Consider the following 107,702-nt stretch of genomic DNA (forward strand, 5'->3'; position numbering starts at 1 on the left):
TGTCACACGGTGCCATTTGCGACGTTCATTTAAAGAAACACCAAATACTATAAATCTGAAATTTTAACTCTCAATTTCAATCAAAATAAAAAGAGATTTGTCCTGATTTTCACGCTGAGCGCACGGACTGACGGCGAGCAGGTGCGTAACACAGTTCGATCCATGATGAGCGATAAATACATGTGATTGCAGATTAGTCCCTGAATCTACCATTTATGCTGATGATCGGCTGGATCCAAGTCTCGATTCTTTTCATGAGCCTGAGACTCTGCCGCTCGCACGTCGAGCGCAGCCCAAACTGCGGATGGTTGAGCTTTTCTCTGCGCAGCGTTTGGAGCGCAGAGCGCTAAAGACGGCGGTACCTACTTGACAGTTGCCCATTTTTAGGATGTTTGTCCGGCGGCAGCGGGTGATCTGCTGTGTGGAGTCGTAGACTGGTTTGGGGTTGTTGAGTCCTCCTGATCAAACTGCGGCCCGTATCAGCAGAGACCAGTATGTGACGTCACGCCGGACCGCTACCCCCATCAGGTTAACCATTTCCAGTCCCTGAGGTCTCCCACAGGGCACATGTTGAGCGGTACACAGCGTTCACAATATTTCCACTATTATAAGGCTGTGTGATAGAAATAGACAGAGAAAAGAAAAGAAAAATCAATTTATGTCAAATAAAAATCAGAATCTAAATAAAAATAGAAACCACACAAGAGCAATTAAACTCCAAATTAAAAGGCAGTCTACACACACACAAGCTGACCAAGCTACAAGCTACTTACATTACTGCAGTACTGTCTCAGTCAGCAGAGTATGATATATATATATATATATATATAACATGATACCATCTACTGTAACAGCGTACTCACCAATTTTTCTATAACTGGTGAGTACACTGTTATAGTGTACAGTTATATGTAGTTAGAAACTATAAGTATAAGATATGGTCAGTTCTTTAGACATCAGTTATTTTAGGAAAGTAGGACTCAATATAGCCACAATGTCTCACATGATGTCCACTCTACAGTATTTAAAGAGAAAAAAATCTGAACTTACTTCTGCACTGTTACTTAAGTATGATCTTTAATGCAGGACTTTACATCTAATGGAGTGTTTTCACATTGTAGTATAATGACGTTTACTGTAGGAGCGGACATGGTTTTAGCTAAGCCAAAATTTGGCTTATAGGATGTATCTGGAATAAAATAGTGATCAATGATTCAGTGTCAAGGAGGCTTCAGCACCACTGAATGTAAGAGCCCTGATGGTTAGTTAGCTATCCAAACTGCCAACAGTGGCGAGAGAAAAGTAGTATAAGTTTAACTTGTCGGATAGTTTCTCAGCTTTCAGTGAACAATGTTTTGCATGAGACAACTGTGAACCAAAAGGTACTTCCTCTGTAGAAGTTTGTGTTCCACAGTGTAATTACCAGCCTCCGCTCTAACCATCGGTATTTCACTGCCCCTCATAACTGTCCCTACATCATAATTACTCACCGACTGAGGAAAACTGCTGCTGCCCTCCACAACAAGGCCCACAACGTCTGCATAAACTGTTCCAATTAAGAGCTCGCTAACGTCACGCTAACGAAAGCATGCAATTAAACGTGGATGAGTCACCGCTCTTCACTGTATGATTAGAGAAATTACCTGGATGATCAATCAGGGAAACTTTTTCTAATTCAAAGTGTCTCAGTTATTCAAACAGTGGAGCTGTTTTTAATGTCCGACACCATAATGAGCAAATTATCAACATCTCCTAACAAGACGTGAGTCGTTTACAGCAACAGCTCGTTCATTTCATCGTTCAACTTTTAGGTCAGCTTCAGTTTTCAGTCATGCAGCTCAGTTGTTGAGCACGTTGTCCTGTAATCAAAGGGTTTCTGATGTGACTCCCAGCTCCTCCTAACAGCAGACTTCAAACTTGGACTTGAGTCAGACTTAAATCATAAAACTGAGGACTTCCACTCTTATGTCTGGAGGGCATCTGGAACTAGCAGCAGGTTAGCTTAGTTTAGCGCACTGTGTCACAAAAAAAAGATGAAAAGATCATGGTTTGGATTAAAAATGTGTTTGTGTGGATTTTCTTGCTTTTTATACTGTGTCACCTGACTTCCTCCTTTGCTCCTGTCATAATAACTTTGGCCACAAGAGGTCGCTGCCTAGCATTAAACATAAATGTGGGTCGTGGTAACCTGCTAGCAAAGTTGACCTATGCGTTCCTTTTTTGGGCACACTGGGCAAAGACAGCAAACCCCAAAACTGCTCCTAATAAGCCGGTCAGTGCTTTGCATCACCTCCACCATCTACTTCATATAACAGTTAAGAAATTAACTGCTGAATAAAACACCGTCCATTTCATACTATACATTCCTCTGTTATGGGAGGAGTTCATTTCCATGCCACCATCACAATTTGCTGCTGAAACAGCCCAAATATTTTGATGGTAACAACTTCACTTGAAGCCAGAGAGTGCTGTTCGCCCGACTGCTCCGTAGCTCTCAGCTGTCTCTTTTCGGGGATGTTATGGTCTTCATTTCAGGGGCGGTGGAAGGGGGTCCCACTGAAGCCTTTATCACGGACCTGGGAACAAAGACAGCATTCACGAGTGCCAGCCAAAGAAACAGGCCGTAATGTCATGCTGGCCCAGGACCCAGACTCATGTTATGACCTCAAACACAGCTTGTTTAGAGTCTGACCAGCTCCTACTGTTAACAATCACAGACACAAGTTTGAGTTTCAGCTGCAAGACGAATGCAACGCGCGGAAAGCAGGTCAGAACGGAGTTTTACTTACAAAAACATTTTTGGTGCAGCAAAGCTCTGCAGGAGACTCACGGCTCAAGGGGAGTTTTTTTTTAGAGCCAAAGTAAAGAAACAAGTCTTGAGAAGAAGTCATCTCTGAGGTTTTCAGCCCAGTTTTTATGTTGTAGCAGCAGATTTGCATTGCTGAGAACTCTCTTTCGATTCTTTCCTGCCAAAGCCAGAGCGATCAGGAGACCTTCTGAGTACACTAGGCTTTTTGTTGCACGGAACAATGCTCGGCTAATAAACGGTGCATTGTCTACCTGCTCTGGGGGTAAAATCCCTGCAGCGGGAAGGCTTTCTGTCCTTTTCATTGTGCCCAGGTGGTGGTTTGGGGCACCGCTTCCTGGCATCCCCCAGATGGAGTGCTGCATGCTCTCATTGTGCTGCAGACGGTGGGATGGTTATAATCATTAGTTAACATGTAAGTAATCCAGCATCATTCTTACCATGAAAGAAAAGAGGCCTCTCTCTCATGCATTACAAAGTACTACAAGCTTTCTTCTTGTTATAAACTAAGCTTTTGTTCATCAACAGTATTTCTACTTGTCTCCCTTTCTATCTGTTGTTTCCTCTCCTCTACCTGCAGGCAAAGCTCTTTGTAATACTGTCTTTTGTCTTCCTAAAGAAAAATATCAAATAAATGTGACTCCGGAACATTTTGGCAAAAACTTCAGCAACGTCAGGTTGCTTTATGCAGAGGAAATATCAGCAGAAGATACAGTATCACGTCTTTGGTGATGCTACGCAGCTCCCTGTTTGATCTTGGGGCTTCATCCTGTTGAGCAGTTGATACTGAAGCTTTTCTCTGGAAGAAACAGACTCTCAGGACAACCTGTTTGCCTCTACGATGATACTGTGTGGTGAACAAGGTTAAAATCACTGATAGACCAACACCTCCACCTAGTGGTCAGATTGACTAACTACAAATTTCAATAAAAGACAACGCAAGCAATGAATGGATCCTACTAATGAGTATTGCTTTTGTCACCTGATATATCTTGATTCTCTGTACCGCAGACGCCGTCCATGACAAAAATCTATGATCAGTAAGCGCTGTGCGACGTGTTCCTTCATTACTCTTACTGTCCTGCAGCCAGAAATACTCACAAGGGCACCAAAATGTGTATTAATCCTCAGCTGAAAATAGTCCGAAACAAATGGAGTATTTTCTCTTGTTTGGGTAAGGTTTCCTAAAAACTACAGTTAGTTACAGTTACACATTGTGATTTGGCTTTTTGAGGAATTTGTTCACAAAAGCAAAAACGCTGGAGGAGAAAAAGAAACACGGCAGCAAATTGGTGCATTTATGATCAAACTTACGGTGATGGATGGGTGATCTGAGGAGGTCCTTTTGGGGTCAGTGCTCGCAGATGTTACATTTCCTTTGAATGTTAGTGATGTTGGAGGTGTTTTTTATGTGTTGACACACCCATGTGTCGTTGAGAGTATAGTACCTACAACTGATCAATAAAACATGAATTGGCTCTCCAGTTAAGACCCCTCAAATGTGAGGAATTGCTGCCTTATCCTGTTCTATATCTTTGTAAAATGAATATTCTTTGATTTTGGACAGATGGTCAGACAAAACAAGCACTCTGAAGTTGTCAAAAATGACTATTTCAGCCATAAAACACATCCAATGTAAACTACAGAATTATAATTGATCCATTTGCCAATATTACATTTTATTAAATGATTCATCTCTCTCATCTTTTCTTTAATGATGCCACTGAATTCAAGCCCTTTCTGAACACCTAACAGTCTCAAAGACATGGTTTTAATGTAAATTCCTCTTGAGGAAATATATTTTAAATTCCAAACCTGAACAGCAGGGCCCACAGCAAGCAGGAACTCTCATAAAATAAATCAATAGATCTATTTTGTAACCCAGACGGTCTCCTCCGCTGAGCTATCCGTTTAGCTCCCACTGTAGTGAAGCCCACTCATATTAAGCTGTACTACGAGGCTGACTCACACTCCCTTTCTGCCACTCCTCGTGTAGTACTTCCCCCAGGCTGCCCATGAGCGGAGGTGTGTGTGTCGTGGGGCTAAAGGCAGTCGTTACAACGTGGAGGAGTCTCAGCCCGATCATATAACCAATTCAGTGCGCCTGGAATGTGGATTTAATCCCATCTCCATTCTCCTTCAGCCGTAAACACTTGTCTTCTTTACTTCAGTTAAAACAGATCAGATTCAATGTGGAAAGAAATCATCTGACATTCTGCATATCGCAGTGTGTTTTCACTGCTTTCTCTATGAGAAAAAAATAAAATACAATAAATAATAATAATAACAACGCTTGAGAAAATAATCCCATGGCGAGGCTCATTCAGTGGCAATTCAGGAGCTTTCAATTGTGAAAAAATGACCTTTTTTTTTCATACAATCTGACCAAAAGTATGTGGACGCCCTAACATTACCAAATATTGTTGCTGAATAAGTTTAGTTAAAGACAACACTGATGTCCTGGAAATGAAAGCGGTCTGACATATGAAAATCAATAAGAAACTGTTTTCCTTTGCTCGTGTGGACGTAATTGCCCATTTTGACCCATATTTCCATTTATTGTTCCGTGACGACCTCTAGCGTCGTGGCAATTCATCAATGTTTTGCTGTTATTTGCTGTAAATACTGTTTATACACTTAGTTATATTGCGTTTTTATTATATGATATTATATAATATGTATTATATACTATAATTCATATTATATAACTTTATTTAGTTTTACTTAGTTATATTTTTATTTTTACTTTTATTCCTGCTTTTATTTTTTGTTACTTTTTCTAAATAATTGTTTGTACATCTTGTGTTTGCTGTATGTTTAATTGCTACAGCAACAAAATAATTTCCCAAATTGGGATCAATAAAGAAACCGTGTAAGTCTAATTGAAGTGACGCAGCATAGAGGAAGAAAAAGTCCGTTTGTGGAGGACGTCCACACACTTTTGGCCACATCGCGCACACGCGCTCGCATCACACTTGTTTCTCTGCCTTCTCCTTTGCAGTAAAGCTTCATCTTACACTTGTTTTTCTTCACTTTATCGTTCGAGCATCGTGAAACATCATGAATTCAAAGTGTGATTCAGCTCCAGCACAAACGGTTGAGAGTGAATGAGTAACAGCGTGTGAATGATCTCACGTCGTCGCTGACAGAGGCCGCCTCGCTCCCATCAATCACCTGCCTGCACGCTACCTGGAGGCAGAAGCGGCGAAGATAAAGCGCAGTTACCTTCTGGAAATTGCTGCAATTGAGTGATCAGGACGGATGACGTCAAATGAAAGGCCGTTTTCGGCTGAATGAGCGTTCACTTAGCCTTCATTCACACACGTCGGCATGACTGTGACTCACCGGCGTCCTGGCCTTGGGCTTTGTGCTCAGCGTCTGTTTGCGCTGCAGCGGTCCCTGGTGAAAGACAGAGTGATGATGGTGAGTCAAAAAGGCCATTTTTGCACCTAGTGTAAAATCAACATGAATGGGATTATTAGATGAGTGGACCTGCCTTTGTCCTTTTCGTGCCGGATGTCCTTTTGTGATGCCTCCACCTTTGCGTAAACAGCGCCGGGGCTGCGATTATCGTCACAATCATCCTCATCCTCATCCTCAGGCCTGAAACAACAGCTTCAATCACTGAGCTGGATTCCGAGTAGATCTTTAAGCGACTTTTCTTTCTGTATGTGACTCACAGGCAGCCTTCAGTGTCCTCACTACAGCACAGAGACAGCTGGACTGACGTTTTGGGTTTGGATGTCTTCATCCCCTCCGTCAGCTCCAGCGTCTCACCGCAGGTCTCCTCACCGTTCACCTCCATGTTTCTGCTGCCAGAGGAGGTCAGATGGATCCGCGTGACAACACACACTGTGACAAAGAGTAAAATACGATGCTGCAAGTAAATGTATATAATCAAGAAATGTAGTAATTCATGTATTTCTAATTCTGTACATTTGTATACAGTTTGTAGATGTGTCCTTAAGAGGAAGTGATTCAAAATAAAGTGGTAATAATTAAAAAGAACAATAAGTAGAAAAAAAAATCAAATGTTGCTCTGAAGGTTTTATGTTGTGCCGTCACTTGATGTACCCTCTTTTTAAATTGAGCTCGTGTGGTGGGTTTATATTATGAATATATATAATATATGAATATATGAAGGTGTTCATATTATGTGTATGTGGAGACTGGAGGCCGGCCAGTAAAGCATTTCATGTAAATGGAAAAAAAAATCAAGATGCAGCATATTTATACTGATGCATAAAACACAGACTCAATACACAAGCAGATAGAGACAATGACACTGACGGAGACGCCACAAATATATTGTTAGAAACACACACACACACACACACACACACACACACACACACACACACAGATACGGGCTTACACTCAGACAAAAAAACACAAGGGTGTGTTGCAACTTCCCAGCTGGAGTGTGTCCGTGTGTGTGTGTGTGTTTGTGTGTTTGTGTGTGTGTGTGTGTGTGTGTGTGTGTGTGTGTGTGTGTGTGTGTGTGTGTGTGTGTGTGTGTGTTGTCTGACAGGAGTAAGACGAGGGCTTCTCTAATTGGAGGAGGTGTCGTCAGGCTCCAGCAGTTAATCACAACAACGTGAGGAGAGAAAGCAGCCAGGGAGGATTCATCATTTGGGCAAGGCGACTCCTTTTCCTGCGAGGAAACCTGAGCGCTTGCACATCCGACCCGCAAACTCACAACCTCCTGTCACGTCCACGGGGGCTGTAATTGACATTGAGTCCAAATCATTGTAATCAGTGTGTAGACGTGCGTGCAGCTGAGATAATTAGTGTAACACTGTATTCTACAGCAGTGTGTCTCTGTTACTGGCATCGTTTGACTTGGATTGGCAGATCAGATATAATTTGACTCATAAATATCTAATGAAGCCCAGCTGTGCAGGAGGAGCCCATTGATTAATGACATCTCGGTTTTCGGTAACATTAACAAAAACATCGATTGCCAATATTTGAGGAGTTCATGTCCAAAAATACTGCATGCATGAGTGTGGGCCAAAGCTTTTATCCAAAGTTAGTCATTCAGTATCAGAGAGGAGCCAAAACTGGCCTCATGCTGTCAGCCGGCGAGATAAATTACCTATTAGCCTTTTGGGTTTATGATAATTTTGGGCAATCAATCACGCTGAAAGAATAGCTGCCAAATGGAGGCTCGACTTATTTTGGAATAATGAAAGGTTGTGTTCATAAAGAGTCCATTTCTTTTTGTGAAATGTGTTGTAATGAGTTTTTCCATTATGGTGCTATTTTTATCAGGGCTGCACTTGTTTTCGTTGCCCGTCGTCCCACAGTAACAACTGCGTTTGTGCACTGCTTCAGTTCATCAGCCTCGCAGGCTCTCATTAGCGTAAAATACAGATTTATATTCATTTTACTCTTTTTTTTCCAGAATAAGCAAGACTTTTCAAAAATTAAGATTAGTTTGATGCGAAGAGTTGCATTAAAGATTTATGATGGATTATGTGGAATTTAGGTTCGCCTATAAAACATGTTGCAAAAGCATCAGAAACAGCAGATAAAACAACAACTTTCACTCAGGTTTCATTCAAATCTAACCATTCAACTAATCTTCATTGTCAGCAAAGATTCAACTCCTAGAATATCAATGAAAGCATCATAAGTAATCAATAACAGTTGGAACTGTTCAGTAGACGGGCTCCTGCTGGGTCTGATGGGGTTAATGTGTAAATATTAATTGATATTAAGTCTATAAAATGTCTGAAAATAGTGACAAATGCCCATCACAAGTAACCCAACATGTCCCGACTGCAACGTCATCTCCACAATTATCTGCATTTAATTAATAATCAATCACCCTGTTTATCCTGTTCATGCCTGAACCTTTGCTGTCTCCCACACACCAGTCATCGTACGTACCCTTCCTCTCTTTGTTTTCTCGTAACCTCCCTTTCTGGAGGCTTCTCATCCCGCCTGCGTGATCCTTCTCGGCTTTCACTGCCTACCTGTTTATCCTTTCATCCTACTGCTCATCTCTGAATCTACTCGTGGGTTTCTCGGTCCAGAGTTGTTACACAAGGTGACATCTTTGCTTTTTTTTCCCTGTTTGGTCAGACATCCACATGTCCTGTTCAATTTACAGTGAAAAATATTTTAGAAACTGGAAGCAGTGTACAGTATGTACCAGTGTTACACCACACTTTACGATGGGTCAGACTGTGAGCTGACACTGTTTCTCCAACTCGTCCTGCTGATGTATTTCAAGTCGAAGCAGTGTAACGCCAAAAGTCATAGTTTGTAACACAATGCTCAGCCTGTCATTGTGTAAAAATGGGCAAGTTTTGGCCCTTAAATCCAAATGAAATGACGCCCTTTCTCTTGTGTTTTAGGCCTTCCTTCCTTAATCACTTTAGGAGGACGCCAGTCTCAGATTCCATCAGCTGACGGCGGGTTCGCCTCTGAGGCCGACAGCCAGTGTTTCCAGGTTGGCAGCGCAGCCAGAGGATGTCCGGATAACGGATATCCAGACCGAGACTTCCTCTTCCGTGCACCGATCCTGATGGGATCTGAGATAGTGTTCCTTTGCTCTCCACACGGACTGCTGACCTGTATGCGACTAAAGCCCGCTCAAACGCGATTGGTCAATACTGCTCGGACTACAAACAGAAACGAGAACGCTTCAGACTGAAGCGTTGTGCCTTGTATACAGATTCTGCGTTCACGAGCAGACGCTTTTTAAAAGAGTTTAGAAAGGCACCACATTTCACAGGCACATGATCAGCTTGTCAGTCCTGCAGAGAGGCGTCAGAAGTGCTGTGAGCTGATCTGCCTGTTTAATGCAGCAGCAGAGTGGCGCTGGTTTCAAGGTTTGATGAGCTGTGTTTGCAGCACAGAGACTTTTTTTTCAAGGGTAAAGAATTGCTCATCGGATGACCCATTCATTATATTATCGTGCGTGCGTAAGTAAATGAACTGTGAGTGTGTACCTGAGTGCTGAATTGCAGGTATATGAATGTGTTAATGTGCACGTTGTGGGTTGTCTGCCAGCCCTCCAGTTGTGGAGGTGGTAGTGGTGGTGGAGCAGCGGAGGCTCTCTGTGAGTCACCGATGCTCACATCACCGGCGGCTCCTCTAATGATGAAGCCACCATTGAGGCTGGGAAAGCTGTGTGGGAGTCCAGACCGGAGTGTGGCCTCAGAGGGTGGGGGAGCAGGACCCTGTGGGTGGCTGCCTGCCTGCCTGCCTGCCTGCCTGCCTGTCTGCCTGCCTGCCTACTGGCTGAGGTTTGTAGGTGCTGCATCAAGCATAGCAGGAGGCTGCGCTTTCTCCACATCGGGAGAAAATTTACACCAATTCTGGTTGTGCAAGAGTGATTACCTAAAGGGTCAGTTCACCCAAAATGTCTCTGATCAGCTGAGCAGTTCACAGGCCTCCTCAGCAAATCACGTGACCAAAGTAGGGAATTTGGATCACATTATAAGAGGAAAGATGGTCCCTGGTGTCAGATGTAAATGGACTTTTTGATCCTTGTATGGTCGCTCACATCAATGACCTTCCCAGTCGATACTATGATACACACCGAGCTCCTCTGTCCTTCTGTCCCTCTCCATCCGCACGCTCTCATGTCCTACCACGGCGTGTTACTAACTTAGCTCCTTCCCCGGAGTCTCTGTGCTTTGTCGTCTTGCAGGTTCCCATGGACAGTGGCTGAATCTGGATTGTGGATTTCAGCTGCGTCTCCTGCCTTGGCCCTGCCTGCATGTCTGTCTCTCTGTCTCTCTCTCTCTCTCTGACTGCATTTCTGTCTGTCTGTCTGTCTGTCTGTCTGTCTGTCTGTCTGTCTGTCTGTCTGTCTGTCTGTCTGTCCCACTCACTCTCCCTCTCTTGCTCTTCCTCTCTCACCGGTCGAGGCAGATGGCCGCCCACCCAGAGTCTGGTTCTGCTCGAGGTTTCTGCCTGTTAAAAGGAAGTTTTTCCTCGCCACTGTCGCCAAGTGCTTGCTCATGGGGGAATTGTGGGTTTCTTTGTAGATAAAAGAGCTTGGTCTGTACCAGCTCTATATGGAAAGTGTCCTGAGACAACTTCTGTTGTGATTTGGCGCTATACAAATAAAATTGAATTGAACTGAATTGAATTGAATTATGACACCCAGGGTTCCTGCTGTTTCACACAAACGATGCACAAGATGTCCAAAAACAGATTTTTTCCTTCACTTCTCCTGGCATGTAGCGATGCAGATAGTTTTGAGATATCTGCCTTTGAAGTTTCCGCCTCTGCATCAATACAACGGAGGTGAATATAGTTTGCATGCGGTGCTCAAAGTGTTGAGTGTCCAGAAATTTTGTCCCAGAGAAGATGCCATACACTGCTTTTCATTGGAAATACAAATACACGATGTGAATATATTTTCCTTGCACTACGTACTCTGGTTAAGGTATAGTACAGTTAAGTCAAGTTAAGTAAAGATTGTGGCCGTGGCTCAGAGAAACAGGAGGTTTACCCATCACACTGATTTCGCTTTTGCTCACAAAAGGTCCAAACCAGGTAAAAACAAAAACTTCGGCCATGTTGAACGAATGATTACTGCTGTTTTTCTTGTCAGGATGGTCATAACTGAGAGAAACAGACAAAAGCTGGCAAAACTAATCTGTATGCTGAGATACCACCAAAGGAGTGTTGGACGCAGGAAGCGAGAATTAAAACTCCCTGCTTTCTCAGGGTTGGCAGGTGCAACACAGCTTGTAATGATGCTCCCACATGTGTACATCTACCTGTGTGTGTCCATGCACATGTCCCACCAGGTGCGCCTCCTCACACACACTCCTTCGTGAGTCCACCACGACACACAACACATCCTCAACATCCCCCCTCCTCCCACCCCTCCCTCCTGACCCTCCCTGCATCTGAAAGACAGATGAGTCAGCGACGAGCGTGCAGGCTTGTGCCAAGCGATCAGCTTCCTCTCATCTCCTGTCCCTCCTCCTCCTCCTCGCCGCCGTCCATCTCTACCCACATGGCCCTGCCACAAAAAGCTATGAATCATGCACCGATGACCGTCTGAGGTTTAAAAATAAGTCCTGCCGTGCTGGAAGATGCGTCCAGCTGTCCTGCAAAGATAACAAAGAGGCACACAAACAGCCAGCTGTGATTCTCACATGCACCACGGGAAATCCACAGGATGCTGGATGGATCTTTGGCGAGGTGACTGTTTTTATTGAGTTTTAACTGAAACAAAGGGTTTATTTCTGTAGAGGTTTACTGATATTGTTGTAACAGAGACACAATACAACTTTCTTGAGGCACACGCTTTTCCACACAACACCTGGGGTCCCAAATATTTACCCTCTGTGGGGTTGTTGGATAGGGTGGTGAGTGGTGTTTTCATGGGATTTAAAGCGCTTAATGCTTTTGTCCTAAACACTGAACTTCCACACTCAAACACGTGTTGAATCAGTACATCTAATAGGAGCATACATGGTAGCGGTGTGGTTCCAAACACTGTTTAGAGAACGCAGGTTTAAAGCGCTTCTGCATTGGCTTCACTTTTCAGCCTTTTTTCGGCCTTTAATAGCATACAGATTAACTTAATTAACAAAATCAAACCATATCTCCACAGAAGAATAAGAGGTACAGTATGGTGTTTTTAAAGCAATAATAATTTATTTTTGGCCACCTGGGGGCAGCAGAGCAACTTCTGAAAACAACACTGACACATTTCCACCATGTAAAGCCGCGAGGAGCTCCAGATTTAGATGATAAGTTTCTGTAGGTTCATCACTAGATGCGACCCCGTTCACATTTACATTTGATACAACATTATGAAAATATCAATTATAGCTGCTGTAAGTCTTCTATGTGTTTTCTTTATGATGCAAACCATCTCGCCATAATGAATATCATACAGAACATCAATAGTTACTCCTCTCCTCATCGCAGCTCATGTCTCACTGTTGACTCTTTTCCTCTCTGATGTCCTCTATTTTAGTTCCCTGCAGCAGCCTGTATTGATCTTCTATTTATTAGGAAGGCTCCAAAACTGCTCATGTAAACAGGAATCAATGCTAACACGTTTGCCTAACACAATGCCCTTTTTACAATGGCATTTTGCTGCATCACTGCCATATTCATAGAGACGTAAGTACTTGTGACACTATAGCTTTCACATATTGCTGATCCTGCTGAATTTATTGGGTTGAAATGTATTAATAGAGCAATAAATTATTTTCCTTTTGGCTCCAGGAATAAATAATTCCACCTTGGCCAATAATTACTCGGGGATTGGATAATAATAACAGCACTCGGTTTTTCTGCAGGGGTCTGGAGTCAGCATTTGATACCATCTTGTATCTCTCACTTCCTGCAGAGCCTCCATTGATCTCAGTCCAAAAGAGCACAACAAGCCATAAAAGCATTTCAGGACAGTCGCCAAGACGCGCATATCCTAAAGTGGTTATGATGCACGAGGCTTTTAAAGGCCAGGGTTTCACCGACAGCACGTCTACATGAAGAATAAGCAAACAAACCTGAGACAGGGATGATTACTAAGCACATATGCGTCACTGGAGTGTCTTGTATCAACTTCCCAGCGGGATTAGAAATGTTGTAGTAGGAACACAGTAGAAGAGGGATTGAAAATTATCCTTGCTTCAAGGTTCTCAGCAGGCACATTTTCAGTTTGAAGTGCAAATCACGACACATTTTGTACTGCAGTAAAACATATTCAGAAACACACTGAGCACGCACTTCATTTTCATATAAATATTTATTGCAGAGGAGGTATCTTTTATGTACATGCTATCACAATATAACACAATATAAATCTACCAAATATTCCCATATATTGATGCTATAAGCTTGTCGTAGAGCAATAGTCATAACAAGCACATAATACAGTGGGTTAGGGACAGTATCACTCACTATACAACTTGTAACAGTCCATAAAAGATCAATTTTTTTTCTTTTTTGTTCTATCAAGGGCAGTGAAACATCGGTCCTATTTTTCTTTTTCTTTTTTTTTTCTTGAATTCATGCAGAAGCCACAAGATTTACGACGTTACAGCATTGAATAGTAGTAGTAGCAATAGTAGTAGTTGTATTTGCCATCGGGTGACTTGGTTTGGTCACAAGAGAAGAGAAGTCAGGTTTAAATGAAAGCAGCTAGCCAACAGAACGCACCACGGTAAAGATCCGATCGGTGGACGAAGAGCTACAGGACACGGCATCGTCTATGTCAAGATGGGACAAGAACAATGGTCTCGATATGCACACCCGAGTAAATGGTTGAGGTTCAAACTTTCACTGGTTCATCGATGATACGGCTAAAATACAATGATAATCTCCAGAGAAACGGACAGTAAGACACTGGTTATGCTTGCACAATTCAATACACAGACAGCTATGGACTGACTGAACTGAGGAATGCTACAGCGAGCGTGCTATCTGAAATTATGCAAATCAAACAACAGAGTAGATTGACTGAGCAGGTGACGCGTTCCATAGTATACTGGTGAGATATTGCATTGTTAGTATTTTCTGCTCTGAGACAGTATAACTGTAATCGTGTTTCCTTTGTGCTCCAACTATCTCTGATCTCGAAATCCCATTGGCCAAGTGTGTGAAAGATTAAAAACAGCATAAATAAGTTAATAAGGTGTTCTGACAGCAGGGAGAAACAACTTCTTTGCTTGAAAATGTCATAATATATTGCTTTTTATGGTTCTTTTCTTTGAACAAATGGATTGAATCTGACCAAAATCATAGCCTGTGTGAGCTCAGTCCAAGCCTGTGTGGATATTTTAAAATAATTACCATAAAACAAACATCTCCTTGTTTAAAATAGCTTTCCTACAAGGACAAAAAAAGAGGCCTGACTTAAAAATCTACAGCATATTATTCATCACCCAGGGCAGTGAAATCCAATGCGGCAGTGATTCCAAAGACTAAAGTCACTTAAAAATGGAAAAAAGGAGAAGAAAAGGCTTTTGAAATGCCGTTGTTGTCATACCAGGGGTCCCTTGGTATGATCCTGCATCCACACTGCATATGATGAATGTCGCCTAACATCTGGTTCATAAATATCATATAGATCCACTGAAGCATTACAATCAATCCTTGCACGCTGGCAGTTCCTCTCGGACGCCGTTCCTAAAGGAGCTCATAAAGCAGAGGTGGTGACAACTCTCACGCTGTAAGGCAAACAGTCCACGTTTGAAATATTTCAGACGAGCCCCCCGCAGGCCAGTGGCGGGGGTAATTGCCGTGGCATCTGTATCACTGAATCATGTTAATGGAGCCTAGCTGTGGAATCACGTACGTTTAAAACCAACAAGTATTTGTCACGGGGTTATTCTCATTTGAGCTGTGGCAAAGAAATTTAGCGACTGATGAACTGTGTCCTGACTTTCTGACTTTTTTTTTTTAACCACGATTAGTAAAAACCCCTACAGAGCTCGGATATTGAGGAATTTGACAGCAATCATAGATAATTACAATCAGTGACAACATTCAGTGATACCATGTAGTTCTCACAAGATACCATAAAGTACTGTAGATGCTATATTGACACAGTTTTCCTCACGACTGTAATTATTGTCAGGTGTTCAACAGTTAAATGTAAGTGGGCGATTTCTTTTTTCTTTTTTTTCACTGTAATCCCAGGATGGATAGTGCATGATGAATATTTAGACATTTTGATACAAAACACTGAGCAAATCAAAACCCTCAAAAGGTTCAGTCAGATTATTCATTGATAACCACATTGCTAAGACTAATTCTAACATGATTAGCTTAATTAATCAATTGGGCTTTAGCCTACTTGCGTTAAACTAGGAAGAACATGCATCATGATATCTGTGATCTTTCCATACAGACACAAGCTAAGAACTGATGTTTGTCCTTTAATATTTCAAAATATTAAAGTACATTCACATCATATTATGGCCGTAAAGTGACAGTATTATTTGAAGGATAGTTCCACTTTATAAAAACCTGGGTTTTATTTTTGTTATTATGACCATAGTTTGTGTAATTTTTATTAATATTGCTAAGACCTGGAAACAAGGAGACATCCCAAGATACACGACTGGTTAAATGATGAGGTTGTAAACAAGCTAACAGTTTAGCCAGATTATCAAAACCACCTGTTTTCATATTAAAAATGGGTGCACGCGAAATGTCACAGATAATCTTTGATTTGTTCCAGGTGAGTGAATCGACACCTAAGTCTCCAAGTTATTAAGCAGTTCGTGTTTTCTGGTTTTGTGGTCAATTACGACCTTTTCTCTTGGCTGGAGAAGCAACGTATTGTTTGCAGCTTTTTAACTCACAATAGCGACAACAGGCAATGTCCCCGTAGCAAACAGGAGTTGACTAACATAACCATTATGTCAATTTGAATGCATAAAGTGAAACAAAATCCCAATTCAGTCTGATTATCAAGCTATATTAACCCCTCATTGCGCAGGAAAACTGCATGCACACACAACTACGGTAAGTATGATAGGTCAAAGCTGAACTAGGAGTGGATCTTTAAACTGTGACTGGCATTTACAGGTTGGGTACACATTCAGTTTTACTGTTGGCTCATCCAACGGCTGCAATTGACTTTAGAGATGTTTCCTCGCTTCCAGGTCTCAGAAAGTACAACGTCATTGTTGTGAATTGGAATAATGGCCAAAACTCAAAACAATGCACCCAAGTTAGATTAAAGCAATGTTATGCTTAAAGCAGCAGGTTCTATCAGCTAAAATGAAACTGGTGACCTGCTCACCTTTCAGTTTTGGTATTTTGGCGCTGCCTGGACTCGATCACATATGAAACTCCAGAGGTTCAGCTCATCAGGCTTGGCGTCACATTTTCACTTTAAATTCATGATATTGTGTCCACAGACACACGTATACACACACTTGGTGCAAGCCAACACAAAGATCCATGCTGGATTCAGAAGCAAAGCTGGTGCGAATTATGTCCTTATTATCCCCCCAGTAGTTTTCTATCCCTACTTTTTACAGTGTACATATGAGCCTTGTTGACACACATTCATGTTAATGCTGCTCTCATAAATTCTTTACCACCCTGAATGAACTTCTGGAGATGAAAGCAGGAAAATGAATGCCTCTGGTATTAAAAAAAGAAACAACGACATATATATTTGTCAACACATTAACTGCTGTAGTTGACAAACCGGTAGGGTCCAGCTACTCTCAATACCTGGTTGTGCATGCTGTTTATATAATTCACCATCACAAAGTGTCGAAGAAGAAGTCGTTTGCTTCACTTCAGACTGATACAAGACAATGCTAGTTAGTTAGGCACATACAGTACATCTCTGCAGACGTGGAAGCATTTTAATCTGCAGAGAACTACAATTAAATAGATCTAAAGAAAAAAAAAAGTCTATGTTTGGTCGGTGTGTGATATCCTGTGACATTGAGCCATGAGGTTGAAAATAAGAAGACTAAATGTACAAGAAGAACAGAGTCTGTCCTCAGTTCTTAAAGTTCCCATGAAACAGCCAACAGACTGCTATTTGATTCCACATATTTGCATGGTTCCTGCAAAACATAAAGCAAAGGAGGAACTCGGATGTTGATTGGCATTGGCATTAGCCAAGAGCACTGAATATGCATCACAACCCCAAGCCATGCAGCTAGAGGTCCTACTAGCTAACTCTTCCCAGCTTGGGATCTCAGTTGGACCGGGACTGAAGACAGCCTCAGAGACTGATGGACGCCAGTTGGACAACAGGGGATACAGTACCGAGCTGGTTTGCTTGCTGGGTTTGGCTCCTGGCACCCCAGGGCTGAGTCAGCTAATAGCACCACCAGTTGCACAGCTAACTGAGCTAAGTGGCTAATGGAAGCTACAATTAGCAGCAAACTTTTGATTTCATGGGAACTTTAATTTATGGAGTTGGCTAAAGTGCTATAGACTAATTTCATTCTTTCCAACGTGCCAGGAGTTGGACACAAATTAATAAATTAACTTAATCGCTAGAGGACCAACATCGCTCTTTGCCAATGTTCCCTTATTCTTTGGCTTTCACTTTTGCTGTTTTTTATCTTAAATTTCAACTTCTTTTTCTTGACACCTCCTGTTGTCACGTCATATCCTAATCCATTAAGGGATGATGATGCACAAAAGTAACCATGTAAGAACTGTTGACTGAATAAGAAGATGATAAATGCAGATTAATCAACATTGCTCATGAAGTGAAAAGGCTGAATCAAAAGTTGCATAATTAGTCTAAGATTTATCTTCAGGATTTTCCTGTAATAATCTGGAATGCTCATCATTAACTTTGTTTTTTTGTACATTTTCCTTATTTTCAAAATAGGTAAAACAGGAACAAAACCTCGGAAAGGAAGGCAACTTGTGGAACTCGATCAACTTTTCTTCCAAGTCACCGTAATAATAGTAAAAGGTAATATTTAACGATTTCAACGTGAAAAAAGTATACATCAATAATTGTAATTTCAGTGGTCCATTAAGGTTTAGTGTCATGCCTTTTTGCTCGATGTGCTGTCCTCAAAGTCCCAGGGACAAACATCTGCCTTCTTAGCAGCACTTCCAACCCCGCCTTTAGGATTGCTCTGTTTCCCGACAGAAGCGCTTTTGTCTGTACCTTTTTTATCTGACGTATCCTCAAAATCCCACGGACAGACTTCCGCCGGCTTTGCTTTGGCTGCTCCAACATTCGCACTTCTCCTTTTTTCTACCATTGGCACTTCCTGATGACTCTCTACGTCCCACGGGCATACCTCAGCCATTTTTTGTTGGCTCACGTTTTTCTCTGAAGATTTACTCTTGTCCTTAGCTTTTGTTCTACTTTTCTCATCATCAGCGTCTTTTGATTTCTCTTTCTCAACTGTTCTTGTGGAAGGGGCACCCTTCTTTTTTGAAGGGGATTCCTTGTTTTTGGATGCTCGAGAGGGACTAGGTGTCCTCTGTCCAGAACCTGGAGATACGGCAGTGCTGTCGTAGTCCCATGGACATACATCAGCTTTTGTAGATGGTGGCTGGAGTGAGCCTCCTGTTTTGGATGGATCTGAAAGGGTACTTCTCCCTCTCCCATCCACAGGAGAGGTGCCTTTTCTTTGTTTTGTCATATCTGGTGAATGAGCTAAGTCTGTTGGCTTTTGGGCCTCTTCAAAATCCCATGGACAAACCTCTACCCGATGTGCTTTGAAGCTCTCTGTTGTACACTGAGGCTGCTGGGTATTGGCAGGTTTGCTTGCTTGACTGTGTAGTTGTTGCTTTGAGCCTTCCACTTGACTGCTTTGACTTTCACTTCCATCTTCCCATGGACATACATCTGCTCGTACAGCGGTTGTCCTCTGAATTTCCTTTGAATGCCTGCCACTCGAAGGAGATTGATCCGAAGCTTTCTGCTTCTGCTGCTGAGATTTGCCTCCCTTGGTGCTACCTCCATGAACTGTTGTGGTTTCCTTTGGTGCTATGGAAACATGCTTTTGGACCTTGTTTTCAGACGGAGTTGGGAGATCCTCCACTTCCCAGGGACACACTTCTGAGAGGTCATAGAGGTCCTTTCCCTTGGCTGGATCAGAAAAGATTACAGGCTGGCTGCCACCTACTGGCTGTTTCATGATCCTGCCTTTCGTCGCACTCTGTTTGTACTCAACCGACTGGCTGATAATCATCTTGGGTTGGCATTCATTTTCTGGCTCTGCATTGGGCTTTGTGTCTTTGCTCTTTGGCTGACTCTTCTTATTGCTGTCCTCCGTGCTCTGGGTCTTTCCGGTCAAGCCTAAAGTCTTCTCTTTGGCACTGGCGATGACACTGAGGGATTTCTGCAGCATGGACGCTCTAGGATGAATTGGCTTCTTGTCTGCAGTGAGGTTATGGGCGCTGGCTGACTTGCAGACCAAGGGAACTGATTCTGTAGATTCACTGGGAACATTTATATTCTCACTTGACTTCTTCTTGACCAACTTCTTGCCCATAAGTGTATCCAGTAGGGATCCCTCTGCGGTTGTCACGTCCATCTTGTCCGTGGCTGAGCTGTTGGAGTCTTCACTCTGGTCACGGACGTGATCGTAGCTGCTGTGGGACTTCTTGAGGGAGAAAACCTTATTCTTTAGCGTCTCCTCCTTTGCTGGCTTTGCTGTGTGCGTTTGATCAAAGGGGTTCTTCTTCAACATGCAGATGCTGTTACGGTTGCTCCCGTGTTCTCCAGCCTCCTTGTCTTCGCGGCTGCATTGCCGGTGGACCGATTCTGGGATCTCAGTGATACGTCTCATCAGCGAGCGACCCAACCCTTTTTTAGAGCTGCGCTTCTTCTGCAGATGAGGGTTGTTTGCCAGCATCTTCTTCCTCTTGTAAATCTCCAATTGGGAATAAAGTTTCTTCAGCTCCTCCTACATATTGGACAGATGCAAAGTGATCAGTGGTCTGCTTAGAACAAATAATTGTAACCATACAGCTTAAAAAAGGGATTTCTAATCAAGACACTGTTACAAAAAGCGGGCATTCTACTGCACAGAGAACATGCAGTACAGATTCATGACACGTAACTACAAAGGCTGTTAAATGATGCACTACGGATTATCACATGCGTGCTGCAAAAAGCAAAGACAGGACAGTCTTGGACAGCATCAAATAGGGAAACGGAGTGTGTAATGTTAGGTCTGAAACAGCCTCTGAGCTCAGGTCTTGAATTAATCGTATTTCTGTCTCTATGCCCACCCGATACCATGAATGCTCTCAAGTAGCAGGATGTTTTCATAAGATCACTCCCTCTGGTAAATAGGCTTGCCCAAATCTTTTGGTAGAGAGACTTCTTCAGCTCTAACAGACAAACAGAAATCTCTGCTCACGTTGGTACGTTTTTCCCAAAGACTGTCGCAAGACCTTACGCCACAGCCATTAATAGAACTGAGATGGCCCATTTCTTCAGGTGTCTGCAATAAAAAACTGCCATGGCTCAGTATTTTTGGAGGAATCAAAAGATTTCACCAGGTTATACAATGGGAAATGCAAGGTTCAAGGAAACACTGCGTACCCGAATGTCCTCAGGATCCAGACTGTGTTCGCTCCACGCTGATGTGATGCTACTATTGAGATACGACCCAGAGCGACCCATGTCCAGCTCATCCTCATAGGCCTCAGAGGCTATATCATCTCTCATGTGGGTGCCAGCAGACAGGAACTGGTGGAGTGACATAAAACAAAGAAATGGTTGTTGCAATTGCATTGAAAAAGCTGACCGTCCGTGGCTCTCACTCCCAAACTTATTAATTCCTGGTGAAAATGCAAATCTTTAAAAATGTGTAATTAATATTTAGCTTAAAAGTTATTTCCTTAAACAGTTGGGCACTGTAGTTCTTTACAAACACTAGGAGTAACAGGAGTAAATAATGCATTTGTTCTGGACTATTTTCAGCTACGCATTAATACACATTTTGGTGCTCAACAAAGTATTTAGAGCAGCAGGATGGCATATGTGGGACTGACTCAAAATAAATGACAGCTCTGATGGTTCATAACGAAGGAAAATGTAGCCCAATGAAAGATTGTGTTTTTACTTTTAGGTTTTTGGTCAACAGAGGAGATTTATGGTGCAGATGAATACTGTTTCTGAGGATTTGGATACGCTGAAAATACATGTTACCCTGATAATGCTATTTGTTGACAGTAAGCTAAATATATAATATTGACAGCTGTATCCTTGCAGTTATATCTCACAATCAGAATCAAGTTACAAAGTGCTTGAAAAAGAAGACAAAAGCAGAAAAATGCTGAGATTAGAGTGAAATGAAATAAAATAAAATATCAACACATTTAAATAAAAGTACTACTTGTAGAGTGAAGTGAAGAAGGTTTACCTTCGGGATGAGTAGGAGACCCAGTGTGACTGTTACAGTTAAGTGAGTGTGGGTGAAGAACAGCAGCAGCATCCAGTCTGGATGGAGCTCTGGAGCAAGAGTGAACCTGTCAGAATGTAAAGAGAAAAGAGAGAGGAAAGATATACAGGACGTGAGAACAGGGAAAACAGAGAAATCAAATAAAGTTTAATGAATACAAAGCAGGGACGTCCAGACGTTTGGCTAATGATAATCATATCTTTCACTGCCAACAGAATGTATTACTATCATTACACTACAGTATGTATAATAATAATACTGCAGAGTATTTAATCAAGCTGCTCAAGCTCGCCATGTTCATTGGCGGTGTATTTTAGTATCTGTGCTTACATTTTTTCAACTACAAGAGTTTTGTAGACTCATCCGAAGCATCTTTATGATAGCTGATTGTCAAACTCCAAACGTGGCAGTGAATGCAGCGAAGTATGACTAAATTATGCTGCGATATTCATACACGTTGCTCTGTCTGCAGTAAACCTCTTAGATACAGATGGAGCCCAGAAAGACGGAGATCAGCAGACTTAATGTGTTTCCAGCCAAAGCAGATTTATACACTGTCTGTCCAGGCGTCAATTCCACTGACTCATATAATGTTCCACTTGGGTGATCCTTCTGCCAGCAAGGACACAATATTTCCCTCATTCTTTCAATTGGATTCACAATAAAGGGGAGCGACCTTGATCTGGTCACAAGATTGGGCCTATTTATACATCAGACAGTAATACAGTGGGCTGACTGTGGCGCAGCAGTTGGTGGAAAATGAGATAATTACTGGCAGAAACAATAGCAGTGCAGGGAACAGCTTCAACCTTTTATTGAAAAAGAACTAACAGGCTTTCAGCATAGTGAGACCTCATGTGCACCAACAATATGAAGGTATGTCCTGTCAGATGCTAATATAACCACGAGAGAGCCTCTGTGCAAGCAAATGTCATCTAGCAGGCTCATTACGCTGTTGAAGTTGGCAAATGGCTAATTAACGAACAGTTACTGTGGTAATAGCTTAGAGGCATGAATGAAGGCAAAGGTCCAGCATATGAAATGTCCCAAAGCTTTGAAGTCTTCCCTCATTCATGTTTTGTGAGCAGTTTCTGTGCAGATGAGGATTTAATAACCTTGGCATGCTGTCTTCTCTCAGCCTGCAGCGTCTCAGTGAAACACTCCTCATCACTCACGCCTCGACCCCCAGCCATTACAATCCCTTCATTTTCTCTCGGCTTCAATTTCACACCTGGACCTGGCTAAAACCTGATGACTATCGCAGCAACAGAGGCAGCCTGAGCTTTAACTGGTCACTGTGGGATCACATAGCGGGTTCTGTGAGTATCACAAATGGACACCAGATGCCTCTAACAAGCCCCAATGTACGCCGTGGTCTCTGGTGGCAGCCAGTCAGGATAACTAGCCACACCAAGCAACTTTCCAATTTATTCAGGGTCTCATTTGGCCTTTATCTGCAGAGAAAACCTCACAACAAGGCTGAAGAGGCAGATAAAAGGAGTTGGCAAAGAAATTATGAAGAACCAGATGTTCAAAGATCAAAACTGTTATAAACTTCTTCCAATTAACTATCAGGTTATATGTCGATGATACACAATTTATTGGTAATGGATGCTAACTGATAACTGGAATATGGCTTCTATTAATTCAAGCTATTTATGCCGTCTTGAAAAAAAACATAAATCATTCTGACATGGTTCATTAGCGAATAATATGATGGAGCTGAGCTCTCAATTAAGGAGGCTCCAGCTCCGAATGTCTGTGGCGGTGTCAGCTAAAACGTCTCATTTATTAACTGCACGGTTCAGCTATTTGACATGTACACTGGAGGGAGAGGGACGGTTTCACTGCAATATAAAACAACTCCCACATGAACAGAGCCTCACGCAGTAGCCTATACGTGATGGAAATGAGACAATCTACTGGAGGACATACATGTCAAAATGACAAGAGCAGGGATCAAATGAAAGACTGTGATATTAAATGCGTGTGGAACATGAGGAGAAACTGAAAGCGAAAGCCTCTGCATGCTGAAGAGGATGTTTTTAGGAAATCATTTTTCATCACTACTGAATCAGTTCACTGACTTGATGGCTCTTTTCTACTTTGCCATTATTCTCTATTTGTAGCTGTAAAGTCAACTTCAGTTTCTCAAGTCGAAGACACATCATAACCTCATTCATGAGTATTTCTTGTCAAAGCACTGTAACAGTGAAGCAAACTGAACAGCATGTGACTGATATTATGTTGATGGTACAGCAGCTGGAAAGAGCAGAAGTCTCAGAGACGACGTCTCAAAAGCCGCAAAATACCAATTATCTGCATGGATAGAAACCACTAAAGATCAGTGATGATGTGAACTTACCCTTTAACCCTCAGAACCCCACAACCCACCAGCAGGATTTTCATTTCTGACGGTCATTGAGCAAATCACGTGCGACAAATGGTGAAAATCCAAGCTTAAAATAGTGAAACTGTATCAAAATTACTGACTGAATGTCTGATTTAAAATTTCACCAAAATTTGCATGAACCAGATCCTGTAAAAACATTAAATTCTGTGCTCCTCAGCACAACTGGGAAACCCTGAATGACTTGTCAAAGTCGACTGAAGTGCGGACTGTGTTTACACAGAGCAGAGAGGAGGGATGAAAATGCCTAGAGACCTCCCTCTTTACCCAATGTCGGCACCCGCAAAGACGTTGTAGATTGGAACTTTTTTTCAATATTTGTTGAATAAATTATCAAAGAAATTCAACTTGCATTTTTTCTTCTTTAAGATTTATGGTATTACAACTGTGTTACATCGCACACAAGACGTTTTTTGAATTCTAGCCTTGATTGGGCCATTTCCATAGAAGTGCAGGACTAATAGACCACAGTGAATAAAAAGGTGGCAGTGTCAAAAAACGGCCAGGAACTGCTTGGGGTTCAGATTCGCTTGAGTCTTTTTAAAGGTGCAGTGTTTGGGATTTAGTGGCATCTAGCAGTGAACTGAATACCTCTAGCCTGGTAGCTACAAAAACATGTGTAAAGCATGAAAGGCGCTCTGCAGAGCCAGTGTTTGGTTTGTCCTGTCGAAGAGGACTTGCTCCCTCTGTAGATTTAAAGAGCTCATTCAAAGGTAACAATTCTTATTTTTAGATGTTCATACACAAATGAAAGCATCACTATAAATATTATGTTCCATTTCTGCCAATAATCCTCCCTAAATCCTGCACAGAGGACCTTTAATTGACATACACCCTCTAAGAAATCCGGACCCCGTCACAGGGAGGAGGAGCTGTTACCTGATGACATAGAATATCGCTGACAGGACAAGTTCGTTGTGAACAGCGATGGCCATGTAGCGAGGCTCGTGGAACGCCGACGGCACCGTCCTCACAGCGTAACACAGGTAGACCGCCCACAGCAGGAAGAGGAACTCAGCTGTGAAGCAGCGAGAAAGAAGCAGTGAACACAATGAGCAAGCCGAGAAATTAATGTCTGCGCAGTGCAAAGGCTTTACGGGCCGCCCGGCCACTTCACAGTTCAGTGCTCTCATCTCAAACCGTTGTGCAAGACATGTATACAGGAAAGTGCCCTGTTCAACAGCAGCTATCAAACCTATTTGTAACAGCTGTGGTTGTTTTCTCTGGACAACAAATGAATCCCCGAGCACCTCCATGGCAACTACATGTAATGTCTCCTTGGTAGCCAACCCCACAGCAATAAACGTGATGCTTTTCTGTGAAAACCCGGTGCCATTATTCTGACATCTATGGTGCTGTCTGCTTGAACCGTGGAGCTGCCAGGTGAACCACACGTATTCCTCACAGCAGGGACAACAGTGAGCAATAGTTGCAATGGGCCACTCATAGAAATGTGATTTGTTAGGGCTGTGTGAGGGCACGTGATGGTCAAAATACCTTAAAATGAATGGCAGGAGATCAGCAGTGCACCAGAACATTCAAGAGATTCAGCTTTTCTAGGCTGATTTCACCCAAATGCATCAGCAAAACACTCCTCTTGTTTACCATTTTTGGTTTTATTTGAGCGTCTTTTACTAACAACACCTGACCAGCAGCCAAAGCACTGTTTCTTTTCTTATTACAAATCTATAAAGCATTAATAAATAATTTATTAGCCATGAATGAAGTCATGAGTTACCATTTATGAACCCTATTTAAGTGGTGCCTCACTGAAAAGCTACAATTATTCACTTGTTTTAAGAAAACAAGACATTAAAGGACTCAGTTACTGAATAAAATGATTTGAGCTAAAGGAGGTTTTTACAGTGTATGAACCAAAGCTCCACAGCATAAAAAATGCTGGTGGGTCAGCAGGAATATGAGAGAACTGTATTTAAAGGGAATATAATATTTCAGATTAAATGAGAGTTTTGTTGTGCATCGTTGGACTAAACTGATTCGAAACTACCTTTCTTGGATGTAAAATGAATTAGACCAGTGACTGTGAGTGTTTGCAGGTGCGAATTTCTTCATTTCGGGTGTGTGTGTAATTTATGACCAGTACGTAGGTGACGTCAGAGCTGACTCGCACCTCCCTATTACTGGCCTATTTTTACCTCCTAATAAGCAGGATGAAACTGCGCCTTCAGTATGGAGTATCACAGCATGCAGGCTCCGCTGGGGGTCCATCTGTTTTCCCAGAAGTCAAAAAGGACCTTGGTTCCTTCTCATGAAGCCTGAGTCAGCAGATGTAAGATAGCATGCAGATTTCCTCAGCTCGAGATGCCGCTCCCCTCTGAGCATCTCTTTGATTTCTCATCTGTTTTCATCGGCTGCTGGTTGCCCTCTCCTCCGTGCACAACGCAGGCAAACATCCAAAAGTGTAGCACCGGTGGAGAGGATTAATGTCTACTTTTGGGAAATGTAAGAGCATTGCCAAATGTAGATGGAGGCAAGCTGTCTTACTCATCCAACTTATCCTTCACCTTCACTTTCCTCACTCTTTTCCCGTCTCTCTCACTCTCTTTGAACTGCAAACGCTTCCACGCCTAACAAATTACTTCCTGATTTTATGCCATGAATACCTCAAATAACCCACGTTTTATCACTGTGATACACACACACACACACACACGCAGTTCAGTGTATATTCAGAGGGCAGCAACAGGGCTTACCGACAGCCATCATGTAGTCCCAGCGATCCAGCAGGCACATGCTGAACTGCAGCCCGTCGGGCGTGTAGCCCACGTCGATGAGAGCCAACTTTCTGTCCGGGATCTGACAGACGGCAGATGTCCAAGCCACCAGGAACCAGCAGACGATGAGGAGGATGATGCCCAGCAGACGCAGCACACGGCAGCTGGTCATATAGGGGATCCTCTGGGCTGTGCGGGACAGGAAAACCTTCAGCACCCTGTGGGGGGAGGTGAGACGCTGAGTTTGAGAGCGTTACAAAAAATAAACTGTCGTCATCGTAGATTATGGCAGAATAATTTTGAAGAGTAAAGATGGCACCAATACAGCAAAACTTTGAGAGTTTTCTTAATGGAAGAACAAAAGCATTGGTGATTTGTCCAAAATCTTTGTTTTGTGTTCTCAGAAGTAAAGGAGATGTTAATGTGACATTGTTATTGGTGTTACAAAACTTCTCCTAAAGCGCTCTGTTCAAAACCACCAGACCCCTTTGAGAAAAACAGTAATTTTAGTTTGTGTTTTTGTGTGACTTTGGTCTCAGATCTGGACTAACATGTTAAAAATCATGAGGTAAAATGATCGGTTTTGTCAACGGAGTGTGGTGCCCTTGAACACAGCGATATAAGGGACGTTTCTGGTTGGAGAAAAAGGATCTTATGCTTTACCAAAAAGATCTGGCACATTTAGTGTACATGCTTTGATGAGTGCAGTTCCTCCAAGGGTTGTGGTGCAGCCATTGCAGCCCGTTTTGTGACTATCAATTATTTTTGTACCTATTAGTTATTTATACCCACAAATATGTAAAGAGCTGAATAAACTTAAGCTGTAATTTTTTCCCTTCAGCTCTGACATAATGCAAAGCAGCAGCAACGTTCAGCTCTGAAATGCATCATTATGCAGAGCTATCCATCTACATGACGTTACGTAGAGTCACAGACAAACACACAGACTCACAGGAACTGAACTGTGATCAAACTCATGACCAGCCGTCGCTATTCTTAGGCTCTGCCCTTCACCCACATTGATGAAGTGTCCACTGCGCTCCCCACTAATGAGCCCCCCATCAAAAATTGATCTGTGCGATATGTTAACTTGCACCTCTAAGGGTTTACTCGGCTCGCATTAGCCGCATCCTTTTAATCAGCATCTTCATTAGGCCTTTTTGACAGATTCACCTGACAAAAAGCCCCACAGATGAGCAATTTCAACCGCATTACTTTAAATACAGCAGACCCCCTGTCTCATTATCAGCTGTTCGGTGCTGGATAACCCCCTCTTGTCTCTCCCTCGGTGTATCCTCCAGCAGTCCTTTCCCGTCCTCTGATCTCACACATTTGTCTCTCGGTTTGTCTCTTGCCAACCATCATTCAGTACTACGTTATGTATGGAGATCATCTGGGGCCGGAGCATCCTGTGTTTTCTTAATTACTTTTACTTGGCGTTTCCCTCCACCACTTAATGAGGCAGTGAATCCACCCCTCAACACGTGCAGCAGTGTAGTCTGGTGATGAATTAGCAGAGAAACAGCTCGACACTTCATAAAGCTCTTACTTTTACAAGGAATTAAGATGCGAGACGCAGTGTAATTGCACTGAAAGAGGCCAATGTAATCCAATTTCCGGTATTTCCTGGAATGGAAAGCGATGTTGGACAAATGGTTTTGTGCAGATGTGTGCGTAATGCCTGTGTATTACCTGTACAACTTAAGAGTCACTGTCCCGTAGACAGTAGCAAAACCCAGCAGTCGAACCCATCGCAGCAGGATGCAGCGGAAAACACTCGGCTGGAAATAGAGAATCCCAACCTGCAAGAGGACAGAAGAAGCCTGAAATAACAAGAGTTGTGTAAACAGAGTAAGACTCAAACAGCGAGTGTTTTCCATCATCTAAAACCTGCTGCCAGGCTCTCAGCTCAGGCAGTTTGTGAAGGAAACCTCCTCTTAATGTGCACACGGCGAGCTATACCCTCACAATAACCACGGCACCTCGCTGCGTATCCGCTTAACTGCCTTACATACATTGCAACGGTGCAGCCAATGCCTGACGTCCTTTCAAGTTGCACATGGAAACAAGTCCTTAACATGCAGCCGTTGCATAATAAAGCTGTTAAGCATTTTTGAATGCGCTGTGTGCAGGATGATGTCGATTTAATGGATGAGAGGCTCAGAAAGAGGAAAATGAAGATTTCGTTTGTGTGAATTTTACTCACACTGCTGCTTTAAAAAAACTGAGCCATGATGACTATGACTATCAGTACTACTACCCGTACTGCTACTACTACAAGTATCACTATGATAAATGGTGGTAAAAACCCTATTTAGAGAACCATTTTCTCACTAAATTCCCACAAGATACATCAAAATCCATGAAATGCTTTGACCATAATAGTTAAAACAAGATTAACACTGAAGTGCACTGTCATTTTTCCTTGGCATGACTCAAGAAACTATCCGAGCCTGCTAACATCATGCAAAGCTTTCCCTTGAGACAAAGAGGAGGGCATCCACCCATGTTTGCTACAAAGACCCAGAAACCCACTGAAATGGTGCCCAACCAAGCCGACGAGAAAAAACACTGACGGTCTTCCAAAAACATAACAAGCACCAAAACAAACACATGAAAAAGGGAAGAAACAAACATCTGAGGCAACATAATTATCTGCCGGTTGCAGATGTGCAGCGATTTCCCCTGTGGGATTGTTAATGTTAATCGGATTAGCCGAGGCATTATTACGTTCCCTCAGGCTGTGGACAAGACGCAGGCATGTGGATATTTTTGCTCGCTAGGTTTGAGTCAGTCGAGGGACACAGAGGACCCCGTGGGAGAAAGGGTGGCCCACATCCTCATCTGCTCACAGACGCCGGCCGACCAAACGCAGAAACTTCTGAATCAAACAAGCTCGCTCCAGTTGACTCAGCTTTGCAAAGGGAATGTGGCGCAGAGCAAATAATGAATAAACGAGTGCTCGGTTGTTAATATTAAATGCAGACAGGGTGTTTCATGCTGAATTGTACTCCAGGGAGGATGGAAAAGCCTCTGAAACTAGACTGCAGACTATCCACGTGCACCAAAACTCACCAGTGAGGTTACACAAAATATCTACATAAGACAGAGAGGAGAGGCAAGCAGCCGATAAAGAGATAGCAGGCGCTGAGCAACTTGCTGACGCACATTTAGGTCCACGGGGACAGAAGAGGGCAACGAGAAAATGAGTAAAAAGGCATCGAGGGAGAGCGCAGCTCATGACTCCCTTTAAGACAAACTACAAAATAGCCGCTGGATCTCCATCACGTGCCACGAGAGACGGGGTGGTGTCATCAGCAGCATCGCTCCCTGCAGGGTCGACCACAACTGATCCCAATGAGTCGCCATGAAAAGTTTTTAACACATTTAGCAGTTTAAGCCTCTATTTAATGGTGAGATCTCACCCACTGATCATTGTCACTGGTCAAAACCACAGTGGAAAGATTCAGTTGGTCATATTTGCTAAAATAAGTCTTCGGTCTCTTGACATCCTCTCTCCTTGCAAGTGCGATGTGCTCCATGGCTAATAAAAACACCTTGAGCAGACATCATACCCTTACTCGCTAACTTACTTGGGATTTTCAGGTGTACTTCAATTAAAAAATGATTCCTTCAATTCTGTTCTCTCTGGAAATACAGAAGCACAAGTGCATCAACATGACATGACTACATTTTGCAGGCTGTTTAGGTCTACTGAATAACACACGCTTCCTCCGGCGTCTTACCAAAAAGACCCCCAAAAGTGCCTGTGTGCGCTTTACTCATCGTAACTGTTAATCAACCCACTAGAATATTACACTTGCTATTGCAAATGAACATATATCGGATTATGATATATAACCCCAAACAATACAATAATATGGACATTATACAGGAAAATGGGGCGTGTCATTCCCGTCAGCCTCAGCTGTACTTTGTGCTTCGTGCTAATTAGCATGCTAACATGATACACTACGATGGTGAACAGGGTAATGATTACACCTGCTAAACTTTAGCATGTTAGCACTGTGTCCATCCATCCTGACCATCCCTTTTCGGGGTTGCGGGGGGCTGGAGCTTATCCCAGCTGTCAACGGGCGACACCCTGAACCAGTCGCCAGTCAATCGGAGGGCAACATATACAAACAGACAACCATTCACGCTCACACTCACACCTAAAGACAATTTCAGAGTCACCAATTAACCTAACAAGCATTTTTTCGGTCTGTGGGAGGAAGCTGGAGCGCCCGGAGAGAACCCACCCCCTGTCCAACCTGGGGATCGAACCGGCGACCTTCTTGCTGTGAGGCACACGCACTACCTGCTGCTCCACCGTAGCACTGTGGATAAAAGCAATTTGACAGAGCTGCTAACATGGCTGTAGACTCTCAGTCTTCCTTTTGCTGATCCTTTATACTAAATTAGAAACTGATATACTGCTAGCAACCAGATGTCAACATGTCCGTCTCTTTGGGAGCTCCTGATATCTCCTCTTCTTCAGAACAAAAGAATATCATACTTGGATACATGTTAAATGAGAATTATGGGACCAGAAAAGGTTGAGAAACCCTGTTACACCCACAGCAATGACACTATGTCACCTTTGACAAACAGCTGTGTTGGGATTTGGTGCCAGCTTGGTTTGACTGGTTTATTTGAGCTCTGGCAGGTGACAAAAATGCCAAATGTGATTGGTTTCCATGCAGCTTAAACCACCCACTGAAGTTCGAGATGAGCTTCAATTTTTGCCCATGAAGTGAAAAATATTACAGAACGTGATGAGGCTCAAATTCTGGTTCCGGCACTCACTGCAACACAAAACTAACAATCCACTTCCTCTCCGGTTCATCCGATACTATAAGGTATATCCCCATCCCCCTTATTGACGCTAACACCAATGCCAATACTCATACTTTAGGGACAGACAACACAGTGACGAGCAGACATTCATTACACGAGCCGTTCACTTTCCATCAGTGGGGAAGAGCCGGGCCCTGATCCTCTGATAGGTTTCTCTTAACGCCAGTGTGCATAAAGAGTAAGATCAGATTCTGCCCTCCTTTCCTTTTGAAACCTGCCATTAATAATCAATGCTAAGTGTTGGGAATCTTAGATTTCTGCGCTGTGGGAAAGGAAAGGGATCAGGTGTTATTCCCGAATGTGTGTGCGTACGTGCGTGCTGGCGTGCGCGTAAAGGGATTGAGAGGATCGGGGTACCTAATGGACATCAATACCGAGGAGACAATTATCAACACACTTACTACTCTTCAGCCTGCTCGCCTCATCTCAGTTACAGGATGAGTAACCGCTTCTGGAAACGCTGAGTGAGCACTGCGAACATCCAGCAGCCCTCTTTTCTCCAAACATTTTAAGTTTGCTGATTATTCTACGATTCAACACTTTCTATCAGATCTGTGGTACAGATTTCAGAGCTGCTGCTGAGGACGTTTTTAGGAAATCTCCAGGGTTTTACGCCGGTTTCATGCAGGCAGGTGAACAAGTCCCAGCTGGATGTCTGCCCTGATCATTATGTTCATCTGCTGACCTGGTCTCCAGCCGCCCCAGACACCTGACTTCACACAACCTGGTCTTGCCGAGTGGAAACTACAAAACAGAACAGCGTGTTCCGCAGATGCACACCTGAGATGAATAACATCAAGCCTCCATGAGCAGGTGAAACTTTTTTTTTTTAGCTGCAAAAGTGTACAATGACAGAAAGTATTCCTCCGTGACCTATCCTTATTTCAAGTCTTCAGTTTTTACTGATATGAAATTATTCATCACCAACCTTTCGCCCTGGACTTTTCTTTTTTGCACCAAACCTCTCCCTCACTATGCCAGATGTTTGCAATGAATAGTCAACCAATACTTTTACAAGAACAGGTTGACATTTTGGGAAATATGCTTAGAAATATGTTGCTGGAGGCAGCAGCTGGTTAGCTTAGCTTAACATATAGACTGGGAAAATGAGGAAACAGCTACCCTGATTCTGGGTTTTTAATCTGTAAAAAAGCAAAATGCAAGAGGGAAGAAAGGAAATCACTGGATTAAAGATTACACAAAATAACATGTTCATTATGGACAATCTTCATGCTAAGCTAAGCTAGCCATCTGCTGGCTGTAGCTTTACAGCGAGAGTGGTATCAATATTCCCATCTAACACTAAGATATTTAAAATGATTTGCCTTGATTTGATTTGGGTGCTAATTGCAAATATGGTTGATTGAGATTTAATCAATGGAAAACTATTGTGCATTACTGGATGTTAGCACGCTAGCTGCAATATAACACTAAAATTCTAGTGAAATATCTAAATTGATTCAACTACCCAAGCAGTTATTGGGCCCTGTCAGAACTGAAATTACGATTAGCAGAGTGTCATTGAGTGTTTACACATTACTTCTTGGCAAAAGATTGCCAATTTATTAGGTACACATAGCTAAAAATAATGCAGCTAATACAACAGCCCTGGGATGAATCTTCTATTCATGAAGGTCGTGATTGTAAACATTTTTAATGCATAAAGGCCTCTCTGTTACCTGACCTACCCTTATTGGACAAAATAATAAACTCACCACGACCACGTCACTCCATCTGATTGGACGTTCTACGAACTGGCATCATACAGAGCTGTTGTTGAGATATTAACCTGACAGCAGTCGTAATAAGACATATTAGGGCCTTCGTTGATGCTTTCATCCAGACTGACTTGTAGGACAATGACTAAGCAGTGTTTTGTTTTTGGACACTGACAGGACACGACGGCTGTTGAAGGGAACATCAGGGGGTTTGAACCTGTGATGGTTTGGATAAAGGACAGCCTCTCTGACCAACACATCAACGTGCTAAGATGTAGTTTCTTCGCTCAAATATTTAAGACAAATGAAGACTGTCAGAATAAAGCGCAGGCACATACCATACTTAGTCTAAGTATGGAGACATCCATGCGTCATCCCTGTCTGGTTCATCTATCAGCATATTTAAGAGTGATTGCTGGTAAAACCAGGAGCGATGGGAGTCTAAAGAACATAACAAGAGCGAGATTCACACGCTCACCCACTTGCTCATTCAATCAACACTCAGTCACTTAATTTGCAGTTATATTTCATTCCTAATCACCTCTCATTTCAGCACCTACCAGCTGGCTCCGCACAGAGATTCAGTGGGCTGGTTACCCGCTCGAGTTTGTCCCCGTTGATACGACGGTGACGCAAACCAGCCAGCTGTGGTGCGAGCAGCAGCTTTTCCCGGGAGCTGCTGCGATGGTGGCTACCTCTGTGCTCAGCTCTCCTGACGTCCTCACTGAAGCTGATTTCCTGCTTTTGTTTTACCTTCCCTGTCCATTCTGTCCATTTTGAAAAGAGGATATTCTGTCCTTATTGTAACCTTTAGACTGCAGAAACACTGAGAAGACAGAGGAGGGCAGCAGCTTGTTGCACCAGCTGAATGAAAGACTTTTGTCCTAATGTTTCATACTGAGGTAAAGCTGGCTGTACACACACGTAAGGTTTAAAATATCAAACATATTCTGGTGATGCTAAGATTTCAAAGCTAGTTTTTGATCACTAGTAGTTACGGAGCTATGAGTGACGCATTACACAGTAACACACGTTACTGCCACAAGAAAGGCAGCAATGCACCTGCAAAGGCAGGAAAGAAGGAGACTGCTGGTGGGTAAACATGAATCTAAACAATGCAGGTTTCAGCATTTTCGCCCTGCCTTTGATTGAAAGTTTTACCCTATACACACAAACACACCTAGTGATAGCACTTAACTTTAATGTCATGAAAACACAAACTCCGGCACTCTGCAGTCCCCAAAGGCTTCATGTGAGAGTGGTAACACACCCACAACCACAGTACGACACCCAACTGGATGCACCGCAGAGCATACACAAATAATTTTGTGCTAGACCGCTTTAGATAATTAGCTCTCGCTGTAGGGCAAACAGGAGATATTCAACAACTACCACTAAAAAAAAGAAAGTGGGTGGATTCTTTCATTAGACTAATGCAGTTGGAAAAGCATCAAAAACCAACAGTGTGTAATTAACTTGTAACATGTAGACTATAAAAATGCAAATGTGTGTGCGCACGGTCGTCGATGTGGAGGGTGAGGCTTCAGGGATTGATCCCCTTTGCTTTGAAGGTCAGGGTCCCACGGGGTATCAATCACATGGGATGTTAGACCTTCACTGCATTCAGCAGAGAGTAAAGATACCAAACTGTAGACTGTTATAAACACTGTTAAAGTCTGATTATCTGACTTTACAGAGTCGGATGTTGGCCTTGTTTGAGTTTTGTCTGTAGATCTTATTTCTTTTAACATAAAGAACCACATAAACTGTGGACTTTGGAATAAGTGAATTGGTCGGATTGAAGACAAAAAAACTGGGTGATCAATTGCTCTTCAATTGACTGTTTTGATTTTTGGCCACTTGGGGGCAGTAAAACAAGCTGTAAACACAACACTGACATATTATGACCTTATAAAGTTGATATTAGTTTTTTATTGAAACCCACTGCAGTTGGATTTTGGGCTGATGAGAGTGATAATGAATGAACTAAAACCTGAAACGTTACAGGCCATGAAACCAAAACAATCAGTTAAAAGATGCCAAAAAACACTGTAGAGCTGAGTCGAATTGCAGAGGAGGGTAAGTCTCAAGCAACCTGTTTCACATTTCATGATCCATTGTTATAAAAACATGGATTAGTGCAGTTTGGAGCCTTTTTAAGTCTATTTAAGCTTCAGTGAAGGCTCTAACAGTGGTTTACTGGTGAACACCGCTAACAAATGAGTAATTACTTGCTGTAATTACTGTAAACTAATTGTGCTTTGTGGTGTCAAGTGCTCTCTGTCTAATAGCTTGCACGCTAAATTAAAAATTTAGACCTCATATTGCATAAACACAGCAACATTCTGCTTCAAAGATGATTCTTCACATGCGTTCATCTTCCTAATCACCTGATGGATGATGGGGAATTGCAGCCTGGAGTCTCAGAATCTTAACTTGTTTATATTAATTTTGCTAATATCTCTAAATGAATGAGGTCAGAACTTAAAAGATGCCGATAGCGTGACCCAAACTGTTTTAATGCCTCTGAATTGTGCCTCTGGCAGACTTAGTAGAAATTTTAAATTATGGTTTGAATGTTGAATTATTATTAGGGCTTGGCAGCTATGACGGCTAGAAGAGCAACCTCATGCTAATGGAGCACTTACTGGAATGAAAATGCCAAAATAAAATATCATACATGAGTCATCTGTCAATGATGCAGTATAAACACGTCAGCTTTCAGATTTTAAAAAAATGACTGAAACTTAAAACGCTGGCCACTTCCAGTCAGAAGAACAGACTGTGCTAAATTTCAGCCTTTTGTTATCACAGTTTCTTTGGAAACTGCCACCAGCTAACGGGGAGAAAAATGACTTTCAGCCATTTAGCGTGTCTGTTCTCCGTCTGAGTAGAGAAAGGGATGGTGCGGCCCCGGGAATCATTCTGTCACAACAAAGCTCTCGTGCTACTTTTAATGTTTTGACATGAAATAGTGACAGCCATCCTGCCCCGCTTTTTCTGGTCATCATCTCCTGCTCATTGCCCATCGCCTCTCTTTTCTAATCTCCAAAACACCTTCAGTACGAGACAGTGGGCGGTGGGAGCAGAGGGGAGGTGGGGTGTTGTAATAGCAATGGATCCAATTTTATATGAAAGCCGACACTCACTGCCGCATGGGAAGGGCAGTTTTCTGGAGGGAGGTAATGGTTTCTTCTCCTCCCGCTGCTCCCTGAGGTGGGCTGAGTGTAAATTACATCCAGCTCGGCCTCTGCACAGCCAAGACCAGAGCCGACTGCCGCTCGCCTCCTACAACTCTTCCCTCCTCATCACCAGTGAGATCCTCAGAGATATTCCCTTCTTGCTCTGGCACAAAGGGACGTATCAGAGAGGGAACAGCCTACACGCATGTGGTGATGCTATCTTTCCTTCTCCAGTCTCTAAAGCTCTCACAGATAGAGGGAGGGAGACACTCCAGCTGCAGCGGTGCCTCCTCAACTTCAACTTAGCGACCGTATGCTTTGGGAGACTCTGCAGCACTTTGCAGAAAGAAGAAGTGAAGCCGGGTATGAAGGGACGGCTGGAGAAGCAAACAGCAACCCTCCAGATTCACTTAAGTCAGATTGAAAGTGTCAGAACAGCTTGGATGGAAAGCAGAGCTGAGCAAGGGAGAGAAGTGGCTGGCAGACTGCGTTTCATGGCCTGTCAGGTCAGGATACATTATCCCCTGGCCATACTGTTTCTCATTAGCCCCCTGATGTGCTGTGAAGCCCTGCCTGCATGCCTGCCATGCATGGTGAAGCCCTGAGTCGGGTCAAGGTGGCACCTCGGCCCAGCTTGGCACCGAGACAATGCTGAGATTGGACAGGTGGAGAGACAAGGAACGAGGGGCAGGGGAATCATACCCAAAGGTCACTGATTTGAAAACCACAAAGGTTTGTTGGGGTAGGACAGTCGTGATGCTCTGTATTCCGCCCCGAACAAAAGGACTGGGAAGAAACTGGGGGGATGTAATCCTTGTGGTTTCATAGGTTTAGGTAGGTCTGAATTTGCCTGGTCAGTACCATTATATAGGGTCTGTCCTTCAAAACCACAAACCTCTCAACGTTGATGTCAGGCTGGATGATCGGGCTTTGCAAAGCCTCTGACGTCAACACTTCGACACTGCGGTTTATATCCTTCTTCCTACCAGCAGTAGATGTTAGCTTCTTTAAACAATAACCACGAGAAAAGACGTCATTTGTAATGGTTTGGATTAAAGAAGCAATGTCACCTTGCCAGTAAGGGAACCAGATCAGGCTCATAGGGTTGTTTACCGAGTGCCTCATTCATTTTCTCTCAGCATCCTAAAAACTGAAGGCAAAGATGACGTTGTGTCCTACGGATCAAGATTGGATCATATGTTCAAACTAGTGAGAGGCACTTTGAAAAATGACACATAAAACAGAGTTTTAATGCCTAAATTTAATCTTCTATAAGCTCTTTTTTGCACTAACCTCATTAGACCAGAATGCAATGCAGCTGCCAGACATGCAGCCTTTTCAGCTGTATGCTTTTTTCTGAATATAAAGTCTTCTTTGACACTAATTGGTATTATTGCTCTTTAAACAATCACAAATTAATATAAACAGGGCATTTGTATGGACTTAAAGATCTGAAGATCTGGGTCGTTAACATGAGCAGTGAAAGTACACACAGCTGAAAAGATTAAAAAAAAACCTCATCAACTGATCATTCGATCTGAGGGAAAGTCTCATCAATAAGTGATCTGAAAACATGAGAGCAACGAGCGCTTAGGTGTCGCCAACACTATAAAAAAGAAACTTGCACATTAGCGCTTTTACATATGAGCTAACATTAATGAATGCACAAGCAGCAGAGCAGGAGGCGTGACATGTCTCACAGGGGAGGACATGCAGGGAGAGGACTCGCGCTGACTCTGGGTCAGTCTGCACTGGTGCACACGCAGATGGACAGGAAGTAGCAAAGGGAAAGTGAGTCTCATACAGCGCGCTTACCTCCAGTTAATGTTATTGTCAGCTTTCTGCAATAACCTCATTTCTGTAACATCATTTAAAAGAGAAACTTTCCTTAATCTGGATGAGGGATTGACAGAAAGCTGGTTGATGTAGCTTAATTTCTGCCGGGGGAACCTGAATTCCTTAACGTCTGCACGCTTAGCCAGGTTTGTAACAGGGTTTTTACATTTTTGTATCGGCCTTAGACAGACTGTGACAGCAGCACAGAGAGGAAAGGAAGTGCATCCGAAGTTTGACTAAAGCTGATAATTACCAAGTCAATTTCCACAGCTGAACAAGCAAAATTCAACCGTTTGTGCACACACAGGAAAAACTATGTGCTCTCCCACTATAAAAATACTCTTCAAGCTTCAGAGTCATACAAATGGGCGACACATTAAAGAAAAAACAACATAAGGTGCCTTAGTGAGATGTTGGGCCATCACGTGCCTCCAGAAGAGCTTCGAGGCTCCTTATTCACGCATGTGGAACTCTACTGGAAGGACTTCTTGCATTTTCCTTAATATTGTGAAGCACCTGTCCAAGTTCCACCCAAGAGGCCGGGCGACACCTCACTCTTGTCTGAATGCATCGCTGGCTCGACTGGAGGAGGTGGTTGCCTCTGAAAAAGCAAACAGCGATCGTCATCCAAACTCTGTCACTTCACTCCAATCTAAGCCTCCCCAGCAGCGTCAATAAGAAGCTGCAAAGAGACAAACGCAGGGCTGGCAAGCTAATCCCGGGATCACATTGTGAATCACAAATGCGTGTCCGCTCTCCCCCTCTCTCATTTCCACAGCCAGACGGAAATAGCCGGCTTTGGCCGTGCCATAATTTTGCCTCTTTCCTCCTGCACTCCCTGTTCCTTCCCTTTCATTTCAAAGCAGGGGGGCTGAAGTTATTGCATGTGACACGCCCGGGAGGGGGGGGGGATTGCATTACACCACAATGCCGAATACCATGGGAGAAGGATGAGATGTATCTCCTGCTGCTTAATAACAGCAGAATTATTTAAAATAGAAGCAGCAGCAGCGGCGGCAGAATATTTCTGAATCTATATTTAGATGGGGAGTGATGCGTCTCACCCTCACAGCCGCGGCTCATGTGGGATTCGCAGGGGGAGACATGGAAATGCATCAGGGTGGAGATCAATCTAGCGTGCTGCACAGAGCCATGCGGAAAGATGCTGTTTTCACATGATCGGCCTGAGACGTTTTATCAAAGTCGCGTTCACGGTGACCATGTCAGCATAACAGCACAGAATAATCTGACTCCAGCACAAGCGCTGAAAGGTGGCAGAATTCATGGCGTGAGCTACAAAGTTAAGTTTCCTTTGTAGAGGCTTTTCACAAGAAATCTATTTTTAGCACTCGCTGCCACCGCTACGTCAGCTGGAAACAGGATTATCATCTACGATTCATCCATTCACCGACCAATAACCCGACTCCCAGCTTGCTTTCACTCTGCAAATTTCAAACATTATTACTTTCCAGGATCTTGTTGCAGCAAATTGCATTGATTAGCCGGCTCTAAATCAGTTGGCTTTAATTACATTTACCCTGCATTGCTTGGCTAAGCATATAGCTCCACATGATTGCAAGTAAATTGCAATTAGGCACCCAAGAGGAAGACATATCGGCGGATTCATGTAAATCAGTGGTATGTGGGTGTGGGACAGACGCTGGTCATCTGCAAGAATAACGAGGTGCTTCAGAAGTTGGCAAACAATGTCACCGTCTATTAACTGGAAAGAGTTTCGTTGATTATCATAACAGTGACTGAACTTCTTGTCTACACATGTTTAATCTCTGTTAGACTTTATATTCATCCAGTTTCTTGGAACAGCGAATGAAGAAAGAGTCTCAGTTGGACCATAAAGCTTCAGCTAAACAGGAACCATTTCCAGGAGTTATTTATTCCCCACTAGCTGAACCAAGAATGCTGTTTTCATTGATTGTTTGCTCTGTAATGAGACATCCACGAGCTTCGACCGATACTTTGACACCGTCTTTGCTTACACTTTAACCTTTTGCCACCCACTGTTCTGCCAACAGGACCCAACACAATGTAAAACTTTAACTTGTGGTAATTTTTGCAAAGAAGGCCATAGTGTAAAAATAATCCAGGTGGAATGCACAGGATAGTAGAGAACAACTAAAACCTTAAAAATACAATGTTTCTCAAATTTTAAAGCAGTCTGGCTGTCCAACAGTGTCATAAATAAGGTCCAAAATTCATTGTAAGGTTATAATGTTCAAAAAACAGAAGGGCTGCCATCAGTGATTATTTCCATTATCTGTTAATTTGACATTTATTTCCTCAATTAATCGATCACTTTGTTAATAAAACATCAGAAAACAGTTAAAATTTTCCAAAGCTGTATGTGATTTATTTGAATTGCTTGTGTATCCAACCAATAGTCCAGAACCCAACCCAGGTGTTAAGTCACTTACTCACGTTATACAAGACGGCACCAGTGGACGTTTGACATTTATGTTTGAAACTGATCCATGAGTAATTGAGAAATCGTTCCACGATCATGGACTTGAGGAGTGATATAAGTATGTTTCATTTAAGTGACCAGCTTGAGGTAAAAACTGGAATAAATAAGTCCCAAATAAATAAATAAATAAAAATGGCCAGAACATGAATTAAGAATACAAGGTCTTAAAAGGTTATGGTCAAATCAAATCTGATGGAGTGTATTCTGTGAGAAGGTCTGAATGAGCGCAGTCTGTACGAAGCAGCGTGAGTGGCTGGTCAACAGATGGTCGTGTTGACAGGCCGCTGGGCTCATTGGCCAGCTCTGTGTGCAGTTAGCGGGGGGGCACCAACCAGCCCCGGCGTGTTTGTCTGTGCCGCTATATCACACGCACACCTTGGCTGCAAAAACCTGCTCATCACAGCTCCATGCAGCTGTCAAGAAAAAACAAACATGACAACAGTGTGATTTATGCGCCGAGGTTTGTACTACCTGACAAGGCAAACGATCCTGCTCCTCGTTGATGCTGCAGAGCAGAAACTTTCTTCCTGAGCTCTGATTCTGTTTGAGACGAGCGAGCGACGGCGTGAACTGAAGGTCAGACTGAATGCCAACCTTCAGTCAATGAGAAGATTGTTGTTTTCAGCTCAAAGGAGCATGGCACGAGGATTATCAGCGACTGCGTCAAGAAATGAGCACATGAAAGGATGCGCGCGCGCGCACACACACACACACACACACACACACACACACACACACGCAGACTATCAAGTGTCTCAGGCTTACCGGAAAGTAGAGAAGCAGAGCTCCACACAGGATGGCCTCCAGTAGGACTAGTCCTGATGCTCTGATACTCTGCCAAAAAACAAAGATGCACCAATTAATAAACTTCTCTTTTATGCATCGTGCACTTAAACCTGCATTAATTAAAGATTTTTGGCCATTTAGGGCTACCGTACAAAGCTGTAAACACAGCATTAGCATTCTGTTTCCTCATGAAGTTGTTATGAGTAACGCATTCAGCAGACGTGGAGCAACATTAGCATTCATTTGGGATCATGTTTTTGGCCATCTGGTAATGTGAATCCAATATTCACTCTTCTTTTAGCTCTGGTTTGGTCTCCACCTGCTCCTCAGCAGTTCATCATTAAAGTACTGTATCTTCACCAGCAAGCTGCTAACTTCGCTGTCGGAAACCTGAGGGGAACTGCAGTTTCTGCAGGGTTGTCACTATAAATAACTCATTTTATACAACATGTAGTCATCTGATTCAGTGTTGATATAAAAATATTGATTATAGCAGCTTTCATTTTCATGCTCACTTATGTACAAGATGCAATTCTGAAATAAGATCAACTGATCATCATCAGAAAAAACAACTGAAGGAAACATATAAAGCTGCTACTTCGATTTCATTCATATTTATTTTTATATGTATATGTTTTATTCTTGAATATTTTGCACTGTGAAGTTGGCACCAAAAAGTTTCATTACTGGAGACGATGTTACATTGTTACAAGTATATGACAATAAAAAAATCTTGAACCTTGAATCTTATAATGTCCAAAATCTCTGTACTTCAGTAGGACCTTTGAAACGCCCTTCATACTGCAGGAGAGCTAAACAGCTGTAAAACAGCAGGGTGTCATAATATTCCAGGAGGATTGAAAAGTGCTGAACTCCAACAGAACAACCTCAAAGCTCCCGCCTCGGGACTTTTTATAGAGAAGTTCACCATTTCAGGCACTTTGTGTGTAAGATATTTAACAACATATCATCCTCTAATTGACATAATGCTGGAGGGGGCTTTCAGAGAGCAGGAGACAACTGCACCCCCCATTAAAAAAACCTTCAACCGCAGCTATGGAGACCAAACAAGTGATATTTATCCTGTTTAAAATATAAAAAAACATTAATCTGCAACCCAAATGAACCCATTTGTTTATGAAAATGAACTGTTTTTGATTTATCGCGAAGTTATCGCAAAGAGCTTTGAAACTAAGCTCTTAAACTTAGTTTGAGAAGATTAATGGGGATTACATAAATGAGGATTACATAATTATGACAAAGCCCTGGAGTATCTAAAAGTTTCATCTGCTTTATTAACGGGAGCGATCCTTTGTTCAGCTCTGGCTGATAGGAAGGAGTCTTCAGGTGTGTGGGGGAGAGAGCAGCTCCCCTGTCGCGAATGTGGTGAGTCGTCAGGTTTATCCTCGCATGTCTAATGCTCCAAACAAAGCCTTCAATTAAGACAATTAATTGACAGCAGAAACTAGAGGCTCAGAGGAAGTTCAATCAGAAGTTTACTTAGAAAGTGAACTTAGTATTTACTACTGTTTACACAGACTCATTCAAATTGACATCAGCAGTGATAAATGTGACACACACGGTGTCTACAGTCATATTCAAAGTGCTACTTATATAGAAGCAATTCTGTTTTACAGATTAATATATTCATGATTCAGCTAAAAGCCAAGAAACTTCCTGTTTTTGCAGTGTGCAAGCTAGCATTTTTGGCAGAAACTGCAGCAGTTTGAGCAGAAAGTAGAAACAGAAAACATGGCTGAGAAGACAAAAAGTTACCCTACGTTTACACGTAGCAGGGTTTTTGGAAAACGGATATTTTGGCCTCTGCGTTTTCAAAAATAACATTCAAAAATGTTGTTGTTTACATGAACCTGGATAAATACACTGTCGAGCGCCATCATAACTATGCCAAACCCATGGGTGTGAGTGTAAATGTTGTGACGTTTCGGAACCTAAAACGCCGTTTAACCCTGTTCACACGCCAACACATAACCAACGTTTTCAGAAATCTCCATGTTGGCCGGAGTTTTTGAAAATGATCGTTTTCCGTGAAAAAAACTCAGTTTGCATGTAAACAAGAAGCCAAACCGCATGAAAACATACATTTTCCCCAAATGTAAACGTAGGCTAACTGCCTGTCTCTGCCCTGCCTGTCCAGTCTGTCTCTGTGCTGCTGGAGGGTGTGGCCAGCAGGTTGGGCCGCCCTCCTGAGCACACCTGTGCTCAATCATCAATCGGGACTCACCTGCTCATACTATTCCTGCGTGGTAACGATCAGACCTGAAGCTTGTGTTAGCGCTCTGTCAGTGTTTTTGTCTTGCCTTCTTGTTCTCTTCCTAATTGGTTGTTTTTCCTGTTGTGCTCAGGTGCCCAGCCCACACCTGTCTCATCCATGCCCCGCCTATGTGCTCTCACAGAGGAGCTCTGCCTCACCTGAACTCCTTATTATTCATGAAACTGTTTAAACTGCTTTCTGCCTCATTTGTCTGAGCTGGTACTTTGGGTCCTGTGGACTCAGTTAAAACCTAACAGTGTTTAAGTGTGACCATAGAAAAAGGCAAGAATCTCAGTTCTAACTTGTCTCAACAATACTCCAATAATCTGACAACTCTCTGTTGATCTGGATAAAAAACCTTATGCTGTAGCACCAAACCAAACTACTGACTCCACAGAGACTTAATACTGTGCTGAAGTGCTATGAATATCTCGTGCATAAGCTAAATGCGAATGTTCGCTTTCCCTGCGGAGCGTTAAGTTTTGTGCTTGTGAAGTAGTTTCCCCTTTTGATGATGCAGTGGAAATGCCATCACCCTTCAAGGTAATGTGAAAAATATACTGTTTGCTAAAGTGATTAAATTAGATGGAGATGACTTTGTCAGCCAGGTGCAAATCTGAGTGTTTCTCACTGCCAAATGCAACAAACATACGATGTGAGTTAAATACCAACGTGGATTTTATTCTTAGAGAGTTTGACGCCCATGTATTTCGCTCAGAGTGTGGAAGATGAAGCGGTCAGCCGCCTGATGTATAAATCAGAGTGAACTCGCCTCAGTGCTCTCATTTACGCACACTGGTCGCAGTCCAAGTTGCTGATGTTGAATTGATCCGCAGCCTCTTGTCTGAGCTGTTTGAAATGATTTCAAAGCTTTATTGTGACCACCCACATATGGATTCACTGGTTTATTGATCCGAAGGGCTTTGATGATCATACAGGCTAGAAAACATCAAACAGGTAACTGATGTGATGTTGTAATGTGAGTTGAATCTGTGTAGCTCTCTCTTTTGCACCGCAGAGATTTCAAACTTTCACTTTTAATGGTGAAACAAAATCTCGACAAGCTGAAATGACTAACTGTGAGAGTCTTGATCCCACTTCTACACCAGCATTTAAGTAAATAAGACGCATTAAACCGTTATAAATTGCTAGTGAATGTAATCATGAAAAAAGAAAAACAGGGCTGTACTGTCTAGCAATCTCAACACCTGTCAGTCTGATCATGCGTACCTTATTCCTGCGAAAGTGGTAAATGAGCACCATGCTAACGAAGACGATCAACAGGCAGAGGCACTGGAAGGAGAGCACGGCCATGCGAAGGGCGCCGTCCTCTCGCGCCACACAGGGGGTGTCGTCCTTGCAGAAGGCGCAGCCCTGCTGGCACGGCAGGCAGTCGCTGGACGACCCCTCGTCTGCATTGGGGCCGCTGTCCGCAGCTTTTCCCATTTTCCCCATTCCTGTCAGAAACAAAATAGACAAATAAAGGAGTTAATCTCTAAAATTCAAGGCAGGAAATCTCAGCAACCAACCCAGTAATCTCTCCGCCACTGGCACTGATCAATAAGCTTATCAACACTCTGCAGATTTGATCACTTTCATGCTCGAGGACAGTGATAACCAGGGAGCTGTACTTGAATGTCAGGGGGTACGTATGGAAAGACTGTGGAGGGCAGCTCAGCTAATTATATTTTATAATTTATTTTTAGGCACGGTGACGCAGCAGGTAGTGCGCGTGCCTCACAGCAAGAAGGTCGCCGGTTTGATCCCCGGGTCGGACGGGGCCTTTTTGTGTGAAGTTTGCATGTTCTTCCCGTGCATGCGTGGGTTCTCTCCGGCTTCCTCCCACAGACCAAAAACATGCTCATTAGGTTAATTGGTGACTCTAAATTGTCCTTAGTTGTGAGTGTGAGTGTGCATGGTTGTTTGTCTGTATATGTTGCCCTGCGATTGGCTGGCGACCGGTTCAGGGTGTACCCCGCCTCTCGCCCGTCGACAGCTGGGATAGGCTCCAGCCCCCCCGCAACCCCGAAAGGGACAGTCGGGTATAGACAATGGATGGATGGAGAATTTATTTATAGAAATATATAATTCATAAGTTTTTAGTTAAAATGGATAAATGGTTAAAATTAATAGCATAAATGAATTTCACAGCTCAATGCCAGAATTGATAAGTGAAGTTGAAATTGTGATGAAAGAATAATGAAACGACATTGTTAGCTACAAGTAATAGATTATCTGTTGAAATGTTATCTATGAAACTGTTGAAACTTAGCTAAGACGACTGGATGAATTAAAAGAAATGCATAAATAGTGGAAATGTTTGCTAAAAATAACGAATAAACGGCTTGAATAATTAGCTTTATAATAAACAGCTGAAATGTGTTCGTCACGTTTCGATGTTCGAAGCAGGTTGTGATGCTAACTGTCAGTTTCTGAAGTGTCCTTGTGACTGCTCTGTCGAGACCTTTACTATAAGGTATAGATGAAGTGCTTCTGTGACAGACTGAAGCATCCTCAGTACATATATGCTTATCCCTCTCTGACCTTACAAGGATTCATCGACACTGTGTCAACACGATGGAGGTGGATCTATATGTGTGAACATGAAAAGTCAACACCGCCGCGCCCTGTTCAGTCACTGGCATATCATACAAGGCTGATAACTGCGGCTTCGCCTGGGAGGAAAGTACACAGAGGACAAAGCAGAACTTAATCATTTAATCCTGACAAGGACAGAGATGATGTCCAAAGACAGGGCAGGTTGGCTGAAACCATAAAAGTACAATATAAGACACTAGATCTGGGTGGGGAAAGTAAATAATGAAGAATTAGCACTGAGGTGGAGGAACACGCTAGCCACTAAACCGCTAACTGCTTCAAAAGGAGCTGCTCTGTTGAGGAGGGGTTTGGACACGCTGGACAACAGTGAATGCTAAAAAAAACACCCTCCCAGGGTAAACTAAGGTAACACTCAAACAAACCCAAGGGACAACAAGGAGCTACAGCTTTGTAAGAAATCCCCTGAGAGATGCCCATATGGTTGGACCGATAACGAATGGTGGTCTTGTGTGGAGCTTTTATGGAGGCTTTATTGGAAACAGCCATTGTCTCAGAGATTTGCAGGGATTTTGCCTTTAAAAAGAAACTGGCCTATTTTTCAAAGCTATGACTCTGCACATCATTGATCCCTTCCAAAGGACTACTTATCTCCATAGCAATGAGTCACATCCTTCAGCTCACTCTCGTTGGTTTGTTTCTCCTACGGCTGACTGACAGCAACGGCGACGCTAACTTCTCCCACATATTTACATGCATCCACAGTGGAAGATCACCGGGAGACAAAGGAAAGTGAGTTGCACTGGCTTTCTCTGCAAAGGAGTGTCAAGGATGTTCCCTTGTGGATTAACAGGCTTGTTATTGGCCCCATGGTGGGCCAGACTGCAGCACTACGCCTCGCTAACAGGCTTGCCTCTCCTCTCTATTATTGTGTTGTCAAAGACACACAGACACATGCACACACACACACACACACACACACACACACACACACCGAGCTTTCATGCAGACATGAACACGTGAGTTTGTGTGCACTCGCAGTACAGCGAACAGCACAAACAGGCAGAAGCAGACAGCACAGACGTCAAGAAATTGCAGAGCCTTTTTTTGTTTTTCTGTGCATGGAGGGAAAATATTTCAGGGTAAAACAGGGGTGCAGTAAGTTGAGCGGAGGCGGGAGGGAGGGAGGCAAATGGGTGAGAGAGGGGACGCGGTAAAATTGAGATAGACACAGAGGAACATGCTATATGAGGTTCGAGTGGGATGAGACAGAAGGGAAAGTGGATCAAAATGAAAGTATGGCAGGGAGAGAGATGGAGGGCAGGTGAAAACCGCTGGGGTTCAGCGTCTGCAAAAGCCTTTTTTAATTAACTCAGAGCAGACAGAATAAACTGGGAAAAGTAACCACCATTAAGAAGATATTTCCCATCTTGAACCTGATTGGCCTCCCCAGGTACTGGGGCTACTTCAATTTCCAGGCAGGGCAGTAACACGTGTCTCTTTCATTACTGAAGTTATAAAAGTAAGATAATGAAACAAACAAGATGGACTTATAGTTCTTCTGCAGATGGACATGATGACCAGGATATGTGCAACTTTGAAGCAGCGTCAAGCCTAAAAATTGAGCTCACCTGCTGCATTTGTACTAAATTTGGGAGAAAAGAGATGAAAAGGGCTCTCTGCTAGCATGTTAGCATGTCGCCGAAACTTGACAAATTCTGATGGGACACCTTTAAAAGTGACCAGTGACACAGTAATAAAGAATATGTCTTATCTGTCAGTGAAACAGGCGATAACTGACTTACTTGTGAATCCGTTGACAGCGACTCTGTTGGGATGGTAGAATCCTTTCTTGCAGTGGCACTTGTACTTGTCCAGGACAAATCCATGACCGTGGACGGGCAAACACTGTGAAGAGGAGCAAACATACACATCAACCACGCAGAGACGACAGCGGGTCAGCCTGAATTTCCTTCACAACAAATTTAGGAATTTAAAACACGTCGTCTCGTGACGCAGACTGATAACACACCAATATAAAAGCAATTAAAACGTGTCAATACTGAACCAAAAGTAAAGCCCGAAGCTGGGAATCAGTGAGCAGAACGTGGGATCAGATGTCTTGTGGGAGGGACGGGGGTCTAATTATTTAAGTTGTGAGATTCCCCTCTCCGTCGAACTGTGCCTTCTCGCCGCTCTGTATTAAATTAGTGAAGCTTCTTCCATTTGATTGAAAGTCTGATAGGAAACAGGCTGAGGGATAGAAAAACACGAGGGGCGTCAGGGGGCGTCCTCGCCAGACTTTGTGTCCTGTTTGCCAAATTACAAGATATAATTAATATCTAAATTAAGAACATACTTATTTGCGTGATTAAAGGAGAGCCGTTAATTCTCTTTCTTCTGGGAGTGAGACTCCATCTTCTCATCCGTCTGAACATATTTGGGTCATTGACATAAAGCTCTAATTTTTCTGCTCTTGCTCTCTCCCCAAAACTACACCACAGTCTTATTTGCACATGACGTGAACATGTTTCTCTAAGCAGAGATGATAATGTCTTATGAATCCCGAGAAATGACGAGGGGCCCAGAATAGCGACGGTGCTTCGGCTGACACTTGACACGTGATGAAGTGTTTGTGACCCGACTGTGAGAGATCCAGAGGCGAGGCCAGCGGCGGCGTCTAAATGAAGCATCAGTCACTGCGATGCTCCTCGTGGCGGACTGGACTCTGCACGTCTTAAGAGGCAGCTATTTCTGCTATCTCTCAAGGTCTTTGGTGAGGTCTGAGTGCGTTTTTCAGTCGGAGAGCGTCGGCCCTCAGCCAAAGCCTTGGAGAGGCCAGCCGGGGCTCGAAAGCACAAGGTAATTACCAGGTTACTATTCAGCGAACAAGTTCCTCAAACAAATCTCACTGAAGAGAGCAAAGCATTTAAAGTGGCACTACGCTAATCTGTTGAAGACGGCTCCTCGTTTCACTGGTGACAGCCTTGAAAAGGGGCCTTTTGGTCTTAAAATCGTGAACCTGTGTTCGGTACTTTGGAACTACGTATTTAAACTTCAACGGTATATCAAACCCACAAGACTGGAAGTATTTGCATATGTATTGCAGCTCTGCGTTACTAGTGATTCTGAATGGCCGACACAGGGTCTCAGACAGCATGAATTGTCTTTTTCTTATTTAAATTCACCAAAAAATAGAAAGATGTGTTCTTTATATTTAATATATCCTGTTTAATACGGCATTATTATTTGCATTGAGCCAACGTTTTTGGTTCATGGTTGTACTTTCGACTGACGCTTTAAAGCTGGCCTTTCACTCATTTTATGCTAACAGCGCAGCAGATGATGATGTAATTTAAAAGAGCTCAGTTTCCCTCTTTTCGACAGAGCGCTTTAGCATCTTTCAGCTCACTGTTTTGACTTTAGGGTCCATAACTTTAGTCTAACTCTCTCTCACCGCTCTCAGCAACGTTATTTGTTGTTTCCAGCAAAAGCTGACCAGCAGCTGAAGGCAGAAAGACAAGTTAGCGAGGAGCCGGTGAGCATAGCGGAGGCAGATATTTCACTCAGATTGAATATTGGACTTACATTTTACAAGTTGCCAGAAACATGACTTCAAATTAATGTTAATGTTGCTCTCTGTCTGGCGGATGGGTAACTAGGCAACTGTCCGTTAATGCTGCTTTAATCAAATTATCCTACTTCTCTGTGGATTAAAGAGGGAAAAGCGAGCCAGCATGGCAACCATCAGGAATCTGCTGAAAACTAGTTATCATCGTGCGGCCGAGCAGCATTCCAGAGAACAATGAGAAGAGCTTTAAGGTAATCTGATGGTTAAAAAAGGCTTAAAAAAAAACAACCTATGTTTGTGGCGCTTAGTCTGGATTACAACAGTTACCAAAGCACAGAAGCCTTCAGCCTTCTGCGTTGTGAGTCCCTTCATAAAAATCTGTCTGGCGCAGCTTTAAATGAGCTCTGTGCTGCAGCGTGAGTCAGGTAACTGATTTCATCTCCCAACAGTTGTCTCCTCAGGACAGGTGGAGCGTGCTGCAGCTACTGCCTGCCACTGTTAATATGCCCAGCTCACAGAGACACTGGAAGAAACAGCCTGAGACAGGTGTGCGTGCATGTGTGTGTGTGTGAGCGTGCATATTTTTCGTGTGTGTGACAGGGAGAGCCAGAAATAGCCCCGGCAGTGCATCCCACTCCTGCCTGCTGCGGTGATTGATGCGGGGGCTCGGATGTGGAGTATGTTGAACAGCAAAGCAGCCCAGACAGTGCAGCCTGACTCCCAGCTACCTGCCATCAGTCACATGCTAGGAGCCGGACTCACATCAAGAGGCCATAAAACAGAGTTTTTGGACCACATCTGTAAAGGTCTTCACTCGAAGAAAAGGACACCTGAAGTTATGGTGAAATAACTTAATGGTTGAAGAAGGTTTCTGGGCCAAGATGAGTTTATAATCATTCACAAAAACGTTTTTTATGAAAGTTATATTTTTTAAAGGCTAACTTAAAGGTGCCCATGTGTTTGTTTGTTTGTTTGTTTGTTTGTTTGTTTGTTTGTTTGTTTTGTTTTGTTTGTTTTGATAAGTGGGTCCCTATGTTGTTTATAGATGCACTTTCCTGCCAGAGGTGTCACACTATTCAACAGGTGTGTAATGCAAGTGGCAATGCACGAGCAAAACGCATGTAAGAGAAAGATTAGCCTAGCAAGCCAACAAACATGGACGTAAACAATGAAAGTCTTTCCTTTTTTTAAATTGGCTGCAAGCTTTTTGAGAGGGGCAAATGCATTAAAAACGACTGCTAAAGCCTCAGTTCTTTATCGGCGAATAACGCTGCATGAAACTCCACAATAGACAAAATGACTCCTGCACCTTTAAAACCCACGTCGACAAAATGTTATCGTCTGCAATTCTTTATGTTCAATAGTGAATTTAAATAAGCTAACAAATGAAACAATTACTCATTAAAAGTAAAGTAAATGACAGCTTACTTTCCTTTTTCAAGCAAAAATACCAAACATTTGCCACTTCCAGTGGGATTTTCTGCTTTTCACTGACATATATGTGAGCTGCTGAAAGACGTTTGAGCACAGCTGAAGATGTCACCTGTGGCTCTGAGAATGGACATTTTTCATAATTTTTTGCTGTCATAGTCTGAAAAGATTAATTAATTAGGAAGATGAAACTTATTTAGCAACATATTGCAACTTATTACAACATGATATACTGTCATGGTCTCTACAGGATTGCATTGTTTTGAAATATACAAGACTGTACACATAGGCTGTGGCCTACTTCTATATGCACGACACAATCTATTAATTATTTGTGATGATGTTCAGCTGATAGCGAAGCAACTCGGGCAGCCATATTGGTCCCTCCATTACGCCTGACGGCATCGACTGCGCTGCGAGAGAGCAGAAATCACATCAGATTTAACTGATGATTAATTAGGTCTATATGATTGAGAATGTGTTTGACTCTCTAACAGCTGTTTCTGATAAGATCTGACACGGAGGCAAGAAATAGATTCATGAGCCCTTTAAACAGAATTGAATAGATAAGAATAGGAAACAAAGGAACAGTGTTCAGTCAGCCTTTCTGTGTGGTCCAGAAACGAGTAAATATGATCTACCTCATTTATGTTTCATGACATAAATCACATGTAAAAGAGACACCTACAGCTTGTGCTGTATGTCTCCACCCCCCCAAGTTTCCCCACCAGCACCGCTGTTGTTGTTTACATCCCAGCTGTGGCAGCTGTCAATCACGCACACACTGACATGCTAATTGCCATGGTGACATGTGTGTGACCGCAAGCAAGAGCTTTTTTATCGGAGTGCGTCACGCTGTCAGACCAGCATGGTTCGCCTGCGACAGAGCACTTATAAAAGGGCCGCAGGAATCAAAAATAGACGCAACACACACTCGGTCTCTCTCTCTCAGTCTCTCTCTCTCTCTCTGGCTCGAATACAGTTTCTTACATCAGTGCTGTTTCTGTCATTGTGATCAATTCATAATTTAATAGTGATCTAAATTCAATAAACACACACCAGAACTCTGTCTCAGCAGTGACCCAAAGGAAGCAGGCCTGAATGCGACATTGCCAAAAGTATGTGGACACCCCAGTTTTGTTCTGTTTTTCATGTTTTGGGTGAGAGCCTTGGTTCCAGTTAGAGGAGGTCTTAATGCTGTAACATATCATGATATTTTAGACCAGGGACTCCCAACCTTTTTGGCTGAGCCTTTAAAATAGAGCAACGTCTACTCAAAGCCCACACTGTCAGATTGTTCATGAGCTGTGAGAAGAGTGATTTTACTCTCACTCAGGGTTGTTCCACTTTTATTTATGGGACTGAGTAGGTAAAATTATCCTTTTAAAAAATCTTTGTGCCCTCGTGCGCAATGCCAGCTACAGAGCCCTGACTTAATACCTTTGGGATGAACTGGAACTACGACCGCGAGCCAGGGGTCCGTTCCACAACAGCGACGTGGGAGTGCTGCATCCACGCACATGGCGAATGGTGCCAATGCACGTTTCACACATGACTGTCATTTGCAAATTGCTGATAAATTTGAGAGTCCTAACAGTCCCCTCGCTTGCTCATGCATTGTGTTTCTTTTGATTAGTTAAACGTGTCAAAATTAGTGTGAGAGGAAATTATCACACGTTGCAAGTCACAGCTTGCATGTTGCAGATTTGGCGAAACGGGCCCCAGGCCATACCACCCAACATCAGTGTCTAACCTCATTAACGCTCTTGTGGCTGAATGGGAGCCAATTTTTAAATATTTTTGGGTTGTTTTTGCCTTTATTTGAGAGTGGCAGAAGAGAGATGACAGGAAATGAGAGGGAAGAGATGACATGGAGCAAAGACTCGCGGCTGGATTCGAATCAGGAAACTTAGTGTTACACGGCCAGTGTCTTTAACGCCTCAACCGCCAGGATGCCAGGAATGTCTACATACTTTTGGCCATATTCTCCATGCAAATTCTGTGAGATCCAAATATCTCCTTGATTGCCAAGGGTATAAACTTCCTAATATATATTTTAGACGCATCGGGTGGAGGTCTGCATTGCTAATTATGTATTATGCATGCAAAAACCTGGGAAGAGCATGCAAAATATGTCTTGTTTTAAGTATAATACATTGCAAATACTTGTGCAAACAAGACAGTGAGAACCTCTAGACTAACCTTTAGACTATAAATTCACTCTAGCTTCATATCTACTGTAGATCACTGCATTAAACTGCATTAGACTGCAGCACTCCCGGCATACGAATGTGCACTCTACATATTCTTCCCCTGACACCAAACACAGCTGTTCTCCTCCATCACCTTTCTGTGACATGAAGCAGGGGAATAAAAACCAACTCCAAGAGTAGTACTAATTGATGCGGAGGGCAGGCATCTTCCACCTGACCAGGAAACCAGGAACTAGCTGAATTCTGCTTGCTAATTAGGGCCTGCAGAGGACTCTTCCACTCTTTGAAATAAGCCCACGCGCTTCCGGTCCAGCGCCGTGCCTAATCAACCGCTAATAGGCCTCTGTAGATATTTGTAATGATCCTACAGAGTGCAACACAAACCCAGAGGAAAGCTCATCGTCCAGTAATTACAGATTGAACTACAGAATGCACAGAAAGGAGGTGAGAAGAAAAGACTTGGCTGGAGGGCAATTTACTCTGCACATACAGTACAGTTGTGTCTGTGCTGTAAACTGCCAGCTCTGGATGTGTGTGAAGGCACCGGGGAAAGACGGTGTTTGTTTGAGGAAGAACTAAAAAACAAAGACAAGCCTAATGAGATTCTCTAAATAAAATACATGCACATGTACACCTGCACACATTTTCCATGGTCTTCCTCTTCTCTCAGAGAGTCCTAAGACTTGTATGAAGTCCGAGCTTTTGTCAAGTCTGGGAAAATAACCTTGGTGATATCATCAGTATCACCTGGCCTTGAGCTCAGAGACACACTGACATTAACCAGGCATGGAGCATCTGACAAAGAGACTCTAACTTGCATTTATAGATGTGTAGGCTGCAGAGCTTTTGGAGTTTGACTCACTGTGGGGACTAACAGTCGGCTATCTCTGCTCTCCTGCACGTTCTCCAGCCTAACGGGGGATAAATCACTGGAATGCTCCTTTAACTTGTACTAAAGGTAAGTCAAGTAGCTCTCTAACACACTTTGATCTGTTTTAACTGTGTGTCTTTTGAGTTTGGATGCACTTATTGGAAGTCTCCTTAGGCAATAATTTGGCCAAATAACTGAAAAGGGAACCAATTAGCTTGATTCAAGGCAGGTTTCAGCCTAAAATCTAAATATTATCATATAACCATAAAAGATTATTGTTACTTACTTGTTACTTACATATTAACTGTGCTTTCTGTATCAAAATTGTAAGTATGCACTTTTTAACTCAGCATGTTTTTAAGGTATTTATTGATCATGCCATTCAGAAGTCAAGTTTATGTTGTCAAGTTTACCAAACAGGACAAATCTCAATAGGTGCCGTACGCCAAGAGTACAGCAGAGCTGTAATTACAACATGAGGAAAATAATTACAGTATTAAGTCCATAAAAAGTAAAGTGAAATATGTAGTAGATTAAGCCTAATAATGTCAGTGAGAATATAAAGAGTATACTATAAATCTGGCTCACTAATCATTTATTGCCTCATAATTTGGTCCATAAGTTGGAGCAGCAAGCATGAAATGTGAGTGTTTGTATGTAGCTCTGCTATGAGAGAGAGAGAGAGAGAGAGCAGAAGAGACAGAGGGGGAAACCAAAAGAGAGAGAGAGGAATGAGTTTTGACATCAATATATTTGCTCCAGGCCGGGTTCATGCCTTTCTAGCTGCTGGGCAGGGACTGGGCTCAGTAAATTGGCGCTGGATCTGGCTCAGACCACAATTTCAGGCCTGTGCATTACTCTAACTCAGACACACACAGAGTCTCAGAGATGCTGCAGAGAGCTGGACAGCCGTGGGTCTGCGCTCAGAGGGACAGCGAGACAACACAGCCAGGCCTTTAAACGAGGTCAACTAGCAGGAGTTAGCCGGAGCGGGGCTGCCCGGACAGCGGGGGCCTCGCTTTGGGTGCAGTCCAAAGACCAAAGCCTAAACACCAGTGAGATAAACACTCTGGCCTGGAGGGAGCTTAACATGGCCATCAGGCTGAGACTAGCACTCACAACAGACACCGCTGGAATATTGCTTTCATAATCACATTCGCAGCTTATGTAAGTGTCAAAGTGAGCCAGCCAGGCACATATTTATTCTATGTTCACACTGGTAAATGCGCAGTAATGTTGACTGGACAGCCCTGCAAATAGATGTACACAGCCCCGCTGTCGGGGGGGGGGTCCAAGGAGCTCAAAAAAGAAACAACGAGAGAACGAGGAAACGAAAGGAGCAGAGAGGCAATGGGCAAATTTCTGGAAGGAAGCATGAAGCAGCAGCAGGTGAAGCTGAATGTGGCAAAGCTAGCAGACAAGCTAATTAGACATCAGCTAGCTTAGTTTAATCAGCTGCACTGCCCTGCAACCTGCAACCTGCTGGTATGAGGGGCCAAATTTGGAAAACGTTGTCTCTTTGTCCATAATTCCTAATGGCTGGCCTGCACACGCTCATGCCAAAAAAAAAGGACAACGAGCACTTAACAAAGAGGGATCAGGCGTGCACAAAGTTTTCTGACATCCTCTCAGCAGCCTCCAGCAACAAACAGCATCACCCCACACGACCCTCGGCTAAACTCAAACAGTATACAGTAACAGTTACTGTGCCTTCCTTGAAATCCCTGATTTGCAGCTTGACAGCGATTTAAAGAAGCTCAGTTTTCTTTAATGACATGTTTGAATCCAAAATTCCTCAAATTCACGGTCAGCCTGACCCAACGCAGGTCATTGATGTTATCTTTGCGAATGCAAGATGGAGAAAAGCCGGGATTACCACGAGTGAAGCACTGTGGATTCAACGCTACAGTCCTGGATAAAGAGGCTTTTTGCTGATTTTGCTGCCTTTGTCCCTTTATTACATAGCTTCCTATGGCAGGGTGCTATTGGAGTCACCCTTTGGGGGCTCAGTGGGCAGCTTCAACATCAGCAGTAAGCCTGGACCAGAGCTCTCATGTCCAAAGGACCAAGCTGAGATGTCTAGAGCATATGATCCTCCCGGACGCCTCCCTGCGGAGGTATTCCTAGGCAAGTCCAACTGGGAGGAGACCTCCCGGCCGACCCAGAACACACTGGAGGGATTATATATCCCCTCTGGGCTGGAAACGCCTCAGGATCTCCCAGGAGGAGCTGAGGACGCGGCTGAGGGAAGTCCATCATGACATGGACCCCGATACATGGAGGAAAATTCATGCGTAAAATTGACTGACTCGTTAGATTTTGTGTCTGCGGCGCGGCTCGGTGCGGGGTTACGTAAACAGCTTCATCAGGCCTGAACTGAAGTGAAGGCAGGTTACTTTTGTGTATGCAAACCAAGCTAGCATCACTAAATCTTTTCGTCTGCGCCCCTCACTCTTCCTCTGTCTGTTTCGATCGTCTGTGAGCACACGACTGTACTCATTTCACATCCAATCTCATGGGTCCCTAGACAAATGTTACCTCTACATTCCACTTTTTTCCCGTCCTCTGTGGACTGACTGTTTGCTTTCTGCCTCGGTTTACCGTGTGCTGCTAAGGCCGGGCAGAGCGGTTGTAAGACTGCGCTCGGGGGCGAGTGTACTCCGGTCTTCAAAGTGTTTCCATGTAAATTCAGAGTTCCAGCATTATCCACAGAGCCAATTAGCAGGACAGCGGCTAAGGGAAGGCCGTGCTGCGAGGGGCCGGGGGCCACAGTTAAAACCAGAAGTGTCCTGTGATCTCTAGTCCCACTGCGTTATACCCAACAGCCCTCAACCTCGATGTTTTCATCTCCTGTCCCTCTAAGGAGACCAAACTACAGGACACAGAGCATCTTACTCGTGTCCAGTGTGGGATTTGATTTCTGTAACACAAAAATGTCCTGGACGGCAGAGAGGCGCACTTACAAACTGAATCCAAACTGAATGTTTTTTGGATATTGAATGATGAAATGTGGGCTACGATACAGAAAATATTCAAAGTGTACTCAAGTATTCTGACCCAGGCTGTGTTGGCATAACACACGCCGCTAAAAAAAACATTTAAAAAAGGGTTTGTTTTTCTTTCTGCAGCTCTGAAAACTTTTGAAAACTGTTTCCAAGATGTAACGCGCCATCCATCTGCCGCGCTGCAGATCTCTGTCCATCCTGCTTAATCTTTCTGTCCACAGTAGGAAAAACACGCATTTATTGCCTTTTTTATTTCCTGGTCTTGAGTAGTACTCCACGTCCTGGTTTCTCTGCTACTTTACTACAATGCTGCACAATTCGCAAAAGGATTTGCTCAAATTGAAGGGTGAATTTAAATCACAGCACTATTCTGTTTCCTTCCTATCAAGCACCCTTATCAGCTCTGAAGCATAATCACAGCTTTGGTGAGATCACTGTAGATAATTAGCAGTTACCCTATTTATAGGCTCCTGAACATAGCGAGGAACATCGTTAAGAAGGACGCTTCAGGCCCTTTCTCTCCAGCCAAATTGGTGAAACGAGATCAGCGGGGTGAGCGGGCCGTGGCCTGACGTGAAACTGCTCTTTACGTGGGTCCCCGGAGGGAACCCCCACCCCACTACAGTGCCACATTTCAAAAAGTGTGTGTGTGGGGGGGGGGGGGGGGGGGGGATTCCCGAGACGCTGAAAAGCTATTTTTATCTTACAATCCCCCGGCCTGCAGATGACGGGGTAAGCATTTCTGTTGAATGAGTGCAGAGGGAACACTTACTCGTATCACATTCATGAAGGGGCTTGGGGAGTTAGCGGAGCATACAGCATGTTAAACGAACAGTCAGGTCCCAGTGAAGAGGGACATCGAGCTAGACGCTGCGCTACAAATTCATTTCAGTAAACATGCAGATGAATCGGGTCGTGTGTGATGAGCGCACAGGTAGGCACACAGGATGGTAGGCCATAGGTGGCAACACTGTCGCCTCACAGCTCGAAGGTCCTGGTTCGAACCCTGCTGTGGGCGCTGGTGGCGTGTCCTCCACCATGCCTTCAGTGCCTGCTGCTCGAGGAAAAAGGGGGCCTTTCTGTGTGGAGTTTGCATGTTCTCCCCGTGCTCCTTAAAAAAAAAAACACTGAAAACATGCAAGAAGATCACCACCTGACCAATGGTGACGACAAAAGGAACTGGTCCCCGGTCGGCTGGCAGCCCACCGCTCCTGGTCTGCCACGGAGGAAGGACAGACCAGGATGGGTGAAAGGCAGAGAAAAAATTTCACATATGCATGGCGTGTGCAGTTTCCCCTCCCTAACTCTGCATGTTGTGTTAAAATTGTGACTAATAAAGGATTTCTTTCTTTTCTTTTTTTCATCCAATCATTTAATTAGGGCCGAATGAAATGATTGGATGCACTTATTAAGAATGCAGCAGCCACAGATACCTGATTCTTTTTTGACAGTGCCTTCTGTTATTGGTCGCTGCGAGGAAAATTTCAACAAATATTACAAAAGAAATCCTTCTAAAATACATTTCCCACTCTACTTCTGCACAGTGCATTGCTTTACTTACTTTCAGCAGCTGAACACTGGCTGTTTCATTTCCGCTGTATCCACCATGTGGAATAAAATGGACAGTTTCTAGTAGAAAATGATTGCTAACACAAAGGACAAGTCATTATGGGACAGAATGGGGCCTAAAACTGTTGTATGTAAATGAAGCAACGTGCCTGATGCCCAAATCAATCTTTTTTGTGACACGTTGATTAATGAGTTTCAGTTTTCAAAGTGTTTCAAATGAATCCCATCAATCCAGCCTGCCACACGTCCTCCTCCGGCTGAAGGAATGAACTAAAATAAGGGAACGGCTCACTGAAGTAATTCAACACAAGTGCAAGAGGTTGAGCAAACATTACACTCTTGTGCCAGGAAATGTTTGTCCTCCTGTAGCCGTCCACGTGCTCTGCAGATAAAGGATCATAGCTGCCGATAGGATACATGGCCTTTGTCTAATCTTTGTAAGTTATGGACAGCTGCAGGCAAAGATTGCAGGACAAGAGACAATGAGATGTAAATCACAGAAACAAAGCATGACATGGAGAGCTTGGGTTGCAGTCACCTCCGTGGTTAATGCCTGTTAGCTCTTCTTCCTTCTGTCACTCCACACAGATCTGATGGTTTCTTGACACTTCAGACTGGAATCCTTATAGAAATCGAGGGTGTCGAACGCTGCGTACATTTTAAAGCCCCTTGAGGCAAATTTGTGAATTGCAATATTATGACTAAAACTCACTCGACTCGACATCTGCTGCCATTTATTGTCTCTTTAGCTTAAAGGTCCAGTGTGCAGGATTTAGCGCCATCTAGCGGTTGTTCACATGGAGATATTTTAGGACAAAAATCTGATGACATAATGACATTGCAAAGACAAAAACAATCTAAGAACAAACAGCTTCTCCTCACTAAAACTAGAACCATCTGATCTGGACTTGAGGTTAGAATCACGCTTAGGTTGGGGTCGGGGTTAGTTACTGTTGGGACTGGGGGATATAGTGGTCGTGGTTGGAGCTATAAGCCTCCAGGGAATGAATGTAAATCAATGTGGTCGCTCGTGTGCGCTTTTCTGTTTGCAAAACTGGGAGAGCGAGAAAACCAGAGAGAGACAGAAGGTGAGAGCAGGAGGGTAGCAGCAGTTGTTCAACACTGATGGCGTTATTAATTCAGCAGCACAAGGTACACGGCGGAGAAATCAGCGTGTGATTGAGATGATAGCCGCCTGGGCCACGACAACCTTGTGAACCAAGGTCAAGATATGAGAGCGATTCAACATACAGAGCTGGAATATCCACTCCAGCTTCTCGACAATATCGAGAGCACCACGGCGAGGCAAAAATAAACCACACATGCTGTTGAGTGTACAAAACACCATAACCATCAAATGTCCCCTGCCACGCCGTGGTTTGACATCTATTTTGTATGTTTTGGTGTGGACAGTCAGTCCTTTGCAGCCATATGGGTTGTTAGCTTTAGTGCTAAATTATAATGCTTCAACTGGCAAGGAGTTTGAATCCAAAGTTGCCTTTCAGAAGTAGAATATTTTAGCAAATGCATTTTGGAAAGTGAATTTGTACTTCATCGTCACCTCAGAAATGTGTGAATATGTGGACTGGAATTGCTACAAGAAGAGGAAAATGAAGACAGAAATGAAGAAGAGGGAACAACTCCTCGTCCTGTATTCCACTTCTCTGCTCCAACTGCGAAACAAAAGGTGATTGTCTGTTTACAGCAGCTACTAAAAACTCATTTTAGATCTCCATCCTGGGTTTTCTTTGTTTTTTGGTGTTTTTATTGTCCGTTTTGTCTCTCATTGTGCTTTTATTTATGTTTATTATTTATTTATGTATCATTTTTATTTTATTTTGTGGTGTGTGAGAAGAAATTTGAAACTGTGTGCTAAAAAAATCCTTATATAAATAACATTTTATTTTCTCAACCGCTCAACCGAAATGGTAAAACTAACAAGCAGCTCTGTGTGGATAAATTAGGCTTAATGCTAACATTAGCATGCTAACAGCTAAACGCCGATGCTGAGCAGGTGTGGCACTCAGTATCGAATGCTCACATTTGCTAATTATCTCTAGCCTTAAAGTGCACCTGTTTTCATATCATTCTCAGTTTAGAAATGTTCATTTCTAACCAGCAGGCCTCGCTCCTCTCACTCAGCAGCCCTCAACAAGAAACGCAGCAGAGTTAGGGGTCCTTGTCGTGCCGGCTGGAGTAATCATTCAGGTTATGTGTCACTGCCTTTCACAGGCTCCAGTCCCCCAGGGCTCCACCACTTGTTCTGAGCAATAAGCTAATTGATTGAAACATTCATCATCATCCACAGCCGTGTTCTCGTATGAAAGGTGCCCCCAGGGCGGCAAAGTCCTAGACTTTTGAAGAACGGTGAAACACACTAATGGAAGTGCCATTAGTGAGAGGTGAGAGGTGGGAAAAAATGCAGGAAAACGTCAGCCTCAAACAGCCCGTGTGCACCTTTTCAGCAAGAACGTGGAGGTTAGGGTTGATGATCTTTAGGCTCCTCCATTGGCTTTGAAAAGGCTCATCCAGCTTCACCCTGATTGGCACAAGTCATGATCAAAGAAACATAATGTTTGCTGTTTTGCAGTCAGAGTTTAAAATTGTTACATATTGCTCTTGACAGCAGCGTTGGCGGATTCTGGTTGATTTTCTCAGAGCCTGCAAGTTCCTGGAATTTGATGGTGATGTATGCAGAGCTTAATTGCAAAAACTAGTGATTTACAACAAGATGGAAATGTTATATTGCTTTGTTCCTGCTCATAAGTTTAATCATCTATACTGCAGCATGTTAGAAAATCATGTTTGTCTATGATTTAGTCTTTATTGTCTTAAAAACAAATGAACATCCTACATTTTTGGGTGGGATTTTTCCATAGCTAACGTCAACTGTGGAGAAGAATGATCAGTGCAGAGAGAATCAAAGGAATCTGTTAACAATCGTTGGATTTTAAAATAGCGCTGCCTTCAAATAACCATAGGTTTCTGACATGCTGGGTTGTTGTATTTTTCTTGTCAACAGTCCGAGCCTCATTTTGTTTTGCCTGCCTCTGCTTGCCTGGTGAATCAGTCATCCATAGCATCTGCCTCCATCTGAGTTTGGGCTGCCTGCATGCTTGGCTGGGCAAACAGCAGCTTGAGAGGCAGGATGTGAGGGGAGGCCAGGGAGCCGGCCGGCCGGCTGGCTGGCTGGCTGGCTGGCTGGCCTGCTGGCCGGCTGGCTGGCTGGCTGGCTGGCTGGCTGGCTGGCTGCCTGGCTGACTGGAACGACTGCATTTTGTCAAATTCAATTGCTGGAATGGTGGCACTTAAAACGCTGCTAAGGAGCAGAGGAACAACAGTGGATGTGTGATGAAAGGAGTTCATAGATGTTAGATAAATCCTCTCAGATCATGCAAAACAGAGCGTCTGCATGTAAACGCCGTCACAAAGAGCATCTGAGGGCGCAATGGAAATGTGACTACGTCAATGAAAGTAAAAAAACTGCTAACTGCTAACTAACTGCTTTGTTTCAAATAAAAGAGGGAAAATACTTCTAATGTGGCCTGAAATGGTTGTCTTTTTCACCTAAATGGCCCCAAAGAAACCTGTGAAACAACAAATTGCTGCACATGCAAAGGGAATACCTGCATGAGGAAAAAAAAGTACAGCAATAAAACTAAATGAATCCCTGTTTGCAAGCGCAGGGCATCCCTCCCAATGCTGTTTTTATCACATTACCACACACACGCACGCACGCACGCACGCACGCACGCACGCACGCACGCACGCACAGCCCTGCAAGACTTGATTACAGTCCACTGCAGTCATGCTTTCTATTCATAGCTGGAGAGACATCAGCTTCTCACGTCACCCCTGATTTACCTGGTCATGCACTTTAGGACCAGGTTGTCAGCTGTGATGCACAAGACTGCTATTAGCTGAGGAGATCTTGTGGAATTTATGAATTACAAAACAAACTCTGCGTTACACATTCGTAGAGTTAACGAGCTGGTTAAAATCACTGCAGCTCTCGATACATTTACCTCGATATATCGACGTCCCTGCTTCCTTCCCTTCTCATATCTATGTTGTTTATCTAGCAGATACGGCGATAATGAGCTCTCTTCCATGTTAAAGCTGTCATGCAAGACAGGACACGTCCTGCAACACGCCACGACCACAGCAGCTTTCATCATTCAGCGGTAAGCAAGCATACTGCTAACACACTCCTGCACTGTAAGCACACAGAGATCATTATTTCGCAAGCCTGGCTAAAATCTATAGCAGTAACAATGTATTTCTCTCCTTGTAGCCGCCCTGCACACACACAAACACACACACGCACATGCACGCACACACACTATGTCAAATGTCTCTGGCATTGACTGTCCACAGAGAGGTGGAAGTACTCAGACAAAGAGAGCGATTAATTATTCAAAGAGGCTCACTGCAATCCATTACATCACATGCATTATGAAGGAGTCTGATCTACAGCACCTCTTCAAAATCTATCGCTCCTACCGATGAGACTGAACCGGCAGGTAGGAAGCATCAACCAGGAGGCCAGCTGTTAGCCAGACAGCCGCGCTCTGTGACGAGATGACAGGTTACTATGCAAGCAGGCAGAATGAACTCGTGACTTGTGATTTAAGAAAAGTTTTAGCAGAGTAAACTGGCGTATAACACGGTTTGCTAGGCTGTTTAATGTATATATTGTATATTTTCAGGGAATACACATCTGTAAAAGTGACTATAATCAATATTTTTCTATTAACAATGGAACACATGGCTACTTGTATTTGAGAGGGGTCACCTGGTGAGCTAATTGTGTATACGGTCACTCCTTTCTCACTGCATTTCCAAGAGCAGCAGGTGGCCATTTTCAACTAAAAAGTGCTGATAAATCAACTGTGCATGATTCCTGCTCAGCACCAAACACCCAAAAGACAAAATGAGCCACTGACTGATGACCACAGTGGAGCGTTTAGCCTCTACAGAGCCAGATCTTTCCCTCAGGGGGGTGGGTAGAGACCAAAAACTGAGCTCAAAGAGAAGGATAACGATGCTTGCTGGATGTGTAACAGCTTCTACACATTAGCTTAAGTGTGTTTTAAGGTGAAATGAATTACAGTATTTTGTAAATTAAGTCACGGAAAAATTGCATTAATACTCATGCTCTGCAGAACACGTGCAGTAATTACACTAAATTCAATTTCACTGTTTTAATAGTCCACTGTGTAGGTGATGAACTAATTACAGTGTGTTACCAAAACACTTTGTCTTGCTGTATTAATTAATTAGTAGTTAATTAACCTATTCTAGCTAGCATGGCTGAAAGTAAAAATGAATGACCGTTCTCCAGTTCAGCATGTAGAACGTGGATATTTGACATCCTCTTAAAAATAGCAGAGCGCTATGAGTTTCATCATCCTGTCCACGAGCTCTGCCCACATGTTCCGAGGCCTTGAGACGGGCTATTTTTCATCAGTATGAAAATGGTCATGGCTATTTCCTCCTCTGCCGATGCTGAACACGTTTCCACCTCCATTCCCATCACTTTAATATTGAGTGAAACATATATTTCTTGACCCTGTATGGTGTATACTGTGTCTGTGTTAGCTAAAAAAAAAAAATGACGGTCATCCAGAGGGGCGGAAAAACTGCAAGTGAACCTTGGTCCAGTTGGGTCCATCTGTCCACCTGGTTTCACACAAAGCTGAACGCGCCATGCTTCATAACAGCAGCGCCTTGATACATGAGGTGGGTGGAGGAGGTGCAGGTGCGTTTCACAAAGCCTCAGGTGTGAGCAAAACATATTTTTTTCACAGCAACTTTGACACAGCAGAGGATAAATTTATGAGGGTAAACATCAGGTGATGCTTGCACAGAAACACTTGTGACTATTATGGGATGCTGTGTGTATGTTCAGCAGAAGCACGAAAAGGAAGCAGAGTGCTGTAACTGCCACTGTTTGCAGAGCATTGATCCGCACTGTCAAGATAACATATTTCTTATCTTAAAGCAGATGGTAAAAAAGACACTTGCATGTCCACGATTTTAACAGATAGCCCGCAGTGTTTAGATAAGCGGTAGTGGGTTGTAACAGGATCATTAAAGAAGCATCAGTTTACCATCCATCCGTCACGAGACGTCCAGATTTAGTGCTTTTCCATTTAGTGGACATGTGACTGAAAGCGTGTACGTTACAGTTCAGTTTTCAGCAGAGGATCAATCCTAACTAATCCGCATGCTCAGCACACTCACCTCCATAGTGGTCGTGTTGCATCGATGGGTTCCAGCAAACCAGCCGTCAGTGGAGCACTGGTCGATATCAACATCCTGTAGATTAATGTCAACCCGCACCACGCCCCTGCAAGACAGGAGGACACCATTAACTCAGCTGCTGAAAGACTCAGACTGTCAGTGCAGAGCGAAGGATACTGCATTTTTTACAGATTGTCCTCTAAAAGTTAAATAAATAACAATAATAATGATAAATAAATGCTTGACTGCAAAAATTGGTGCTACACTACAAAGTCTTGTTTTAAGTAAAAGCCTCCTTCACAGTCCTAACTCAGTCAAATGTGAACACATAGACATTAACATGCATTTTTAGGTTCATTAAACATTAAATAAACTTCTGTATATTGGCTAAGAAACGACAGTGGGAAAGTTTATTAAGTTTATTCTCTGTCAAAGTATCCAGTGAGAGCTGTTTGTACATTAACCAGTGCTAACGGCTAATTCATCCATCCATCCATTTTCTATGCCACTTATCCCTTTTGGGGTCGCGGGGGGGCCGGAGCCTATCTCGGCTGTCAACAGGCGGGAGGCGGGGTACATCCTGGACCGGTTGCCAGCCGATTGCAGGGCAACATATACAGACAAACAACCATTCACACTCACACTCACACCTAGGGCCAATTTTACAGTCACCAATTAACCTAATGAGCATGTTTTTGGTCTGTGGGAGGAAGCCGGAGAGAACCCACGCATGCACGGGAAGAACATGCAAACTTCACACATGTTCTTCCCGGGAATTGAACCGGCGACCCTCTTGCTGTGAGGCACGCGCACGACCTGCTGCGCCACCGTGCAGCCATGGCTAATTCATCCTGCAACCCATCGCTCACGAACTGACTCTGTGGCAACATTGCACCTCCTGGTTACATCTCCCAAAGCTCCAAAGACGCTGGGAGTTTTAGGGGTCCGCTGTGGTAGTAACCACACACATAACAAAACAGAATCAACAGAATATTGATCGCTGAGTAATTGTAAAAACTGTGCAACAAATGTGCATTTTGGGGACCAGAAAGAAATTCGTCCACATCTTAATCTCTGGTGCTGCTCGGCAGAGAGACGGTGGACTGCAGATCGATCACTTAGCGGCTAAGGCTGGAGTCTTTGCTCCGTTTGGGCCAGCTGAGCCAGGCAGGAGCCTCTAACAGGGCTGCCCAGGATTTACACTTAGCCTCCTAAAGCTCTATGAAGAGAGGGTGAGGGTCTCAGATCCTGAAGGTCAGTCGCTGTGATCGCTGTGGCCTTTTCTACCTGACAGCTGCAGCACGCAGGACAAACAGCCAAATACTGTATACACGCGTAAGAAGCTCTTTATTATTCTGTTTGCTAAGTACAACACGTTTCAGACATGTGCGCTTCGACAGGAGGCCCTGAAGTGTCTCTTGGCAATCTCAGCCCACGTACAGGCTTCCCCTCCTGGCAGATGTAAAAAATGGAGTGCAGCCCGAGGCTAAGTGTTGTGGGAAAATCTATACTGACTTTAAACTTTGTGGAAGAAGTGCTCGAGAGTCATTGCTCGTGAGTTTCATGACAGCCAGATGATGTTTCTCTGAGATCTGATTCAGCACGTACAAATCCTCCGTGCAGAGCAGCCTCACGTGCACGTGCGTCTGCATCAGGAAGAACTGACACAAACGGAAAGAAAGCTGGGTGTTCTGGTGTGGTTTTCAGCAGAAATCACCAAATAAACCCTCAGAGAGGTTGATCGGTGTGAATAAAACACCCCCCCGAAGGCAGCAGCTGAATCAGAGCTGTAATCTGTTTAATCAGGCAAAACCCAGAGCCGCTCCTCTGACAATAAATCACTGGCTGACTTTGTAATAACCTTTAACTGCCGGGATGCTTGTTTGAGCATTGACTTTCACATGGCTTTTGTTGTGTTAGAGGATTAACAGACAGCAAAGAGAAAAGCAGAGTATCACTGATTCCAGTTTCCAGGATTTGTGTCTCAAACGCGCCGGGAGGGATTTCTCCTTCCTGAAGCTCAGGCTGGAAATCTGAACGTCACTCCTGTTTCAGGGTTGATTTCCCCTTTAGAGTAAGTGTGCAATTTTCCACCGGTGATCAGTGGCTAACAAGGCTTTAATTAGAATACTATGATTTGTATTATTAATGCATTTTGCCCCCAGTGCTGCTTTGTTGAAGAGCCCTTTGTGGTCTAAGCAAGATACTAATGGAGCAGGGTATTACCTGGTTTTTCATGCTCTTAAATGAACAGCCCTCTGCACACCTTGTTCTACAAATGTCACAAAATCACTGTACTGTGCAGTAGCTGTTGTCTACCAATCACTCGCACTGCAATGATTAACTGCACTGTAGCTGCGTCAAGGCAATCAGAGCCCAAAATTTATCGTGTTAGAGGTTTTCAAGGCTTCTATGATTAATGCAAATGAGGAAAACATTTAAAATAAAGTCAAGACAACTTGTCAACTTTGCCTGTATTTCCCCCATAATTAGAAGCAAATTACAGAGGAAACGATTAGGAAACGATGGACTCATGAACTAAAGCTCTATATAGACTAATGCGTCTCCATGTGATGCATTTAAATTACAATATAAAGCAGCAACAGCAAAAAAATAGCAACTGAAAGCAAAAAGCACCACCAGCACAAACCCAAACATCATCACCGCTCACATTAGCTGACACTGGATCAGTTTACATCATGAATATATAGATTTTGTCCAGAATATTCTCTCCACGTGTAAATGAGTTCAGGATTACGTCCCAGGCATCATCAGGACGACAGCTGGGGTTTGTGTGCTGACACTAGCTGGGACACGGAGGCATGTAAACACATCGTCCCATCTACCGCTCAGTCTGGAGCCAAACAACACCCGAAACAGAAAGCGGCGGAGGATGTTGTCAGCGCTGCTTTATCACTTTTGGGGAAGAAAGAGCTCGAGTTGTCTGTAATTAAAGAAGAGATGGCAGGAAGCTCTGCACTGATCTATATTAGGCCTTTTTTTAGCAGCAGGCGTTCTGACACGTCAGAGCAGGAAAAGGCTGACGGGGAAAAATGACAGAGGAGATGTGTGTTCGTTTTAGTGGTTACACCTGTGCGTTTTCCAAACGTCTGCTGTGAAAAAGGTCAAACTGATATTACACTAAATACATATGGAAAACTCTCGTTTCTGATTGGCTGCCAGGTGTCTGTCAAAACTGTATTACAGGACACTGCAATTATGTTTCCAGTCAAGAGTTTAACCGGCTCCTTGCGTATTATTATTGCTATTGGTAAAATGAGCTGTGGCTCCCTTATTTCTAATTTAACATCAATAAAAAATACATTTATTTAGCTAAATGCACCATGTCAGTGTTGACACTGTTACAGTGATCATGTCATTTGATACTGTGCTTTAGTGATGCGTATTCCCAGCCAATTAATTAATCAATCAAATTACCACAAACCCACATTCGTTTAGGGCCCCTGAAGTTTCCCTCTTTGCCCGCGATTGTTTGCTTATTCAGCAGGATGAATAAAAGCTTCATGGTGGGAGAAAAAAAAAGCCAATCACATGCATCACAAATAAGAGCCAGTATGTGTATAAATGAATTATTGTGCCTATTGTAAATTCCACGGCTTATGATGGATTTATTATGTACAGTAAACGCACCCACCGCAGCGCCGGTGACTTCCTGTGACAGCCATTATTCTCTCTAGCTTTCCCTTTCTTATGCATATGCACACACATACACAAATTGCGCTGCTGCGGCATGTTCTCCAGGTGTATAGGAGCTGGTTTACTATATCCAGCTCGCTGTGCACACCAGGCGAGAGTAACGCTCTCTTCGCCTGCACTTCTGTTATTAATAACTGCTGCTCCGGTCCTGCCTAGGGGCAAACTGACCTCGCTGTTTTCCACCGCGCTGCTGGTTGTTTTGTTGAGAAATTACCTCCCTTTCAATTCTCTGTTATGTAATGACAGTAGAAAAGACTCATGCTGAAACGCACACAGCACAAGAGCAGGACAATTTGTTTGGGATGTAGGATTCTTCAAAATGCGCGTTCGCTGGCAGCTCAAGCATTAACATTTGCTTGGGTTTTGCTTGTGAGAGTCCATACAAAGAAAAAATAGCCTGTTTTCTCTGTTTTTTCCCACAGTCGCCTCCTCTTTTTTTCTTCTGCTTCCAACTCTCCAGGCAATCTTTAGCATCCCAGCCAAAGTGGACATATGGCGCATAAAATAGCTTGCGGAAAAAAGAAAGAAAGAGCACGTGTGCTGGTTCTGAAGGCGACTGAAAACGCGTGCAGCACAAAGACGGGGTCGCAATTTGAGAGCGGCGACGAGGAGCACGGGCAGGAGCATCATGGTGGCCATCAAGGCCCTCAGGCATGAAGACAGGATTATCACAGAGCAGGAGATAGTGATGCCCCAGGAAACAGAGCGCTCTCTGCTTTCATCCTCCATTCTTTGTGGGTCTAAAGGCCAGGCCTGCAAAGAGAGGAGCATCCCACCAGCAGGGGCTCCGGTCTTTCTGACAGGCCAGTCAGACTGTGCTAATGTTAGCCCCGGCATTATGAAGCTGACTGGAGATATATCTGGGTAATTGCTTATGGGCTACAAAAGGATATTCACCAAAACATTCTTGCAATGAAGGCCTCCGTGTGCCCTCTTTGTTACAAGTCAGTCTTTGATGTATTCATGAATGAATACTGAATGTCAGGCCCATACGCTTTGAGCTGTACGTCTCTATTCAGGCCCAGAAGGTGGACTCTTTCTCAGATTGATTTGCCCATCTTGCTGCTCTGCACAGATCAGATGGTAAACTCTGAGTTTCAAGTAGTCGTAGCAAGAGGAGAGACACAAGATTCATATGATTTTTGTCATAGTTAATTTCATAGTAAATCAATTGTTCCGGCACGGAGATTGTAAAACAATGAAGTGCAGTGCACGGATTAAGACTAATACCAGATCAAGTGCTGCATAAGAATCTGTTCTATTAGCAGTGATTATTAGCTATCTCTCATGAGGCTAAGTGGACACTGCAGTGTGATAACATGAGGCTGATATGAGCAGTGAAGCTAATCATTTTTGGTGCTTTCTAAATGCAATATCAATTACACTAACAACATCAGCATGGCTCACTGCTGTAACCTACTAGCTAACGATAGCTGTGTCCTCACTGCACTCTGGTGCACATTACATACTATAATACGCTGTTTTTACTGTTATTAAGTCAACATGCATTACCATTTTGTACGAAAAGGTGCAGGGGGAATATTTTAAAGGTACATGTTTTGATTATTTTTCAGTATCAGGTACAGGATTATACTTCAGGAACTTCATTGCAGTTACTAATCTCGATGGCATTTTGAATGGTTAGCTTGTTTGTCACCCTCCCAAAGTCTGACAGATGGCTGGTGTCAATTTATTCTGCATGCACTCAATCTCAGGACATGACCGGTCCAAGACGCGTTAGCTTAGCACAGAGGTTAGAAGTGACGTGAAGCAGCTAGCCACCACCAGAGAGGAGGAGTACACGTTTGAGTAACTGCAATGTTTTTTCATGGCTGCTAGCTAGCCACTGGTTAGCTTACGTTCAGGAGTTTGTTCAGGTGTGTGAAATCTGTCACTTCACTGTGAGGACAGGAAGCAGTTATGGCCAAGTTAAGCTAGCTGTTGATATCCAGCACACTTCATGCTTACAATTAATATATTGTACGAAACTCAAACATGGCGTTTGTAAAGTTTTTGGTGTAGATTTTCAGTTTCAGTCTGTGTGTGTCACATCCATAACTACAGCAGAATATAGGCATTCAAGGTTGGACACCCCTTTCATTTTCATCTTTTTTACAGACGGTTTGATGTTTGCTCCCAGAATTTGCTGCAATTTCCACCCCAGCTAATTCACCCCAGTGCTTAACAGCTGGAGAGACGTTCTGTTCATGAAACTCTGCACCGCTTTGACACCAGCATGTCCGAACGCAAGCCCCATTCTTGTGATCATGATATCTGCTGCCTGTAGGGAATTTCTTGAAATTTGGCACGTTCACTTGAATCCAAGGATACTGATTAGAATTTGGTGGTCAAAGGTCAACATCAGTGTGACCTCACAACTGTTCAATTCTCATGAAGGTGATAGCTCAGGAAAGCCTGGAGAGAATTTCATTACATCCACTTTGGATGAGCTCAAGGATGAGCTGATGATCTGAAGGTCTCTGTGACTACGAACAAAAGGTCTAAAATGGGCCTTAACTCAAGAATTCATATGGTAAATGTGACAAATTCATGACCTTCATGGAGGAGCCTTTCCAAATGATGATTGTGAACAAGCCATCACACTATCAAGCTAATTAAGGATCGAGATCTTGGTAGACGTTATCTGAGAGCTCACCTCTCATGCGGTGCTCAAACACTTTTTCCAATCTAAATCTAAAATTGTCAACAAGACAACAAGACAATTTCTAATATTTCTTCTGAAGCAAGAAGAATAAACCAAGAATGATATAAAGCGGGGGTGAACCTGAAAGACTGGCACAAGCTTAAACATGAGTCCGATCCTTTAGCTTGTCCATGTAGCCAGAAGACTTGCACGCCCAGATGAACTTACATGCACATGTCTCCTGCCCCAGCGTCTTGACAAGAACACATTGCTGTCCTTTGAGAAGGGCACAGTTCGTGCATTATGTCGTGGAACAATCACAATGCAAGAACCGTGCAGCCCTCCCAAGGAAAATGTCTCTTATGTGATGGAAATGCATTAAGCCGACAGGACGAGCAGAAGCTAATGTGAGTATAGCCGCTGGGCGTGAAGCTGCTTTGTCTACCAGCGTTTCAAAGCAGCCTGGGTCATTTTATTGAGTTCTGTCGCTGGTCATCAAAAAAGACACAGCGCCCGTGGCGAAGCCGCTGTCACACAAAGCGAATAAAGACATCTCTGTTTTTTTTATGAGAGCTGGCACTTCTGGACTCTTGACACTCTTGTCATTAAAGACACTCCTCTGAGGACCAAACACCAAGTCAGAAGATCGCTCAATAATTTGAGCTGCAGGCAAAGGCAGCCTGACAGCTGTGAGGAGAATATCAGCTGACTGACCGTAGCTGATAACAATTCACATCAGAATTAAACCGTTCTTGTCTAATTATTTTAATAAACAGCACTTTGCGTTTCCACCTTTATCATCCTATAATGTCCTTAAAATTCATATCGTCATCTTACAGTTCACACAACAACACAACACCGTCCTCCATCCTGAGGCCTCCTCTCTCACACTACAGCTCTGTTTCTCCCACACCAGATTACTAAAGGTTAAACCTACAGCAACAATATTACAGATGTGTAATCCTTTGAGCTGAATTACATCACTGTAATCACATCAAACTCACTGAGATTATTCCCATCATTAGCAGTGTTATTAGGACTATGATATCTCTTTCCAGCAGGTTAGAAAGGCTGATTTTCTGTTGACATTTACTGGCTGAAGGCATCGTATTGACAGGCCACCTTACTGAGCGGTGGAGTCCCAGTGACGTCAGCGTGGGGAGATGGAGCACCTTAGGGATCTTTAACCCCTGCTTGCTTCAGGTTGCACTCTGGAAAATCTACAAGGTTAGACTCATTTCAGGTGCTCTTATATTTCCACCATCTTTATTGGGCAGGAAAGCTTCCTGCTTTGAAATGCTTAGCTGCGAGTCTCCACTAATTTTCCTCTTGGATGCTTTTTTTTTTTTCCTGCTGCTCTCTTTCATCTCAGTTTACCGTCATATATTATCGTGCTTAGCCCCGGGAATTGTGGGATTTCCTTCCTATTTGTTCCTGGATGGTGTCCATCTCAGCAGATGCTGCTGGAGCTTGAGGCCTCCCACTCTGTTAGATGGCTGAGCGGCCCACAGCAGTCAGGCTGTCCAGACTTTAGCTGCTTGTACAGCAAAATGAGGAGCTAAGCCAAGCGTAAATGAAGACAACGCTGCCATCTAATTAGAACCTGTTTGGCCTTTGGAGAAATATGCTGGGAAAAAAAACATGTATTTCGTTGTACTTTTTAGATAGTTTCAATTAGTTAGCCTTATCATAGTGCTGCTGCTGCTGCTGCTGCTGCCGGAGCTTCAGCCTCAAAGCAATTAAGGTCTGTGTTGTGAAAGGTGAGTTTGAAGTACAGTGTGAGTTCACCTCACACATACACCGCCTCTCTCCTCCCTGCCTTCCTCCTCTGTGTGTTTTTCAAACTGGTTTTTGCATTTGTTAGGAGTTTGTGAGTGATCTGCCAATTAGGACGGCGCGCATCACCCTGAAGAACGCCTGAACCTGCACTAACAGCATGCACACACACACATACACACACTGCATGCTTGAAAACAGCCAGTCGCTGTGTGTGGTCAAAGCTGCCTCCCCTGTGACTCGAGTGCAGCTGAAGAGACAGACAGCAAGAGAGGAGATGAAGTGCGAGAGGAGCGATTTCCTACACCTTCAGAGAAACAACAGGTCGATCTACCACAAACATCGTCCATGCACTCCTGCTCTGACAGCTCATGTTAGTTGTTTAGCACCTGCGTGTTCAGCAAACAGCCTCGGCTCGCTATGCGTTTCCATACGGCAGATGCATAAAAACTCAAACAAGTCCTCCTCATGACATCGTCACACCGAACAGGAAGCGACTGAAGCTTTAAAAGGCTGGAATCAAGATGGCCTATCCAGGGTTGTTGTTCTACATCTTTCATTATTAATTCATTGTTGTATTGATTGTGTATTCATCTGGAGGGGAAACGGAGGAGAGCTGATGTCTGAGGCAGCTATATTACTCCTCTCCTGTTTCTTATCTGGACGGGCGCTCGGGCGCAGGGGGATGCAGGGGGAGCCGCCTGCTACTTCAATATGAGCGTCTGAAAGACGGCTGTGGAGAAACAAGCTAAGAGAGGGATGATGCATGGCAAGAAAACAATGAAAAGGTGCCTAAAGTATTCCTCTTTAAGACAATATGATGAAGATGGCTCACTTACTGGCAAAGCATAATTGATGTGAGCTTCATTTCCATCAATTCCAAAGCCTCATATACACTTACATCAAGCTATGAGATGCAAATTGGGCTGTTATGCACATTTTCGGAAATCTGCACATTCACTCTCCTGCTGAGAGTTATATGAGAAATCAATACCACTCTCATGTCCATACACTGAATATAAAGCTCCAGCAAGGAGATAGTTAGCATGAAAACAGCTAGCCTGGCTCACTTTTAATCCATATAAAAAGCAAAGCATAAAAAATGGCAAGTTGTGGTTTTACAGGATGTGACTATTTCTTGGCAAACTAGAGCTAAGCTAGCTGTTTCCCCCTGCCTTATGCTAAGCTAAGCTAATTTGCTGCTGTTTGTATGGATTCATATTTAATGCAAAAACGTGAGACAAGCCAGCAATGTACTCATCGATCTCGTATTTCCCAAAATACTGAACTCTTCCATCGAGTACTCCCAGAGTTAGATGAGAAGATCAACACCACTCTTATTTGTGTGCACTAAACATGCTTAGCTTAGCTTAGTTGACTTAGCTTAGCATAAACACTGGAAATCAGCTAGCTTCACTCTGTCCATAGGTAATAAAATCCACCTACCAGCACCTCTAAAGCTCACTAATAAACACGTTGTTAAGCAAACAGGTCATGTTAGATGTTTCCCGCCTTTTCCAGACTTTATGCTAAGCTAATTGGTTGCTAGAGGTAGCTTACAGTGGTATCAATTCTCATCTAACTCTTGGCATGAAACATGTTTCCCAACATGTGGAACTATTCTGATAAAACCTTGCATTGGTCTTCAGTGTGCGGACTCCCTTTGCAATATTTCATGAGTAATAGTTCTACAAGCAATCCATGAGAAATATATTCATGAATGGACGCTGCTCTCTTGCTCACTGAAGCGCAGTGGGACACTTGTTTTAGTGCCGCTGATGAGGCCGCTCTCTGGAGACATTAAACAATACCAAACGCCCACGCATGTCACACCTTCGATCTTATGGGGGAGGCCTCGAAAGGGGAAAAAAATTGACAATAAAACCTTCTCCTTTGGCCATGGAGAGCAAGTAAATCATAAACTCAGCTGCAGAAATAAACTGGAAACTGGAGCTCTGGTGTAAAACAGGGTTTGACTGTTCATCAGTGTGCAGGCTAATTTCCCATATCAGATTGCTTCAGCAGACGACTGTAAGTGAGTGGAGCTGCTGCGAGAGGCTTCAGTCTGGGATAACTCCAGGTAGCTGATAGCCTATTACAGCATAATCACTGCAGGTTTTGACTCATTTGCAATCCATGCCTGCCTGTGAGCGACTCGAGTGTATCAATTAAAGATTCATCGAAGGCAGTACACACACAACTTGTGATCTGGATTAAATATTCATTGGGAAGATGTTGGTCCGGATCATATGGAGCTTTAACACTTGACTGTTCAGTGCACATCAGGACCGCTGGCATAAACACGGAGCAGGCTGCAGCAGGGGTGGCTTTAGGACATGGATTGCACAAAGCACCCAAACATCAGACATATTTCAGCATTTCTTCATCTGCTGATGCTGGCTGCTGTGCTTCTTCTTTTTTTTTTTTTTAAATTGGCGGCCGCTCATCTCAGGAAGGGTCTGACTCATCGCAGATTTAGCAGCCTTGAAGAAGGGGAAAGAAAGGGCACACGACATTTTCCTGAGTAGTAAAGCATGCAGCAGAGTGAGTTTGAAAAATGAATTAGGGCCTGTAGCCAGAGGTTTCCACCACTGGTACATCCTGTAACATCCAGAGTTATTTTTAGCATCCTGCCGCCTTGTCAGACTGGAGGAGGGAAGAAAACCCCCCTCATATGACAAGGAGGAAACTGCGGTATGTTTGGGGAGGAAGGAGAGGCAGGTGTGATCATCTTCAGCCCTGTACAGGTTGATGCATGAGGATTGCAGGTGTGGTGGTTAAACTCACCTTAACTCACCTTTAGGTGAATGGAAATCTTTCTCACATCAATCTGTAGTTTCACAATGCAGGTAAATGCATGTGAACAGCGTTAAGGACAAAAGTGACGTTTTTGCTGAGCTTGTTGTTTACCAGCTTTTCTATTTATAGCAACATCACTGCTCAGGTTTCAGCTGAGTGCCTACCTGAATTCAGGAGCCAGGTTGGGCTTCAGGCCATAGAAGGCAGCCGATAAGGTCAAAAGCCAGCGGGGAACAAAATTCCCGTTTTCACACTCCAGGTAGGGCGCAGACCATTTGACGTGCGTCTTGTCCGGGATGAAACTCTCTCCTCTTTTTAAAGAGTTGTCAACTGATCTGAAATCTTGGCTCAGCACCCGCTTATGGAAACTGGGCTTCTTCTTGTCTTTGACTCCGTGGTACCACTCTGTGTCCGCGGTGTGGTTGTGCAGATGGTGGTGGGCCACGCTGGAGAGGTCTTGGAGGACTATCTCTCCACCGGCCCTGGTGGCTTGGAGAAGCACCGAGGGCCCCGCAACGGACGAGTCCGCGCTGAAAGTGACGACCGCCCGGTGAATCTTGGCGTCTCCCTCCAGTATACTCCTGACTAAGGCATGGTACCACTCAATGTCTCGTCGGAGACTCTGCTCCCTGGACCTGTTGGCTTGCAAGATCATATTGAGGAAGTTTGTGGCGTGCAGCACCGTATCCAGCACGCTGCTCATGGAGTAATGCGGGGCGGCTTGTGACCTTCCCCGCAGAGAGGTGAGCTCGTACCTCCGCGAGCAGTTGGCGTGCTTTAAGGTGGTCGAGTCCCCCGTGTGAAGAAAAGCCGTGACCACCCTGGGGAGATGCTCCTCTATTTTCTGCGGCAGCTCCGCCGTCTCCCCGGGTGGATGAAGAGGCGCACGGAGATGCGCCAGCTGCCGACGGTGCGTCTGAGCGCCGTAAATCGCCTCCTGTGCTCTGATGTCTTTCCCATGCGCTGACCATTCCGCGTATTTATGGTTTGATCCGATCACAAATCCCACTTGCAGCAGCAGCGACAGCCGGAAAACAGCCATCTCCCTTTGCGAAAAGCGTCCACAGATGTTTGGGGGATTGCTGCTCGGAATTACAGTGTCGTTAGGCGAGCGTGCTGGAGGAAAATCTACCAAATTGCTCCGCTAAACCATCGCTTCACCACTTGTAGGATATTCTTGCGAGCTCCACGCCTCTGTTCTTGAAATCAAAAAGCGGAGGAGGGGGGGAAACGTAAGGAACCCCCTCGCTGTCCTCGCCAAATCCCTTCTTGTTCTTCTTTAAAGATGCCTCATACAGCTTGTTGATGTTGAGTATCCGCTTGCAGCTGTTTCCCCCCACCTCTCTCTCCCTCCCTCTCTCTCTCTGTACACTGTCTTGTCTCTGCTGTGCGGCGGACGCTCTCCTCCTGCGTGTAGGCTTCAGAGACTGAATCAAAACCAGGAGGAAGGGAGGGGTAAAGGGGCAGCTTATTATTATATTTATATATTTCTTAAGAGGCACCGAGTCTGGGAGCTTCTCACTTGGATGACAAACGCACTCCGCCCTCTTCCGACCACAACAAGCATTAAGGAGGCCTACAGAAGCCACGGAGAGACACATCAGGAGCTATGCGCCCTTAGAGCCCGTCTTCTTCATCATCTCATAGGGCTCCAGGAGCGCCATCGATCCGCCTTTGGTCGCTTCTTCTGTCAGTCACGGCGCGGCGTTTGGGAGCTGTCCGGTGCTGAAACAGACGGAGCGGCGAGGGAGCTGTCCGGTGCTGAAACTGTTAACAGCCGCGGCTGATTTATCAGAATTAACTGCTTAATTTAGATCAATCGATAGGCCACAGATTTGTGCTCAGTCTGACGTCCAGGAGCCGTTTTTCACTGTTGAGCCGCTTACTTACATCCACTTTCATTCAAAGTTCTGAAACAATTAAAATAAAAAAAATATGGAAAACTGATGCAGCAGCAATCTGGAGATTTTTTTTTCTTTATTTTATTTTATTTCCAGTGGGATAAATGCAAATAGCTCCAAATTCGGGGGAAAAAAAGATGCAAAATTTGCATATGGATTACACTGATTACACTGAAGAGGTTTCCCACAGTTGGTGCTTATACGTTAATAAGTTAATCAGATCTGAGGTCACCGCTGTCGAATACTTTGATGCGTTTGGCTTAAATTCAAGTAAATCCCATGAAAACTTCAAAGTATTTCTCTGTTACATTAAATATTCATTGCGCTTCACCGGGACTGTGGTTTTATCACACTTGATTGACAGTGACAGAGCAGCTGTCATCAGATTGGTGATTGGTGCATGGAAGCAGTGACATCAGTGGTTTTCCCAACCGAGCCCCACCCACTGCTAGCCAATGAGAGAGGGGGAAAATGACAACCCGGATTACAAAAAAGTTGGGTCATGTGTGAAAAGTGAGCAAAAGCAGAATTCAGTCATTTACCTGTTGAACGCTCCAAACAGGTGTTTTTGGAGCATCCAACAACTTTCAGAATAAGCATGTATTTACAAAAATCAATGCAGCTGATGAGGTAAAACACTGATTTTCGGCACTTTACAAAAGAGAGAGTATAGCAACATATTAAAGCCTATTGTTTTGAAACGTTCAGCAATCACATGTGGGTGTAATGTTCGGGCGCCCGCATACTTTTAGCCATATAGTGTTCCTGAAAGATTAAGTTTTAAAGTTCACTCTCTGCTTCAGTCCAGCAGCAAACCTTATAGACGTCCTGTGGACTTTTCCACCCACGATGCACCAAATAAATATACTCATTCATTTTGAGCAAAGCAAAGCAGAAATCTGACAGATGAGCATGTTTCCAAACCTGCAGGGCCTCTTCAGTCATGCCTTTCCTACAACCTTGACATGTCTCCAATCAATAAACTCATTTAGAGTTGAGGCAAGCTGTTGCTCCTTCATGTGTTGGCCAAGCAAACTGCACTGAAGGCTCAGGGTTTGGTTGAGAAAAGCGGGACCTGGAGTGTTTCTTTACTTCGTCACCAATCTATCAGCCTCGCTCTTTCTTATTAGTTCAAGCTCTAGCTGTCTCTGCTGGGTGTAGGGGCATGTCACGTCACGCTGTGTGGGCTGGAGGCATCTCGTCCTGGAAGGAGGGTGAGGAAGACAGGCGTGACGGAGGGTGACAGAGCTGGGAGTCAGCCTGCGTGATGAACCGGGCCACCGGGGACGCTGGAACCTGAAGACCTCCTGGACTTTCTTGACCAATCGACGAGCAGCTGCTGTCCAGGCTGTTGGCTCGTCCTGTACCGAAATCTTGACATCTGCAAGCAAACGGCAGGAGACAGGAAACCCAGCAGCTGCGCAGAAAATAACTGAGAAAAGCTTGATCCTGTATAACTGCAAGTTTATCAAAACAGCTGCATTTTCTCACTGTGGAAAAAATCTTCTTGTATGAGACAGAAACTTTCCCAAACATAGCAGAATCTTTCCTTTCTCTTTCCTTTTTGATGTGAGAGGGAAATTAAAGCAATAAAAAAAAAATTCCTAAAACATCAGTCATGGTGATGATGGCAGTGACGAAGGTGGACACTGCACCTTCTTCAGAGGTGTGAACCATCTGCATGGCCGATGGGCTCTTAATGTTAATGTGCTGCCAGCTGGAGACCATGATATGTCTTCAACATCAGTTCCTGGGATTGAGAAATTGCGCTGCAGCGTAATGATGTGCAGTTTGGAATAATGTGACATTTGAAACGGGTTTCTTTTATGCACCATATAACAGGTTTGATTAGGTTATTGTAATCCGAGCTGTGAGGTTCTCAGAAGTCCGACCGCTTCTGAACCCTGATCACAGCGGTTTCTGGGCACCAATTGAAGCCACATGTTGCTGAGTTACATCACTGTAAGTCTAACAGTGTCTTAAATGCACGTTGCTCACAGATTTAACCAGTAATTTACTTCTAGGTTGTAACCCAGCTCAAATCCTTCACCAGTTTTATTGTATTTACCTTTCAGTCATCAAATATATCTGTTAGTGAATTCTACAAATTGATCAATGATCATTCACTCACACTGCTGCCAATGAGAGAAATGCCACTATAAACTTGTCAGAAATAAAAATTGCAGCATTTTATTATATTGTCATTTCAGGTGGTATTTTTAGAGACACTACACGACTTTAGCAGCACATCAGTTTGCACCACTGATTATGAATTTTGATAGAAGCTGCCTAATAAGAAGCATTGTACTTTTATCACAGTAACGCTGATGTGATGTTATTGGCCCTGCTGCACAGCATATAAATGAATGTGTGGATTTCTGCACAGCGCCAGCTCATAGATGGAATTTGTTTATTGAAACTACAATTAACTATGATTACAATATGTCTCAGTGAACACAAAAGAACTATTGTCAGAATCACTCATAATCTTAGAAAACATCAAAAGCTATTCAGTTAAGAAAAAGACGAACAAAACGAACATTTTAAAAAATGAAAAACTTACAAAATACAGTACACCTTAAAGGACCAACATGTAGGATATAGTGGCATCTAGTGGTGAGGATGCAAATTGCAACCAGCTGAATATCACTTCACCCTGACTTCACAAGAGTGTAGGAGGACCTATGGTGGCCAGGAAACTTGTGAAAAACTCAAAATGGTTCTGTCTAGAGCCAGTGTTTGGTTTGTCCATCCTGGGCTACTGTAGAAATAATAAATAGACTGTATAAAACATGGACTGTGAAGGAGGACCTGCTCACTCTGAGGTAACAAAAACTCAGTGATTCTTATTTTCAGGTGATTACACACTAATGACAACATTTACATTTCTAACAGATCAGCCGAAATCTTACACACCGGTCCTTTAATTTACACATGTTCTTCCATAAATATTGCGGCTGGGGCTTCATTGAATTAGAGACACTCTTTCTTTATTTGGGTCACTATCAAAACAAATGCTGTGTTACATTTTTATTATGGGATCTGCGAGTAAGTTTGCTCGATCAGCTCTGTAACGGTGGTCATAGTTTGCTGATTTTCAAACTCTTCTCTTTACTTTCGTCCCTATCTGAGCGGCCTGTACACAATGACAGAATGACTGGAATGAAAGTGAGGCCATGAAGCATCCCGATAAACATGACGAGGAAGAAGATCTTAAAAAATGTTCTGAACGCGTGAAATTCGGACGTAGCCAACACCGACACGCCTAGGACGGTGGACACGGCCCCCTGGAGGATGGGGTAGCCTAAACTGGAGAGGGCGTCCACGGCCTTGTCGTCAGCGCTCGTTTTCTTGCTGGAGACGAAGGCGTAGGACATGTGAGCGGAGAAATCGACGGTGAAGCCGATGCAGACGGTGAAAATGATCATGGAGATGGAATCCAGAGTGACGTCCCACAGCGTCATGAGACCAGTCACCCCCACGGTCACTGAGCCGATCGAACATGTCACCCATAATGAGCAGAGGGGGTGTGGAATCAGCAGCAGAGAGACGACCAACATCACGGCCGTGATCACGCCAACGTTTTTAATGGTGCTGCTGACGACCACGTCGTACTGGTCATAGAAGATGAACCTCTGGTTATAGACTAATAAAGATGCTACATGGCAGCTGTCTGCGGTGGTTTTAAGACCTTTAAGCATGTGGATCTCCATGCTGGCGTTGGCGATGTCCACAGTCTGGATGAAGAACCGGGATGCATGGATGGCATCTCCAGTCTGGTTCACATCCTGCTTGAAAAACGGAAATGATTCAAAAAACTGAGGGAGATTTTTGAGAAAAACATCTTTATCGTCAAGGTTTACACGTGTTTCTTGTCCATATGATAAATAGGAGTCCAGCCAGGATGTGTAGATGTCCTCATCTACAAACTGGAGCCTTTTAAAGTCCTCCATGCATCCCTGAAGTTGGTGCCTCTTGGTCTTATCCCAATATGGGAATTCTTCACTCACAATAACCATCACAGATGGGCCGTAATCAGAAAAATACTCCCTATCCTTCCTGTTGAATCTCGTAACGTGGGAGTCATCAGCTGCCAGATCATACAGCTCAATCCCCTGTTGTACGTGGAAACATCCATAAATACTTGCAGCCAGATACACCACGTAAAGGAAGATTACAACTCTCTTGACCCAGGGTTTGATCAAAAACGGGCCGTAGTAATCCTTAAAGAAATTACTCGCTGGCTGTTTTTTCTCTGCTCCAGTGTTCTTATCATAGCCGCCGCCCACACAGCAGATGTTATATACCTCAGAATGATGATCGAGAATGTCTGATGGTATTTTCACGCAGGTCAGCCAGTGCCTGTTGCCGGCTTCTCGCCTCCCGTTTAGAGCCAGGAAGGCTCCAAAGAAGGTGATCGTGTAGATGTAACAAAATAGGACGGAGGCGGTGGTGTACAGGCAGAACCACTGCACTGACGGGAAGTCGGACGTGACGCCTATGGAGAACTTGAGGACGTCGGTCAGGGCGGTGATGGTGATGGACACGATGGCCTCTTTGTAGGAGTGAGCCATCCGCTCTGGCACTGGGTCTCTCACGTTGGTGAGCTGCCAGTCGGACACCATTATGAACATGTTGTTGAGGCCGATTCCTGGAAAAAAATTCTGTCAGTGATGTAAAATTAACCACAGTTTGAAAGGACCGTATTTCCATTTGTGAGACTTTGAGCATTTTGCAAGATACTTAAACCATAAAATGCTCATAAAACAAGACAAACTGCTGCAGTCGAATCTACATTAAAAATATATGAAGCAGTTAAAATACTGCTCAGTGGTTAACAATTTAAGCTCTGAGAAAGGAGTATTTTCACACTCATTTAGGCCACTTTTACATAAATGTGGTATAACACTTGATGGATATTACACTCCGAACGACAAGCATAAACTACAGTACGGAACAAAAACGTCAGTTTTTTTCTCACCGAGTATTAAAAAAGGAGAGTTAGCAACTGTAATAACAAACGGCACTCCGATGTAAAGCAGCAAGCCAAAAGAGGAGAGAACAGCCAGACCAGAGGAGAGGACGCCGAACGCAGCCACCCACACTTTGTTCCTCACATTGTCCAATCTGTCAGGGAGGTAAAGATAGGCTGCAGCAATCAAATACATGCAGCTAATAAAGGTAACAATATAAAGAGAGCAGTTTTTCCAAACTTGATGCATTTCAGCAACAATTTAATGGCATCTAGTTATTTGTTGTACAGTAAAACAAAAAACAAGTAAGATCACAAACAAAACCACACCTTTAATCACATTCATTCCCCAAGACGAGCAGCGAAACTAGTGATCAATAGATCAATAAAGGACAAATAATAAAGTTTGTTAGCATTGGCTAACTAGTTAAAGCTTCATGTTCAGCTGTTGTCAACTGCTGTTTTTACCGAATTGTGTGAAATCATCAGCTGTTTCTATTATTTTGTCCACTCCCTGCACGGTTACACTGGCTGTCAGTGACAGACCTACTTCAGCTGCAGAAATGAAATATAACTCCACCCTTTTAAATGGCGGTGACCCTGCTTTGGACGCAGCTCCGGCGACATTGTTGTGATGGCTGCATGTGACCGGCCTGAGGCGTTCGAGGATCAGTCACTTTGATAAACAACAGCTCTCTGGCCTGCAGTTAGGAAATGGCTCACTGTGTGACAGCCACTCATGGCTTCTTACCTCAGGCAGGATATCACCGAGAAGGTGATAGCGCAGGCATAAGTGATTAGGAACAAAGGGAAGCCATCTGTGGTGTGACTGTCAATCTCCTCCTGCTTGGACTTGGAGGTGTAGTAAGACACCTACGACAGAGTACAGCAGGAAGAAGCCGAGATGAGCGCTTAAGTCAGGCGACGGTGCTCGCACACGGATGTCACGACGGCAGTAAAAGCAGTGTGACAGCACAGCTTGGACTGCAGGACAAAGCAACGTCTGCAACTTTGCCAACCTCATTATCTGAAAAGGAAGTGTAAAGGCACAGCGGGAGCAGACACACTTTAACTAATACGCTGAGAAAATGCATCTATGTGCTTTTTTACTGCACGTTGTTGTTTTAAATACAAAGCTAATGTTTCTCTCAACATCTCAGTGCAAACACACATTCAACTACCACACAAATCCACACTTATTTGGCTTCACGGTGATGGATATCATCCATTTTCTCCTGTTATGAGTTATTTTGGAGTTATTGTGCCTCTTCTTTTACTCCCTTTTGCAGTAAAATGTGCCTCATATCTGGATTATATCTTAAACTTCTTATATTCTGCTCCACAAATGCACACAAATTACTCATGGGGGAGGTTTTTCTAAGCAAATTCTGACATTTTTTTAAATTTAATATGTCAAAATGCATAAAATAAAATGTGAATTAGTATTCCTCCACCATAATTATTCTCATGTTTGCTTTAAATGAGCCTTTAGACTCCGGGGGGAAAAAGGTTGCTGGAAATATAAGTCTGACTTCATTGTGTAGGTTTTACAGGTGGGTGCAGAGGGCAAACGTCATAAAAACATAAGAGCTAGTCAAAAGTCTTGTTGCTGCATTGCATTGTGGTCTTGAGAAAAAACATTTTTTTTCACTGTGATGTCTAGAAAGAAGCTCTTGATGCTGAATGACACAAATACTAATAGAATAATCCTCGTTAGATCAGTTAAAACAAAAAGAGGTGATCAACATGTTTCAGGAAGATGTGAGAAAGCACGTGCAGCATCAGCATCGGTGTGGTACGTACGGCGGTGTGTTCGCCGTCCGTCTCATCTGATAAGAGCTTTTTAAATCCTCTCAGCCATAATTCTGAGGCATTAGCTGTGTTTTCCATATCATCGAGGTAATAGAAGAGTTTCACAGCCTGAGCACTTATGACTGAGCTGTTGCAGTCTGTGATAACGCCGCCGAGCACAGAGCCCAGAAACATGGAGCCGGATCTGTGGGTATATACGGGGAAGCTGATGGCGCTTCGATCAGGTTCACCAGAGCGAACGATTTCCAGGATGATTTTCGAGACGCATTCTCCGTTGGCTTTTGCACACAGCTCATTGAACCCTAGTGCCCCATTGCGCACAGTGATATTAAGGATCTTGTTGTTGAGTCTGATGACGTCCTCAAAGGCAGGATTTGATAGTATATTTGAGTTGTTGGCTGATGCGACAATGAGGGATGCAAAGCTGCCCCCGTCGTACAACCTGTGGTCTGAGAACATGGAGTCGTTGTGGGGGAAGTTGTCCCTGACAAACGCTCTCGTTGCCTTCGAGGGTCCTTTCCTGGGCGTGAACTGCCGCTCCAAGTCATTGTCCTCCCTGTCTTTGAGAAAAGCGAAGCCTCCGCCGAGTGCTGCTGAGAGCATAAGAGGAATTATGAGGAAATAAAAAGGACAGGAGCCCACGAGCGATCCAAGTTTTTCAAAAAGGCCTGACAGAGGCTTTGAGATGCAGTCGGTGCGTCTGCAGCCCATCTTCAGACGTGCAGGACGGTTTGCAGGGGTGTGGAGGAGCCGCAGCCTTTTAAAGGCTGTGCAGATCACAGCGCCCCGTAAACATTTTACAATTGTTTGTTTGAAAGTCAATAAAAGTTGGCAAGGAAGCAAAGTGGGGATTACTGTTACTGGTAATCTCGTGCTTCTCAGGTGCTGCAAAATGATAAGAGAAGGACGGGTTAACGTTTAGCTCAACGCTAAATCAGAGAAATTATACGAGTTCTCTGAAAAAGAAAAAAAAACTAGACTTTGGAACAATTTACAGATAATCACAGACAGAGATGACAGATTATGTTAGTTTACAATACAAATATTCACAGGAAGGTCAGAAATAAGTGAGCGTGTAACTAAATCAGTGAGTTTTATGTCATTTGACTAGTGCCAAGACAAAGACAGCGCAATGATAAGGTGATAAAACACTTTATTGTGTGTGTTAAAGTGTACACTTTACTAACTTGGGGATTAAAGGTCAACTAGCCTACTGTAAACTGTAACTGGCATTAAGTCAGACAGTTACTGTAAATATAGGTGTTTTTTTTCCTACACAATAAGACATGGAACTTCCTGGAATCAGGAATGCTGCATGCTTGCATTCACAATCTTCCAAAAGCAAAAAGAAGAGCAAAAATCAAAGCGGTTGTGGTTTTGTCTTCCTCTGCCTCTGATTAGCAAACAGTCAGTTATTTGGGGATTCAACAAGAGCCGGTTACCCTTGACCCTGCCCCAAACATGGAGCATTTAACCCTCAGTTCCACAGTATATCTGGAGTCAGAGGGGGTCAGTCTCACTGTGTCGGCCTTCCCTGGCGGTTAACCCCTGTCAGTCAGCTGTCAATCTGAGTCCTGCCGTCCTCCGAGACGAGGCTCATATCTCATTTCACACAGATCCATCTCCAGGTCATTGATTTCTCATTCTCCGAGTGAGAAATGGATTCCTTCATCCCAGAGAGGAGAAGATCCGGGCAGACGGTCGCCAGAAGCCCGATGGAGGCATCAGCTGACTGTAATCTGTTCCAGGAGCGTCAGTTATTAAGCTCGCCGTCAATTGAATCACTGCTTTTTGTCCGCGTGCTTATCTGTGAACAGCAGATAGCTGCAGATTGTTGAGGTTTGCATCAAAATGCAAATGAGTTCAGTGCAATAACGTCATCATCATCTGGTGGCGAGCTCCTGTTGACACCTTCATTAGCTCTCTCTTCCCTCCTCCTCTTCCTCACACTTCGCAGGGGTATGCTGGAGCATGAATCACTGTCTTAGGTAATTAGCAGGGAGGCCTCAGGTGAACATGATGTTGAGACGTGTTGGCTGATCGTTTGGCTCTCGCTCCCGGAAAGAAACCATTGATCACGTACAAAAACACTCTGATGTACAATAATACTCAAGAATACACACGTACGAAGGAAGCAGTCAGTGTTTGCACTGTGATCACGTCAGATGACGTGTTGTGGCAGTGCCACACTGTAGAAATGCATTGCAAGTAAGAGTCCTGCATTGAAAACTGTAAATAAATGCAATAAAAGTACAATATTTCCCTCTGAAATGTAGTGGAATAGAAGTATAAGTGGCATGAAAAGAATGTACTCAAGTAAAGTACAAGTACCTCAGATTTGTGCCGAAGTACAGCACTTGACTGAATATTGTGTCAGCATTTTTTACTTTTTAGCCAATACATGAGGCCATGAATCCGCCACAAACGAGTGCAGATTTTGAATGAATTGGGAGGAAGTTAACACAGAAGATGAGACCGACTCCTTTAACTTGTCAGCCATTTTAAAGTTGCCAAAAGCCTTTTAATTTAGCAGAGCTGAATTTGTCCTGCCTGCCTGTCTGTCTGTGTCCACTCTGTGTTTGAAATAAATCGTCCCCTTTATTATTTTTTTTTTTTGCATCTGAAATTGGTTTGTTTTTGTGAGTGCATGCTCTTTCATGATTACAGTTGCAGGTACACAAACACATTAAAATGAGCAGAGAGGGTGCAGAGCTGTTACAGCAGCTAATAAAATCATTAGCATGTCATGACATTCAACATTTCCTCTAAATTCAATAAACAACAGCTTCTCTAATGACTGAATGCAGTAACTTAAGATGCGATACTGTATCTTTTAATGGTAATACAGTTAAACAAAGGGCTACATTATTATTATTATATCACAGCTTACACCACCAGTCACAGGTGTTACATCATTTGTTGTGGGTCTGTGATGATCACACATTAAGTACAAATGTACTGAACAGTGAGTAAATCCACTTTGGATTAAATGAGAGTTATTTTGTGCTTTACGCGGTGAAACTTTCAGCAGCTTCACCCCGTATACGATTATTAAAAAAACAGTGAAAAATAATGTGTTTTTCTTGTTGTTTGTTCCCTGATTCCCAGCGCACCGCAGTCCCTGTCATCACAGATCCCTCTGCAGGCCTCAGGAGGGTTTAGACCAACACGTGAGCTGGACCAGGACATGATCCCTCCACGGCTTCCCACTTGAATACTTAATATCGTGTTTGTCAAAGCAGGCTGGCCAAAGCTGAGGCGCTGCTGCCAAGACTTTAACTCAGGTCTGTGCAGTGGTGGGCGAGTGTTTTACCTCCGCTTCAGAACCAGCGTTTAGCGCCAGCATTTCACGCCAATATTTTTAAATGTGACCGTTTGTTGTGCCAAGACGGACGGGAATGATCTGTTCCCCCCGTGGGTTTTATTCTTGGCAGGAGGAAAACCTCTGAAAAAACATTATTTAAACCATCAGGGGACAGTCCAATTGTACTGAAACCAATGCTAGAGACTCTCTTCATGGATGCACTTCATCACTTGCTCAATGGAGACATTTTGACTTATTGTGCAATCAAAAAATACAAATTGAGTAAAACTTTTTTCAGACTATTTAACATAAATGCAATAAGACAGGGACTTCAAACACAAACAGAGGTTAATGTGACTGAATTATATCAATTTCTTTTTTATTAAAACATGACATCAACCCTGTATATCACTAAAGATTTAGACGTTGTAGTAGTGGTCTGCGATCTGCAACCACAACAGCTGAGACCCATTCAGGAGCACAGAGGTTATATGTTGTGTTTTGGGGGAATTTGTTTTTTTTTTAGCAACCTGAGGCTGCTCTACAGTTAAAAATACAAACTGTACATACGAACATTTTATTAATATGTTCACATATGTTAAATAAATGAAGGCTGTGGGAGCAAATAACAGGCAAAAATGATGTTAAGGCAAACAAATATGAGCGTTCCTTGTTTTCCCACATTTGTAGATCAAAGTGATTCCTGTGCCAGATGCTGCTTATCACAAAATCTCAGGACCACATTGTTGATTTCAACAGAAAGAAAAGAAACTATAGAGTCAGGGATCTCGGGAGCGGGGCCTCAAATCAAGCCAGCTCACCGGATCTCCTTTGCAACGTCCTCTGATGCGTTAATTTCCTCCTCTCGCTATCTATTTCCCCCACAGTGAAAGAGCACTTTCCATTATGCCACAGGTTCACATTAAGGAGATGGGAGCAGGCTGGTACCTGCAATTATCCTTGCTCACCGAGCCGTGGGCCACTCGGTGCCGAGCAACAGCTGGCTCTCTCCTTCCTTCGCCACGCACACACACATGCACCTGCACGCCTCCCCTCCTCCCCCCGTACCCACCCATTCCTCACATTCACCTGCCAAGCAGCTTGATTAATAAGGCCAACGCTCAGAGCGAAGCAAACCACGGAGGGGAGGAAGGGAGGAAGAGCGAGCAGGCAGCCGGCACAAAGAGGCCTACAGTGTGCGACCGTGCGCTCTGTAATGTATTCATGCACAGTAAGGAAGTGATCTGTCATCCTGTGAGCACGGAAACACTAAAGTAGAGTCAGCGGACAATATTGCACAGATTCAAAAAAAAATAAGAAACAGCCCAAGTCGTGATTCATCTTGACGTCCCTCCCTCAGCACCTGTTTCTCTTTCTGTTTGTCCAATGAGACTCGAGCAGCGGGCTTTGATTCTGTCAGCAGCGATGGATCAGTCCAAACCACAGAGGCCCTCGTCCTCTGCTCTGACTGTCCAACATGCTGTTTGTTTCCTGCAGATGTTAATGCAGAAACTGTTGACTTCATTTTCTGCAAGTAATAAAAAAAACATGCACTTGTGCATGCTTGGTCTGGCTCTTCTTTCTGTGGTTTGGACGAGGCCTCTTCGTTCCAGTTAAAGGAAATCTTAATGCTAGCAAATTAAAGGCAGCATGAGTTTGTATAAGATGATATGTTAAAAAATAACCTGTTAGACATGGTTTTATAGGGCTAATATCGCCCGCTCGCTTCACGACCAGGTTGCACTTTAGAGGTAATTCAGAGTATTTCTCTCAAACACACAATGAAGATTTAGCTGTTTGTCACCCGTTACCTCCAAATCAGGTAAAGACAGGTTTTTAAGAAGACCACTAACAGAGGTCCAGAGTTTGGCTTGGACTAAATACTGACGTTAACATCTGAAGAAAACACTTTCCCTGTCAGACGCAGAGAGGCGGCGATGCACATCAGAGGGCACGCCGCTCAGCGCTTTGGCTAATCTGACCTGACTTTCCATCTATTTTAACAACTGCAGTCATAAGCAGTTCTGGAGATCTATGAAACACGTCTTCGTCCCTCCTCTTCCCACAGCTGCTGAGGCAGCGCCTGGATTTAAATGGGTGTGCTGATGGCCTCGGAGACGGGAGTCATTTCTGGACTCTCCTGTAATGGATGGCGTGACGTCTGAGGGGCGGAAAATGACCCTCAGGGGCCACCGAGCCCCTGCCTGTATTACATGATGTTTCCTCTGACAGATGTCTGGTGATGAAGAGCGATGTGGTTTTGTTTGGGTGTGCTGGAAGATGAGAAATTTGTTATTTCCCATTTCTAAAATACGTACAGAGGACATGACCTTCAGTTCTAGTTACAATCCAGTTTATAAGATGGATCTCAAATAAGAGGGAAAAATAAGACTTTGCTTGGAAATAAAACATCTTTTAATAATTTTGTACAGTACAACGAAGATGAAGCAGTGTCAGAAAGGTCATTTTGTGTTGTATCTGAAATGAAAAATAAAATAAAAATCACATCTTAGAATGAATAATCTTAAATAAAATATCTGAAATTAGTCTCACATGTACTTTTTGATTGCAGCTAAATTAAATAAATACTCATTCAACCCTCTCATTACCATAAGTATAAAAACTCAGCAGGTCTGTCATGTTTCTACAGTAGCCCAGAAGGGACAAACCAAACTCAAGCTTCACGACCGCCGTAGCCTTAATTACAGTCAGAACTACTAAATTTAATAAAAAAAACAACATTAAAAGTACATCAATATTTTTTTCTATTCAAAAGTCAAGTGTTTGTCCTTTTTAGCACAGACTTCAACAAGAAATATTATATTTGAAAAACAGAAAAAAATAAAATGAAAACCATAATTACAAAGACACACAAGAGGAAACATGAGCATGAAGAAACTCATCAGGAGAGCAAACAGCGCATTTCCCAAAATGTCAAACTCTTCATTAATACGCTCATTAAAACAGTGTTTTTAAAGATGACATGGAGCTGAGTGTCGGCAGCTCGTGAAACAGAGGAGAGGAAAACTGTGGTTCAAATAAAACCCTCTCGATCGTCAGTGAGGCGGTTAACGAGTTGGTGGACGCTGACAGGAGCAGCTTCAGCTTCACCTGGCAGTCAGCGGACGGTGAAGCTCGTGGAGATCAGTTCATTAAGCGGTGTATTAAAGCCACGCTTTGAGACGTGCCGCGCGGCTCTGATAGCCTCCAGTTAGCTCGAAAAAGCTGTAAATATCAAATGCATCTTGTCACAGTAAAATTCATGAGCATACAATTAACCTCAAGAGGACGATTTTCTCCCGGACTACAGATATTGATTCTGCACACAGTCGTTTATTTGACCTTCTGCCTGTGATTAGCTCCTCATATGATGTTACTGAAAGGCTGCAGCAGTGTTTCCACTCAGCAGTGGACGAGAGCGAGACGTCCCCATGTGGTGGGCCGAGCTCTGATGTAAAGACACGCTGCATAATCAATAAGCTTTAAATCAAATCAGAAAACAGTTTAGAGCTCTATTACAGAGTGAATGTGTTCTTCTCACACCTCTGAGTTATGCCTTTAAAATCAATTTTTAATCATTTTTCTCACATTTTTGAATCTTGCAATCTGACCTCGTTTTGTTCTGTTTGCTAAATGTGCCTAAAAAGCAACGACTGCATTGGAAGAGTGACGAGTGCACGAAGCAGAGCTCAAATAATCCTACGTAACTTTCAAGAAGCAGTCCTGTATCATGCTCTCCACCTCCTCCACCAGCACGTCGTACTCTGCCTGACAAACACTGTGTCCCCTCCTGCCACCTTCCTCCAGGCGTGTCATCATGTCTCTGTGCGTCTCTGGCCTGGACGCAGTGGACGCGAGCGTCTTCAGCTGCTCTACAGGATCCTCTGGAACATTTTGGATTCGTAAGGCTTTGAACACAGCGGGAGCAAATTTCCCATAGTGAGCCGTGGAACAAAGCACCACGGGGCACGAACCGTCCTGCAGCCTATCAGCCACGACTTTAGCCACGGCGGTGTGTGTGTCCATGACGTAGCCCGTCCGTGCGTGGACGCTCTGGACGGCGGCCAAGCAGTCGTCCTCGGAGCACCAGCCGGCGAGCGCTTCCTGCTGCACCCTGCCGAGGAGAGGCTCGGGAACCCGGAAGTGCTGCCGTGCGTCCAAGCTTGTGAACAGCTCCTTGACCAGACGGCCGTCTCCGTGTGAGACGTAGTAGATAAACCTCTCAAGGTTGGAGGACTTCAGGATATCTATAGCCGGGGAGTGGGAGGGCACAAGAGGCCTTCCCCGGAGGTCATACTCGCCGGTGGTGATAAAGTCGGTGACCACGTGGTTGTGGTTGGACGCACAGATGACTCTTCTTATCGGGACGCCCATTTGCTTGGCGTACACGGCGGACATGGCATTGCCAAAGTTACCGGTGGGGATGCAAACATCAACGGGCTCCCCGAAGTTGATAACACCATCTCTGCAGAGATCCAGATAGGCTGAGGAATGGTACACCACCTGCAAGAGGAGGGAAGTCAGCATCTTCAAGTGTAACTGTGCAAACAGTGTTTCTCCAAATGAGAGAAGAGCAGCTGGGATTAACCTCTGCATGTCTAATAAAGCTGAACGGGACATTTACAGAGATCCTGCGTCTCGCTCAACGTGCACCTTTAATTCCCTTCTTGCTGTTGCTTTTCTTAGTTTTATATCACTGCAAACTGAAAATCTTTTGCTCTGTTGGTCTGAGTAAACATGCATTTTGAAGACATCACTTCTACTTCTTGGCAGTTACATGCATGATACATTATGTGCATATGGATACGAATGATGGCTGAATTCCATTCAGTCTCACTGTTAATGTTATCAGCTGATGTTTGAGTGAAAGCCGTCAGTGATCAACCCACCTGTGGCAACAGCCGTGCCCAGTTGATGGAGTTGGCGGTGCTGAGGACCGTGCCGTACTCTACAGCGAGGTGCCCGGTCAGCCCAGACTCTCCAAACATCCTCTTTATGGCCCTCTGACAGAAGTCGAAGTCTGACAGGACGCTGGCGGCCCTGGCGTTGCCCTCCCTGAAGCTTGTCATCTGAAGCTTCTGGATCTCGCTCACGCCTTCCTCTGGGAAAAACACCAGCACTCCGGTCCTGTGTCTGTCGGTGCCGCTGAGCCTGCTGAAGCCGCTCAGCACCGCACTCCCGGTGTCTCCCGAGGTGGCGACCAGAATGAGGTAGTTGCACATCGGCGGCAGGCAGTGGGCGAAGAGCTGGGGCATCAGCTGCAAGGCAAGGTCTTTAAAAGACGCGGTGGGGCCGTGAAAAAGCTCCTGAACGTACTGATTGTGGATGAGATGTTTTACAGGCGCTACTGCCTCGCTGGAGAAGGTTGAGCCGTATGCTTTGAATATCATCGTCCTGAGATCCAGAGCAGAGATGTCCAATGGGTGTATGCACTTTTCAAGCAAAACTAACGCCCGCTCTGGGTATGACATGTCAACTAGTCTCAGCCATTCAGGAGCATCTATGTTTGGGAAGCCATTTTTGGGAACATACAGGCCTCCATCTGTGGCCAGGCCTTCAACTACCACATCACTGAAGTGTGTTTTCTGATTGGACGGCTCCACGCTGTCACTCCTGGTCGACACGTAGGTTTCTGCAGCGTGGTTCAGATATCTGTCCACAGCCTTCAGCACCTTCTCCGCTATGTCCTCCTGAGTGTCCCCTCGTCCACACAGCACCCGCACATCAAGCCATTTCTCATAAAACTGTCTCCTGTAACGCAGAATGTCCCTCATGGACGCCCCTGCCTCCTGGCCCACAATCCTGTTGACATGCATCCTGGCGAGTCTCTGCATGATGTCTTCGCTGTCCACGTCCAGGTAGACGACCAGCCCGGACTCTTTGACGTGCTGCATTGCTGCAGCGTGAAGAGGGTTGGAGCCTGTCAGGGACACAACACACCCAGAGGTGGAGAAGTTACACAACGCCTGGCCTTCTTCCTCCAGGAAACGCTCTCCGCCGACTGCCGCCAGCTTTGCAGCCACAGGCATCCTCCATGTCGTCTCCAAGACGTCATCATCAATGTCAACGGCAGGCAGTCCCAGTCTGTGGGCCACTATCCTCCCCACTGTGGTCTTCCCTGCGCCGGGAGGACCCATGAGCAGGATGTTCCTGTCCCCCACCAGTGAGGCTTTGGTGGAAAGCCATGATTTTGAAGTTGAAAAGTGTCTCAGGCAGCATGTGGCAGCTCTTAGTGCGAGCTGACTTGCATTCAGTAATCCCATTGAGGAGTCCAATGGCAGCAGCCCGTTTCCCTGCAACAGCAAACCAGCGTTAAAGAAGACATTTAAAACGCAGTTAAACTATTGATCATTTATCTGGTGTGCAGACTGGCTCATTCCTGTTCTGATACAGAGCTGCAAGTGGCTGCAATAACTCTGCACGTGTTCTGCAACAAGGACAGTAGTGACCTGTAATATACCGTGACTGTTAAATGCGCGAGACACTCACGTGAAATGAGGAAGCGTTACCCCCGTACTTCAAAAATGATAATGATTTTCAGTAGAGTCTGTGACAACTCTATGATTTGAGGGGGCAAAAGTGCAATTCTGTACCACTTACTTGACGGGCGGATCACTCTGAAGTCGACTAAAGAGCTACGGTCAGCCGGGAGGGACCAAATTGATGAATCGCCCATGATAAATCGAAAGGTTTGCAAGCTTTCCCTTGCTAAAACGATGTCATTAATCAATTCTTTGTTTCTATGCATATTACATACAACTATTTGATTTTACAAAATTTACGTATATAACAGCGAATAAAAATAATAACTCCGCACTTTTTGTATCGCGGAAACGACTGACCGGTATGCTGCATTCACAGCTCCACGGATCTTTGTACTTCTGTGTTCCCAATTCTAAAACGGGACTTGCATTAGTACGAAAATATCAGTTTTAAGCAACTTCTGGTGATTCGGTAAATATAAACAGATTCAGGACAAATTACAAAATATACGGTAACATGTCTGTTTTTAGAGACAGGTAGTAATTTGTGGAAAACAAGCAGCACACAGCTAAGTGTGTGCCGCAGCAGAACGAAAACCAGAAAATATTTTAGTTGGATAAACAAAACGAGATTTTATAGAAACACTTGGTGCTCTAAAGCAGGACACAGCCCGTGAACTTTACACGTTGCTGCTCGGATACCTCAAACTGGGCGCTTTACGACTGTCAAGAAATGCAACGTTTACTCCCTCTGTTGCCTAGTAACTGGCCAGGAGCTGTGTTGTCAAACAAATCGCGCACTGACCGAAGAATTCCAAGTTAACGTTAGCCCGGTCACGCTAACTAGCTAGCTAGGTGAACTCCATTGCCGTGTATTTTTAATCCTTCGCCCGCTCAAATACCTTAAAAATGTCTAAAGCTGTTCATCCACCAGAAAGCGTCTACAATCTTATTCCAAAGGAAGAGGTTCATTGTCAAAAACCACCAAGGTAGCGACTTTAAGAACGCTGAAGGCCAAACATTTTGCTTTAACCGTTCATAGGTTCGAGTAAGCTAGCGTTAGCTTACCTGGCTAAGTTAGCTAGTTCTTAAGCAGAGAGTAGTAGTTAGAGAGAGTGAATTGTTTACAAATGTATTTTATTTTGGCATGTAAATAAAGGAAAGTGATTAGAATTTTAATTGCAGTCATTCTTGTTTCATTCATGGCTGACGATTTTCTCTAATGTGCTGCATGTGAAGGTATATATCCAAGTATAGGCCAACAGTGATTCTTGAGAAGAAGGCAGCCAAGGATGCGATGAGGACCATGGGACCAGCAAAAGTAGAGGTGCCGTCCCCAGACAAATATCTCAAGAAGCATTCAAAAGAGCCCAAATTACCCAAAAGTGAGTTCTCCTGTTGATTTTATGACCAATGTATGGGTGTCTTTAAGCTGCATTATTTACCTTCATGTTTACATGTTCTTTCAGATACACAGGGTTTGAAAGAGGTTCGTACCTGCACTGTGAGGAAACCTGCTGTTCCTGCGAGGACTGACAACCCGCCTATGGGTTTCCACACCAAGAGAGACTTCATAAAGACAGTCACAGCAGTGCCAGTGAAGCCCCGGCCTACCTTTGTGGACACCAGCAAGGGACACAAGCAGCTCCTTGAGAAATCAGGACTTCTCCCCAAGTATATCAGGAAAACGGTATCGTTTTCTGTACTATGATGCACAAGAAAAAAATGACATTGTTTGCTTTAGTCAGCTACAACAATCTAGAAAAATATATATTAATATAACATAGTGTTGAATGCCAGGAAAAGATGTCAAGTAGCACATTCAAATCTGAAATAGATTCACCTCTTTATAGATGAAATGATCCATTTTTGGGGCCAGATGTAATAGTTTATTATGTCCACTGTGAACATATTTTCTAAAGTTTCCAGTTACTTTTTGCAGCATTATGGAGAAGTACCTGAGTACCTGCGGCAGCGCAATGAAGAAGAGCAGAGAGCTCAGCAGGAGTATGATAACTTTGTGAAAGAACAGAGGGAGCAGAGAGCCATGAAACACCTGTCTGACGAGGAGCAACAAAGCGCCCTGGAGGTACTCAAACACATGGCTTCACAATGCCAATTCTTTCCCCAAGAACAGCAGGGGGTCATACAGACACTGGGAACAACTTGAGGAGCCCAGGAAATTTAATTCGATGATTTCATGTCTTTGAAGTTTTTAGGAAAGTACTTTTCTTCAGTCCTAATAAATCAGGATAAAACGGCCTTAGCATGTCGGCCGTGGCTCATTTTTACTTATTTAAAAAGAGGTTTGGAGGGTATGCACAGCTAAATCAGAGCGTTAAATTACCTCTGAAAGTGTGTACTGTTTGCTTTATAAAGGCCTTGAATGCTGCCAGTTGCATCATCAAGCTGGCTTTACTGTGACAGTGATGATGTTTCCTTATGTGGTCCGCTGTCCAGAGCCTGAAGAAGAAGTGGGATGAGCTGCACCATGAGTACCAGGGCCTGTCCCTCGTCACAGACACCCTGTCAAAGAAGTCCCGCAAGGAGCGTCTGGAGGCGGCGATGAAGCAGCTGGAGAACGACATCAACCTCTTTGAGAGGTTGAAGACCATCTACATAGCCAATAACTAGGACAAATAAAAACCTCTTCACCAGCAGAGACAGTCGCCTTACTTCAAATATCACACGGACTGCAGGAAAATGTAAATTCCAACCAGATTTAATAACAGTCTGGCCAGTAGTTGAGATTTTTCACCGTGGACTGTTGCTTCTCTTTGGTCTGTCACTGGCAGGGCAAAAAATCCTTTCAAAGAGCGCTTTCTAAAACATGATGTCATTTTAAAGAGAAATTTGCAATTTAAGGCTTTTTTGATCAGAGCCTTGATATTTTAGAAATGTACAATTTTAGCTCAAGATGATGACAAACGTATTTCTTTTTCTATTCCTTCCTTCCTTCCTTTCTTTTCACCTTCCTGCCTCACACACAGTATTTCTTGGAGAACTCCTTTGCAAACAGTTGGCTGTGTTTGCTCTAAGAGAATCCTTTAAGATCAATTTCTGTCTGACTCAATAAAAAATACGGCGCAGAAACTGAACCAAGTGTTTGTTAACTCTTTTTTTTTTTTTTGCGTCCTCCTTCAGCAGCTTGTGATGCGGCTACGAGCCAGCGTAGCGTCACATGAAGCTGATTATCCCTGTAATTCTCCGCGACTAAAACAACGCCGTCCTTTTACGCAAATGACTCAAGCGTGATCCCGCAGCACATGAGGCCGGCCAGGACGTCTGCATGTCTTTCGCTTCCTTGTGTTTCTCATTGTTTTTGAATGATTCCTGCGAAGAAGGCAACAACACTGTAAGTAACGCTTTTGGGTCAGAAATGCTGTGCAGCGCTTTGCTGTAGTTCACAGAATGTAACGTTCAGGTTTAAATGAATAAACTGTGATTCTCAGCGGCAGGAGATGCCTGAACAGAATGTGGTTTCTCTTGTTGTCCTAGTTTTTCTCTGTGCTGTACCTTTTCAGAGGAAGATTGAAAGCCTCTCATGACTTGCTGCAGCACAGTGAACTACTTCTGTGTGTTTCCTCAGAGGTCGCTGATACCTGTGTCCTGTCCTCAATCTTTGCCCCAGCGAGGACTGTTTGCACCCTGTCAACGCCGCTGGAAATGGACAACGCAGGGGTGAAAAGAGGAATTGTGGTACGTTCATAACAAAGGTCATTCAGGCAAAATGTCTCATGGTGAATTCACAAACGTAGTTCACATTTCTTGAATCCAACATGAACAGAGAACGCTTTCTTTTTTGTGCTTTGCTCAGCTGTGAGAACATGTTTGTGTTCTTATCTCATGTCACTATTTGATTAACCTGTTTTCATGTATTCTGAAGCTGAATGCTCTTTAATCCAATTGAAGTCAATAATGTCATTAGTTTAAAAGTTAAAGATGCTCAGGGCTAACTGTCTGAATAGTTCATATTCAACCTTTAACATTTCATGAGCCGCTGCTGCTGTTTCAGTAACACTGTTGTCGTATTATACTTGTGGTAATTAGTTTTTCTGCAGTTAAACTTGAATAACAAGCTGTTAAATTCTGTTGTCAGCTGCTTTGAGGTTTAGGTTTTAAGATTCCCACGTTGTAAAACGCCTCCTCATGACTTGCTACATCAAAATTTCAATTTATAATGTAGGGAAATATCAGTAGCAGTCATGATTACGTTTCTCTTAGACTTTGGAAGTCCACCGTCCTTTATAGTTTGTATTGTTCACATGTGGCTGCTCCTTCTCAAATATTGCAGATGGAGCAGTTTGCTTCTCTTCCTAACAGTAAGCCGTCTGTCCTAGATCAAAGATGACTGGCCAGGATACAGCCTGGACCTGTTCACTTACCCTGAGCACTACCATGACGACATAGAGAGTGTTTACATACCCCACGGGGTGATCATGAACAGGTAAAGACACACACCTGCAAACTGATTTATTTTTAATCATTTCCTGCTCATGTGTATCGTCCTGATGTGATTCCTCCTGCAGGATCGAGCGTCTGGCCCGCTACATCACAGACGACTTCGCCGACAACAATATAATGGTGCTGTGCGTCTTGAAGGGGGGCTACAAGTTCTGCGCAGACCTGGTGGAGTTCATCAAGGTCCTCGGCCGCAACTCCAACAAGTACCTGGAGACCCGGGTGGAGTTCATCCGTCTGAAGAGCTACCAGGTAGACGGACCTCCAGCATGTATTTTAGTGGCACCCTGATGTCCAAGAGTTTGAGGGAGCAGTCACGACCTGCTGTGTCCTCATCTGCTGTTGATTCCTCAACAAAGGCAAAAAGTGTAATTAGTGTTTTCCATTATTTTTCTTGTACTTCAGTCTTTTCTTTTCGTGCCTCTTTCTACTTTTTTACTGCATCTCGGAGGGAAATATTGTACTTTTTACTTCACTGCAGTTGTTTAGTGTAGTTACTTTACAAATTGAGATTTTTTGCATAGAAAACATATGACGAGCTCATAAAATGTGATGCTTCGTTAGAACATCTGAAACAAGCAGTTGACAGAAAATTAATTGGCAACTATTTTGATGAATGATTCAGTCATTTTTCATGCTGCTTCTCTTTTTAGATTATTTGAATAATTAAACATTTTGTACTAAGGTGTCGCTTAGTAAAAAAGTCAATTGATTAATGGAGAAAATAATCGGATGAACCCATAATGAAAATAATCATTATTTACAGTCCTATAGTTTAAAAATGAGCTCCACCTGAAACAAATACAACAGTAAAATCATCATTACATGAATGCTTGAGTCATCATAATCTAATGAAATCATATATAAAAGTGTAAAAGGTCACACTTTTCTGCTTTGAATACATTTAATATTTTAAGTACATTCTCCTGATTATACTCACACACTTTTACTTGAGTAAGGTTTTCAGTGCAGGACTTTTCTTTGTAACAGAGCATTTTACAGTGTGTCATTAGTACTTTTACTTCAGTAAGGGATCTGAAAACTTCCTCCACCGCCTCCTCTCGTCTGTCAAGGTTGCGCCTGACTTTGACTTTGCCACCAGATGTCACTGTTGTTCCTGTTTGGTGAGGAACGAGCAGCTCAGGCAGGGCACCTCAAGGACGATTGATTGTGGAGCTGCAGAGCTCAGGTCATGAAAACACCACACTGCTAATTAGAGCCGCTGCTGCAGCCAAAAGAAACAACATATGACACGGTCTAACACCTGGAATGTATAAACCAAGGATTTATCTCTGGGAGTGATGCGTTAATTTTTACATTCACTTTGCATTTATCACCACAGCCACTTGTTATTCTTTAGTGTGCTTTGGCACACGTCCTGATGTATGAGATGTACATTTCTCTGCGAGGGGTTACATTCCTGCTCAGCCTTTACAGAACAGGGGAGGATTCACTGTTTCTGCTTTAAGAATTGGCTTTCACACAGATTTACGCAAGGTCATACTGTAATGTCAGAAGATTTTTACGAACAAAATGACCAAAATATACCCGCAGGGAGCCGACAGGCCTACGTGAGACTGATTCAAACGACAGTGAATTCAATTCATTTCAATACAACTTTATTTGTCCCCGTGAGGACAATTGTCTGGAGCCAGATGAGCAGATACAAACACAGTACATAAACAGAGGAAGAGGCAATCACAGCAAACTATATCTGGAACTGCTTTTAGAAACATTAATAAAGAAATGAAAATATCTTGTAATTTCTAAGAATATCTCTATTTCTATCTGAAAAGATATAAAAACTAATGCGGCTGTACTTGTTGATGGGAAGCATCATGGCGGCGAGCAGCAGTTACTACATCAGAGGACAGTGTGTGAGCGATGACGCTGTTAGTCAATCTCAGGTCATGATGGAGTCATGTGACCTGCCCCCAGGGCCGGGCTTTTGTCCATGTCACTGCGCCTCTTATCTGAGTGATGCATCTGTACCCGACCGAGTCTAACTTCAAAGCTGTCGGCCTTCAAAGCTCTGCCCTGTGCTTCCTACAGGGACAGAGAGAGCCCGTCTTTGTTTAGGTTAAGGATAATATTTTACATTCATGGTTGTTGAAAAATAAGTCTCCCTTTGTGCGTTAGTCTTGCATCAATGCTGCAGACGCTTCTGTCTCAAGTACTGCAGAGCAGCGGAGCCAAATTATTGAGAAACTCCAGAGAAAACATGCAGCACAGACTGCTTATTGTAATATCTGATGGCTGGAAAGAATAAATCCTGATTTCATACAAACAACTTCTGTTGAGCAAAAGTGCAGGAAATCAGTAACGATGTGGGGAAAAAAGCACAAAATTGAAGAAAATAATTGCTAACATGAATCATCTGTCCATTTCTTTGCCCCCAGAATGACCAATCAACAGAGGAGCTGCACATCATAGGGAGCCGGGATCTGTCCTTCCTGCGTGGAAAGGTGTGTTTTAATACGTTTGCCTCTTAGTTTGGGACATCACGCGGTCATTGGGGTTGCATTCGGTCTGCATTTTATTTTGTGAAGAGAAACTACCTTGGCCTCAAGAGGGCGCTGTCAGTTAAGCTCTTTCACAGGTGAACAATAGCGATGTCACTCATGCAGCTGACTGTTCTGAGAATACACTGAGATTTTTAGCTAACGTGACAAAACGCAATTACATTTTTTTGTTCTTAATTAATAGGCGACAGTGTTTTGTATGTTTCATTGCTCCAAACTCTCCCTTGGACCAGAACTCACTCCTGCACTTCAGCTTTTAAAGCTCTCTCCTCGCAGCCGTCCCCATTTCAGCAAAACAAATGTTCCCTCAGGGCAGATTTACCAACCGCTCACACCTGCCGAGCTCCGGCATGAGCGACCGAGGAGTCTGTAGAGCAGGATCGCGAGGAATGATCCATTATCCTCTGAGACAGACGTTGGACAGAGACTTCACTTACTCAACCGAACGGGCGCACGAATATGGCGAGGCATGTTTCCTGCAACATGACTGATGTTGAATTCCCGAAACTGAGATGCCAGAATGTGCTGGAGCTCATATTCGTCTTCACTGTGGATGAGGAGGAAACAGGCCACCACCTTGCACAGAAAGCATGAATCACTCCACTTTATTCTCCTCTAACAATCCTCCACCTCGCTGGAAATATGAAGCCTCCCACAAAGTCTCGCATGTTATGAAAAAGTAAATTGTTAATCATCAGCCTCATACTGAAATGTTGAGTCACAGCTCCAGGTAGACCGTGAGTGCGTCGCAGATGCCGCTCCTTTATGCCGACCTAATGACAGCGTAGTAAATGTAGAAGAGGGAGACGGCATGAGCAGGTTCTCTGCTTTCCATGAGTCGTTTTCTTCATCACCCCATCTCACTGTGAATCCACAGCACTCACACGTCTTAATCCCAAGTGTTGTTATGATAATCTGAGTCATTCAGTTTATATTTAGCTCAGCTGTAAGTGTGAAATGGTGCATTCATGTCTGAGGGAGGAAGTGTCGCAGCATGGAAGAAACACCTTTTTCTGCTCAGAGGAAGAGGAGATTTACTGCTGCTGTATCCTGTTATTTTCACAAAAATATAAAAGATGAACTTTTCATCTTATTTGCTAAACTTCCAGTTCGCCCTGAAATGTTTGTATTCCATGATAAACCTTTTTTAGCTATGAAGGGATTGACATTGAACTTTGTCCAGGCAGTCATGGCCCCCAGAGGATGAATCACGGTGACTTTGCTCATCCCCTTGTGTTTCGTCTAGCGCCACCATGAGGCTGACTTTGGATTTGATTGATATGTCACAACAACGATTCACTGGATTCATGTTCCTCTCAGGATGACTCGTAATAACTTTTGTGATCCAGTTACTTTCCCTTTAGCGCCATCAGCAGGTCAAAATTTGTCACTGTAGCTGCTGCACATCAGCATGCTAACATTTTGAGCATGTTAGCATGCTGATGCTAGCATTATTACAGCCTCACAGGCTATTGATAACTAGTAAAGTAGCATCTTAAGATTCATGTGACGCAGGGATAAAGTAAATAAAAGATCTGCGCCGCTGCAGCTCTCTGTACCTTTAGAGCATTTTGGTCACACCCAACACAGATCGACAGATTAAACTACAGGAAACACCTAAAACTCATGATCCAGGGATCCTAGGTGAGCTCTAAACTCCACTGATGCCACACACAGTCAGATAATCCTGCTGCACACTTGGCTGTACAGTTGCTTTTAGATTTCAGCATGCAGCAAGACAGGTTCGTTATGTTTGAGTTTTGGCTTTCTGCACATGTCCCCATCGACTTTCTCTCAGTGTTGTGTAACAGTGTTCAGGTGTAGACTGAGAAAGCGTTGGCCCGCTGCCCGCATTCTCTCCGATCACTCTCCCCGAACCATAGATACTCTCCTCTGGGCTCACAAAGAGCCCCATACACCCAGCCAAGGGAACAAGGAGTCATTTGAAACCCTGCAGCAGGGAAAGTGTGCAGCACCCGGACACTTAGAAGTGACTTTTTGCCCACTGGAGACACAGATGTTTGTTACTGTGTTCCTGTGAAGGAGCTGATGATGCTGCCAACACTGTTGCCATAAAAACCGTCTGCAAGAAATGTTTCAGCGGAAGAATCAAGCCTTTATTTTCACCTTGTTTCAACAGCGCTAACATCCAAAGGTGATGTTTTGCTAACGTTCGTCTCTTTTTTCTTACATGTTACAAAGAGCGTGCTCGTTGTTGAGGTGAGTCTCAGGTTTTTTTTAAACTGAATTTATCCCATGAAGCACGTCCTTCAAGTTTCCACACTGTTTGATGCCTTTGACGACTTTTGTTTGCACTTCTTTTAGTTAGTCTTGTTGATTGAGAGGCCATTGTGCTTCTAAGAGCTGTGTCTCTTTTGTTTTTGGTCCACAAAAGAACACAAACAGTCTTCCTCTCTTTGAGATCGTGTTTCAGTTGTAACTCCAGCCTGAAGCACATGAGCACAACATCACAACTGTTGTTTTGGAAATTTCCTCCTGCACATGAACATGTAGCAGTATTGTAGAAGTCTTTGTTATAATGTATAAAATATGTAGTGCATGTACTTTATTCATTTGCTAATATAGTTAAAACATTTTAGAAGAGGTTTCTCACCCTGCGTTCTGCATATTTATCTGTCGTGCTGCACTCTGATGTCCCTCCCTCTTCATCTCTCCCTCTTCCTTTGCTCTTCCCTTCCCTAAGGCCATAGTCGACACAGGAAAGACCATGAAGGCCCTTCTGAAGCATGTGGAGACCTTTGAACCCAAGATGGTCAAGGTCGCAGGGTGAGCCGGCTTTTCGGCCGTCTGTGTTTTCCCCCGCCAGGGGAAATGCCAAGCGTGTGACGAGCACAAGAGGAAGATATCACTTGTCCACCGTCACTATCTCGTGTCTGTGGGCTCCAAGATCACAGGAACGAGATCTTTGCTTTCATGTTGAAAGTTTGTCTCCTTTTTTGCTGCATGTTCTTTCAACTATAAATTCCACAGGGATTTTATCTCTAAAACAGTCATAGTGCTTTTTAAACACTAGAGATCAGTGCTGTAAGCGTTTTGTTAATCAGCTCTATATTTCATGTGTTTCAGTCTGTTGGTGAAGAGGGTCCCGAACATGGCTGAAAGTCTGACAGACTGTAAGTGCCGCTGGTTTTAACGCCGTTTATTCCTCTTACATTATTACACTTAATAATCGCTCAGCATCTGACGGCAGATTTCACCTCTAGTGTGTCTTTGTGGTGATTTTGAGAAGCCTTGTTTCGTTAAAGGGGTTTGTGTGATCCACAGCTCCACACACCACGTCCTCTTTGACCAAATCAAGGCTCTCTGTTTATGTCCTTCTTCCACAGATGAGTTTCAAAATGTGCACACATCACCTTCTCTCTTTAACATTCGTGTCTGCGTTTGCTCTGATAGACGTCGGATTTGAAATTCCCAACCGCTTCGTTGTTGGCTACGCTTTGGACTACAATGAATACTTCCGTGACCTGAATGTAAGTCGTGAGTCTGCAGACGCTGCAGCATGCAGCACATGACCTTTTGAAGAGCTAAGAGAAAGAGATGAAAGAGGCGGACGGGGAGGGGGGGGGGGGCGCAAATCAAAGAGGTGCACTCCTCTCACTGAAACCTAAACTCACCCGACAGGTATCCTCCCCGCCAGAGGAGACTTTACATGCAGGCAAAGCAGCTCAGATCACGTCTGTGTGCTGTGTGTGTGAAGCATCTACCCATCTGACAGCTGACAGAAACAGTGTCACTTATTCTGTCAGCTCCATTAATGCTGGGATCAGATTTACCCCAATAACTGTCCAACGGCTCCCCATATCTGCATCACGTAGCTCTGATGGGAAGACTAGCCTGTCAGGATTTTTAGGATATGGATGCCACCACTTTGGTAGAGACACATTTTAATACTTTGATTTCTGACAAAATTGACACACTCATGAGCCTCAGCTGTACTTTGTGTAAGCACACTACTAACACATCAAGCTAAGATGCTGGGAAACATTACGTTTTGCATTTTAGCATTGTCATTCTGAGCATTGTTCCATGCTGATGTCAGCGTTTAGCTCAAAGCACCACTGTGCCAAAATACAGCCTCACAAAGCTGCTAGCTTCTAAAGATATCTAGTCTCATGAAAACGAGTGTGTTTATCTGGATACAAAGAAATTCTGACTTCAATTAAGCAGTTTTTTACTTGTCAGTGTGGATGAAACAGCTGTAGATTCCAGTTTTAAGCATTAAGTTACTCAAAACCAGTTAAAAGTTGAAATAATATCTAAAATATCCAACTGCAGACCATGACTGCCAGGGGTCAGTGTGTAGTCGGACATGTCTGTCAGCCAAGTCATCACAGAGATCAAGCTGACCTCGTCTGACACAGTGACCACCTAATGTGGTCCCTGTCTGTGCTGTGGACAGACTCACTTTGGCATTTCTACATTTTGCAACTATGCAAAGAAACAAAACTCTTCTGCATCTGAAAAGCGTGTCTGACGGCTTCACCGGTCTTTAAAACCCAGCTTACCCCACTGCAAGCTTTGACTCAGCGCAGCGTACCCTCTGTTTTCTTTGACGCCCCCCTGACATCTTATTTCAAGCCAGATTGCTCAGCCTCAATTTAGCAAGTGCAGATTTATGTGAACTTTGTCACTTTTATATCTGCGAAGACGTGGCCGCAAATTTACCTCTGACTCATGTGAAACGCTAAGCCCTGACCGACTCCCATTGCTTTGTGTGTGAGTGTGTGTGCTGCATGCACTGTATGGACTGTAATGCTGTGTGTGTGTGTGTCTCTTGCATGTTTGAGGGGGGTTGGTATTCATTATGAAAGTTTGAAAGTGGGTGACCTGTGGAATGTAGAGGCCAGGATCTCATTATCAGACAGAGTTAAAGCTTCCCTTCTTATCTGTCCTTATCATTCAGGAGAAATATGAGTTGAACCCCCAGGACGCCCAAAGTTAGATTAATGAATGTGTCATATCTTTCTAGATTACCTTCCCTGCTTTCAAACGATTGTAAGCTTCATCTTTTCATACTGTATATGGCATACTGAGGCGTCAGAGCTGGAAGTTCCCATTGGGCAGGGTGGTCTTAAGCAAACATTGTCAGATGCAAAGTACTGAAGGGCGATTTAACGTTACAGCTACACAAGCTGATTTTTCTTTCTCCCTCTTCTTCTTCTTCTTTCAGCATATCTGCGTCATCAGCAAGACTGGAAAGATGAAGTATAAAGTCTGAGAAGAATTAAAGTAATGCTCATTTTTGGCAGCACAGTTGTTGACCTTCAGTCATTAGTTAAGGTTCAGTTTTGTTTCTGCGCTTGTCTAAATGCTAAATCGTTTCGGAATAAACACATTTATATTTGTATGTAAAATTAATTTTGTGGCTTAAAATGAAAGAACATTCTTCCTCTGGAAGCAATCTTTACTTTTCAAGAAAGTCTCCATAAAATAGCAATAAATGAAACGAACATGATGTAATTGTTGCCTCATCCTCCCTCTTTGCACTCTGTTGTGATGCGCAGGAGAACAAACAAAACGGATAAATGAAAGAAAGACATGCTGGCCATTAGGAGAGGACGTTGGTGACAGATGGAGACAGCTTATGGACGCTGGCATGCCCTTGCCCGGATGACGCCCACTCTGACTCATGGAAAACACACAGTGGGTGCAGCAGGCAGCGTCTCTGTTTGTTCCCGACTTTAATCAGACCGGGCTGGAAATCAGAAGCAAATGCACTGAGTCTTTGGCAAAACTTGACATGAAAATTAAACCTGGAGTGTCTGTTTATTATGTAAAACCACTTTTTACATTGAAAATGCATTCTCAAGAGACGTTCATGAGGTGTTTAGTCATTAACTAGATTAACATTACATTAACTTTTGGTTAAATGGTATTTTATA

The 107,702-nt window shown here is 43.7% G+C and overlaps 6 protein-coding genes across 8 annotated transcripts in view; 2 read left to right on the plus strand and 4 right to left on the minus strand.

Moving 5' to 3' along the window:
• anxa13 (annexin A13) overlaps positions 1-623 on the minus strand; it is a 7,737-nt gene extending 7,114 nt beyond the window's left edge. The window contains exon 1 of one of the 2 annotated variants that reach the window (XM_070986207.1): positions 367-623. In XM_070986207.1, the coding sequence (XP_070842308.1) occupies positions 367-381 (15 nt within the window). In that variant the 5' untranslated portion in view covers positions 382-623. The remainder of the gene's footprint in view (positions 1-366) is intronic. The other variant, XM_070986208.1, reaches the window with a different exon arrangement.
• Positions 624-13,525: 12,902 nt separating this feature from the next.
• gpr158a (G protein-coupled receptor 158a) lies at positions 13,526-77,774 on the minus strand. Of its 2 annotated transcripts, XM_070986275.1 has the most exons (12): positions 76,510-77,774; positions 65,410-65,515; positions 48,309-48,411; positions 45,178-45,404; positions 41,652-41,720; positions 28,501-28,610; positions 26,788-27,026; positions 24,953-25,091; positions 21,625-21,730; positions 20,802-20,948; positions 20,617-20,700; positions 13,526-20,157 (listed from the first exon to the last, which is right to left on the minus strand). In XM_070986275.1, the coding sequence occupies exons 1-12, from the start codon at positions 77,385-77,387 to the stop codon at positions 18,280-18,282; spliced, it is 4,086 nt and encodes a 1,361-aa protein (XP_070842376.1). In that variant the 5' UTR covers positions 77,388-77,774; the 3' UTR covers positions 13,526-18,279. The 2 variants fall into 2 exon arrangements, with proteins under 2 accessions (XP_070842376.1, XP_070842378.1); XM_070986277.1 differs by lacking the exon at positions 20,617-20,700.
• Positions 77,775-81,326: 3,552 nt separating this feature from the next.
• Positions 81,327-85,741, minus strand: LOC139347094 (patched domain-containing protein 3-like). Its single transcript, XM_070986561.1, has 4 exons — positions 85,022-85,741; positions 83,970-84,091; positions 83,228-83,373; positions 81,327-82,897 (listed from the first exon to the last, which is right to left on the minus strand). The coding sequence occupies exons 1-4, from the start codon at positions 85,739-85,741 to the stop codon at positions 81,327-81,329; spliced, it is 2,559 nt and encodes an 852-aa protein (XP_070842662.1).
• Positions 85,742-90,729: 4,988 nt separating this feature from the next.
• LOC139346992 (threonine synthase-like 1) lies at positions 90,730-94,621 on the minus strand. The gene is made up of 2 exons (XM_070986407.1): positions 93,224-94,621; positions 90,730-92,837 (listed from the first exon to the last, which is right to left on the minus strand). The coding sequence occupies exons 1-2, from the start codon at positions 94,595-94,597 to the stop codon at positions 92,034-92,036; spliced, it is 2,178 nt and encodes a 725-aa protein (XP_070842508.1). The 5' UTR covers positions 94,598-94,621; the 3' UTR covers positions 90,730-92,033.
• Positions 94,622-95,596: 975 nt separating this feature from the next.
• Positions 95,597-97,912, plus strand: enkur (enkurin, TRPC channel interacting protein). Its single transcript, XM_070985981.1, has 5 exons — positions 95,597-95,805; positions 96,056-96,201; positions 96,286-96,506; positions 96,759-96,905; positions 97,277-97,912. Exons 1-5 carry the CDS (start codon positions 95,726-95,728, stop codon positions 97,448-97,450), a joined length of 768 nt encoding a protein of 255 aa, XP_070842082.1. The 5' UTR covers positions 95,597-95,725; the 3' UTR covers positions 97,451-97,912.
• A 189-nt stretch (positions 97,913-98,101) lies between these two features.
• prtfdc1a (phosphoribosyl transferase domain containing 1a) lies at positions 98,102-107,430 on the plus strand. The gene is made up of 10 exons (XM_070985983.1): positions 98,102-98,171; positions 98,406-98,515; positions 99,157-99,263; positions 99,346-99,529; positions 101,677-101,742; positions 104,002-104,019; positions 104,504-104,586; positions 104,887-104,933; positions 105,214-105,290; positions 106,991-107,430. The coding sequence occupies exons 2-10, from the start codon at positions 98,483-98,485 to the stop codon at positions 107,036-107,038; spliced, it is 663 nt and encodes a 220-aa protein (XP_070842084.1). The 5' UTR covers positions 98,102-98,171; positions 98,406-98,482; the 3' UTR covers positions 107,039-107,430.
• The last annotated feature ends 272 nt before the right edge of the window (positions 107,431-107,702 follow it).

The sequence above is a fragment of the Chaetodon trifascialis genome, chromosome 18, assembly GCF_039877785.1.
Source record: "Chaetodon trifascialis isolate fChaTrf1 chromosome 18, fChaTrf1.hap1, whole genome shotgun sequence".
NCBI lineage: Eukaryota > Metazoa > Chordata > Actinopteri > Chaetodontiformes > Chaetodontidae > Chaetodon > Chaetodon trifascialis.

Bases quoted from the DNA above. Each gene is read 5' to 3' on its own strand.
- gpr158a (XM_070986275.1), bottom strand. From the start codon at position 77,387: ATGGCTGTTTTCCGGCTGTCGCTGCTGCTGCAAGTGGGATTTGTGATC. The intron at 28,611-41,651 runs GTAAGCCTGAGA...GTCCTCTTGCAG, and splicing joins CTCTGCTTCTCTACTTTCCG to GTTGGGATTCTCTATTTCCA. The intron at 21,731-24,952 runs GTAACAGCTCCT...ACATTCTGACAG, and splicing joins GCGATATTCTATGTCATCAG to GTTCACTCTTGCTCCAGAGC.
- LOC139347094 (XM_070986561.1), bottom strand. From the start codon at position 85,741: ATGGGCTGCAGACGCACCGACTGCATCTCAAAGCCTCTGTCAGGCCTT. The intron at 83,374-83,969 runs GTAAGAAGCCAT...CCTCCCTGACAG, and splicing joins TCGGTGATATCCTGCCTGAG to ATTGGACAATGTGAGGAACA. The intron at 82,898-83,227 runs GTGAGAAAAAAA...ATTTTTTTCCAG, and splicing joins CTCTCCTTTTTTAATACTCG to GAATCGGCCTCAACAACATG.
- LOC139346992 (XM_070986407.1), bottom strand. From the start codon at position 94,597: ATGGGATTACTGAATGCAAGTCAGCTCGCACTAAGAGCTGCCACATGC. The intron at 92,838-93,223 runs GTGGGTTGATCA...CTCCTCTTGCAG, and splicing joins GGGCACGGCTGTTGCCACAG to GTGGTGTACCATTCCTCAGC.
- enkur (XM_070985981.1), top strand. From the start codon at position 95,726: ATGTCTAAAGCTGTTCATCCACCAGAAAGCGTCTACAATCTTATTCCA. The intron at 95,806-96,055 runs GTAGCGACTTTA...CTGCATGTGAAG, and splicing joins CATTGTCAAAAACCACCAAG to GTATATATCCAAGTATAGGC. The intron at 96,507-96,758 runs GTATCGTTTTCT...TACTTTTTGCAG, and splicing joins CCAAGTATATCAGGAAAACG to CATTATGGAGAAGTACCTGA.
- prtfdc1a (XM_070985983.1), top strand. From the start codon at position 98,483: ATGGACAACGCAGGGGTGAAAAGAGGAATTGTG. The intron at 99,530-101,676 runs GTAGACGGACCT...CTTTGCCCCCAG, and splicing joins TCCGTCTGAAGAGCTACCAG to AATGACCAATCAACAGAGGA. The intron at 105,291-106,990 runs GTAAGTCGTGAG...TTCTTCTTTCAG, and splicing joins AATACTTCCGTGACCTGAAT to CATATCTGCGTCATCAGCAA.